The sequence below is a fragment of the Eucalyptus grandis genome, chromosome 9, assembly GCF_016545825.1.
Source record: "Eucalyptus grandis isolate ANBG69807.140 chromosome 9, ASM1654582v1, whole genome shotgun sequence".
Taxonomy (NCBI): Eukaryota; Viridiplantae; Streptophyta; class Magnoliopsida; order Myrtales; family Myrtaceae; genus Eucalyptus; species Eucalyptus grandis.
In genome coordinates, this window is record NC_052620.1 from 617797 (window position 1) to 756938 (window position 139142).

General features: G+C 39.6%; 9 protein-coding genes, 1 long non-coding RNA gene and 2 pseudogenes across 13 annotated transcripts; 7 read left to right on the top strand and 5 right to left on the bottom strand.

The window, feature by feature from the left end:
- The first annotated feature begins 272 nt into the window (after nucleotides 1-272).
- LOC104444616 (fe(2+) transport protein 1-like) lies at nucleotides 273-3074 on the top strand. Its single transcript, XM_010058325.3, has 3 exons — nucleotides 273-957; nucleotides 2328-2477; nucleotides 2622-3074. Exons 1-3 carry the CDS (start codon nucleotides 316-318, stop codon nucleotides 2925-2927), a joined length of 1098 nt encoding a protein of 365 aa, XP_010056627.2. The 5' UTR covers nucleotides 273-315; the 3' UTR covers nucleotides 2928-3074.
- Nucleotides 3075-19875: 16801 nt separating this feature from the next.
- On the top strand, nucleotides 19876-42210 carry LOC120288229 (annotated as a pseudogene).
- On the top strand, nucleotides 31249-35102 carry LOC120288109 (fe(2+) transport protein 1-like). The gene is made up of 4 exons (XM_039301473.1): nucleotides 31249-31363; nucleotides 32507-33123; nucleotides 34503-34652; nucleotides 34797-35102. The coding sequence occupies exons 1-4, from the start codon at nucleotides 31249-31251 to the stop codon at nucleotides 35100-35102; spliced, it is 1188 nt and encodes a 395-aa protein (XP_039157407.1).
- Nucleotides 42211-46419: 4209 nt separating the features above from the next.
- LOC104446499 (fe(2+) transport protein 1) lies at nucleotides 46420-48310 on the top strand. The gene is given in 4 exon segments (XM_010060343.2): nucleotides 46420-46969; nucleotides 46972-47036; nucleotides 47709-47858; nucleotides 48005-48310. Coding segments are annotated over 4 exon segments (1071 nt in total).
- Nucleotides 48311-53718: 5408 nt separating this feature from the next.
- On the bottom strand, nucleotides 53719-55147 carry LOC104444618 (U-box domain-containing protein 33). Its single transcript, XM_039301433.1, is given in 4 exon segments — nucleotides 53719-53901; nucleotides 54029-54393; nucleotides 54396-54696; nucleotides 54957-55147. Coding segments are annotated over 4 exon segments (987 nt in total). The 5' UTR covers nucleotides 55095-55147.
- LOC120288092 (U-box domain-containing protein 33-like) lies at nucleotides 55147-56464 on the bottom strand. The gene is made up of 4 exons (XM_039301434.1): nucleotides 56311-56464; nucleotides 56010-56130; nucleotides 55730-55864; nucleotides 55147-55305 (listed from the first exon to the last, which is right to left on the bottom strand). Exons 1-4 carry the CDS (start codon nucleotides 56385-56387, stop codon nucleotides 55150-55152), a joined length of 489 nt encoding a protein of 162 aa, XP_039157368.1. The 5' UTR covers nucleotides 56388-56464; the 3' UTR covers nucleotides 55147-55149.
- A 3-nt stretch (nucleotides 56465-56467) lies between these two features.
- LOC120288093 lies at nucleotides 56468-59827 on the bottom strand. 2 transcript variants are annotated; one of them, XR_005546353.1, is made up of 5 exons: nucleotides 59572-59827; nucleotides 58701-58795; nucleotides 58046-58168; nucleotides 57511-57615; nucleotides 56468-56504 (listed from the first exon to the last, which is right to left on the bottom strand). It is a non-coding gene; the product is annotated as an uncharacterized LOC120288093 (long non-coding RNA). The 2 variants fall into 2 exon arrangements; XR_005546352.1 differs by having other exon boundaries at nucleotides 58058-58168; nucleotides 59572-59825.
- Nucleotides 59828-65487: 5660 nt separating this feature from the next.
- Nucleotides 65488-67574, top strand: LOC104446500 (G-type lectin S-receptor-like serine/threonine-protein kinase At4g27290). The gene is made up of 3 exons (XM_039301852.1): nucleotides 65488-66795; nucleotides 66980-67033; nucleotides 67359-67574. Exons 1-3 carry the CDS (start codon nucleotides 65488-65490, stop codon nucleotides 67572-67574), a joined length of 1578 nt encoding a protein of 525 aa, XP_039157786.1.
- A 7828-nt stretch (nucleotides 67575-75402) lies between these two features.
- LOC120286166 (G-type lectin S-receptor-like serine/threonine-protein kinase SD1-1) lies at nucleotides 75403-76949 on the top strand. Its single transcript, XM_039301853.1, has 4 exons — nucleotides 75403-76207; nucleotides 76319-76453; nucleotides 76585-76709; nucleotides 76779-76949. The coding sequence occupies exons 1-4, from the start codon at nucleotides 75403-75405 to the stop codon at nucleotides 76947-76949; spliced, it is 1236 nt and encodes a 411-aa protein (XP_039157787.1).
- A 12673-nt stretch (nucleotides 76950-89622) lies between these two features.
- On the bottom strand, nucleotides 89623-91505 carry LOC120288169 (annotated as a pseudogene).
- Nucleotides 91506-126410: 34905 nt separating this feature from the next.
- Nucleotides 126411-131412, top strand: LOC104433487 (protein-tyrosine-phosphatase MKP1). 3 transcript variants are annotated; one of them, XM_039301813.1, is made up of 3 exons: nucleotides 126411-128524; nucleotides 128600-129400; nucleotides 130652-131412. In XM_039301813.1, exons 1-3 carry the CDS (start codon nucleotides 127120-127122, stop codon nucleotides 130666-130668), a joined length of 2223 nt encoding a protein of 740 aa, XP_039157747.1. In that variant the 5' UTR covers nucleotides 126411-127119; the 3' UTR covers nucleotides 130669-131412. The 3 variants fall into 3 exon arrangements, with proteins under 3 accessions (XP_039157747.1, XP_039157746.1, XP_010044550.1); XM_039301812.1 differs by having other exon boundaries at nucleotides 126411-126673; nucleotides 127005-129400; XM_010046248.3 differs by having other exon boundaries at nucleotides 126411-129400.
- Nucleotides 131413-133612: 2200 nt separating this feature from the next.
- LOC104433488 lies at nucleotides 133613-135549 on the bottom strand. Its single transcript, XM_010046251.3, has 2 exons — nucleotides 135123-135549; nucleotides 133613-133882 (listed from the first exon to the last, which is right to left on the bottom strand). The coding sequence occupies exons 1-2, from the start codon at nucleotides 135446-135448 to the stop codon at nucleotides 133873-133875; spliced, it is 336 nt and encodes a 111-aa protein (XP_010044553.2). The 5' UTR covers nucleotides 135449-135549; the 3' UTR covers nucleotides 133613-133872.
- Nucleotides 135550-139142: the final 3593 nt, after the last annotated feature.

A 139142-nucleotide genomic window follows, 5' to 3' on the forward strand; every position in this document is an offset into this window, starting at 1 on the left:
TAAATTTATCATTATGTCCATCGTGATAGCCTTAAGTAAAAATCATGCGGAAGATCCTAAAATAAATGCCCTAGATTCCAATGTGAGTGTGACGCATCCAAATATAAAAAAGGATTAACATAATTTGACAGCAATTAGTGCATGGTGCACGATGTGCACGGATCCATAAAAACCTAGCAGCACGACATATCCACGTCATCATATGGCTCCACAAATTTCTATATAAAGGATTAATTCTCCATGATCAACTTGCCAACCCCACAAGATCTCAAGAAGGAGAAGAGGAGAAGGGACAGTGTTTAGTCACCAAAAACAATGTCCACTTCAATCCTCAAGCCCACCCTCATCCTCCTCCTCTTCACTTTCTCTCTCCTTGCCTCACCGGTGCTCTCCGTCGTGCCCGAGGAGTGCACCGCCGAGGAAGGTGATTGCATCGACAAGGCCAAGGCCCTCCCCCTCAAGATCATTGCCATCGTCTCCATCCTCGTCACGAGCCTGATCGGTGTTTGCTCACCGCTATTCACCCGCGCAGTCCCGGCCCTCCACCCTGACCGTGACCTCTTCGTCATTGTCAAATGCTTTGCAGCAGGCATCATCCTCGCCACTGGGTTCATGCACGTGCTGCCCGACTCATTCGACATGCTGTCCTCACAATGTTTGAAGGACAACCCTTGGCACAAGTTTCCGTTCACCGGATTCGTCGCCATGCTGAGTGCCATCATGACGCTGATGGTGGACTCGATGGCGACGAGCGTGTATAGCCAGAAGAACAACATCGGCGTCATTCCCGAGACTGAGGGCGGTGAGGGTGGCCACGATGACCGGGAGATGGGTGTGGTTACTGCGGCGCATTTGCCTAGCCCCGGCCACCACCACGGCCACCACCACCACCACGGGGCTGCAACGAAGGTGGAGGCCGTGAGTTCTCAGCTGCTTCGGTACCGTGTAGTTGCAATGGTAAGTTCATACTTTCGATATTGTCAATAATATGTTTTCACTTAGATTATTTACTGTATGGTACTACTAAAGTTCGCATAGATATGAAGCCCGCAAGGGTCAGCAAGATAAATCCCCTCCAACTCCCGAATAACAAAAATCATCATTCATTTACATGCGCTTTGGAATTCAACTTAACGGAGCGCACGAAGACTTTTTGTGGGGTCCAATTCGTTTTTAGCTTGATCTTAAAGGGAAAAAATGTCGACATAGATGCAACACCCGCTCCATATATTTCAGATTTCGTATTATATATGTTTCTACCTCGTGCGCCGTTCTAAAGTTTATGAATTGCATGTGGGATTCTTTTTTTTTTCCCTTGTCAATCTAGTTTTTCTGCAGCACTTGCATTCGTTCTTGAAAAGAAGTCGAAACCAGAGTATTATGTATGAAACAGATCAGTTTATTGCTTCGATGTATTTAGGCAGGTACGGTCAATCCAAATTCGTCTTATAAAACATAGAACCTGACAGATAAAGGCAGAAATTTCGATCAAATACAGACACTTCAAAACCAATTTGAGAATTGCAGAATAATCTGGTCAAGGAACATGAACATAGTTCTTGTTATAGCTACTGCTTTTTGTTTTTTTTGTTTTTTTGGTCTAATTATAGCTACTGCTTAATCAGCTGATTGACTGAACGCTGAGTGGTTGGAAGAGGGTTGTTCAGAAGTTGACTTAGCTCGTATTTTGTGTAATAAATATGGGATATCAGTGGCAAAAAAAAAAAAAAAAAAAGGAAATAAGAAGTGATGTCATTGTTAATCATTATTGAAATCATTGTTAAAAGATTGATGAGGATTTTTTTAAGAAATTCTACGCAAGATAGATCTATTAGAAAGGTTAAAGGTTCAATGTACCGGAGTTCTTCGGGTCTTTTTTCTACACCCAAAAAAGCATCTTCATACTTTGCTTAAAAGATCTTGGCAATATTAAAAAAAGCGTCGCAAATTATAAAAATCACAAAATATTATGTAGTATTTTACATGTAGGCAGCATGAGAATTCTGATGTTTCGAGTAAAAAAGAGTCAAATTGCAAGTTGCGGAATTTGAAGACAGTAAAATTAAAAGTTAAAAGTTTGAGAATGTGCATCATTTCCTTCGTAAAAATGTGATTTTCTCGAATAGGTGGTGGATTTTGTGTGATAGAGATATATCCAATGAATTATTTGGACACGTACTATCTCTTAATTTAGACCAAGTATATCTCTATGTCAACAGAAGTATGATCTCATAATGTTAAAGATTAATATAGTGGCCTTAAATTATCCTTTTTTCTTCCATAAATATCTTTTCTTGAAATGAAAAATGAAATCAATTTGTACTCAGGTGCTGGAGCTAGGAATAGTGGTACACTCAGTGGTGATAGGGCTTGGATTGGGAGCCTCAAGCAATGTTTGCTCCATCAAAGGCCTTGTGGCTGCTCTTTGCTTCCATCAAATGTTTGAAGGCATGGGTCTTGGTGGCTGCATTCTTCAGGTAACATTTCATATCCACAAACCTCACAATTTGTACAAATTATAGCGAAGAAAAACGAATTAATCCTCATAAATCGTGGTTACTTCATGTTCACATGCTGGCCCAAATCGGTTAATTGGGACTTATGTTTAACACTATAAACAGGCAGAGTACAAGTGGCTGAAGAAGGTGGTGATGGTGTTCTTCTTCGCGGTGACAACCCCTTTCGGGATCGCTCTGGGGATCGCACTGTCGAGTACGTACCGGGAGAACAGCCCAAAATCGCTCATCACGGTCGGCCTGCTCAATGCATCGTCTGCGGGACTCCTGATCTATATGGCCCTGGTCGACCTCCTCGCCGCCGACTTCATGGGGCCGAAGCTGCAGCGCAGCATCAAGCTCCAGATCAAGTCCTATGCTGCCGTGCTCCTGGGTGCTGGTGGCATGTCTCTCATGGCCAAGTGGGCTTGAGGTCATACTAGTTATCCTCAATGACAAAATGTGTAAATGGGTGGATTTTCTGTTTTCTTTTTGCCTTTTGGTTTATGCTCATGCTACATGTGTGTTTGGCTTTCGACTTCTCAACAACTAAAGATTATGTGATCATCGTGCACATGATATGCTCTGGCCATATAGAATGCTAAATCATGAACACGGAAAAAATGTTCTATAGATTTGCTACATTACCGTCGTGAAAAGACGAATTAGTCACTTTTTAAATGCCGTTTTATTTTCTGACCAAAAAAAAAGAAAATAAAATGCCGTTTTATTTTACCGGACAATACTGACACTTGCATCTTAACAAGGATGCCAATTACCTAATAAGGAAGAAGACACCAGCCTTCTACTTTTTACTAGCAGGAATCTATGGACTGTATTTCTTTCTTTTAACAAACATAAAATAATATATAAATATCATTTAAAAATAAATTGCGAGATGAAGGAATTAATGTTTTATTGTAGATGTGAAAGTTTGGATAATATTTCTTTTCAACATAAAAAATAATTTCATTTAAAGTACGACAGCCTTCATAATAGAGTAGATGTTAAAACATGTACCGATGGCCTTCATCAATGCAGTGAAAATTTGACTTTTCCATCTTTCCAGGCACCTTTAGGGTCTTTTCCTAACTTGATCTGAGGCATAGTTGTAATTAGGGTCATCAAACAAGTAGGTGGAGCTGGGTCGAAAATGGTATGATCCATATTGGCCATTTTAACCAATTTTGACATATTTTCATATAATGTAAATTTAATGACCTATGCCCAACCCAACTTGTATCAGACTGATACTCAACCCGATCTATATTATCAAAGCACATTAATATTCCAGGAAAACTATTTTCTAGGAAAAATAATCATATTTTTTGGTATACGGTTGTTGCCAGCCATGACAGCGGCTCAAGCTCCAGCCTTGCCAAATCCGACGACCTAGAGAGACTTGAGCCTCACCCGAGGCCACTAAACATCAATGAGGCTTTAGCCTCATCTAGATTGCCGGATCAACCAAGGCCTGAGCTCACCGATGTCGGGTGAGCATTGGGGTTTTGAGCCTCAAACTTAAAATTGGCTTGGAAGGACCTTGATGGACTCGGCCCAAGCAGCTAGATCTAGGTTTGCTACCAAGGGTCTAAGAAAGAGTGTTGTAGTTTGCGTACCCAAGCACATAGTTTTTGGTCCAAGTTCTAGATATCGAGTCATATTTTGAAAAAAATAATTTTACATGTTTTAATGAGAAAATCATTTTCCTGAATTTAAATTATATTTTTCACTAATTATGAAACTATTTTTGTGGACTTATTTTACTGAATGATCCATGCACCGAAAAATGAAAAAGAAAAAAACATTTTGCGAAATGAACGGAGTTTGAATTAACTCTCTCTTTCGAAGGTTTACATGCATGTAAGGTGCCTATTCTTCTAGGAGCTTACATAGCTCAATTACATGGACCTAACCATGTTCAATGGTGTCGCAACATTGATTGGAGAAGAGCTAAACCCAGAGAAGGAGGAGAAGAATGGAGTGATACACGTGTTCGACTAGGGTTTGGTTGACTGTAGGATCTACTTCTCGAGAACGCCAACATCGACCTTCGATAAAAACTAAGTTCAAAGCCACCAATTATAATAGAAAAAATGACATAAATGACTTTTAATTTCTAATTTAACGTGCAATATTATCCTTTAAAATACTTCATGAACTATATTAAATAGGTGTCGAAAGTATGCACCACTACAAACAAATTAAAAGTTCAAAAATTATGTCGCACATTAGAATAAATTTAAATTTAAGGAATAATATAATACATTGAATCAAAGTTTAAAGACTATTTATGTCGTTATATTATGATAATTTTTTTTTCATAATGGTTTGCAAACAACTTATCAACATTCCGCTTCTTCGTCATCGTTCGTCCCCTCTCTCTTTTGTCTCTGATGGTTTTATTATTGATGGGCTTAAGGCCCGTCTGCCCAAATTGGGCCCAAAAAGCCCGGCCCACGGGAATAGGGCCCGTGGATGGAGGGAGGTATAAAAGGGAAGAGAGAGAAGGGATAAGACACCTTTTGGAAATCAGAATTTACGTACGTCTTCCCCTCTCCCGCGCGCTCTCTCTCTCTCCAAAAAGAAAAGGAAAAACAGTAAGGCTTCGGCAACTTTTTCCTTCATTTCAAGGCGTCATCGGATTGAACAGGGCCAAATTTTCTTCCTCCTATCGGCGTCGGTGTCTAATCTGTGGCTAACAAGGTACGCTCAAATCCGTGGTGTGCTTTATGATCGGTGATACGTGTTTTTCCCGGGCTTGTCTTCCGCATTGATTTAGGGGTTTGATTCAGTGTCGAATCCGCGTTTCGGGGATCCGTTAATCCCAACATTGGTATCAGAGCCCTAGTTCACGTTTTCCCGACCTGGTTGACGTTTTTTGATTGTTTTTTCGCAAAAAAATTTTCAGTCGTATGGATTGGGGCGAGAAATCCCGACACCTGAGCGCTGTTCGGCCTTTTTTCCGAGTTTGCGTAATTCGAAATCGAATTCTGATGGCATAGGAAGAAATGCGACGTCGAGCGCCGCCGGGCGACGCCACACGCGCGGCAAGAAGCCGCTGCGCGTGGGCGCGACGCGCCCGGAAGCGCTGGCTCGCCCGCGTGCGCGTGCACACGCGCCGGTCGGTGAACCGCACGTGCTCGCCGCCGGCGGCGAACCGGACACGCGCCGATCCGCGGACCGACGCGTGCGATGTCAGCATGACGTCACCCAACGGCCGGGCAACCGCTGGGGTGACGTCATCGATGACGCGCATGACGACGGTTTGCTGGGCGGTCACCGCCGGCGACCCGACCCAACCCGAACCGTGGGACGCCGGCACGCGTCGGGCGGCCGACGTCACGTGACGTCGCCCGTGCACGCGCGGCGCACGTGCCGTCGACGCCGAACCGGCCCGACGGTCCGACGACCAACGACCTGACCGTTGACCGTTGACCGTTAACCGTTGACCGACGACCGTTGACCGTTGACCGTTAACCGACGACCGTTGCCCCAAAAAAAAAAAAAGAAGCAAAAGAATGTGTTTCTTTTTTAATTAAGTCTATGTGGATTATTTGTGATCCCTTATTTGTTCTGCATTTGTCGCAGGAACAGTTTTGCATTTGTTGCACGAACAATGCCTCCCCGAGGTTGCGCACACCTATTCGCGCGATTCTGGGATGAACAAAAGGATAGGCTGTCTAAGTTGATAGCTGAGCTGACTGATCATCGATGGGAGAGTGAAGACTTAATTGATCATGTTTTTGAGGTGAATGGGAAGATTCAACAGGTCATATGGAATGGTCGTCCTATGCCACAGTCAGAGATGGTGCGATTTTTCATAAACACTATTCCACCTGAATGGCAAGATGTGTTGAATCGCATATGGGATGTCAACGGAGCTGCTTCATATAAGAAAATTGTGATGTATTTTGTAAATGAATATTAATGCATTGTTACAAGGGAAAAGATCAAGAAATTGAACAAAAGAGGATCTTTCCCAGTTCGTGTGTTGGCTTGGTGTTAGATGTATTGGCTGTTTTCTTAGTTAAGTGTGCTTTTGTGGACATCTTATGTAATGCTTACTACCTGATTGTTGTTAATGTAGCAACCTATATGTTAGTTGTATTATATGAAAGCATTATTATATTGTATGTCAATTATCTATTGCTTTCTATTATTGCTGGTTCTTTGTGGGTAGTTAGTCAGGTTGTTATAGAAGTTTTTGTAACTTCATAGAATTTATTTTGCATAAGACAATTATATTGATGATAGTTTTAAGTTAGGATTTTGGAGGATGATTGGAAACATAGTGACCTTTTGATTCTGAAGCCTTACTTGAAATTATTCATTAATATGATGGGTCTATGCAAATAGGGATGCATAAATGATATGCATTAATAATTCGTGCATATATGTCTGATGTGTTCAGATCAATGGCTTCAGCCACGAAGAGCATAGTTGCCGAGCTGAACAAAGGTGAAAAGCTCAATGGTGACAACTATGAGATATGGCACATGAAAATCCAATATGTGCTGGAAGAGCAAGAGGCACTTGAGGCTCTTAACCTGACCATGGTAGAACCTGAAGAAGGAAATACTGCACATCACAAAAGAGATAAGGAAGTTTTTGCTGCATGGAAACGAAAGAACTCTCTTGCTCGCAACACGTTGCTGAGCAGCATGGAAAATGACGTCATGCGAGAGTTTAGGCGTTTTGACAATGCCAAGAAAATGTGGGAGGCATTGGCAGCTAGATTTGGTCATACTTCGATGACCAGACTGAGACAACTAACTATTAGGTTTGACTCCTATAAGAAGCCTCATGGTCAGACCATGAAGCAATATCTTTGAAAGATGTCAAACATGATAAATGAGCTGAAAGATGCTGGCCATGTCCTCACAGATGAGCAGTAGGTGCAAGCAGTGATTCGTTTCTTGCCTCAGAGTTGGGAGCATATGAAGGTGCACCTGGCTCATAATGAAAATATCAAAACTTTCGAGGATGCAATGCGTCATCTTGAGCTGGAAGAGGACCGCCTCTTGGCGGCTAAGCCGGATGCTGAACTCTATCATGCTAGTTCTAGCTCAAATGGAGCTTTGAGCTCCAAGCGTAAGCGCCCTAACTGGTTTGATAAAAGGAAAGGCAAGGAAGAAGGTCATTCAGAGAAGAAACCCAAGTTTAACCAACATGAAAGAGGAAAGCGTCCTCGCATGAAGAAGCTAGCAAGGGTGAAATGCTACAACTGTGGCAAGAAGGGTCACTATGCTCGCAACTGTCATGAGCCAAAGAAGGTATGCACCCCTTGTACTTTTCAGAACTTTGCTTATGTGTCGAGTTCTGTGTTCTTAACTGAGTCTAATCCTTTGTGGACTGTGGATTCAAGAGCGACGGACCATATAGCGAAGGATAGAGGATCCTTCGTGGAATTCCAACGAGTACCAACTGGAACTAAGTGGATCTATGTGGGAAACAACTCCAGAGCTGAAGTGAAAGGAATTGGCACATGCCAACTGAATATGCGTGGTGGACGCACTTTGTTCCTTCATGATGTGTTGTATGCTCCGGAGATTCATCGGAATTTAGTGTCTGTATTAGTGTTGGTTAAATTAAGTTTTAATATGAACTTCTATAGTAGAGGTGTGAATTTATTTTTGGATACAAATTACTATGGTTGTGGTTATTTTCTGGATGGTTTCATTGTATTAGATATTGATTATGTTAATGCAAATGTTTGTTATTCCTTCTCACGTCTCCTAATAAATATGATAATGATGTGAATATGTGGCATGCTAGACTTGGTCACATTGGCCAACAGCGTATGAATAGACTAGCTAAAGAGGGCTTGTTGGGCAATATTGAAAAAATCGATTTGTCCATATGTAAGCATTGCCTAGAAGGGAAAACGACAAGGAAACCATTTGAAAAATGAAAAAGAGCTGAATTTCCTCTGCATTTAATCCATTCTGATGTCTGTGGTCCAATGAATGTGAAAGGAAGGCATGGGGTTGTTTATTTCATCACTTTTATTGATGATTATACTCGATTCGGATATGTCTATTTGATTTCTCATAAATCTGAAGCAATAAGTTGTTTTAAAAGGTTTATGAACCTGGTAGAGAATCAATTAGACAAGAAAATAAAAGCATTGAGATCCGATCGAGGTCGAGAATATTTATCTCGATGAGTTCAGAAAATTATGTGATGAAAAAGGAATAGAAAGACAGTTGTCTATTTCATATACTTTTCAACAAAATGGTGTTGCGGAGAGAAGAAACAGAACCCTACTGTAAATGGTTAGGTCCATGATGGCGCATGCTAACTTACCTATTACCTTTTGGAGTGATGCGTTGTTAACTACTGCCTATATACTTAACCGTGTGCCTTCCAAATCAGTTACTTCCACTCCATATGAGTTATGGACAAGTAGAAAATCGACTTAAGTTTTCTTAAGCCATGGGGTTGTGCCGCCTATACACATGAGTCCTCTCACAAATTTGGGAAATTGGGTCCCAGAGGAAAGAAGAGTATTTTCATAAGGTACTCTGAACACTCAAAAGGATATGTGTTCATAGGTGAGCAAGAAAATGAGAGTATAACTAAGTTTGAATCACGAGATATCACATTCTTAGAGGATGAATTTCCTAAGAAGGGCGAAATATGGGAAGATTGTTCCCTATTTGAGACCTTGGATCAGGATAATGGTGTTAGTGGAGTTCGTCCAAGTGGGAGTAATATGAGAAGTGATGAATTAAATTCAACTCATTCTCAATTGCAACCACATGATGAGACAATATCATCATTACCTAATCCAAGTGGGAGCATGATGGGGGATGATGTGTAAAGTGTACAATCTCCCATACGGCGAACAAGTCGCCAAAGTATTCCCCGTCGATGTTTTGACATTGAAGGGGAAACTTTTATGGTTGCTCCACAAGATGAGGATGAGCCAAGAAATATTAATGAGGCTCTGAATTGCCCTAGTAAGGAAAAATGGATTAATGTAATGGAAGAGGAAATAGAGTCAATGAAATCAAACCAAGTCTGGGAACTAGTTGATCTTCCAAAAGGACGCAGAGCTATTGGGAACAAGTGGGTTCTCAAAATAAAACGAAAGGCTGATGGTTCGATTGAAAGGCATAAGGCTCGCCTTGTGGCGAAGGGGAATTGATTATGAAGATTTTTCTCGATTTACGCATTATTCGGCAATAGTGGCTAGTCTAGATCTTGAGTTACATCAAATGGATGTAAAGATTGCTTTCCTCAATGGAGAATTAGAGGAAGAAATATATATGGAACAACCTGCTGGTTTCATAGTGAAAGGCCAAGAAGAAAAATATGTCGACTTTTGGGTCGATATATGGTCTTAAGCAATTATCAAGACAATGGTATATACGTTTTCATAATGCCATAATGGCATATGATTTTACGATGATTGATGAGGATCATTGTGTATATATCAAAAGATCCAAGGATCAATTTGTGATCATATCATTATATGTTGATGATATACTAATTGCCGGAAGCAATATGGAGTTTGTTAAGACTGTCAAGAATTGGTTGTCTTCTAACTTTGAGATGAAGGACATGGGTGAGGCTGCATACATTCTTGGAGTTAAGATTTCAAGAGATCGTTCGAAGAGATCATTGTCTCTTTCACAAGAAACCTATATAAATAAGGTTCTTGAACGATTTCGTATGCAAGATTGTAAACCCATAGACACTCCTATTGTAAAAGGTGAAGGATTGAGCCATAGACTATGTCCAAGAACTTCACAAGAGAAGGAACAAATGAAACATGTTCCTTATGCTAGTGCTGTTGGGAGCTTGATGTACGTTATGATGTGTACAAGACCCGACATATGTTTTGCAGTTGGAATGGTGAGTAGATACCAATCCAATCCAGGTCCAGCACATTGGAAGGCCATTAAGAGAGTACTGAGGTATCTGAAGGGAACTGCTGATTTCAAGTTGAATTACCAAGGAAATGATCTGCGACTTGAAGGCTATTCAGATGTTGATTGGGGAGGAGATTTAGATGAAAGAAAATCTACCTCATGATTTGTTTTCTTACTGAGCAATGGCGCCATATCATGGATTAGTAAGAAGCAAACGTACATAGCCTTATCCACAATGGAAATTGAGTTCGTGGCATTATCAGCAGCAGTATAAGAAGCAGTTTGGCTTAAGAGATTCTTGGATCATTTAGGTGTTATTGAGAAAGCTGCAAATCAATTATTGGTTAACTGTGATAGCCAAGCAGCTATAGCATACACCAAAGATCCAAGTATCATGGCAAGACCAAACATATAGATACAAAGTATAACTTTGTAAAAGATATGGTTGCACGAAAGGATGTGAACTTACAGTACATATCTACGCATAGAATGGTAGCAGATCCTATGACAAAGCCAATGCCTAGAAATGTGTTTTGTGGTCATGTAAAATCTCTAGGATTGTGTGGAGTCTGATGTACTGGATTGTAATTTCCCTGAGTTGTTCACATTTATGAACTAGTGTTGTTTCATTATTAATGCCTATGAATCTTTGTTTGATCTTTATGCATCTTAATACTCAGTGTATTATTTTAAGTTGAGAAAGTATGTCGGACAGATAAAAGATTAGCCCACTCACACGGGTAATCGCCTCTATTTACTGTGTGATAAATAGAGATGAGAATGTTTTTAAGCTTATTATCTAGGTGATAATCGAGAGCTCAGGCTTAAAATACGTATGTCGCCTTAACTGAGTGTTAAGATGAGAACATAATACTTACTATATCCGAAAGTAAAATACCCCACATATTTTACTTTATCTGTCTAAGATGCCAGATGTGAGTTCTGATGAATTTTGTAAAAGAGTAGATACATGAACTCAAGTTAGACATTGGGTATGTCTGAACTATCATCTGTATGGTATTGAAAGGTGTAGACATACGCTCCATGGGAAATGAGTTAATACCGTAATACGTATTTCATACTACGTATGCATAAGCCGACCAATAAGAGTGGCAAAAAGTTTGATCTCAACTTTTATGACGTGTGAGACTCTTGAGGAAAAGAGTTCCTCAATTTTAGTGCCCTCATGACTTTTACTTATTCTTAAGGTTTCTATTTAGTGTTTGCTATCTTAGGATGTTGCCAATGGTCATGAGTTGATTCGATCTAATGGGACATTTCTAGAAAAGCAAGCTGAACTGAAATTGAGAGTTTGAAGGAAAGAGGAAGATCGATTTTGGGGAATCACATTGTAGTTTTGTATTCACTAGTCGACCAATTATGACTGTCTTTGTGATAATTATAATTGTGAATACAATATATATATATATATATATATATATATATATATATATATATATATATATATGTTTAAAAGAGATCAAGAGAGATATAAATGTGATCGATCGATCTAGGTACTGCATACTAAATCTACTCAAAGCGTGACGCCCATTATGAGCTGCTATATATTCCTAACAGATGTATAGCAACGAGCTCTCAAAGTATGCTGGTCGCACGGATTATTCACCAGTATGAATGTTGAAGAGAGGTAAAGAGAATCCTGTTCGGCCCATCATGTGCGAGTGGGAGATGATGGTTTTATTATTGATAGGCTTAAGGCCCGTCCGCCCAAGTTGGGCCCAAAAAGCCCGGCCCACGGGAATGGGGCCCGTGGATGGAGGGAGGTATAAAAGGGAAGAGAGAGAAGGGAGAAGACACCTTTTGGAAATCAGAATTTACGTACGTCTTCCCCTCTCCCGCGCGCTCTCTCTCTCTCCAAAAAGAAAAGGAAAAACAGTAAGGCTCCTGCAACTTTTTCCTTCCCTTCAAGGCGTCATCGGATTGAACAGGGCCAGATTTCCTTTCTCCTATCGGCGTCGGTGTCTAATCTGTGGCTAACAAGGTACGCTCGAATCCGTGGTGTGCTTTACGATCGGTGATATGTGTTTTTCCCGGGCTTGTCTTCCGCATTGATTTAGGGGTTCGATTCAGTGTCGAATCCGCGTTTCGGGGATCCGTTAATCCCAACAGTTTCAATCGGTTGTAGACAAATGTCCAAGTCCTCGTTAGCCTATTCTCCTTTCCACCTGCTCCCGAAGTCCATTGCAGCGGCCAACTTTAACCCAGCCCTTTGAGAAAATATTTTCTCCAAGGGCCTTTGCTCATCCCATTAAAAAAAAAAAAAGGTTGACACGATTATCAATAGAGGAAGAGCAGGCGTGACTTATGTTGTTGAAAAATTAATTTTCAATCGCTACAAGATATGAAAAAAAGGGACACCAAAAATTATAATTAAGCCCACGATAAAATATTTATCAAAAATATATTTGTAACATAAAAAAATCTAAATTATGTTCATCGTGACATATTTATCATAAATTTTTTTCTTAGTCAATAGAGGAAGAGCAAGCATGGCTATGTTATTGAAAAATTAATTTTGAATTGCTACAAAATATTAATTTTTTTTAATTATACCCACGATAAGATATCCGTCCTAAATTTGTTTGTAACATAAAAAAATCTAAACTATGCTCACTGTGACATATTTATTCTAAATTTTTTCTTAGTCAATAGAGGAAGAGTAGGCATGACTTATGTTGATGAAAAATTAATTTTGAATTGCCACAAAATATGAAAAAAAAGGCCACTAAAAAATTATAACTATACCCACAAAAAGATATTTATCTTAAATTTATTTTTAAGATAAAAATATAAATTATGCTCTTTGTGACAAATTTATCAAAAGAAAAATTCTTAGTCAATGGAGGAAGAGCAGTCGTGACTTATGCTGTTTAAAAATAATTTTGAAACCCCACAAAATATGAAAAAAAAGGGCCACCAAAAAGTTATAACTATACCCATGATAAGATACTTATCAAAAATTTATTTATGACGTAAAAAAATCTGTTTGTAAAATAAAAAATATAAATTATGCTCATTGTGACATATTTATCCTAATTTTCTTCTTAGTCAATAAGTAGACATGACTTATGTTATTGAAAAATTAATTTTTGAATCGTTACAAAATATGAAAAAAAAGGTTGCTAAAAAATTATACCTATACCCATGATAAGATATTTATCCTAAGTTCGTTTGTAACATAAAGAAATCTAAATTATACTCACAGTAACCTATTTATAATAATTTTTTTCTTAGTCAATAGAGGAAGAGCAGGTGTGACTTATGTTGTTGAAAAATTAATTTTGAATTGCTACAAAATATGAAAAAAGAAGGCCATCAAAAAATTATAAATATGTTACTGTGAGTATAACTTAGATATGAAAAAAAAGGCCATCAAAAAATAATAATTGCACCTACGATAAGATATTTATCTGATGTTTATTTGTAACATAAAACAAATTAAATTATGCTCACAGTGACATATTTATCATAATTTTTTCTTAGTCAATAGAAGCAAAAGTGACTTATGTTGTTGAAAAAATAATTTTGAATCGCTACAAAATATGAAAAAAAAAATGTCACAAAAAAATTATAACTATATCTATGTAAGATATTTATCTTAAGTTTATTTGTAACATAAAATCTAAATTATACATACTGTGACATATTTATCATAATTTTTTTCTTAGCCAATAGGAAGAGTAGGCATGACTTTTGTTGTATAAAAATTAATTTTGAATTGCTACAAAATATAAAAAAAAAGGCCACCAAATTTTTTTAACTATTCCCACGATAAGATATTTATCCTAAATTTATTTGTAACATAAAAAAAAATCTAATTATATTCATTATGACATATTTATCATAAATTTTTCTTAGTCAATTGTAGGAAGAGTAGGTGTGACTTATGTTGTTGAACAATTAATTTTGAATTGGTACAATATGGAAAAAAAAAGGGCCACCAAAAAATTATAACTATTACCAATGATAAGGTATTTATCCTAAATTTATTTGTAACATAAAGAATCTAAATTATGCTAACTATGAAATATTTATCCTAAATTTTTTTCTTAGTCAATAGAGGAAGAGCACGCGAGACTTATGTTGTGAAAAATTTTGAGTCATTACAAAATATCAAAGAAGAGGCCAAAAAAAAAAATTATAACTATGCCCACAATAAGATATTTTTCCAATGTTTATTTGTAACATAAAAATTTTTTAAATTATGCTCACAGTGACATATTTATCATAATTTTTTTCTTAGCTAATAGAAGCAGGCATGACTTGTGTGTTGAAAAAATAATTTTGAATCACAACAATATATTAAAAAAAAGGTCACAAAAATTATAACTATATCCATGATAAGATATTTATCTTAAATTTATTTGTTACATAAAAAAAATTAAACTATGCTTATTGTGACATATTTATCATAAATTTTTCTTAGTCAATAGGAAGAGCAGGCGTAACTTCTGTTGTTGAAAAAATAATTTTGAATCACTACAAAATATTGAAAAAAAGAGGCCACCAAAAATTATAACTATACCACGATAATATATTTATTCTAAATTTATTTATAATATAGAGAAATCTAAATTATGCTCACTGTGACATATTTATCATAAAATTTTTCTTGGTTAATAGAGGAAGAGCAAGCATGACTTATGTTGTTGAAAAATTAATTTTGAATCGTACAAAATATGAAAAAAAAAGGGTCACCAAAAATTTATAATTATACTAATGATAGGATATTTATCCTAAATTTATTTGTTACATAAAAAATCTAAATTATGCTAACTGTGAAATATTTATAATAAATATTTTCTTAGTCAATAGAGGAAGAGTAGGCGGATTTATCTTGTTGAAAAATTAATTTTGAGTTGTTACAAAATATAAAAGAAGAGGCAACCAAAAATTTATAACTAAGCCCGCAATAAGATATTTATCATAAATTTATTTGTAACATTAAAAAGAAAATCTAAATTATGCTCACTGTGACATAGTTTTCCTAAATATTTTTCTTTGTCAAGAACCTCAAATTTGTGCGACGTATTTTTCCTCCTCCAATTTTCAGCCAAAACGATGTCGTCTTTTTATTTTATTTAAGTCATGAGAGCACCATATCAATACCATTTTCTTTCCATCATCTATGTGAGTGGATTTTTAATGGTTATCATTGATGGAAACTAGGATACATGTGTTATGCAGATAAAAGTTTGAGAGTTTTAGTATCACAATTTTTTTTTTTGAATAAATGTATTACGTCAAATATAATTTGAGGGTTTTGGTAGATTTTCTGAAATAAAAAAAATATAAGAAATTCATGATGTAAAATGATAATCTCAGTGACATTGTGTGTCTTTTATGATGTACGATAGGATTGTCATTCATCAGGAAAGTGAAATAAGAAAGTGAATTTCAACGCCACCTGGGCTCTGCTCATTGTTCAACCTTGCTCGTCTTTTTTGGAGCTTTTCCTCTTTCCTCCTCTTGCCAGTACAATCCTCTGTTTCGGCGGCGCCACCTGTATATTTTCTCTCATCTCCTCCATCGAAGTTCAACCTTCACTACACACATCTCCCACCATTAATACTCCCTTTAGATTCCACGCACCAAATCATCCCCCTATCAATTTTGTAAATTCCTCAGGTTTTACATCAAAAGATTAAATCTTCTCTATCCAAAGTTTTCATATACACATGTGTGACAGGCCAATCATTTGAGAGGCTTCTTTAAATCGTTTGGATACCTAAGCTACTTGGGATTGCTTACCCGCTCAACTAGATCATAGAGAGAGGAAGTTCTAGAGAGAGAAACTTTGAAAGAGAAAAAAACTTAGATTACTTAAATGACTTGGATTGATATAATGAGAGGGATGTCACCCTTTTTATACGAGAGGTCTTTAGATTATAACCATTGTTCATTATTTGATACGGCTGATGAGATCGTATCTCCCAATCTACCAACAAACGGTATTAATACCTAGACAATTCTAGACCTTGACGCAATTACCATTTCCCCCATCCCTAGGAACATTTTAGAAACCCTAGGCGAGTATGGGAGGTCTTTCTCGAAATGCCAACATCAACCTTTGAGCAAAATCTAAGTCCAAAGTCGCCAATTATAATAGAGAAAAATGACAAAAATGATTTCTAATTTTTAATTTAATGTGCATTATTATACTTTAAAATAGTTTATGAACTATATTAAATATGTGGTAAAGGTTCATGGACCATAATGAATAAATTAAAAGTTTATAAATTAAACTGCACATTGAAATAGATTTAAATTTCAAGAATTGTATTGTACATTGAATCAAAATTAAAGGACTATTTATGTCGTAAACAACTTTTTAAACTTCCTCCATCAAAATAGGCACCATCAAATCCATATTCATCTCATCTCTCACTATACAAGGGCACCGATCTATAATTGGAGCAAAGTTTCCGAATCCCACTGACTTGTAAAGAGATTGGTAAAAATGAACAATGTGCTCCTTCGAGGAATTAGATTCTCGGCACCTGGAGTTTTCATCTATTTTCAATACATAGATTTAGTTTCTGTGCCTCCCCTTTGAATGCCAATAGCATGAAAAACTTTGTGTTCTTCTCCTCCCATTTTTAACTAGCTAATTCGCAATCTTAAGCCCCAATATGTCACCTCCTCTCTCCAAGGTTTTTGGATTCACTCCACTATATCCTAGGACTTCTTCTTGTTATGAACATTTGCTGTGCTATTAGATATATCAGCGAGTCTCTTCTTCAATGCTTCAATTTGCCTACGGGCATTGTAAAATTTTCTCTTACTCCAAACTTCAAGTTCTGCCAAAACCAAGTAAAGCTTATCTTTGAAAATCGCATTACCTAATGGTATGTCGTGCCAAATTCTTCTGATGATTTCACCACACTTCTTATCGTCTAGCCATAATGCTTTGAACTTAAACTTTTTCTTCCTTTTCACTTTCTTCGGGTATAAAGAGAGAACTAATGGGCTAAAACCAATAGCAGGTAGCGCTTTAGCATTAGGAAACATAACCCCTCATTCAATATTGCAAAGAACCCTATCTAATCTCTTTTTCACCAAGGCTTCTCCTTGTTGATTGTTCACCCAAGTAAAGGCACAGCCCTTACTTTCGATATCCATTAAAGAACAATCGATGAGAAGTTTACGAAAGGCTACTAACCTTTAATTATCCACTTCCCTCTTGCTCACTTTCTCCCGATAATACATATTTCGCTGAAATCGTTCATACAAACCCACACGAGTCGATTATCATTCATACAAACCCACACGAGTCCATTTCTAGCATGAATTTCCCAAGCTACCTCCACAAAAGAAGTCTCTCCTAATAGTTCATTGAAGCATGTACGAATGTGATCCCAATGGTCCTTCCACTAGTTGGGTCTTGACTAGTCACATCAATAAACTCTTTTAAGCTAGATGAAACATCCACCAAAATGTCCTCATTTCACATTATCACTAATCGCACGACAATACTTTTCAGATTCACTGACAAGAAATTCATAAACTGAAGCCTTTGTATAATGAACTTCACTACTTGCTTGTTTTGTTGTTTCCATCATGAAAATCAAATTGAGCCTTTCTGAAGCCATTAGGGCTCTAAAGGATTGAAATATCCACGGGGGAGGGGGGTGTGCCTAGTCTCCGATAATTCCATCTCAAAATCCTTATATCTTCTCCAGTGGCTTATTAGGGTTAGCCACCAAAATCCATTCAAGAGCATTTTCTACCGCGTGGATTGATGTTTTAAGCAACTGTGTTTCATCCGAGAGAAAAGAACTACTCCCTAGATATTCATAAGGCTTAAACCGTTTCTATTTCTTATTTTTAGGTGTCTTGAATCCACTTTTACCTTTCTTTAGCAAATCAGAATTGTGCTCCGAAGATGGGGTATTCATGATAATTTTTTTAATTCATAATACTTTGCAAAGAACTCGGTCGACATTCCGCTTCTTCGTCCTCGTTCGTCCCCTCTATCTCTCTCTTCTGTCTCAATCGGTTGCAAACAAATGTCTAAGTCCCCGTCGGCCTATCCTCCCATCCACCTGCTCTTCAAGTCCAGTGCGGCCGCCAACAACACAAGCCCTTTGAGTAAATATTTTTCTCCAAGGGATTTTGCTCAGTTTCATTATAATAATAATAATAATAATAATAATAATAATAATAATAATAATAATAATAATAATAGTTGTGACACGATTTTCGATAGAGGTGGAAAAGGGGTGACTTATGTTGTTGAAAAATTAATTTTGAATTGCTACAAAATATGAAAAAAAGGTGTCACCAAAAAGTTATAACTATACCCACGATGAGATATTTATTTTAAATTTATTTGTAATATAAAGAAAAATCTAAATTATGCTTATTGTGATATTTTTATTCTAAATTTTTTTCTTAGTCAATAGAGGAAGAGCACGGGTGACTAATGTTTTAGAAAATTTAGTTTTAAATCGCTACAAAATATAGAAAAAAGAGGCCATAAAAAAATTACAACTATACCCACAATAAGATATTTATTCTAAATTTTTTTGTAATATTAAAAAAAATTATGCTAATCGTGACATGTTTATCCTTTAAACCATGTGAACGCAATATCAATACACTTTACTTTACATCGTTTATGTGAGTATATTTTTAATGGTTTCCATTAATGGAAACTAAGGTAAATGTATTATGCTGATAAATGTTTGAGATTTTAGTGTCACAAAAGGAAAAATGAGATAAATGTGTTACATTGGCTATAATTTGAGGGTTTTGGTGAATTTTCTAAAAAAATATATAGGAAATTTAGAATAATAGTCTCGGTGACAGAATTGGAAACCAAATGAGAAATTCAATTTTCAACGGAATCCCGGGGGCTCTTCTCCCGCCTTCGACCTTCGTTGCCTGTTTCGGAACGTTTCCTCCTTCGATCTTCGTTTCCTATTTCAAAATGTTTCTTGTTTCCTCCCTCTTCTCGCTTTATATCCTCTACTTGGCGAGCCATATGTACTCTTCTCTCTCTCTCTCTCTCTCTCTCTCTCTCTCTCTCTCTCTCTCTCTCTCTCTCTCCATCTTCGAACTCCCACCATCAAAGCTTCCCCAAATCCTTTGTTTCCTGTTTTTCCTTTTTAGGTCTCACTCTCTCTATTTCTTGTTTTTTCTAATCCATTCTCCATTGACCCCACTGAGCCATGCAGTTCTTGCGCGAGTCTTTCATGTCCTGCGGCTCCTACAAGCACACGTTAGGCGAACGAACGGCCGCCATCGACCCCCTTGACCTCGAGCTCGGCCTCAGTGGACCCGGCTTACCGGGCGATTCCAAGAGCGACTGGAACGACGATACGAGAATGCTGAGAGAACTCAGCATGGGGTTCTCAAAGGGGAGTGAGGAGGAAGCTCATGCCAAGGGTTTTGGCTGCTTGCCCTATGACCCGCCGTCGTGGCTAATCGCGCGGTTCCTACACTAGTAGCGGGCCTCCGACGACGTGTTGCTGGAGATGGACCTGGAGGTGGAAGAGTTGCGCAGCGGCGACGGCTGGAGGGACTTGCCTCCGACGTCACAGCTATCGAGGCAAAGCTGGGATAGCTTGAGAGTGTCCTTCCATCCACCCATCTCGATAGGGGCTGAGCCGGGTATGCCGTAGAGGTGGCACCAGGGTTCGCCATGCCATGGGGAAGATGGAAACTCTAGGGGCAATGGGGAAGAGGAGTTTGTGAAATGCACGTCGACTGTGACTTTCCAGCGGAAATCGTTCCTGCTCCGCATGAAACCCCAGTCACGGCTGATGGACCTGCCGGAGGAGCCTCAACGGAGATCGGGCCGGATTACTCAGACAGGCCAACTGCGGTCTGGAATGTTGGGGAGGGCGGGGGATGAGGTGGAGGATGACCTCTTCTTGGAAGAAGACCTGCCGGAGGAGTTCGAGAAGGCAAAGTTGGGTGCCATGACTCTATTACAGTGGGTCAATTTGGTCTTGAACATTGGTGCTTTAGTTTGTACTATTGCAATTCCCACATTGAAGCGTAGAGATCTATGGAAGCTCAAACTGCGGAAGGGGGAGGTCATTGTCTTGGTCTTGATTTGTGGGGGGTTGGTCTCTAGTTGGTTGATTCAATTAGTTGTGTTCTTCATCGAGAGGAACTTTCTGTTGCGAAAATGGGTTCTATATTTTGTCTACGGTCTTCGAAAGGCAATGCAGAATTGCCTGTGGTTGGGGTTGGTCTATTGGAGGTTATAGATTTGAGAGAGAAGAAGCGGTTGCTTGAAGTATTACATCAATAGACGTTAAGTTTGGAACACTCAACAGTGTTACCTCCGACATAAGGAAACCCTAGAGTTTTATAATCATGTTATTGGGCTCCGGCCCATATTGACCCAAATAACCATGCTTTCACCTATTGGGCTTGTATATAAACATATTATTTTGGACTATATTAATAATATATCCAACAATCTCCTCTTATGTTCACTATACAACACAATCCAATAAGGTGGTCAGTATAATGTTCACATAAACATGAAATCATCCACATTCAGTCCAAGACAATCAACTCGGATCGATCAAAAAGTATTTCAGCAGTAAAGTATTAAACTAAATCATCATTTACTCATCATTCTTATCATGAATCTATTTTGAGATTAACAAAATCTAAATCCCAAAATAAATCTCAAATTCAGTTCACAACCAATATATGCATAATAGTTAAGTATAAGTAGGCCCGTCAAAATAGTCCAAGGCCTTACAAATATAAGAAACAAGTATAATAATGTCCACAAAATAGAAATAGCAAAATGCAAGTCTCAAGTAAATGGATTTCATCAAAATAGGCAATAATAGGTAAACTGTCAAGTCCCTACATGCTTTAAATGATATAAATCCATTCATCAAGTAGGTCATCTTGGTCAGGATCCCACTCATTAAGCTCTCCTCCATCTCTGCCATCCCCTGTAGAATGTCAAATATGAATTTCATATTATCATGAATTCAATCATTTGAATAAAAACTTAACAACATTCCATCATATGAAGAAGAACTTATATTGATGTCATAAAGTATCATGATATCATATTCATAAGCATCCATCAAGTTTCATATATTATGAACAAGACCTAAACAATGTGATTCACAAAGAGCCATCAACTTAAGTTTATTTGTAAGAGAATAACTATTGTCTAGTTTCCAAAGAACATGACCGATAGTCAAGTCACCTACAATAACCTAGTCATGTAATATCACGTTTCAATTAAGAACAAGACCAGCAAGCTTCTTATGTAAACAATTGTTTCTATGTTTCAATTTGGAATGTCACAGTTATTGATCATTAAAATCAAATAATCTAGCATCAAGTTTGGAATGAGATCATTTAACCAAAAAATGATAGTCCAATCTAGTTGAATTGTATCATCAAGTTTGGAATGACACAATTTTCCTCGATAAAACATTTGAATTAGGTCAAAGTCATCTTCATCAAGTTTGGAATGAGATAACTCACCATTTTCAAATTAGTCAGCAACTATGAACATCGATGAAACATATAAATTGTGCTTATCATTGTAGCCAATAAAGAAAGATTTGATAATTTAAAACACACAATTAGAAGGTAAATAAATGGTAGTTAAGACTTGCCTATATAGTCTTTAACCTCAGTTCCCCCACTATTTTGAATAATCGATCTTTAGGCATACCTTTAATAAGAGTATCGGCTATGTTATCCTTTGATCTCACATCGATCAAGGTGATAACCCCTTGTTCTCTCATATAATTTAATGACGCATGTCTCAGTCTCACATGTCTTCTCTTTGAATTAAAGAGAGTATTTTTGACGATTTGGGCAGCTACTCGATTATCACAGAATAGGCTTAAAGAATTAATCTTTAGCTGAGTCAAAGGAATATCCATAATCAGATTCTTTATCTACTCTGCCTCTTCACTGGCTGAGGCTAAAACAAAAAGTTCCAATTCCATAGACAACAATGCAATACAAGTCCGTCGTTTAAATTTCCAAGTAATAACAACTCCACCCAAAGTGAATACATATCCACCAGTGGACTTACTATTTCCAATATCCGAGCACCATACGACATCAGAATATCCATCCACAATTGGAGGATAACCAGAATAATAGAGCATAATCTTTAGTACTTTTAAGGTATCTCATTAGCCTATTGAGAGAATCCCAATGCTCTTTACTAGGATTACTAGTTGTAACATCCGGATTTTCAGGTTCTGATTTCGATTAGATAAATTGAGATTCATTATGGATGCATGGATGAAGAAAAATAACAATTGATTTTATGAGAGCCGATTGAAAATGAATTGAGGGAGAATTGATATGAAATCAAGACTTTTTGCTAAGAAATTCATATGCCCCCACAAGTTGTGACTTATGGACCGACTCAACTCTCTAGAAGGGGTATATTAGGCTGAAAAATTGTTGGTGGGTGACAGCCATATGGAGGGATAAGATCAAAGGATATTTGTTGTGGAAAATCAAGGCTTTGTGGAGCCCTCACCTCTCATCTCTATCCATCTCCCTTTTCCTCTCACCTCAACCAGATAGCTCTCTCTCCCTACCCATTTTGTGCGATACCTTCAGCAGCAGCATGGAAGAACACCGAGCAAAGCCTCCACGAAGCAGTTTCTGCTTTGTTGCTACCCCTTCATCCGTGCCTCCTCTCCTTCGCTGCACGAGGCTAGTCAACCTTCAACCATTGGAGTCCCGGGTGTTGACTGAAGAAGGCCATCTCCACCCGTCTAGCACCAGCAACGGAATTTCATTCCACCGAAGACCCAAGGATCCATCGTGCTGCCACTTGTCAGCTTCCCGTTCCTCTTCGGTCAACAGCTGCTCTCACAAGAGCTCTTGGTTCACCACATCAGCCCAGGCATGCGCACGGATCGGTCGCCAGCAACACCATCCACCGAAGAAGAATCTCCACGCGTCTGAGTTGCTCCCCTTCGATCTTCACGCCCCAACGGTACACGTCTAGGAATCCACTAAACTCCCATCTTCACGCTCGAGCTTCATCGGTCCGGCGTCGGCCCGACAACCGAGCGAATTAGGTTAGTCCGTCGGCCTAGCAATCTTCAATCCAACAACCCATCTGAAGACCAGCTCTGCAGCAAATTCAGCCCATGAGCTTCGATTCTTTGGGCCACCAAATTCAACACAATATTAGCTGCAGCCTAGTCCAATCCACGTAAATTAGTTGGCCCAAGCTCAGTCTAGCAATTTGAAGCCCAAGCTTAGTCCAATCCATCTCAAGCCCAAGAAGCCAGCCCACCTTCAGCAGGCCCAATCCGACTTGGGTCCAGCCCAAAATCAAGGACAAATCTCGGTTGGGCTGAGATTTGTTGGGCCAAGTTCAAGGCCCGGTCCAAGCCCGTCGGTGTCGTTAGAAGCCTGATTTCGGCCGTCGTCGTGGTGTCTCGATCCCCGCTTTTAATCAAGTGAGTTTTGCTCACTAATGCCTTTTTAGTTTGCTAATAACATTTAAGGATTGATTAGATTTAATTAAGTGCAATTAGGTGGTTAGATTAGATTTTTTAGTGTTTATTAGTTAATTGCATTGCATATTAGCTAGGTGGTTAGTGTACTTAACTAGAGAATTGCTTGAATGCATCTCGGGATTTTTCCCGACCATTATCGGGCTTCAATTAGGCATTACCGGCCTAAATTTGATTTTTAGTATTTATTTATTAATTTTCGAAATTAATTATTTAATTATTTATTTTCTAAAAATTCAACTGGGATGTCCAAGTGACTGGAATTTCGTGCTAATTGTTGCGGTATAATCCATTTATTTATTTAAGCTCCACATTGTGCTGAATTGAATTGATTATGCAATTTGAGGAATTGTTCTTTAATTGATTGAAATTGAATGGAATTGAATGACTGATTGGTACGTGGCCGAGTATGGCTATTTAGCATTTATAATGCCTTGATGAGCTGTAAAGTGGAGAGAGTCGTGAAAGTGAACTGAGAACTCTATTGGCTGAGACTGATTAGGTACAAAGTATAGGCAAGTGTGGTTCGGTGATTAAGGATATTACTGTGCGAAGACGGCGCCTTAAAGAACGCACATAGACTGCCTATGATTTGTGACAGGCGTGGTTCGGTGAGGAAGGACATCACTGTGCGAAAATGACGCCTTAAAGAATGCGTGTAGACTGTCTGTGATTTATGACGGGCGTGGTTCGATGATGAGGAATATCACTATACGAAAACGGCGCATTAAAGAACGCACGTAAACCGTTTGTTACTTTTGTCACCTTGGCGAAAATGACGCCCGATAATACTAATGGAGCTCTGTGATTAAGTATACTATTTGAGGTTATATGGGATGGAGTGAATGACCTAGAAATGATTCAACTGACATGTAATCGACTAGGTCAATTGATTGATAACTCGATCTGAGTGTGATTTGATATGATTCATTACTTTGATCTAATGCTGTGAATTGATTGATTGAATGAAATGATCGGTGAATGGTTGATTAAGATGTAATCGACTAGATCGATTGATCATTACTTAGGTCTAATGTTGTGAATTGATTGATTGAATGGAAATGACCGTGAGTGGTCTTGTTGGCGTGTAATCGATTAGGTCGATTTGATCGATACTTTGATTAGTGATGTGATTGCTTGGATGCCTATTTGATATGTGCTAATATGCAGGTGGAATTTGAGACTAAGGTAAGTCATCTGACTCGTGCTGTGCATAGGCAACTTGTATGGTGTATTGGTTTACTGATTGGGTCTTAGGGGGTAGAACTTGTTAAGACGTTGTCTCAATGGTTATTGAATAACCATTTTAGGACTCGGATGAGGAGCCTAAGGAGGAGGAATCTAACGAGGAGAACCCTGATGAGAAACCCGAGGAGAAAGAACCCGAAGAGGAGTATCTAAAGGAGAACCCTAAGGATGATCCAGAGTAGGATCCTGATGACTGTTGCCTTAGAATCTATTTGAGTAGAAACCAACATTTTTAGCATGGTTTGTATATGTACATGTGTGACTGAGTCATTATAGATGTACATAAGAGTGTTGGTTCTCAGGTTAAATTTTCTAGTTCTACTTATATATCCCATTGTTTTATTGTCTTGAGATTTTTATAACTACTTCCGCATGTGCTATTAAAAAGGAAATGGTCGGCAATATGTAGTCTTGGGATATCGCATTTTAAAATCGACCAAAGATTGAAGGATGGTCATGTGACCGAGGGTCGGGGCGTGACACTAATAAAATGACTTAGCATGCCAACTATAAAGACTATGTCAGGTTTGGTGCAACTCATAGCATACATGAGACTACCAAGCAGTTTCGAGTATTTTAACTGATCCATGCTAGTCCCTTCATTAGGATTCAGTTTGTTATTATAATCACATGGTATTTCACTCGGTTTACACTTATCATATCCCTAAGTAGAAAGTAGCTGCTCAATATAATGAATTTGGCTAAAGGAGATGACTTGCCATTTAAAACTTACTTTCATACCAAGAATGGTATTAGTAATACGAAGATCTTTCATGTTAAATTCTTTAGCTAAAATAGCTTTCACGTCACTCACTACAGAATGATCGGAACCAAGAATTAACATGTTATCAATATACAAGCAAATGATGACTATCTTATTTGACATAGAATGATGATAAATGCATTTATTTGAATAACTAGATTGAAAGCCATAACTCTTTACCACTTTGTCAAATTTAAGATGCCACATCTTAGGTGCTTGTTTAAGACCATATAAGGATTTATTCAATTTACAAAATTTGTCCTCAAGACCTTTCATAACATATCATTCCGATTGTTCCATGTAAATTTCCTCATTTAAATCCCCATTTAAGAAAGCTGTTTTTATATCCATTTGATGCATTGCAAAGTATTCAATAGATGACAAAGCAAGAAGAATTCTTATAGTTGATAGATGACACACAGGTGAAGAGACATCAAAATAGTCTATTCCACTCTATTGTTTATAGCCTTTAGCTACTAAACGTGCTTTGTATTTGACTATTGATCCATCACTATTCAGTTTTTCTTCAACACCCATTTACAATCTATAGCTTTAGCGCTTTTTGGCAAATTTACTAGCTGCCAAGTGTGATTCTGTAGCAGAGAGCTCATTTCATCATCTATGGCTTCTGCCCACAGTAGAGATTCCCTAGATCTCATTGCTTCCTGATAGGAGAATGGATCATCCTCAAAATAGTAAGTAACAAAGTCCTCACCAAATTTTTTGGGAATTCTCTCTCTTGTAGATACTCTAACTGGAATTGGTTCAATAGCCAACTGTGTGGAATTAGTGTCAGAAGGGCTGCTTCAAATTCTACAGGAGATTCTGAAATCATATCTATAGATCCAAAAATATTCAAGCCTTGATTCTATCACTATGTTAGTAGATAGATCTAAAAACCTATTTGCAGTGCTATTTTCTGCACTACCTAGATATACACAAGTAATGGTTCTCTACCCCACCTTAGGTTTCTTAGGATTTAGTATACTTACATAAGCAATATAGCCCTAAGTCTTAAGAGTATCATATCTACAAGGGTGCTTATGCCATATCTCATAAGGTGTCATAGACAACTTAGAGTGCGTCAACCTGTTCAAGATGTAATTAGCAATTAGAACTGATTCTCCCCAATAGGAGGAAGGCATGCCAGCTGTAAGTAACATAGAGTTTAACATTTCAATTAACGTTCTATTCTTACGCTCTGCAGCACCATTTGATTAGGGTGAATAATGAGCGGTGGTTTCAAGTATTATACCTTCTGAAGCACAAAATTCCTTGAACCTTGACATAATATATTCTCCTCCTCTATCACTCCTAAACCTCTTAATTTTCAAGTTGAGTTGATTTTCTACTCTAGACTTGAAAATCTTAAACTTTTCAAAAGCCTCATCTTTTGATTTCAACAAATAGACATGACAATTTCTAGAAAAATCATCTATGAATATTATTATATACTTCCGACCATCTTTAGTAATGTAATTTCTAAAGTCACAAATGTTAGAATGTATTAACCCAAGAAGTTGTGTGCTTTTAGAAACCAACTTAAAGGGTTTTCTAGTGATTTTAGCCTGTGCAAACACTTCACACTTATCAAATTGAATAGAAGTATCTAATGAAATGTTGTGAGTTTTAGCTAGATGTTGCATTTTCCTGTGAATTATTCACGTGTCCAAGTCTATTATGTAGCAACTTTGGATCAACCAAAGTAGAATTCACATGGTTTATGCTATCGACATTTAAACTCAACCTATACATACCATTGACTATGAATGCACAACCAAAATAATATGAGTTAACAGATAAAATTACTCTACCATTCATAGTTGAAAAAGACATACCAGCTTTATCAAGTAAACTCATAGATATCAAATTCTTCTTAAGTAAAGGTATTACTCTAACATGTTTCATAGTTAGTAATTTACTTGAAGAAAGCACCAAATTTGCAATTCCAGCATAAATCACCTTTGTCTCACCACCATTGCAATTTTCAACAGTGTCTTTCACTTTTATGACCTCCGTGAGTAAGTTCTTGTCATTTGTAACATGACAAGTAGTGCCACTGTCCAACCACCGCTTAGAAGAGACGTTGACCTTTACATTTTTCATCATTCCAATGAAGGCTCGAGGCTCAGATCCTCTAATTAGCATATTGGCCTCATTATGTGGTGTGTCATTATTTGGCTTTCTCGGCAACTTACACTCGCTTCCCAAAGTGATCCCACTTTCCACAGTTATGTCACTTGTCATTCTTCTTCTTTTTTAAGATAGTTTTTTTGGCCTCTAACTGTAAAGATGATTCACCTTTTGGTGACTTGGACTTTTTCTAAGGTTTATTGGAATATGAAACTAAGTTGGCAACTGACTTTTGTTGTCCCATTTGTTCCAAACTCTTGCTAGTAATATTTTAATCATCAATGTGAATATACCTCTTTAATTCATCCAGTTCCATTTGTACCTTCATCTGTGCATTTCAGTCTTGAAAGAACTCCATTCAATTGGTAGTTTGCTCAACACAAGACCGACAAAGAGATTATCGGACATATTAGAACTATCATCATGCAGCTTGTTCCTCATGTTCTCAAATTCAACTAACTGAGAGGTGATACTTAAATTCATAGTGAATTTAAAGTCAAAGAATTTCTCCACTATGAGAGTTTTAGATAACCCCTCTTGTTTTTGGAAGAGAGCGTTCAAGTGATTCTATCTCTTTCGCCATCTTATACTTACTATAAGTCATAGCCAGATTAGGATTTAGAGAGTTCAACAAGTAATGTCTACAAAAATCCTCATCTTTGTTCTATTGATATTCATTCATATCTTTAGTGGTAGATGCAAAATCACTCAATACGGTATAGAATATGTCATGTTCTTTTATGCCAAATTGAACATGTAATTTTCAGCCATGAAATTCAGAAACATCAAAAAATTGCAATTTTATAATATAATAGAAATTACACTTTGCCATTTTAATCAAAGCAAAGTGTTAGAAAGAGTGTACCTTGAAGTCCTCAAAGCAATAAAGTTGAATAACTCCCCTAACCTTGATCAAACCGCTCTATAGAGATGGAATTTGCCAAAACAAACCCCAAAAACAGATTTGGAGCACCAAAAATATCTTAAGATGGACTACCCTTGTCGCTAAAACTCACTGGAAATTTTCGCCACCAAAATTCGCTAGAAATTTAGATAGAAACTTCCGGGTGCCGTAATTTCTCTATTCGACCTCCGATTGACGCGCGAGTGACCACTCAAAATGTTCGTATCAATGAGTAGAACAAAGCCTAAGTGGTTTCACCCTCTAAAATTGGCTATAATTTTGGATTCTTGAATCAAAGATTTCAGTCACCCAAATTTTCAAACTTAGATCCCGACCAATATCATCGTCGAAATCGAAAGTAAATTACACCCGTGAGTTTGTCTTGACGAAATCTTCAAGAAGATGCCTTACTCGCTCAAATCCAACACAAGAACATAATACTTCAGGATTGTTGGAGGTTATAGGTTTGAGAAAGAAGAAGTGGTTGCTTGAAGTATTACACCAAGAGACGTCAAGTTTGGAACGCTCAACAGTGTTACCTTCAGCGTAAGGAAGCCCTAGAGTTTTTATAAGCATGTTATTGGGCTCCGGCCCATATGGACCAAAATAACCATGCTTTCATCTATTGGGCTTGTATGTAAACATATTATTTTGGACTATATTAATAATATATCCAACATGGTCTTGATCGCTTGGCATGCTTTGTTTGATGAGAAGGTCGAGAGGGAGACGAACGGTGAGAGGTTGAGATATGTCACCAAGGTACTGGTGTGCTTCTTGGTGGGGACTCTACTATGGTTGGTCAAGACGCTATCAGGTCTGCCTGTGATTGAGATTTGGAGGACAGAGGAAGAGGAGGAGAACACTGTGGACGAGCTTCAGACTTTACAGAAAGCAGGTGCAATTGTGCTGCCGGATCTGAGGACGGTGGCGTTTCTGGTTGAGAGTGGGATGGTAGTTCGGAGCGGAGGGCTTCAGAGAAGTCCCCGAGTGAAGAACACCAAGCTCTCTTGAGGGCTGTCTTGAAAGAGCATGGGAGGGATCACAATAGAGCACTTGCACAAGCTGAATTCACAAAAAAAATTGGAGTTGACCTGACTCCTAAACAAAAAAGTAAATTCACTTGATTTGCACGTGCAGTACAATTAAGATTTGTACCGCAATGATAAAATCTAGAACTAATACGTACATGAGTCACATGTCATGCACGTGCACCAGCTGCAGAATTCCAAGCCGTGGGTAAAGATCAAAGTAGAGTCCGTGAAAAGTAAAAAGAAAAAGAAATATGGAGCCTCTGTGCTTTATCCTATTCAACATAAAGTACTCACTGAGAAGAGAAGACGCGGGATACTCAACACGGAGGGGCTCGTACAAAGGTGTGGTGTTTCTATTTTACAGGTCACCTGAGAGTCCCTGCTGAACTTTCCAGCCGAGAACCACTCCATGGGCGAATCTCAATGAAGCCACTGTCGACTGCCGTCGCAATCCCAGCATCCCTAGATCTTAATCTAGATATCATCGTTCAAATTAAAATTTCCATTAAATTTGTATTGCCTAAAAGTGTTTAAGCAATATTTTTTATAAGAAAAAATCATAAAATGAGCTTTTTAGATTTAGTTAAAAAAATTTATGTTACAGGTTTTAGTTACTCAATAGTATATTCACTTCAAATAAAAGAAGAAGCATGTACATGGTCTAATTCTTTATATATATTTCAATTTATAGGTTTTTTTTTAACTTTTTTATTTTTATTTTAATTACACTCCTTGTGATAAGTCGATTCCGCCATGTTAACCCTACAACGTTACTGAAAAATGATGTGTCTCGTTTTTTTTTTTTCCTGCCGGTTGAATCTTGTTATATTTTTCTAAAGACCCAAATGGTATGCGGTTTTGCCATAATTTCAAGTCGGCCCGACCCGAGTAAGCTCTCCACGGGCATCACACGGTCCCTCTACCAGAACGGGTCGAGGCATGCCGCTTTGCTGCATCTGGGCACGAGCCCCTCTTGGTGCCACGTGGCATTCGATCGTGACGTCTAGTTTTTAATTTTTTTTAATTTTTTGGAATTTGTTGGAAAGTCAAAAGCAGGGATGTGATTAGTTGATGATTAGGCCCATGAAACGTGACGTAATGTAATTCGTATTCATCTCATTAACCAAACGAATAGGTCATGATTTTATTGAAAAATCGCAACATGTACATAAATAAACTGTCCCAAAATCAATTTCTCTCTCGATTCTACCTCCCTTTTTGTCTACTAATCGCACCATCGTAAATCTGAGACTTATGCTACGACATTAAGGTATGTGGTCATGGAGGCCGTGGCCTCCGACACTTGCTCATTCGCACATACCCCAGTGCGCACAAAGAATGAGAACTCTCGAGGGTTCGTGATGACAGAAGGCCGCGTCGTGGCCGTGGTAGGCTGTAGCGTGCACGTCAGCTGCCTTTGGGGAAGAGAAAGAAGAAGAAAAAGGTTTTGAAAAACAAAGGAAAGAAAAAAAGAAAAAAAAATTGGTAGCGAGTGATTAAGTTCTATAAAGTAGAATGTAAATCTACGGATTTGATAAATATTTGTGTATTTAACACTTTAATCTCTGACATCACCTTTAGATTCCATTTATTTCGAGAAAAATGAATGATTTATAATTTTTTTTAAATAATCACTCATATAGCTTAAAATAATTATTTAATTCAACAATTTTTTTATCATAAATAAAAATTTAATCTAAATATTTTCATGGACGATAAAAATATTTTTCGTTTTATATATTTTAGTAATTGATACAAGTGATCATTTTTAAGAAAATGTTTTTTAAGTTATTCATTTTTCGTAAAATAAGCAAAGCTTTAAACTTATTAGGCACATGCTTTATACATGATATATAAAATTCTTTATGCATATTAAAGATTCGGTATGTTTATTATAGCTGATTTTCTCTGAAATGGTATGAACTCATTGGGGTTTTGGGTTGATATATATCCAAAAACCAATGAAATAGCATTACATGATAAATCAAAATGTCGAGTTTTACACAATATATTATATATTTATCCCATAAATATATAAGTTTCCAATCCATAAAGAAAGGTTATATTGGGATACCAAGGGTGATTATCTCTAGCTCATTTAGATCAACCCCAAATAATTGAAAATGCATTTATTGAATTTCACATAAAATAAATTTATCATTATGTCCATTGTCATAACCTTAAGTAAAAATCATGCGGAAGATCGTAAAATAAATGCCCTAGATTCCTATACTTTGACTGGCTTTCTTGGTTGATATTTATCTTTATCCATATGGACACCAATGTGAGTGTGACGCATCCAAATATAAAAAAGGATTAACATAATTTGACAGCAATTAGCGCATGGTGCACGATGTGCACTGACCCATAAAAACCTAGCGGCACGACATATCCACGTCATCATATGGCTCCACAAATTTCTATATAAAGGGTTAATCCTCCACGATCAACTTGCCAACCCCACAAGATCTCAAGAAGGAGAAGAGGAGAAGAGACAGTGTTTAGTCACCAAAAACAATGTCCACTTCAATCCTTAAGCCCACCCCATCCTCCTCCTCTTCATTTTCTCTCTCCTTGCCTCGCCGGTGCTCTCCGTCGTGCCCGAGGAGTGCACCGCCGAGGAAGGTGATTGCATCGACAAGGCCAAGGCCCTCCCCCTCAAGATCATTGCCATCGTCTCCATCCTCGTCACGAGCCTGATCGGTGTTTGCTCACCGCTATTCACCCGCGCAGTCCCAGCCCTCCACCCTGACCGTGACCTCTTCGTCATTGTCAAGTGCTTTGCAGCAGGCATCATCCTCGGCACTGGGTTCATGCACGTGCTGCCCGACTCATTCGACATGCTGTCGTCACAATGTTTGAAGGACAACCCTTGGCACAAGTTTCCGTTCACCGGATTCGTCGCCATGCTGAGTGCCATCATGACGCTGATGGTGGACTCGATGGCGACGAGCGTGTATAGCCAGAAGAACAACATCGGCGTCATTCCCGAGACTGAGGGCGGTGAGGGTGGCCACGATGACCGGGAGATGGGTGTGGTTACTGCGGCGCATTTGCCTAGCCCCGGCCACCACCACGGCCACCACCACCACGGGGCGGCAATGAAGGTGGAGGCCGTGAGTTCTCAGCTGCTTCGGTACCGTGTAGTTGCAATGGTAAGTTCATACTTTCGATATTGTCAATAACATGTTTTCACTTAGATTATTTACTGTATGGTACTACTAACGTTCGCATAGATATGAAGCCCGCAAGGGTCAGCAAGAAAATACCCTCCAACCCCCGAATCACAATAATCATCAATCATTTACATGCGCTCTGGAATTCAACTGAGCGGAGCGCATGAAGACTTTTTGTGGTGTCCATTTCGTTTTTGGCTTGATCTTAAAGGGAACAAATGTCGACATAGAGGCAACACCCCTCCATATATTTCAGATTTCGTATTATATATGTTTCTACCTCGTGCGCCGTTCTAAAGTTTATGAATTGCATGTGGGATTTTTTTTTTTTTTTTTTTGTTCTTTGTCAATCTAGTTTTTCTGCAGCACTTGCGTTCGTTCTTGAAAAGAAGTTGAAGCCAGAGTATTATGTCTGAAACAGATCAGTTTATTGCTTCGATGTATTTAGGCAGATACGGTTAATCCAAATCATTCGTCTTATAAAACATAGAACCTGACGGAAAAAGGCACATAGAACCTGACGGAAAAAGGCAGAAATCTCGATCAAATACAGACATTTCAAAACCAATTTGAGAATTGCAGAATAATCTTGTCAAGGAACATGAACATCGCTCTTGTTATAGCTACTGCTTTTTTTTTTGGTCGAATTATTGCTTCTGCTTAATCAGCTGATTGACTTAACGCTGAGTGGTTGGAAGAGAATTGTTAAGAAGTTGACTTAGCTCGTCTTTTATGGAATAAATATGGGATATCAGTGGCAAAAAAAGGGGCATAAAAAGGGATATTGTTGTTAATCATTATTGAAATCATTGTTGAAATATTGAAGAGGATTTTTTAAGAAATTTTATGCAAGATAGATCTATTAAAAGGTTAAAGGTTCAATTTACCGGACTTCTTCGGTTCTTTTTTTTTTTTTTTACACCCAAAAAAAGCGTCTTCATGCTTTGCTTAAAAGATATTGGCAATATTAAAAAAAGCGTCGCAAATTATAAAAATCACAAAATATTATGTGGTATTTTACATGTTGGCAGCATGAGAATTCAGATGTTTCGTGTAAAAAAAGTCAAATTGCGAGTCACGGAATTCGAAGACAGGAAAATTAAAAGTTAAAATTTGAGAACTGCATCATTTCCTTCTTAAAAAATTGATTTTGTCGAATTGGTGGTGGACTTAGTGTGATATATCTCCAATGAATTATTTGGACATGTATTATCTCTTAATTTAGACCAAGTATATCTCTACCTCAACGGAAGTATGATCTCATAATGTTAAAGATTAATATAGTGGCCTTAAATTATCCTTTTTTCTTCCATAAATATCTTTTCTTGACATGAAAAATGAAATCAATTTGTACTCAGGTGCTGGAGCTAGGAATAGTGGTACACTCAGTGGTGATAGGGCTTGGATTGGGAGCCTCAAGCAATGTTTGCTCCATCAAAGGCCTTGTGGCTGCTCTTTGCTTCCATCAAATGTTTGAAGGCATGGGTCTTGGTGGCTGCATTCTTCAGGTAACATTTCATATCCACAAACCTCACAATTTGTACAATTTATAACAAAGAAAAACGAATTAATCCTCATAAATCGTTGTTACTTCATGTTCACATGCTGGCCCAAATCGTTTAATTGGGACTTATGTTTAACACTATAAACAGGCAGAGTACAAGTGGCTGAAGAAGGTGGTGATGGTGTTCTTCTTCGCGGTGACAACCCCTTTCGGGATCGCTCTGGGGATCGCACTGTCGAGTATGTACCGGGAGAACAGCCCAAAATCGCTCATCACGGTCGGCCTGCTCAATGCATCGTCTGCGGGACTCCTGATCTATATGGCCCTGGTCGACCTCCTCGCCGCCGAATTCATGGGGCCGAAGCTGCAGCGCAGCATCAAGCTCCAGATCAAGTCCTATGCTGCCGTGCTCCTGGGTGCTGGTGGCATGTCTCTCATGGCCAAGTGGGCTTGAGGTCATACTAGTTATGCTCAATGACAAAATGTGTAACTGGGTGGATTTTCTGTTTTCTTTTTGCCTTTTGGTTTATGCTCATGCTACATGTGTGTTTGGCTTTCGGCTTCTCAACAACTAAAGATTATGTGATCATCGTGCACATGATATGCTCTGGCCATATAGAATGCTAAATCATGAACACGGAAAAAGTGTTCTATAGATTTGCTACATTACCTTCATGAACAAGGGCCTGAGAAAGAGCATTGGAGTTTGAGTACTCAAGCTTAGAGTTTTTTGTTCAAGTTCCAAATATCGAGTCATATTTTGAAATATATTTTTATATGTTTTAATGAGAAATCATTTTCCTGAATTTAAATTATATTTTTCACTAATTAGGAAAATATTTTTGTTGACTTATTTTCCTAAATGATCCATGCACCAAAAAAAAAAAAAAAAAAAACATTTTCGCGAAATGGGTGCAATTTGAATTAACTTTCTCTTTCGAAGGTTTACATGCATGTGATGTGCCTATCCTACTAGGAGCTTACATGAAAATTGGATGGGGGTAGCTGACCCTCTTAGTCCGTTTTTGCAAGAATATAGGCATAAGATTTCAGCTTTGACTACATGTACTGAACCATGTTCAATGGTGTCGCAACATTGATTAAAGAAAAGCTAAATGCAGAGAAGGAGGAGAAGAATGAAGTGATACACGTGTTCGACTAGGGTTTGGTTGACCGTAGCATCTATTTCTCGAGAACGCCAACATCGACCTTTGAGCAAAAACTAAGTCCAAAGCCACCAATTATAATAGAAAAAATGATAATAATTTCTAATTTAGTTGGGTCTTGACTAGTCACATCAATAAACTCTTTTAAGCTGGATAAAACATCCGCCAAAATGTCCTCATTCCACATTATCACTAATCTCACAACAATACTTTTTGGATTCACTAACAAGAAATTCATAAACTGAAGCCTTTGTATAATGCACTTCACTACTGGTTCCTTGTTTCCATCAAAAAAATCAAATTGAACTTTTCTGAAGCCATTAGGGCTCTGAAGGACTGAAATATTGGGGGTGCCTAATCCCCAACAATTCCAACTCAAAATCCTCATATATTCTCCGGTGACTTATTAGGACTAGCTACCAAAACTCATTTAAGGGCATTTTCTACCGCGTGGATTGATGTTTTAAGCGGCTGTGTTTCATATGAGGGAAAAGAACTACTCCCTAAATATTCATAAGGCTTAAACTGTTTCTATTTCTTATTTGTAGGTGTCTTGAATCCACTTTTACCCTTCTTTCAGAATTGTTCTCCAAAGATGGGGTATTCATGATAATTTTTTTTTTTTTAAATTCATAATACTTTGCAAACAACTCGTCGACATTCCGCTTCTTCATCCTCGTTCGTCCCCTCTACCTCTCTCTTCTGTCTCAATCGGTTGCAAACAAATGTCCAAGTCCCCGTCGGCCTATTCTCCCATCCACTTGCTCTTCAAGTCCAGTGCGGCAGCCAACAACGCAAACCCTTTGAGTAAATATTTTTCTCCAAGGGCTTTTGCTCAATTTCATTATAAAAATAAAAATAGTTGTGACACGATTATGGATAAAGGAGGAGTAGACGTGAGTTATGTTGTTGAAAAATTAATTTTGAATTGCTACAAAATATGAAAAAATGGGGTCCCCAAAAAATTATAACTATACCCACGATAATATCTTTATTTTAAATTTATTTGCAATATAAAAATCTAAATTATGCTTATTGTGATATATTTATCCTAAACTTTTTCTTAGTCAATAGAGGAAGAGCATAGGTGACTTATGTTATTGAAAAATTAATTTTAAATCTCTATAAAATATAAAAAAAAAAAAAGGCCATAAAAATTACAACTAAACCCACGATAAGATATTTATTCTAAATTTGTTTGTAACATAAAAAAAAAAAAATCTAAATTATGCTCACCGTGACAAATTTATCATTTAAACCACGTCAACGCCTTATCAATACTTTTGTTTGCTTCACATCGTCTACATGAGTAGATTTTTAACAGTTTTCATTAATGGAAACCAAGGTAAATATGTTATGCCGAGAGATATTAGAGCTTTTTAGTGTCACAAAAAAGAAGAAGAGATAAATGTGTAACATTAGGTATAATTTGAGGGTTTTGGTGAATTTTCTATAAAAAAAAAAATTATACGAAATTTAGAATAATAGCCTCAGTGACAGAATAGGAAACGGAAGGAGAAATTCAATTTTCAACGGACTCCCGGGGCTCTTTTCCCTCCTTCGACCTTCGTTGCCTGTTTCGGAACGTTTCCTGCTTCCACCTTCGTTTCCTATTTCAGAATGTTTCCTGTTTCTTCCCTCTTCTCGCTCTATATCCTCCACTTCGGCGAGCCATCTGTACACTCTCTCTCTCTCACTGATCTCCATCTTCGAACTCCCACCGTCAAAGCTTTTCCCCAGTTCCTCTGTTTCCTGTTTTTTTCCTTTCTGGGTCTCGCTCTCTCCGTTTCTTGCTCTTTCTAATCCATTCTCCACTGACCCCACCGAGCCATGCAGTTCCTGCGCGAGTCTTTCGTGTCCTGCGGCTCCTGCAAGCGCACGTCAGGCGAAGGAACGGCCGCCGTCGACGACCCCCCTGACCTCGAGCTCGGCCTCGGTGGACCCGGCTTCCCGGGTGATTCCAAGAGCGACAGGAACGGCGGTTCGAGAATGCTGAGAGAACTCAGCATTGGGTTCTCGAAGGGGAGCCAGGAGGAAGCTCCGGCCGAGGGTTCCGGCTGCTCGCCGCAGCGGCTGGCGCCCTACCACCCGCCGTCGTGGCTGATCGCGCGGTTCCTACACCAGCAGCGGGCCTCCGGCGACGTGTCGCTGGAGATGGGCCTGGAGACGGAGGAGCTGCTCGGCGGTGACGGCCGGAGGGACTTGCCTCCGGCGCCACGGCCGCTGAGGCAGAGCCGGGACAGCTTGAGAGTGTCCTTCCAGCCGCCCATCTCGGCAAGGGATGAGGTGGAGGACGACCTCTTCTTGGAAGAAGACCTGCCGGAGGAGTTCAGAAGGCAAAGTTGGGTGCCGTGACTCTGTTACAGTGGGTAAGTTTGGTCTTGATCATTGGTGCTTTAGTTTGTACTTTTGCAATTCCCGCATTGAAGCGTAGAGATCTGTGGAAGCTCAAACTGTGGAAGTGGGAGGTCCTTGTCTTGGTCTTGATTTGTGGGAGGTTGGTCTCTGGGTGGATGATTCGATTAGTTGTGTTCTTCATGGAGAGGAACTTTCTGTTGCGAAAATGGGTTCTGTATTTCGTCTACGGCCTTCGAAAGGCAGTGCAGAACTGCGTGTGGTTGGGGTTGGTCTTGATCGCTTGGCATGCTTTGTTCGACGAGAAGGTCGAGAGGGAGATGAACGGCAAGAGGTTGAGATATGTCACCAAGGTACTGGTGTGCTTCTTGGCTGGGACTCTACTGTGGTTGGTCAAGACGCTGATCATCGGGGTGCTGGCATCGTCGTTCCAAGTGAGCACCTACTTTGACCGGATCCAGAAGTCTCTGTTCGATCAGTATGTGATCGAGACGTTGTCGGTCCGCCTGTGACTGAGATTTGGGGTACAGAGGAAGAGGAGGAGAACATTGTGGACGAGCTTCAGACTTTACAGAAAGCAGGTGCAATTGTGCCGCCGGATCCGAGGGCGGGGCTTTTCTGACTAAGAGTGGGATGGTAGTTCAGAGCGGAGGGCTTCAGAGAAGTCCCCGAGTGAACAGCACCAAGCTCTCTCGAGGGCTGTCGGGAATGAGTGAGGGAGGGATCACAATAGAGCACTTGCACAAACTGAATCCCAAGAATGTGTCTGCCTGGAATATGAAAAGATTGATTAATATCGTGCAGCATGGATTTCACTCGATATTGGATGAGCAGATACAGGATTCTACTCAAGAGGATGAGTTGGCAACAATGATCGGGAGTGAAAACGCAAGCCAAAGCTGCAGCTAGAAAGATCTTTCGAAATGTGGCTAAGCCTAATTCAGAGTAAGATCATAGTTCTTCACCTCAATGTTTTGAGATTTTGACATAATCCTTGGATGAGGCAATTGCTTCCTTGATTGGATCTCTTTTCAATTAACTGGCGCACTATGTTGGGTTGACATTATCTGGTTTTATGATGGAAAGTGTCCAAGTCGGTTATCATTTTTTTGTTGTTGCTAGGTTTATCTACTTGGAAGATCTGATGCGGTTCATGAAGGAAGATGAAGCCTTGAATACGATGAGTCTCTTCGAAGGAGCCAATGAATGCAAGAGAATCAGCAAGTCATGCTTTAAGAACTGGCTGGTGAGTGGAATTCTGTTAAATTAGGTCCTTAGACATGCTTGTTCATACTTTTTCGTCTTCAATGCTAATCGAATTAACAAAATTACTTTAGGTCAATGCTTTTAGAGGGAGAAGAGCGCTTGCCTTGACCTTAAACGACACCAAGATTGCAGTCAACAAGCTGCATCGAGTGGTCAACGTCATAGTCGGTATCATCATATTGATCATCTGGCTTCTCATCCTGGGGATAGCGACAAGCAAGTTCCTGCTCTTCCTCATTTCGCAGCTCCTTCTTGTCGCATTTATTTTCGGGAACACTTGCAAGACCATATTCGAGGCGATCATCTTCTTGTTCGTGATGCATCCTTATGATGTGGGCGATAGGTGCGAGATCGATGGAGTCAGGTAGATACTGATATCACGTGTCGACCGTATATTCACTGCTCTTTCTGCTTTGGCTTGTACCTACTTCATGGTCTCTTCTGTTATTCATCGCTCATTCATATGCTGTATCCTTTGTAGATGGTCGTGGAAGAAATAAACATCCTGACGACTGTGTTTCTGAGGCATGACAATCGAAAGATTATATATCCAAACAGCACTCTTGCAACGAAGGCCATCGGCAACTATTATCGGAGCCCTCACCCACGGTAGATTGGCATCTAGCATTCCACGGCAGCAGTGCGATGTGGACGGTGTAGCAGACTCCGGCAAACTGCTACTTCTTCGGCTCTGAGGTTTTGCTCTCTCATTGAACATATTCATGGCAGTGCAGTGAAGATTTGGTTTCTCCATCTTTCCCGGCACCTTTAGGCTCTTTTCCTAGCTTGATCTGAGCCATACTTGTAATTAGAGAATGGCTTATATAAATGATGCTTTGAAATGAAGGGATATGACACGTTGCTCAAGAGAGTTGTCAGAATATAGATGTTCATGTATCTAGTGATGGTCGTCTCGTTACATTTCAGCTATTCTAGTTTATCCGACATGTATTCTAAACTTCCTTCCAAGGAAACCTTCAAACAAATGGCAACATAAAGCTTTCAACTGCATATAAAAAAACACCATCTTGACCTTTAAAAACATACAATTTGCATCCCGAGTTTTACTACTTCATTTCGCATTGCATCCTGCCATCCTTGCTTATTTATCAACTTGCCCAGTTTTCTTCCCAAACTACCCCGTCTTAAGAACCACCCAGAAATCATAACCCGGCCTTCTCTCTCCTACTCCCTGCCACCGCCAACCTTGACAGAGGTTGGACTGGTCATGCTACGGGAGACCTACATGGCTGCCACGAGCCCTATGAGGTTGAGCTCGTGGCTCCCGTGAGGTCAATGTCGCTCTCATGGCGAGTTGCATGCTACAATGAGAGATAAGATGTCCTCAATGTACTGAAGCCATGCTTGCAAAAATTTCAGGAAACAGAGCAGCTCAAAATTGCTTTGGAGAAGGAAGCTTTGAAGCGTGAGGTACTAGCCTCTAATATTCCACTGACCAAAGTAAATGATTATCAAATCTATACATGTCCCAAAAACTTGAAGCGAATTGTTCAATTCCTTTTGGGGTTTTCACTTATTGTTAATGGCTAGCAAAATCTGAATTAGTCAAAAGAAAAGTTAACCGAGTAGGCCGTGTTTTAACTTCTTGAAAATAAGACTTTTAATGTCCATAAGTGACCTCTATTTGACTTCTGCCCTTCCCACCTCAATTTATAGACCGCTGGTTTGAATAAGAATGTGTCCTAGGTTGGAAAGTACTTGAATCTGACGTAGTTATCCTTTCCCTTTTTCTAACACACAATGGTCAAGTGTATCAGAGGGAAAGTAGGCCTCAGATTATGACCATTGTTTTTGCAATATCACACATTATAGATCCATCAAGGCACCGGGCAATAACTATGGCTTGGTGTAGTATGAAAAATCTTCATTTTGTTAAGATCTCTCTTCTCCATCCACTGAACGATCTCTAGGATCTGTGCCCTGATAAAAAAACTGTCTTTACGCTTCCTATGTTGCTTAAAGTAGCTATTGATGTCGCAAAAGAAATGCATTACTTGCATCGGAATAACATTATTCACAGAGATTTGAAGGCTGCCAACCTATTGATGGATGAGAATGAAGTAAGTTTCTTTTTTCCCTGAAATTTCTGAGGAGTACCTTCATCTATATTTGTTTTGCTGACTGGAATATCTACTACAGCATGATCTATATGTAGATGACATCAAACATATTGATAGACTTTCTCCATTTATTCTGTAAATTTCACGTGGATAATCTCAAAAATTGTCATAATTAGTTTTCTAATTGTCATCTCAATTTCTTGTTCGGTTTGCATGTTTAGTTGCATTATTCTCTGTTCCAATGTGCTACATCCTAAGATAAGCACGATGGCTTGCATTAGCAGTTTGAGAGACACTTCTGATTTCGTGAGATGGTACCCTTGTCTGAAATGAATTCCAGTGAGCACTTACTTCACTTTAAATAATGTGTGAGGATAGCACCATGGAAAGTAGAAAATTAGGTAATAAACTTCTGCCTTCTGACTAATATGTAGGACATGAAATATTGCTCTGCTTTCGTTGAAGCCTTGTAGGTTGCCAGAATGCTTGGTTTAGAGATTAAGAGGCTTGATGGCACTTATTTATGCTCTGTTGCGTATTATTTACTTGCTATTTGGTAAAACCATCTTCGATCCATAGGCATATATATCTCTGCCATCATGAAACTTATATTGCCTTTATCTTCCAGATTTTTAAGGTTGCGGATTTTGGGGTTGCCAGAGTGAAAGCTCAATCGGGAGTTATTGACTGCTGAAACCGGAACATATAGATGGATGGCCCCAGAGGTACTTTCGTTCTGATAACTAAAGTTCTCTGCATCATTGATCTTTTTACATGAATGAAAGCAATAACTAAGAATTCTACCAAGGCTGATAGCTGCCACTGCTTGGCTTCTTCCATATGTTAGAATCACTTCCTGGCCATTTTTGGTCTAATAAACAACCTTGTGATTAATAATCTTGAGAAGCAGTACCGCATCACCGTGATATGAACGTTTTTCTGCCAGGTAATCCCCATGGACCTGCCATGAGATCTCTCGATTCCATTTCAGGGAAATAAAATTATGAACAAGAAGGAATATAAGATTCTAGGATTTACTTATTGGTTACACCCAAAAGTAGTTCTCCTCTTTTACTTGCTGGATTGTTGTATTCCTAAGAACAGTTGATATAGCGCTGCTTGTTCAAATGTGCAGTGATTTGATCTTCCTTTCAACTTTCAAGTTCCTAATTTTTGTGCCATGAACCGTGTCTCTATCAAATCTGGATAGAGTTAAAAGGCATACAGGGAGTAGCCAACCACGAAAATCTGCCATGTTCCACTGCCCTCTTTAATGTCATCTATCTGAGTCAATGATGCTGTCTTTTTCTTCCCCATCATCGATTCTACTTACAATTTGAGTTAATGCCAATGCCTTTTAATGTCTTGCTTCTCAGCTCCCATATGAGTACTTGACTTCGTTACAAGAACGCTGTTGGAGTGGTTCAGAAGGTATGTACAAACTTTCTACTCTTGATAGTCTTGCAGGATATGCTTCTATTCAGCTGAATATCCAACAACTGGGATGAAAAAGATACTTTGATCCTTAATATCTTGAATTGTTGAGCTTAACCCTTCTACAAGAAATATTCATGTCTTACTCTTGTTTACTATTATTATCCGAATGTAATCCACTAGTGGGCATCATACATATTTATCTCAAACCTTGCAATTATTGACTAAATATGGGGGCCAAAATTAGGTGTCTACACACTTTACCATATTTTGGAACTTAATTTTTTTTTATTACAATTCTAACGACAGAATGAGGACTAAAGTCAAGTGTGGAGTCTACTCTTAATTTAATATTATTTTTCACCTTTTCTTAACTTTCTTTTTGTTTCATTTCTTCTTCTTTTGGTTTTAGACCATTTAGCATGAAAGTGGCATCCCTCCTTTCCAAGCATAAAAGAAGAAACCAAACAAAAATGAAGAAAAAAAATAAGAACTAATATTAAATTAAGAACGGGACCTTATATTTGACTTTAGTGTTTGTTGTGTGAGTAGAATTGCAATCGAGAATTTTTAAATTTCGAAAACATGAGAAAATGGGATCCGTGAGAGATATTGAAGTAAATTTAAAGTAATAAGGGAGGACTGTTTGAGATCGAAAGAGGGGTGACAAGAGATAGAATACCCTCTAAACAATTTACCGTATGATTAAATTAATCCAAACTGACATGTTTCTTTCTTCTACAGCCAAAGAACCCAGCTTCACTTTTCTTTTCACTCCAAGTGATAATTTTTTCTGGACAGGTAGTTTTTGCACTCATTTTGACAATAATCCTTTAGATTTTTTGTAATCTCTTGACTTTGGCCTCTTTTTTTTTTTTTTTTTTTTTTGGGTCGGTAACTTTGGCCTCTTTTGTCGAGTCTAAAATTGAAGAGAAACATATGAAAAGAAAATCCCATAGAAAATAATCTTAGATGATTGGGCTTATTTTTTAAAGTTGCTTATGATAATAAAATTAAGAAATTCTATATAATGAAAGATTCAACCAAAATGTAAAGTAAAAGATTATAAAAGATCTAATATATGAGTAGATTGCTTGTTTGAATTATATAGACTACTCCCTTTTGTCCCTAATATAGTTTACTCTGTGGCAACGATTTATTATTGATAATTTAGGCCAATGAAATGCGACATTGGTTTACTTTGTGGCAATGATTTATTATTATTGATGAAAAATGATACAAATAGTTCATAAATTTTAACCTGATGTGTAATATGATCCTTAAACTTTTAACTTATTCAATGCAATCCATGAGCTTTAGCCTAACAATTTAATGTGATCCTAAACTTTAATTTGTTCAATGTTGACCTTGAACCTTCGGACATGTTCAATTCAGTCCCTAGATTGTATGAAAATGTTATATGTTGTCATTGATCTTCAATTAATGGAAGGACTACGTCAAACATTTACATATAATTTAAAGACTACATTAATATGTACCAAGAGTTCAAGGATTACATTAAACAAATCAAAAATTCAATGTAGTTCATGAACTTTTAATTTGAACTTTAGGCCTAAGTTCAAAGATCAAACAATTTAAAAGTATGAAAACCACATTACACATCTGGCTAAAATTCAGTAATTCTGTCTCATTGTCCCTATTATTGATTTTCGTGTTATGTAATGTGTACTCATCCCATTAACCTAGGAAAAGAAGAGAATTATAAAAAGAAACCGAAAATAATTTTAAAAAATGAAGAGAAAAAGGAAAATGGGCTCACCATAATGTGTGGTCAGGTGCATAGGACTCAGATGCAATCCCATCGTCGTTTTATATTTACTTGTTTTAGGAAGTCGTAATTAAATTGCACCACCAGAAATGCTCAGGTTTTGTCAAATATCGCGACATTTATTAAAAATCACATGTACGCAAAAAAATTAAAATCGTAGCGGGGTGTGTATATACGTGACTTACAGCGGTGCAATTGTTTTTTGTTTTTTGTTTTTTTGGGGGTGGTGTTGGTGATGACAGTTAAAAAAAAATTCACCAAAAAAAAAAGGGAGAAAAATTAAGCTGTGTGAAATAGAATGTAAAGGAGTTGAATTCAACTGTGGATTAGAAAAAATATCTTGTACGTAACAATTTAATCTTCAAGCTCACTTTTAAACTTATCAAAATAGACACTTTATATGTCCTATTTTTGTTCCTTTGTGCACGTAAAAAAAAAAAGTTTGTTTATCATAGACTATTTACTTTCGAATAGTACAAGCTCATTTTGTTTTCTGGCTGATTTATTTGTAAACACGAGCGAAATTGAATTAAATGTTCAAAAAGAAGCCACCTTTACACCACGTACTATAGATTTATTTCATAAATGAATAAGATTTCAATCCACAAAAAATGATTTGTATAAGAAACGAAATGATCTTTTCAAATAAAGATAGTTTGACAAGATAACACATTCACATAAGCATTAGTTATATGATAAATTTTTACTCATTGGACAAAATATTTTTACACTGATGGAGGATTACTTGTAGCTCATTTAGATCGACCCCAAATAACTAAAAAAAAAAAAAACTTTTAAAATTTACATGGCAAATTTTTTTTTCAATTATTCATTGTGTATTTTTCTTTTTTTCATAAGAGGATCAAAATATCGAAGTAGTTACCTTATTGTCAATATGAGTGTTACTTGATTGAATTTTTATTTTTCAACACACAAGTGAGTGTGAGGGATATTAACATAATAAACCCTCCCATAAATTAAATATTTGGATAATTAATTCCACTCCAATTAATATGAGTAAGCTCCGACTTGGAAGTCCTTTTTCCCTTCCGGACCACACGCCACCCACGTCGTGGCTCAAAACCGCATGCGCTTCAGTGAGTGTCCCACGGCGACTCCTACTAAAAATGCTCATCACATGCAATTTTGATGTATCTGGACACAAGCCTGCGTACTTTTACCCGCTACATGGCATTTGGTTACCACGCAACATCCTAAATTTGGAATTTTTTGCTGTATAATAAGTTTAAAACTTTTCGACTAATTTTCTCGGTAGGATTTAACATAATAAATCCTCCCTCAAATTAACTATTTCGACCTTTAATTCCACTCCAATTGATGCGTGGAGCATGACTAAAAAAGGGAAAAGAAAAACTAAATAGAGAAACCAATGATTTGCCCATATTAAACAAGAAAAGGGGAGAAATAATGAATAATGAGAAATTATTAGCTAGCAAAGTAATCATGGAAAAAAAAATCCATACTTGCCTTATTTAGAATAACAAAGAAATTATTAATTCGATGGACTAAATTATCAGATTTTGATCATAAAAGAAAAAATGGGGCCAGCAGTTTTTCTATAAAAGGATTAATCCTCCATGATCAACTTGAAAACCCCAAAAACTCAAGGAGGAGAAGAAAAAGAGGAGATAGCGTCAGTCATCAATTAGTCAGCCAACAATGTCCGCTTCACCCCTCAAGCCCACCCCCATCCTCCTCCTCCTCCTCCTCCTCACCTTCTCTCTCGTCGTCCCGCCGGCGCTCTCCGTCGCGCCCGAGGAGTGCACCGAAGAATCCGGCGACTGCGTCAACAAGGCCAAGGCCCTGCCCCTCAAGATCATCGCCATCTTCTCCATCCTCATCACAAGTGTGATCGGTGTCTGCTCCCCGCTGCTCACCCGCTCGATCCCGGCCCTCCATCCCGACCGCGACCTCTTCTCCATCGTCAAGTGCTTCGCGGCGGGCATCATCCTCGCCACCGGGTTCATGCACGTGCTGCCCGACTCCTTCGATATGCTGTCCTCACAGTGCTTGGAGGAGAACCCTTGGCACAAGTTCCCGTTCACGGGTTTCGTCGCCATGCTGAGTGCACTCGTAACTCTGATGGTGGACTCGATGTCGACGAGTGTGTATAGCCAGCGGAACAACGTAGGCGCCATTCCCGATAGCGAGAGCGGCAAGGGCCGTGACGGTGACCGGGAGATGGTCACGGTGACCGCGGCACATTCGCAAGCCACGGCCACCACCACGGGGAGGCGGCGAGTTCTCAGCTGGTTCGATACCGGGTAGTTGCAATGGTAAGGTCATGCTTTGGATATCGTTAATTACATGCTTTCACTTAGATTTAATTACTGTATGGTACTGGTAAAATCCACATAGATGTAAAACTCGCACGGATCAGCAAGATAAATCCCCTCCACCCCACGACCATTATTTCCCAGGTAGCGCCATCCATTTTCATTGACTTGGAAAAATTCAATTTAGCAGTGCACATGAAGAACTTTTTAAGGGTTCATTTTCTTTTTTGGCTTGAATTTAAAGGAAAGAAATGTCGACATAGATGCAAGGCTCACTTCGTATACTTTAGATTTCGTGCTATACACATGCATTTTCTGCCTCATGGACCGTTCACAAGTTTATCATTGGTACGTAGGATTTCGAATAGAACAAGGTCAAATCACGAAAGTGGCATACAGAAAACAGTAAATAATATAATTTATGCTTTGATTATGTGCATTCCTCCTATCGGCGACCTTTGTAAACTTTGATTTGTCAATTGGGAAAATGGAATTTGTAAGAAATATCAAACTTACTTGAACTCCTATTATCTCTTAGTTAAGACCAAGTATATTTCTACCTCGACGGAAATAAGTTCTCATAGTGTTGGAAATTAATATATATTAGCCCTAAATTTTGTCCCCTTATAAATTTCTTTTCTTGACATTGAAATTTGGATCAATTGTACTCAGGTGCTGGAGCTAGGAATAGTGGTACACTCAGTGGTGATAGGGCTTGGAATGGGAGCCTCAAGCAATGTGTGCACCATCAGAGGCCTTGTGGCTGCTCTTTGCTTCCATCAAATGTTTGAAGGCATGGGTCTTGGTGGTTGCATTCTTCAGGTGACATTTCATATCCACAAACCTCAGAAATTTTTTAAAATTTATGACAAAGAAAAACAAATCAATCTTTGTAGATTGTTGTTATCTCAATTTCACATGCCGGCCCAGATCGGTTAATTGGAACTTATGCTTAACACGATGAACAGGCAGAGTACAAGTGGCCAAAGAAGCTGGTGTTGGCGTTCTTCTTCGCAGTGACGACCCCTTTGGGGATTGCCCTAGGGATCGCGCTGTCGAGTAGTTACCGGGAGAACAGCCCGCATGCGCTCATCACAGTTGGCCTGCTCAACGCGTCATCCGCGGGACTCCTGATCTACATGGCCCTGGTCGACCTACTTGCCGCCGACTTCATGGGTCCAAAGATGCAGCGCAGCATCAAGCTCCAGGTCAAGGCCTATGCCGCCGTGTTCCTGGGTGCCGGTGGCATGTCTCTCCTGGCCAAATGGGCTTGAGTTTATACTAATTATCCTCGACGACAGAATGTGTAACCGGATGGGTTTTTGCGTCTTCCTTTTGCTTTTTGGTTAATGCTCGAGCTCCATTTGTGTTTGGCTTTGGCTTATCAACAACTAGAGATTATTTGATAAATTGTGTTTGGCTTATGAACATGGAAAATGCGTTCTACAGATCTGCTACAGTATTGTCTTGAGAGGACGAATTGGTCACTCTTTAAATGTCATTCCACTTTTACTGGGCAATGCTAGCGCTTGCATCTCAACCGAGATGCCAATGTCCAAATAAGGAAGGAAAACAGTATCTTCCCAAATCACTTTTTATTCCCGTGGATTGAATTTCTTCGTTTTAACTGATATAAAGTAAGATATAACTATCAATTTTTAAATACATTGTAAGATGATTTTATTTGGTCAAAGCAATATGATTGAATTGATTTTTTGATAAATTTATAGTGTGGATAATATTTCTTTTCAACATAAAAACTAAGTTAGTTCAAAGTCCGAAATTAACATCGCATATGTATGTCTTTTCAACATACACCGAGGAAATCTGCGAAAAATTATATACAACCTACAATTAGGTGCATTATGCAAACATATAGGCAATAGCTGTTAGGGCTAGATGGATCACTTACAGATTGATGAATAGGTGATAATACAAAATAAAATAAATTTAAAATATTATTGCAACAAAACATTGGCTGACGACAACCTAAGTAATTGTTGGATTTTACTGGTGTGCAATTAACTCTATCATAAGTAAACAACCCGAGTAATTGCCAGCTCTTACTTATGTGCAATTAACTCTATCACAAGTAAAATAAATAGATTAAGTCATAGAAAATTGCACATAAACGATTATTGTAGTTAAGCTTTTGTAAACCTACATCTACTCCCTCGCACTAACAGCTAATCGGTTGGATTCCACTAGATGAATCTATTAGAGGCTATAAGATCTAAGTAACGAATACTCAACCTCATGTGAATAATTCCTCACATACTCGAACCTCTTAGGCTACGTTTTGTTATCTGAATTTATAACCAAGATAAGACAATATGATAAGATATGAAATCCATGGGATTTTTTTATATCATATCCATTGTTTAGTAATTTTAATAATAAAGTCAAATATATTCACACAATATTATATATTATATCAATATTATTTGGTATAAACACCTATATGAATCACAAGTTGTACAATGGAGATGGTAAAAATCTCTCGCAACATTCTTGCCTACTTTATTTTTATTTTATTTTCCTTTCTTTTTTAATTAATTTCTTTTTTATTTCTTTCTTCCCCTTCCATCATTCTCTAATAAAATTTTACTAAAGAGAAAATTATACTAATATACCTAAAATACTTAAATACTAAAAACCTAATAAATATATATTTATATATCAAATTTATATTATAAGATAGAATTAAATTCAAATATAAATAAAAATACGATTAAATTAAAAACTAATTTTTTTATATTGAAATTCTTATATTAGAATTCAAATATTATTTATATTGAAATATAATTTTAATTTGTTAATTTAACAAATTTGTTATTTGAGAAAAAACTTATTATGAATATTAGAAATCATATCCGCCTCTATCCCACCTCCCCCATAAAATAATTTTATCTTAAGTAGGTATCAAACATAGGATATGATAAATTAATCTTATCCTAACCGCTAAAGGCAACCTAAGAGATTACAAAGTATAACTCATAGAAATAAATGTATATGATTGAAAATCACTCAAGACTTAGAAATGATAAATTTCATAATTTTAGTTTCATATGACATTTCAGCATCTCGACCTTCTTTTATAATCCTCATTGTCCAAGTTGACCGTTGCACATTATCCAATCTAATTACTTCAAGGTTGCCGAGATTGAAGTCTTTCAATGATTCTATTGCCCATATAGCAAATAGAGTTTCCATAAGAAAAGTGTTTCACTTGGAAAGAATATTTTGCCTCTTGTAGGTTGATTTATTCAAGTCTTGCTATATTCCACTTAGAAATATTTGATTTGATATATTTTCCTTCTTGGATAGATCTTATAATTTTAGCAAAGAATCACCCAATTCCTGGCCGTTTCATGAAAATTACTCTCTAGATCAATATTTCCGAGTATCAAATATCAAGGATATGAACTTCTTCAAGATTTAAAGTCTGATTCTCTTAGTCCAATGAGTAACATCTATAGCGCTCATCAAAATTTCCACCTGGAAAATCTTACCATCATAATCAAAGAATGATTAAATTTAGGGAATACATACATGTATTTAGGGAAAATTCCTAATAATGGCATGAAGTGCCATCATTTTCTCTAATAAGGACTTGAAGTGGATATTGTTTCAAATAAAAGCCCAAAGTGCCCTCATCTTCTTAAATAAGTACTTGAAATATATATTGTTTCAAATAAAGGCATGAAGTCCACATATTAGTCTAAAAAAAATGGCTTGAATTCACTAGCTATGAAGGGCAATTTCATCTTTTATAATTTTTATTTTTTTTCCTTTTTTCTTTTATTTTTTCTGTTTTCTTCATAAAAACACAAAAAAAAATTAAAATAAAGGAAAACACAGGCAAGAGGAGCACCTCCCTCCTGTGGTGGTCGCCCCATTACTAGTGGGTCAACGGCAAAGGTCAGCACGGTTGCTTATGCATGTGCGAGGGCCAACGACACTCGCCGACCAGAGGCGAGGGCCTAAAGTGAGAGGGTGGCAACCCTTTCCCCACACCGACCATGGGGTTGCATGAGTTTTTCCTTTCTTTATTTTAGTTTTATTTTTAAATTTTTTAATATAATTTAGTTTAAAATTAACTTGTGTTTGCACGAAAATATCCCTAATTAGCCAGGATATTTTGTTGATTGGCTAGGCCCTTATTTGAAATGATTATAATCACTTTAAGCCCTTCTTTGGGATTGATATGAATAATGTCCATTTCATACCTTTCTTTGAGAAAACGAGAGTACTTTAGACTCTTGTTTAGAATTTTCCTTGTATTTATATGGAAATGGTTTTAAAATTTATATTTGTATTTTGACTAATTAAATTTTTACTTTAATATTTTTCATAAGTCCTATTTAAGATGGAATTTAAAATAAAGAATGACACTCTATATAGTCAAATTTGTTGAATTCGTCATAATTTATGTAATATGCGTGAAGTCTTCATTTGGCCAATTTCAACTTTTAATTCATTAATAAATATTTTATTGAGGTTTTGTTTCAATGAATATAGTCTTGAGATAGATTTTATAAGCAATATTTGTGGTTCTCATTTTGCTAGTTAAAATGTTTAATCAAGTAATGAATATTACATTAATTATTTTATAAGGATTGCCTTCTTTCCACTCCTTTTTTTTTTTAACTACAGACAACCGTTACCACTTTGAATAGACCATAATATTCCTTGCGAGGCTTACTTCATCAGTCTTTTAGAATTTAGAAACTTTTGGCACAATTTTACCCACATAGCAAAGACTAAAAAATATTATATCATGTTTTGAAAGTGATTTAAGATAGTATAATTAAAAAAAAATCCTATGTAATTTACGATTCAATTAAAACGTAAAGTAAAAAATTGTAAGAGATCTAATATATGAGTAGATCATTTGTTGTTTAAAGTATGGTTTACTTCTCCTTTCTTTTTTTTTCCCTAATATACTTTACTCCACAATAGAGTACGTTCCTAGTAATAAAATACGCAAACACTCCGTAGGAATCACCTGCGGTACTAGGTCCATCAACCAAAGGACAACGGTACTAGGTTGACCTGTTGGTTGACAGACCTGTGCGAAGCCCGGCCGACCTAACAAGAACCCTTTCAGGTTCCACCTTCTCACCCCAACGTGGATGACAACTATACTATCCTACCTCATGGTAGCCATTTTCGAGGAGATGGTATGGCGTCAATCTTAACCACCGAAGCTCCCTCCATTCCTGGATTGATCTTTTTCTTCCCGATCTAGGAGAGAATATGGGAGGTAACATTGGGGAGTCCCACCTCTCGAGGCTTCTTCCCCAATTTCTTCTCCTTTGAACATTTTAAAGACCTGCTCAAATCTATAGAGACCTAATATATGAGTAGCTTAGGACCTGAGTATGTCCTTAAACTACTTCCCATTTCAATGGAATTCCCTTCGGATTGAAAATGGGTATTTCTCATGGGCTCTCCGTCACAACTCCTCCCTCGTGGAGGGGCAAGGATCCCACCCTAGATTCCTGCGACGTCTCATCCCCATGAAATACCAAGGTACAAAAAAAAAATGAAAGGGGCCTCCCCATAAATGGGGAAGATTGATCTTTTTCTTCCCAATCCAAGAGAGAATATGGGAGGTAACATTGGGGAGTCCCACCTCTCGAGGCTTCTTCCCCAATTTCTTCTCCTTTGAACATTTTAAAGACCTTCTCAAATTTATAGAGACCTAATATATGAGTAGCTTGTTGTTTAAATTATGGCTTGCTTCTCTCTTTTTGTCCTAATATACTTTACTCCCCGACATAAATATGTTCCGCATAATAAAAACGCAGGCACTCCACGGGCATCACGTGGTCCCTCTCCCGAAATGGCTTGAAGATACCGTTCTGGTGCATTTGGGCACGAGCCCTGATATTTCCAGCCGCCACGTGGCATTCGATCGTGACGGTAACACCCTCAATTTTTTGCAGAGTCCAAAGGGATCATATAGATCAGTTGATGGTTAGGCCAATGCAACGTCACATCGTTTTGGCTTGTCGCAACAGGTTAGTATGGATTGTCGTGTAAAGTTAAAACAAACACAAAACGGAAAAAAAATAAAATAAAAGAGAGGTTTAGAAAAGAAAATGTATTAGGGCTAGAGCCACTCACAGTGTGAAGAAAGAATTAGATCAGCAACAAAGAAAAAGGGAAATTAATAGGATGTCATAAATTTAATCGCTTTAAGAAGTGTCAGATACCAACCAAGTAAAAATTCGAGAATAAGCCGCATCATGAAAAAGATAAATGAAGTTCTATCAACTATACTGTAAAAATAATAATATTTACCTATGAATTTACTAAAATATCTGCGTAATTAACACTTTTAATCTTTAATTCACTTTTAAACTTATCAAATAAACACTCTTATCCCAGGCTCGACCTAACCGACCCAGAGCCGTGGCCGTGCAGTTTTGCAGTAAATTTTTATGGCACATGCAAGCCTAAAAAATCCGTTCATGGTTTTGTACAGATGTAAATTCAACCAAAAACATCATGCATAACAATATCCCAGACCAACGAACTGAAGAATTATGGGTGATGATATATTTCAGTGCCAGAGCGAAGTCTGCAATCTCTGCGCAGTCCATAGCTCGGAAAGAAAAGCTGGACCATCCTTGTCAGGTTCACAGTTAGTGTGAATTGGACATTGATTTTAGGATCAATGGTCTTGCAACCAATCTTGAATAGCAGATCGCAGACTCATATTCGGGAGGAGATCAAGGTTCGCAAGCCGGAGATTCGTCATAGGTGAAGTATTGTGGCCACTAGAAAACCAACACCTTATTGCATCTGCCTCATAGGTGAAACCATCTGCTGCTACATGGGGATTTTGCATAATTTCCTAAAATAAAATGCCTATGAGGTGTATAACCATTTCAAAGTAGATGAACATAATCATGCCGGCGTATGAATAGCCAAAGATTAAACAGTGATAAAAATTGTAAGACGGAAACAATAAGCAAACTTACCTGGTTGATTGGACAAATGAAATATGGAGGAGGTTCACTAGGCTCTTTAGGACCTGACGAATTGGATGATGAACCTTCACTAAGAATTCGCATATGCTCGAGCACCGGCCACACTTCGAACTTGAGATCGGGCCGGTTGCTGCGATTTATGTCACAGCACCTCAATGCCATGTGAGCCAGCTCTCTGGCTTGCTCAAGTGGCCAGTGCCCTGCTGTAAAATCCATTATGCCCTTCAAGTTCTCTAGAATAAATGAGTCATGCACCATCTCTTTTAGTTTCAAGGCCGATTTCCCAATCAATAACTGCAATATTATAAGACCAAATGAATAAACATCCGAGCCAAAAGATCGTTCCCCGCCGTTGGCTCGTGGGAGAGTCCAGATTTTATTAGTTTCGGCATGAAGTTGGCATTGAGAAGAATATTTCCTGCTTTCAGGTCACCATGTGCTATGCCACCGTGGTAATGTAGAAAAATTAATGCAGCACATGTTTCTGTACAAATGCACACACGAGTTTGCCATGATAGAGGCTCAGCGTTGCCTGTGCAGCAGAGTTGGTCTTCAAGGCTACCGCCAGGGAGATACTCATAGATAAGCATCCAATCGTCAGTGCAGACTCCAATGAGGTTAACCAAATTCGGATGTCTTCGCTTACTTGCTGTTTGGACCTGAGACAAAACCCACAAATTTTTCCACTTAGAACCTTCAAAAATTTCAAGAGTCTATTGTCTCTCTAACTTCTGGAATGGAATGAAAAGTATTTTATTTGCCTAAAATGAAATAAAATTTAAAAAGCCTCCCAATCTTATCTTTTGGATTACCTATTTGATTGATGGACTGTGATATAAGCCTGCATACTTCTAATCATTTGTCAAAATAACTTCAACTATTCTTCCAGCAAAATATGCTGAGACTGCAATCACCTAACCTCTTGATGGTACTGTGAGGATCCTTCAAAGAACATCTTTATGGTCACTGGGATGTGACAAAGAAAGCCTTTATAAGTGCTCCCATACTCTCCCGCATCAATCTTCAAGGATGGATTGAAACTGTCGGTAGCTTCCATTATCTCTGAGGAAGAAAATTCAGAAAGGAAGTCCTGCTGATTTACGCTTGAGGATTCACTTGCTTGGTTTGTAAGATGCTCCAGTGCATTCTCCAATAGCCTCTGTGACTCCGTCGAGTTGGTTCTTCGTCATTTCAAGTGCTTCCTTTTCTTTAGCTAGTGGTTCCTCAAGACCCTTTCTCCGCCTTAGATCCTCCTCAAGTGCTTTAACCTGAAAATAGGCAACGATATTTTAATATTTTATTAAACTTATAAGATACTCAAGATTCTGTCCCTACCAATATCAACTTATAAGACTCTGCTGTGCCAAGCACTTGCATAAAAAATGGACAGAGCAACTTCCACCTAATAGAGTCTGCTTAGACTTTAGAAATACCAAACTTCTAAAATCTTTCAATTCCATATGAAGAAACTTCTTTAGATTGGTCTACAAGACTTCTGCATCTTCTAGTGCACAGTTGACAGTATTTTGTCCAGACATTAATGGGAGGTGACAAAACTAAAAAAAGAGGTAGATTCTATAACTAAATTGGTCTCTCATCCACGTGCTGTCACTGCTTCTATCTCCAACACTCCAGAATCCATTACTATTATGTATGCAAAACATGGTAAGAAAATAATGACAAGGGCATTACTCTGCAAGTGGCATCAGTTGCAATTTTTTCAGCTTTTTGACAGTTGATCTGCTCTTCATATGCCTCTCGTTTTGCATTTGCAGCCTCTGCCGTTACTCTGTCAAGTTGTTCATACAGTTCATCATTACTTCCTTCCTGTCAGGAAATTTGGGGCCTCAGGAATGACACATAATCCTGGTGTTAAGTTGTATATAAAACTTTCTATTTTCTCAAGTGATAGATACACTTGAAAGTAAAGAAATTTGTTCCACTGTAGCACAATATTGCATTGGAGGCTCACAACAAAGTTCAAAGGAATCTTTTTGATGATGGATCCACTCTTCATATGCCTCTCATTTTGCATTTGTAGCCTCTGCCATCGCTCTGTCAAGTTGTTCAAAGAGTTCATCGTTACTTCCTTCCTGTCAGGAAATTTGGGGCCCTAAGAATGACTCGAAATCCCAGCGTTCGGTTGTATATGACACTATCAAGTTTACTGAAGTGATAGATCCACTTGAAAGTACAGAAAGTTGTTCTACTGTAGCACAACATCGCGTTGGGGGTTCACAAGAAAGTTCATAGGAAGGTTTATAAGAACGTACAGAGCTTGATTCTGATTTATAATGGATCCTCTGCCCTCTCTCAATCCAAACCATGGGTATATCATCTTCAACTTCATTAGAGCTGATGAACCTATAGAAGAACTTCTTAAGTATTGTAATCCAGAATCCACAGCAGAATTCACTGATACTGATGATCGGGAACATCTGTATTGAACTTGTTTACATCTGTTTCCCTACAATTTTTCAAGAATCCACATCAGCTAACATCAAAGTTGCGTCTGACGCATAACAAGTTGAAGAAGAAACTTAAGCAGCAATCTCCTTTATGTGTCTACATGGAGATGGCCTTCACTAAAAGAAGGTGATGATTTTGGACAGAGTGAGCTTAAGAGATTACATTGAAAAGGATTCAGATGTAGGTTCCAGAAAAGATATGCATAAACTCTCATCAGCATATGAAAATAAGCTCTGGAAACTCAAGATACCATACTGAAACTTACCCTAAAAGTTTGGGAATAGGTATGACAATTGATGTAAGGAAAACCCCAACGAGGTACTTGATACAGAAAAATTCATAATGAAGCAAACAATGTAAAAGATTGTCTTCTGGATTTCAAGGCCAAGGAAAAGAAAGAATGTCTTTCTTTGAAAAAAAGAAAAAAACAAGTTTACTCAATCTAGAAAAATGACAAATCTGAAACTCTTCAAGACCAACAAGTTGGCATAAAATCCTTTTTATTCGTAGGACATCTGCCTAAGAGAGTAAACCTTGTAGTGCTAGAACTCTTTAGAAATTCCTAAAGGGATTCCTAAGACCAAAATTAATAATCTGCTATAGTTACCATGAGCAGTAACTCGAGAAAATAGAAAATATTCTCCCATGCTCCTGCATCAATGAGTTAGAAGTTTCAAATGGGTCGCGATTTGGTTTTATTAAAGTACTTTTCTTATATTCTACTTGTTGCATCTTTTATGCTTCGATGACTTATTCTGTAATTCTCTACATGCTGTTCCAAATATGGTGGAAGCCAAGAACTCAAGTTCTATACATCTATGTTTGAAGATAATAGTCCTAGTTACTACTTGCACTGGCTAAATTTGTTACCTCTGTCCCTGCTCAGGACAAGTACCGAGAATGAGTACACAAAACAAAAATTTGTTTTGGGATAATTGTCATGTTTGTGCTTGTCATCGACTACATGGAGAAACATAAAGTAAAATTTGATCATGTTGTGTTACCTGACATAAATCAGCTGTCGCTTGCAGATGAACAAAATATAACAAGATGGATCGGCCTGCTGGTTGACAAATTTTGCACTTGTGGATTTAAGTTGTGCCATCCCACTGCAATGCCAAAGGCACATCAGCAAACAAAGATTTTTGGTAAAAAAATGAGAATGTTGTATCTGACTTTGTTAAAAACTGCAGTTGTCAATAGATGCTGACCTATAAAGCAAAATAACAGCTCAAATGAATTAGTCGTCATTCAAAATTATTGAATTTTACCATAACCTCTCTCCAGTTGCCACGCAAAAGATATGAGGAAACATATTCATGACAAACTACTAGCTTACCTCTTCAAAACAAATATAATAATATATGTGACTCAAGAAAAGACTTTTGCAATGCATTTATGATGCAATCTCTGAGCAAAGTGGATGTCATTAATCTAAGACTAGGACTCAAAGTAGCTCATCAACTCCAGAGGCCACATTTTCTTTTGCCTTCAGGTCTATGCTAAATAAACAAAGATTAAGTCATGAGTAAACCATACACAAAATAGCACCTGTGTGCTCCTGCTCCCGTAATTAGTGTCTCAGTGGCATGCTCTCCAACAAGTTGTGCTATCCCCTTCCCTTTATCTTGCATCTTGATATATCTTTTTTTCTGCAGAAACCTGCAGCAAGGAAACATTTTGTGTGCACACATAAGTCAGATACTGAACTCCAGCGTGCCTGTCAAAGATTAACTTTGAAAAGTTTTCAAATGATTGGCTGATGTTAGGTTACATAAGCATATAGATTTCTGGGTGCACTTATCAAATTAAAACCTCAAAATGCAGCTCGACATAAACCTAATCATACACAAGAGCAATATCTCTAACTTCCACCACCCTTTGTACTCAGTTGATTCAGAACAACTGAGAGTATTGAATTTTGGGAACAAAGTTGAGAAAATCTGATTTAGACGAATTAACATGAAATATCAATCCGAAATGCCAAATAATGCTAAACTTCACTGTTTATCATTGTATTCTCTACCTCACTGAAATGGGAAATCAAATACAAATTATTGAATATTCAACAGTAATGTCAAGAACCGACCAAAAAAAGAAAAAAAGTAATGTCAAGAAACAATGAACTGATCATATGGCAAATGTGGCAGAAGGTATATCATTCAGGGAAAAAAATGAGCCTCAGCGTGCTTACAAATATGAATGTACTCATCCAGCATCTCATCCTGTACGTATCCTGCCTCGCAAATTCTTGAGAATTCCTGACGCCAAAACCATCTGACTGATTCACTGGACATTTTGCCAAGCCAAAGAAATTGCTGTTACTATATTTGCACAGCGGAAGAATTAAAGCTAATGCCAACTTTCACCTAATGATATCATGTTCTCACCACAATTAATCTGTCCTCAGAATAAGAAAAGCGTCGCAGCATGCAAACGTTTCACAAATGCATCGCATTTGGACTATACCGCAGTTTCCAAAAATGCAAGCACACACCTACCCACAGACTGGCAGTTATTTTCGCAAACTTATTTTCGCAAACTACATGACAGCCGACAGTATAATGAAGTCCAATTGCTTATACATACAAGTAAGAAATGTTTCTTCAGACGGTGCGATAGGGAAGTACTTTTCACAAACTGTTAATTCAGGATCACCTCACCGGAACTGCCAACAGTCGCATTCGACCACAAATTACCAAAAACCCTTAGTTCAACCTCACATGGAGTCACTTCCTCGCGGAATTAAACAAAGAATTCTCTACAATATCTAACCATCTGTAGCGGATGAATTCGGCTTATCAGCTAAAAACGCCAGAGAAAAACCCAAACCCATTTCTCACAAGAAGCACCATCGCTGACACAGCAGACACTCATGCCCTTTTAGTTTAGAATCATCGCACATGTCAGCATCCTACTAAGCTAAAGTAGCGAACTTTCACGTTGCGTGGTCCTGCCGCGCCATGTCCACGACACCCAAGACCGACACAAAGTGTACGGCGCTGTACGTATACCTACGATGGAACGAACGAAGTCGTCGGCTGTGGTCCTGAACCGAAACTTACGAGATGGGTCGCGAGGGTCGCGATCGCCGTCGTCCTCGGGAGGCTGCTGCGCACGGGGGATGCGAAGGCCGCCGCCGAAATTGCGCAACGCCCGCGACAGGGTCGACTTGCTCCGCCGCACGTCGCCGCCGACGGCCACGTGGAGTCGATCGGCGGCCAGCCGCGGCGGCGATCGGCCGGCGGCGGCCTCCATGAGGGCGGCAGTTAAAAAGAGTCACTTTTTCAGTTTTTAGCTAAAGTAGATAGTGAGAGAAAAAGATAAGACAGCCTCCTTTAAATAAGAAATTCAACTAAAGTAACAATATTTATCAAAAATCCTAATCTAAATAAAAGTAATCTTGAAAAATGTTTTTTTAAAATGAAACTTGCAGATCAAGATTCTAAAAACAAGAGCGTATCTTGAAATCTTGGTACCAACTCTCTCTCTCTCTAAGTCTTATAAACGGATATGGTCAGCTTGAAAAAATCTTGAAAAATGTGGTTGTTGTCGCCAAGGATTTCTTTCTAAATGGCAGTATGATTGGTCGCAATTATTCTAACAAGCAATCACCACTATTGTCAATATCAGCCACGGCCGATAATCTCTTATTAATGCATATCTAATATCGGAATATGTTAATCAAAACTCCACATTAAATAAGTTCTAGCTCACATGCAGGCCATGCCATCTTCATTGGTCTCATGTGAAGTGAACTTATGAACAGTTAGTAAGAGAGGGAATACAAATTCTCTTTTATGTTTTATTTTATTGCGATTCTAACCTTATATCTTTTCTTATCATCTTTCATACATGTTACGAGTGACAAGTAAAAATATAAATTTTAGCTTGTACAAGGGTAAATTTTATAACCAATAGACAGAACCAAACAAAATAATTTCTATTCCAAAGAGGGAAAAAGAAAAATGAAGAAGGTATTAATTGATGCCACAGTGGCATTGCGTGCACATCTTTTTTAGTCATTGTGGTCCATACTCGTGCTATATGGAGGCATGTACAAGGTCAAATTGAAAAGTCAACAAAAATGTTCTAAGATTGTTGGCATGGACCTTTTCTTAAAATACGGCTTATATGTAGTCTAGGTACAATATTAAAAGAACATAAATAGTTCAGGTAAATCACATGAACATCCTAAACTGGGCATCCCACAAAATTTGTCCCCCGTTTTGGACAATGATCGAAGGTCCGAAGGTAAAAGAAAGGCCCCTTCTTATACCCTGATAGCTCTAGGCCGGCTAAAGCACTGTTGCGCGGGATTCGTCGTAAATGGAACTATAAAAGTGGAGAAATATTCTGATTTCAAAGCGCCACGTCAGCAGTGCGTTATTTTATTATATTTAATTAAGAATTTGACACATGGACACTGATTTGGAATTAAAAATACAAATATAATTTTCTCTCTCTTTTCCTCACAACCTCCCCTCTCCCTTTGCTGCTACAGTTCTGGCCAGAGTCACGGCGACCTCCGGAAGATGGAGCCAACCAGATCTGGGCGGTGACGTCGCTGGTCCATGGCCGAGCCTCCATCTCAGTCGCGCGCGGCTCGCAGTCATTGGCCGTCCATGGTCGAGCCACCCTTCGTGGTTGCTCGCGTTTAGGCTCGTCCAAACTGAGTCATTCCCTCGGTCGTGTTCCTTTGTTCGTCTTCGGCTTCGTCTTCCTCCATGCGTCTGTTCGTCTTCCTCTTCGGCCACCGGCCAAATCTGCTCGCCTCGTCTTCCCGCCGTAACCATGCCTCCAAATCTGGTCTTCAGCTTCATCGTACTCTGTTTGCCTTCGGGTTTTCCTTCCTTTGTGCGTCGGCTTCGTCTACCTGCGTCGCCTGTCACTATTCAGCTCTGCTCGCCTTCGTCTCGCCATGGCTTCAGATCTGGTCGGGCATAGCAATTCTGCGGCAACGAAGGTGGAGGGTGCAAACTCGCCGTTGGGTGCGACGGCCACGAGGCGGAGTACTCGAGGATGGAGGTTACGGCGGCTTGAGCGGGGGCGACGGTTGTATTGGGCGGTGGGGCGGTGGCTGTCATGGTGGAGGGAGAGAAAGAAATGAAGTTAGTTTTGTGTTTAATTCCATGTCAGTGTATATGTGTCAAGCCGTGATTGGGTGGTGGGAGCAAAAAAAAAAAAAAAATGCTCACCACTCCATGCATGCATGACATGGTGAGAACGAACCCCCGAATATTTTTTATTTAAAGGGGGTCTATGGTCTGTCACAGATGAGAAGTCAATTTTCAAAACTATAATATAAAAAATATAATCTTGTAAATCATTTTTCATATTTTCCTTTTCTGCTATCTTATCACTTTATATAGGTACAGCCTCCAAGGATGGCAGCTGCTGCTTTTTTAATCCTTTTTTTCCATACCGTCAAACCCATTTGAAGGGTTAAAACGAACCCCAGGAAAGTTCACCCAAACGTCACTCTAGGGTCAACTTCTCATGTAGTTCATAGCTGATCCTGAGTCATCCTTGACCCGAAATAATGTTTTCTATAGAGATAAACATGTTATGTTCATGACAGAGTGTCTGAATTTCATTTGACGTTGGATTAACTTATGATTTAGCTGGAAAAGCACATGATCAACACAGCCGAAGTGAAAAGTGGTCCATGAGTAAGGGGGTTCCTGCCTTTTCATCGGAATGCAAAGTTGCTGATATAAACAAAGTAAATAAAGTTGAACATGGAGAACTTGGAGAAGGAGAAATATAAGTAGTCAAGCACAGAGAACCTAGGAAATATAGGCCAGACCGGTATAATCTTATAGCGGAAAGCAATAAAAAATGTTATTTTGGGGACTCGTTTGAATTGTGTTCCCGTTGTGGATAAGTTTATAATTATTTACATTAGAATAAGTTCACTAGAAGTCCTAAAATTTATCACGAAAGTGCTATTGAATCATAAAACTTACAAAAAGTATAATAAAATCTTCAAACTTTCACATTACTATAATCAAGTTATTTCGTTAATATCGTCAACTTAACTAACAAAAAAATATTGACGTGGCATTTTAAAATTAATTTCTCTCACCTACGTGGCAATTTTAATAATTATTTTATTCAAATGTTATTATTATTTAAATTAGTTTAAAAAACCAAAAAAGAAAAGCTAAAATTTTAAAAAATGAAAATAAAAAAGGGAGGGCAGAAGGGATAGTTGGCCAGTGGGCATTGCTTCCATTGTTGCCACCACTCATCATGAAACTCGACTTAGGCTCGAGCGCCTAGATCTAGGCACCACCGACCCTCCCCAGGGATCGTGACCATCACCTACCTTGGGTAAGGCGTCATCGATGCTCATCCGAGCCCAACAATGATCACCAACCCTCACTCAAGGCTGGCGAGGCCTTGCTCAGGGTTGGCAAGGCTCTCCAACCTAGGCGAAAACCGAGCTTACCCAAATTTGGGTGAGCCTCGCCGGCCCTCACTTAGGCCAACAACACCTCGTCCAGGCTAGGTGATGGTTGTTGGCCTAGGCGAGCGTTAGCGTCACCCAAATTTAGGTGCCCAATCCCCGAGCCTAGCAAGGGTCGCCAACCCTCGCACGGGCCGACAAGGCCTAGCCTTGGTTAAGCAAGGGCTAGCCACCCTCGCTTAGGGCTAGTGACCCTCGCCGACCCTTCTGACAATGGGCGGTGGCGGCGGCAACTCACCAACGAATTGCCCCTCCCTTTCTTTATTTTCTGTTATATATATATATATATATATATATATATATATATATATATTTTTTTTTTTTTTTTTTGGTTTTTTAAACTAATTTAAATAATAGTAATATTTGAATAAAATAATAATCATGCCATGTAAGACAGAGAAATTAATTTAAAAATGCCACGTTAACATTTTCCATTAGCTAAGTTGACGGTGTAAACGGAAGTGACTTGATTGCACTAATGTGACAAGTTTTAGAACTTGATTGCACTTTTTTATGTTTTATGACTCAATTACACTTTTGTGACAAGTTTTAGGACTCTTAGTGAACGTATCTCATTTACATTTAAAGATGGACTTAGAACTTAGGAGAGGACATTTGCAAACAATGGCAAATATCACGTTATCCATTTACATCCTCATCCCCTTGATCGGTTTGTCATGCCCAGCTGATACTTTGGGCACAAATCAGTCCATCAGCTATGGAGAAACATTGGTTTCTTTAGACATAACCTTTGAACTAGGATTCTTAATTCCTGGGAACTTGAGTATGAGCTACTTGGGTATATGATGCAAGTTTAGGACTTGATTGCACGTTTTGCAAGTTTTATGACTTAATTACACTTTGTGACAAGTTTTAGGATTCTTAGTGAACTTATCTCATTTACATTTAACAATGGACTTAGAACTTAGGAGAGGACATTTGCAAACAATGGCAAATATCATGTTATCCATTTTCATCCTCATCCCCTTGATTGGTTTGTCACGCCCAGCTGATACTTTGGGCACGAATCAGTCCATCAGCTATGGAGAAACATTGGTTTCTTTAGACGTAACCTTTGAACTAGGATTCTTTATTCCTAGGAACTCAAGTATGAGCTACTTGGGTATATGATACAAGTTTAGTCCTTAAACGGTTGTGTGGGTTGCTAATAAAAACAACCCGCTAGCTAATCGTGACAGAGCTCTCACATTTAGCAATGTGGGCAATCTAGTTATTCTGAACCAATTGAATGATGTTTGGTTTTCAAAGTCGTCTATGATACTCTAGAATCCAGTTGTGCGACTCCTGAATTCGGAAAATCTTATTATCTAGGATTATTCTAATTCCAGTTCTAATAAATCCTATTCTTGGCAAAGCTTTGATTACCTGTTTGACATGCTTTTAGCCACTATGAAGCTTAGGTCGAACTCGAAAAGGGGTCAGCATCTAAATGCGTGGAAAAGCGTGGACGACCTTCTCGTGGAGACTATATCTTTGGGTTGACTTATAGTCAAGGTCTACCTCAGTGTGAACAAGTCCAGGTGGATGTGCATAGCAAAGTATTTCAAACGGGGGAATGGAATGGAGTTCAATTCTTTGAAGTTTCCTTCGCACCAAATCGAATTATTGTGCTCACGTTCGAGTACAATGAAACTGACGAAGTTTAGAACAGTTCTTGTTGAGGATGACATTGAACTATTTAGGTGTGGTAGAGGATTTGGTGATGAGAGAGAGAGAGAGAGAGAGAGAGAGAGAGAGAGAGAGAGAGAGAGAGAGAGAGAGAGAGAGAGAGAGAGAGAGAGAGAGAGAGATGGAATTTCTTTTTGTATTTTGAGGAAGTGTAAATGATGTACATATATATGTCTGCAGGTGAAAGCAAGTTTGTAAATAATGTGTATGTTAGACGGTTATCTCATGGAAGGATATATAAAAGCACCTTTTTTCTCTATCTTGTACTTGTAAATTGAATGCTATTATGTGGAATTTGAGATCGTATTTCTACAGATGTGCATGGTTAATGCGTTTGGATCGTGTGTGACTTATTTATCATTCATTCTAGGGACTTATCATTTTAGTTGAAATTTGTTTTCATGTTGCATTTGAACTAAAAAGTGATGCTACCGGGACGCATAGAAACCCCTCTCTCTTCCCATGGATTTTTGCATTTTGGGTTTTCCACGTAAATCTTGCGTCTCATGTAATTTCAAATTTCCTTTCATTCTTTGCTACTTATTCTTCAATTGGTGCATCTTTTGGCATTTTTCCACAACAGGTATCAACGTGGCTGAAGTGAAAAGTTGTGCGTGAGTCAGGGTTAAGAATAGAGAACCCGTAGACAAAGTGGTGCCTTTTAGACAAAGTGGTGCGTAAATAACGGAACCAAGGGAATACGCATGGAAACCGCTGGGAAATCTTAAAGCGGAAAGCAAATAAAAAATGTTTAGATCTTGAGGACCCGTATTAAAAGTGTTCGCGTTGTGGGTAAGTTTAGAATTATTTGCTTATAAAGATGGGGTTAGAACTTAAAAGAGGACATTTGCAAACAATGGCAAATATCACATTGTCCATTTTCATCATCGTCCCCATGACCGGTTTGTCACTTGCAACCGATACTTTGGGCGTGAACAATTCCATCAGTTATGGAGAAACATTGGTTTCTTCAAACCTAATCTTTGAGCTAGGATTCTTTACTCCTCGCAATTCGAGTACGAGCTACTTGGGTATATGGTACAAGTTTAGTCCTAACATGGTTGTGTGGGTTGCTAATAGAAACAATCCGCTAGCGGACCGCGACGGTGTTCTCACATTCAGTGATGTGGGTAATTTAGTTGTTCTCAATCAATTGAATGGTGTGGTTTGGTCTTCGAAGTTGTCCAGGGTCCTTCGGAATCCAATCGCGCAGCTCCTGGATACAGGAAATTTTGTCCTTTGGGATAACTCCGTTTCAAGTCCTGATGAAGCCTATTTGTGGCAAAGCTTCGATTACCCATCTGACACGCTTTTAGCAGGCATGAAGCTGACTTTGAACCTGAAAACGGGTTTTGAGCGGCGTCTCATTGCATGGAAAAGCATGGACGACCCTTCTCCTGGAGACTATGTCCATGAGTTAAACTACAGTCAGGGTCTCCCTCAGTATGAAGTGGAGCAAGTGCATGTGCACAGCAAAAAATATCGAACGGGGCAATGGAACGGAGTCCGATTTGTTGGCTGTTCCCTTGCACCAAATCCATTTATAGTGCCTGTGTTTGTGTACACTGAAACTGAGATCTCCTTCATGTTTGAGGTTCAGGATAGGCAGCTTTTCTCGATAGTGAAATTGAACTATTTGGGAGTGGTGCAACTTTTAGTGGTGAATAGATCAAGAAGTGCCACGTGGAATGCCTTTTTTGAGTTCCCTAGTGATCCTTGCGATTTTTATGGCAGGTGCGGTGCTAATGCCATCTGCAATGATAGTTTGTGTGAATGTGTGAAAGGGTTCATGCCTAACTCGCTTGACGAATGGACGGTCCTTAATTTTTCCAGCGGATGCAAGAGGACAATACCCCTGAATTGTTCAAAAGGAGAAGGGTTTTGGGAAATTGAAAATGTTAAACTGCCTGACCAGTTGGAGGTAACGCTGTACAGGAGTATGAGCCTCGATGAATGCAAGGACAAGTGCTTGAAGAACTGTTCGTGCACGGCTTATGCTATTTCGGATATAAGAGGACGAGGCATTGGCTGCCTCATGTGGTTCGGGGACTTGATTGACATGAGAGTGCTCGAAGAAGGGAACCACGTGCAAACTCTCTATACGTACGCCAATCAGCATCTAAACTCGGTATTCATGCTTATGCTAATTGATTTTTTTCTGCTAAATAAATGATTGTTCTTTACAAGAGAACTTGAAATAGTTAATCTTCCAAACTGTTTTCTTTACTCTAGATGCCATTCGTGACCGCACCAGAGGAAAATAATATTAGTAACTATCATATTGAGTTCTATCATTGGTGGATTGCTTTTAGTCGGAACTGCATTATGGGGTGTTAAGCACAAGAAAAGGAGAATCAGGACTGGAGGTAAGCCTGATCTACAATCAAGGCAGATTTCGTTATTAATTCAAAGTAACCTTGCTTCAATTGGTTATAGGCACACTTGCGTGTTGTCGTTGTCCTATGCTAATGCAAATCAATGCATATTACTTTACTAGGTCTTGAAATCACAAAAGAAGACATCGATTTACCATTATATGATTTTGCCGCCCTTGAAAGTGCTACGAGCAATTTCTCTAATAACAATATGATTGGGGTTGGCGGCTTTGGTCCTGTTTATAAGGTATAGAGTTTCTTATATATCATTATGTGCCGAACTAATGATGCATATAACAAAGATGTTGTTTTGTAGGGAAATCTTCAGACAGGACAGTTAGTAGCAGTAAAGAGGCTATCAAAGAGTTCAGGGCAAGGTCTTGAAGAGTTCAAGAATGAAGTACTCTTGATCGCGCGACTTCAACACCGGAATCTTGTTGGACTTCTAGGCTGTTGCATTGAGGGAGAGGAGAGAATCTTGCTTTACGAGTACATGGACAACAAGAGCTTGAATTACTTCATATTTGGTTAGACAATTTCTCTTTAATTTTATACTTATCGAATGATATTCTTTCATAGTAATATGATTTAAGCTTTTGCACTTTACATCAGTTATTTTCTTGAGATTAACCGTGCGGATTTTGTACTGTCCATAGATCAAGAAAAAAGCATGCTGTTGACATGGCAAAGACGGTTTGACATTGTTGTCGGTATTGCAAGAGGACTTCTCTATCTCCACCGTGATTCAAAACTTCAAGTAATCCACCGAGATCTTAAAGCAAGCAACATATTACTAGATGGCGACCTAAATCCTAAAATATCCGACTTTGGGTTGGCAAGAATCTTTGGAGCTAACGAAAAAGAAGCGAAAAAAAAGAGTCATTGGAACTCAGTATGTCTTTTATTTTGGTGTTTGACATGAAGCTCATTATTACAGAGGACCATAGCCTAAAAGCCTTGTTTTTTGAAAATGCAATGGCTACATGGCCCCCGAATATGCTATGGATGGGAAATTCTCTTTGAAGTCAGACATATATAGCTTTGGTGTGCTACTATTGGAGATAGTTAGCGGCAAAAGGAATAGAGGATTTTCCCATCCAAGTCATCACCACAACCTTCTCGGTCATGTAAGTAAATAGGCACAACTAACATCGTTGTTCCATCTCTCTGATCTTTTACACAGTCATCAGGGTGATTTCTCAATGATTGAGGATGAGTTCCCAATTTTTCTTTAGGTGTGGTTGCTTTGGAGTGAAGGTAGGGCCTTGGAGATGATGGAGGAATGCCTGCACAGCTCATTTGATAGAACCCAAGTGGAAAGGTGCATTCAAGTGGGTTTATTATGTGTCCAAAAGTTCCCTGAAGATAGGCTGGCCATATCGTCTGCAATTTATATGATTCTCAATTGGGGTTTGGTCCTACCTGAACCTAAAGAGCCCGGTTTCTTCACAGAAAGAAACTCAAAGTACTCTGATAGGGCTTCATCAAAAAGAGACTCACATACGCAAAATCTAGTCACTCTAACCATGCCGGAGGGTCGGTAGGCATTCTGCCACATGTGGTAGCTTACTAGATATTTTGTGAGATTTTGTATGCATATTTGGTTTAGTTGGGCCATTGTGGGGTATGCTACGGCTAAGCCACAAGAAGAGTGAGACTTGCTTAATTTTTATTTTTTATCTTTGGGAATTGGACTTGCTTAATTCATAGAGATGTTTTATGAAATTTTTGTTGGTGAAGTTATTTGAACAGGTATATAAGTCTCACGGGAAGAGCCACTTAAAATTGGAAGCTAAGAAAGGTCAAATAAATCAAACTAGGCTCTGTTCGTTTCCGTGGAAAATAATTTCTGGGAAAACGTTTCGGACTTTCAGCATTCGTTTCATAAAAAATGAATTCCTTTGAGAAAATGATTTGAAAGGAAAAAAGTCTTCTAAATTAGGGGAAAATGTTTTCCACTTTTGAAAAGTATAAAATATTTTCCTTTCTTAATCTCTCTTATCTCACACCTCTACAAATCCTCTCTTCCTCCTCCCATTTCTTCTTCTTCTTTTTTTTTTTATTCAAATTATTTTTAATTTTCTTTTTCTGTTTTAATTCAAATTATTTTTAATTTCATTTTCCTTTTCTATTTCTTTTTCTTTTTCTTTTCTTTTTGTTTCTCATCTTCTTCTTTCTTGGCTAGTCGTTGGCCGTTACCAAGCAAACCTCGAGCTTGCGCTATGCACTCTTGCTTATCCTTTTCTTTATTTATACTACCATATAGTTGTACATTGCTCAAGCAAATGGCTCTATATGTTGTACTTCTTTTTTCTTTTGTTTATTAGAACACAAAAGACGCAGGGGAGAACAGGCCACTCAACTGAAAGATTCTCATTAGGGTTGTACATGCTTTGCTTCTTTTTAAAATACATACGAACATTGTTTAGAGTAGATGAGCATTTGGTGACAATGAGAGAACAAAGATATTAAGCAAGTTTGCCCGGATTTAAAGGTAAGATCATATTTGATGGATTTATAGGTCAAAAAGTGATGCATTACTAAGTTGTCAACTCTTATAAAATATTTTCCTTACCGAACACCGGAAAATATTTTCCGAAACATTTTCAAGTTTTAGCCGAACACCAGAAAATATTGTCATTATATTGGAAAATGACTTTTGGGAAAATATTTTCTGAAAATGGCCAATATTCCGCGAAACGAACAGACCCTTATATAAAATTATTTTCCTAATGATTGTCTATTATATATTTTTGATAAACCATTCAAATACGTAATAATTTCATTTTCAAGTTAGAGGTGATCATTGAATGGGCTTAAATTGAGATGGGTATTACGGTTGATGGTAATTATGCAAATCTTCAGGTCAAATTGGCTTAGGCTTTGACTAGCGCCTAATCAGGCCATGTTAGGCTTTTTCACCCAATGCTCTTACTCAAATCTGTCTAAAAAGTATTTCAGACCTTGTGACTATGGCTAGACACTTAGATTCATGATAGCTTATGTCAAGTTACTATCTTCCAAAATCTTATTGTAAAAAAAAAAAAAAAACTAAATTTTAATAATCAATAGACAAAACAAAACAAAGTAATTTCGATTCCAAAGAGGGAAATAAATAATAATAATAATAATAATAATAATAATAATAATAATAATAATAACAACATGAAGAAGGTATTAATCGATGCCACATCAGCATTACATGCACGTCTTTTTTAGTCATTGTGGTCCATACTGCATGCTATATGGATGCATGTACAAGGTCAAATTGAAAAATCAACAAAAATGTTCCAAGATTGTTGGCATGGACCTTTTATTAAAACACGCCTATATGTTATCTAGGTACAAGATTAAAAGAACATAAATAGTTCAAGTAAATCATATGAACATCCTAAACTGGGCATCCCACAAAATTTGTCCCCCGTTTTGGACAATGATCGAAGGTCCGAAGGTAAAAGAAAGGCCCCTTCTTTTGTACCCTGATAGCTCTAGGCCAGCTAAAGCATTGTCGCGTGGGATTATTTGTAAATGGAACTATAAAAGTGGAGAAATATTCTGATTTCAAAGCGCCACGTCAGCAGTGCGTTATTTTGTTATATTTAATTAAGAATTTGACACATGGATACTGATTTGAAATTAAAAAATACAAATATAATTTTCTCTCTCTTTTCCTCACACCTCCCCTCTCCCTTCGCTGCTACAGTTCTGGCCAGAGTCACGGCGACCTCCGGAAGATGAAGCCAACCAGATCTGGGCGGTGATGTCGCTGGTCCATGACCAACGAGGCGACATCTGGAGCTATGGTCCATGTCCGAGCCTCCATCTCAGTCGCGCGCGGCTCGCAGTCATTGGCCGTCATGGTCGAGCCACCCTTCGTGGTTGCTCGCGTTTAGGCTTGTCCAAACTAAGTCATTCCCTCGGTCGTCTTCGGCTTCGTCTTCCTCCATGCGTCTGTTCGTCTTCCTCATCGGCCACCGGCCAAATCTGCTCGCCTCGTCTTCCCGCCGTAACCATGCCTCCAAATCTGGTCTTTAGCTTCATCTTACTCCGTGTGCCTTCGGGTTTTCCTTCCTTTGTGCGTCGGCTTCCTCTACCTGCGTCGCCTGTCACTATTCAGCTCTGCTCGCCTTCGTCTCGCCATGGCTTCAGATCTGGTCGGGCATAGCAATTCTGCGGCAACGAAGGTGGAGGGTGCAAACTCGCCGTTATGCGACTGCCACGAGGCGGAGTACTCGAGGATGGAGGTTACGGCGGCTTGAGCGGGGGCGACGGTTGTATTGGAGCGGTGGGGCGGTGGCTGTCATGGTGGAGGGAGAGAGAGAAATGAAGTTAGTTTTTGTGTTTAATTCCATGTCAGTGTATATGTGCTCAAGCCGTGATTGGGTGGTGGGAGCAAAAAAAATGCTCACCACTCCATGCATGCATGACATGGTGAGAACGAACCCCCTGAATATTTTTTCTTTAAAGGGGTCTATGGTCTGTCACAGATGGGTAGTCAATTTTCAAAACTATAATATAAAAATATAATCTTGTAAATCAATTTTCATGTTTTCCTTTTTTGCTATCTTATCACTTTATATAGGTACAGCCTCCAAGGATGGCAGCTGCTGCTTTTTAATCCTTTTATCCATACCGTCAAACCCATTTGAAGGGTTAAAACGAACCCCAGGAAAGTTCTCATCCAAACGTCACTCTAGGGTTAACTTCTCATGTAGTTCATAGCTGATCCTGAGTCATCCTTGACCCGAAATAATGTTTTCTATAGAGATAAACATGTTATGTTCATGACAGAGTGTCTGAATTTCATTTGACGTTGGATTAACTCATGATTTAGCTGGAAAAGCACATGATCAACATGGCCAAAGTGAAAAGTGGTCCATGAGTAAGGGTTCCTGCCTTTTCATCGGAATGCAAAGTTGCTGCTATAAACAAAGTAAATAAAGTAAAGAGAACTTGGAAAGGAGAAATATAAGTAGTCAAGAATAGAGAACCAAGGAAATATACACCAAACTGGTATAATCTTATAGCGAAAGCAATAAAAAATGTTACTTTGGGGACTCGTTGAATTGTGTTCATGTTGTGGATAAGTTTAGAATGATTTACATTGGAATAAGTTCACGAGAAGACTTAAAATTTATCACCAAAGTACAATTGAGTCATAAGACTTGCAAAAATACAATCAAATCTTAAAACTTTCACATTAGTGTAATCAAGTTATTTTGTTAATATTGTTAACTTAACTAACAAAAAATATTGACGTGGCATTTTAAAATTAATTTCTCTCGCCTTACGTGGGATTTTTTATAATTATTTTTATTCAAATGTTATTATTTAAATTAGTTTAAAAACCAAAAAAGAAAATCTAAAATTTAATAATAAATAAATAAAGGGAGGGGTAGAAGGGATAGTTGGCTAGTGGGGTGCTGCTACTACTGTCACCACCACCTATCATCAAACTCAACTTAGGCTTGCGTGCCTAGATCTAGGAACCACCGGCCCTCCTTAGGGGCTCGCGACCATCGCCTGCCTTGGGCAAGGCATCATTGATGCTCATTCGAGCCCAACAATAGTCGCGACCTCGCTCGTAGCCGGCGAGGTTTTGGTCAGGTTGGCAAGGCTCGCCAACCCTAGGCGAAAACCAGGCTTACTTAAATTTGGGTGAGCCTCGTCGGCACTCACTTAGGGCCCACAATGCCTTGTCTAGGCTAGGCGATGGTCGTCAGCCCTAAGCGAACATTAGCATCACCCAAATTTGGGTGCCCAAGCCCAAGCCTGGCAAGGGTCGCCAACCTCACCTAGGGCTAGCAAGGCCTAGCCTTGGTCAAGCAAGGGCTAGCCACCCTCACTCAGGGCTAGTGACCCTAGCCAGCCCTTCTAACAATGGGTGGCAGCGGCAACTCACCAACAAATTGCCCCTCCCTTTCTTTATTTTCAGTTTTTTTATATAAAAATAGATTTTCTTTTGGGTTTTTAAAATAATTTAAATAATAATAATAATAATTGAATAAAATAATAATAATGCCATGTAAGACAGAGAAATAAATTTAAAAAATGCCACGTTAACAATTTCCATTAGTTAAGTTGACGGTGTAAATGGAAGTGACTTGATTGCATCAATCTGATAAGTTTTAGGACTTGATTGCATTTTTTCAAGTTTTAGAACTCCATAACACTTTGTGACAAGTTTTAGGACTCTTAGTGAACTTATCTCATTTACATTTAAAGATAGACTTAGAACTTAGGAGAGGACATTTGCAAACAACAGCAAATATCATGTTATCCATTTTCATCCCCATCCCCTTGATCGGTTTGTCATGCCCAGTTGATACTTTGGGCATGAATCAGTCCATGAGCTCTGGAGAAACATTGGTTTTTTTAGATGTAACCTTTGAACTAGGATTCTTTATTCCTAGAACTCAAGTATGAGCTACTTGGGTATATAATACAAGTTTAGTCCTTAAACAGTTGTGTGGGTTGCTAATAAAAAAACCCACTAGCCGATCGTGACGGAGTTTTCACATTTAGCAATGTGGGCAATCCAGTTATTCTGAACCAATCGAATGATGTTGTTTGGTTTTCAAAGTCGTCTATGATACTCTAGAATCCAGTTGTGCGACTCCACTGAAAATCTTATTCTCTAGGATAATTCTAATTCCAGTTCTAATAAAGCCTATTCTTGGCAAAGCTTTGGTTACCTGTTTTACATGCTTTTAGCCACTATGAAGCTTGGGTCGAACTCGAAAATGGGGTAACATCTAAATGCGTGGAAAAGCGTGGACGACCTTCTCTTGGAGACTATTTCTTTGGGTTAACTTACAGTCGGGTCTACCTCGGTGTGAACAAGTCCAAGTGGATGTGCATAGCAAAGTATTTCAAACGGGGGAATGGAATGGAGTTCAATTCTTTGAAGTTTCCTTCGCACCAAATCGAATTATTGTGCTCACGTTCGTGTACATGAAACTGACATCTCCTTCATGTTTGAAGTTTAGAACAGTTCTTGTTGAGGATGAACTATTTAGGTGTGGTAGAGGATTTGGTGATGAGAGAGAGAGAGAGAGAGAGAGAGAGAGAGAGAGAGAGAGAGAGAGAGAGAGAGAGAGAGAGAGAGAGAGAGAGAGAGAGAGAGAGAGAGAGAATGTTCTTTTTGTATTTTGAGGAAGTGTAAATGATGTACATATATATGCATGCAGGTGAAAGCAAGTTTGTAAATAACATGTATCTCATACGGTTATCTCATGGAATGATGTATAAAAGCACCCTTTTTCTCTATCTTGTACTTTTAAATTGAATGCTATTAGGTGGAATTTGAGATCTTATTTCTATAGATGCGCATGGTTAATGTATTTGGAAGAACGGAATAAAGCAGCGGAATCGATTATGGATGCCAATTTTGGCTTGGACCGTGTGTGACTTATTTGTCATTCATTCTAGGGACTTATCATATTAGTTGAAATTTGTTTCATATTGCATTTGAACTAGAAAGTGATGCTACTGGGACGCATAGAAACCCTCTCTCTTTTCATAGTTTTTCGAGTTTTGGGTTTTTCACGTAAATCTTGCATCTCGTGTAATTTCGAATTTCCTTTCATTCTTTGTTACTTATTCTTCAATTGGTGCATCTTTTGGCATTTTTCCACAAGAGGTATCAACGTGGCTGAAGTGAAAAGTTGTGCGTGAGTCAGGTTAAGAATAGAGAACCCATAGACAAAGTGGTGCGTAAATAACGGAACCAAGGGAATACGCATGGAAACCGCTGAGAAATCTTAAAGGGAAAGCAAATAAAAATGTTTAGATCTTGAAGACCCGTATTAATAGTGTTCACGCTGTGAGTAAGTTTAGAATGATTTGCTTATAAAGATGGGGTTAGAACTTAAAAGAGGACATTTGCAAACAATGGCAAAGATCACATTGTCCATTTTCATCATTGTCCCCATGACCGGTTTGTCACTTGCAACCGATATTTTGGGCGTGAACAGTTCCATCAGTTATGGAGAAACATTGGTTTCGTCAAACCTAATCTTTGAGCTAGGATTCTTTACTCCTCACAATTCGAGTATGAGCTACTTGGGTATATGGTACAAGTTTAGTCCTAACATGATTGTGTGGGTTGCTAATAGAAACAATCCGCTAGTGGACCGCGACGGTATTCTCACATTCAACAGTGTGGGTAATTTAGTTGTTCTCAACCAATTGAATGGTGGGTTTGGTCTTCGGAGGAGTGGTCCTAAGTCCTCCAGAATCCAATTGCGCAGCTCCTGGATACAGGAAATTTTGTCCTTTGGGATAACTTTGTTTCAAGTTCTGATGAAACCTATTTGTGGCAAAGCTTCAATTATTCATCTGACATGCTTTTAGCAGGCATGAAGCTGATGTTGAACCTGAAAACGGGTTTTGAACAGCGTCTCACCACGTGGAAAAGCATGGACGACCCTTCTCCTGGAGACTATGTCCTCGAGTTAAACAACACTCAGGGTCTCTCTCAGTATGAAGTGGTGCAAGGGCATGTAAATAGCAAAAAAAATCGAACGGGGCAATGGAACGGAGTCCAATTTGTTGGCTCCCCCATTGTTCTAAGTCCACCTGCAGTGCCTGTGTTTGTGTACACTGAAAGTGAGATCTCCTTCATGTTTGAGGTTCAGGAAAGGCAGCTTTTCTCGGTAGCAAAACTAAACTATTTGGGAGTGCTGCAGCTTTTAGTGGTGAATAGATCTAGAAGCGCCACGTGGAATGCCATGATTGAGTTCCCTAGTGATCCTTGCGATATTTATGGCAGGTGCGGTGCTAATGCCATCTGCAACGGTAGTTTCTGTGAATGTGTGATAGGGTTCATGCCTAAGTCGCCTGACGAATGGACGGTCCTTAATTTTTCCAGCGGATGCAAGAGGACAATACCCCTGAATTGTTCAAAAGGAGAAGGATTCTGGGAAATTGAAAATGTTAAACTGCCTGACCAGTTGGAGGTAATGCTGTACAGGAGTATGAGCCTCGATGAATGCAAGGACAAGTGCTTGAAGAACTGTTCGTGCACGGCTTATGCTATTTCGGATATAAGAGGACGAGGCATTGGCTGCCTCATGTGGTTCGGGCACTTGATTGACATGAGAGTGCTCGAAGAAGGGAACCACGTGCAAACTCTATACGTACGCCAATCAGCATCTAAACTCGGTATTCATGCTTATGCCAATTGATTTTTTTTTCTGCTAAATAAATGATTGTTCTTTGGGCAAGAGAACTTTGGAAATAGTTAATCTTCCAAACTGTTTTTCTTTACTCTAGATGCCATTCGTGACCGCACCAGGAGGAAAATAATATTAGTAACTTTCATATTGAGTTCTATCATTGGTGGATTGCTTTTAGTCGGAACTGCATTATGGGGTGTTACGCACAAGAAAAGGAGAATCAGGACTGGAGGTAAGCCTGATCTTCAATCAAGGCAGATTTCGTTATTAATTCAAAGTAACCTTGCTTCAATTGGTTATAGGCACACTTGCATGTTGTCGTTGTCCTATGCTAATGCAAATCAATGCCTATTACTTTACTAGGTCTTGAAATCACAAAAGAAGACATCGATTTACCATTATATGATTTTGCCGCTATTGAAAGTGCTACGAGCAATTTCTCTAATGACAATATGATTGGGTTTGGCGGCATTGGTCCTGTTTATAAGGTATAGAGTTTCTTATATATCATTATGTGCCAAACTAATGATGCATATAACAAAGCTTTTGTTTTGTAGGGAAATCTTCAGACAGGACAGTTAGTAGCAGTAAAGAGGCTATCAAAGAGTTCAGGGCAAGGTCTTGAAGAGTTCAAGAATGAAGTACTCTTGATCGCAAGACTTCAACACCGAATCTTGTTGGACTTCTCGGCTGTTGTATCGAGGAGAGGAGAGAATCTTGCTTTATGAGTACATGGACAACAAGAGCTTGAATTACTTCATATTTGGTCAAACAATTTCTTTTTTAATTTTATACTGATCAAAATGATATTCTTTCATAGTAATATAATTTAAGCTTGCTTTATACATAAGTTATTTTCTCGAGATTGACCTTGTGGATTTTGTATTGTCCATAGATCAAGAGAAAAGCATGCTATTGACATGGCAAAGACGGTTTGACATTGTTGTCGGTATTGCAAGAGGACTTCTCTATCTCCACCGTGATTCCAAACTTCAAGTAATCCACCGAGATCTTAAAGCAAGCAACATATTACTAGATGGTGACCTAAATGCTAAAATATCCGACTTGGGTTGGCAAGAATCTTTGGAGCTAACGAAAAAAAAGCGAGAACAAAAAGAGTCATTGGAACTCAGTATGTCTTTTCTTTTGGTTTTTGACATGAAGCTCATTATTACAGAGGACCATAGCCTAAAAGCCTTGTTTTTGTGAAATGCAGCGGCTACATGGCCCCGAATATGCTATGGATGGGAAATTTTCTTGAAGTTAGACATATATAGCTTTGGTGTGCTACTATTGGAGATAGTTAGCGGCAAAAGGAATAGAGGATTTTCCCATCCAAGTCGTCACCACAACCTTCTCGGTCATGTAAGTAAATAGGCACAACTAACACCGGCGTTCCTTCTCTCTTTGATCTTTACATAGTCATTCAAGGTGATTTCTCAATGATTGAGGATGAGTTCCCAAATTTTCTTCAGGCGTGGTTGCTTTGGAGTAAAGGTAGGGCCTTGGAGACAATGGAGGAAGGCTTGCACAGCTCATTTGACAGAACCCAAGTGGAAAGGTGCATTCAAGTGGGTTTATTGTGTGTACAAAAGTTCCCTGAAGATAGGCCAGCTATATCGTCTGCAATTTATATGATTCTCAATTGGGGTTTGGTCCTACCAGAACCTAAAGAGCCTGGTTTCTTCACAGAAAGAAACTCAAAATACTCTGATGGGGCTTCATCAAAAAGAGACTCACATACGCAAAATTTAGTCACTCTAACCATGCTGGAGGGTCGGTAGGCATTCTGCCATATGTTGTAGATTACCAGATATTTTGTGAGATTTCGCATGCATATTTGGTTTAGCTAGGCCATTGTGGGGTATGCTACAGCTAAGCCACAAGAAGAGTGGGACTTGCTTAATTTTTATTTTTTTATCTTTGGAAATTGGACTTGCTTAATTCAATAGAGATGTTTTATGAAATATTCGTTAATGAAGTTATTTGAACTATATATGTCTCACGGGAAGAGCCACTTTAAATTGGAAGCTAAGAAAGGTCAAATAAATCAAACTTTAGATAAAATTATTTTCCTAATGATTGTCTATTATATATATTTTGATAAACCATTCAAATTAGTAATAATTTCATTTTCAAGTTAGAGGTGATCATTGAATGGGCCTAAGTTGGGATGGGTATTACTATTGATGATAATTATGCAAATCTTCAGGTCAAATTGGCCTAGGCTTTGACTAGGGCCTAATCGGGCCATGTTAGGCTTTTTCACCCAACACTCTTACTCAAATCTGTCTAAAAAGTATTACAGACCTTGTGACATGGCTAGACACTTAGATTCGTGATAGCTTATGTCAAGTTACTATCTTCCAAAATCTTATTGTTAAAAAAAAGGGTAAATTTTTATAACCAATAGACGGAACCAAACAAAATAAATTCGATTCTAAAGAGGGAAATAAAAAAAAATAACATGAAGAAGGTATTAATTGATGCCACATCGGCATTGCGTGCACATCTTTTTTTTTAGTCATTGTGGTCCATACTCGTGCTATATGGAGGCATGTACAAGGTCAAATTGAAAAGTCAACAAAAATGTTCCAAGATTGTTGGCATGGACCTTTTCTTAACATACGGCTTATATGTAGTCTAGGTACAAGATTAAAAGAACATAAATAGTTCAAGTAAATCATGTGAACATCCTAAACTGGGCATCCCACAAAATTTGTCCCCCGTTTTGGACAATGATCGAAGATCCAAAGTTGAAAGGGCCCCTTCTTGTACCCTGATAGCTCTAGGCCAGCTAAAGCACTGTTGCGTGGGATTCGCCGTAAATGGAACTATAAAAGTGGAGAAATATTCTGATTTCAAAGCGCCACGTCAGCAGTGCGTTATTTTCTTATATTCAATTAAGAATTTGAAACATGGATACTGATTTGGAATTAAAAAATACAAATATAATTTTCTCTCTCTTTTCCTCACAACCTCCCCTCTTCCTTCGCCGCTACAGTTCTGGCCAGAGTCTCGGCGACCTCCGGAAGATGGAGCCAACCAGATCTGGGCGGTGATGTCGCTGGTCCATGACCAACGAGGCGACATCTGGAGCTATGGTCCATGTCCGAGCCTCCATCTCAGTCGCGCGCGGGCTCGCAGTCATTGGCCGTCCAGGGTCGAGCCACCCCTTCGCGGTTGCTCGCGTTTAGGCTCGTCCAAACTAAGTCATTCCCTCGGTCGTGTTCCTTTGTTCGTCTTCGGCTTCGTCTTCCTCCATGCGTCTGTTCGTCTTCCTCTTCGGCCATCGGGCCAAATCTGTTCGCTTCGTCTTCCCGCCCTAACCATGCCTCCAAATCTGGTCTTTAGCTTCATCTTACTCTGTTTGCCTTCGGCTTTTCCTTCCTTCGTGCGTCGGCTTCGTCTACCCTCTTCGCCCGTCGCTATTCAGCTCTGATCGCCTTCGTATCGCCGTGGCTTCAGATCTGGTCGGGCATAGCAATTCTGCGGCAACGAAGGTGGAGGGTGCAAGCTCGCCGTTGGGTGCGACAGCCACGAGGCGGAGTACTCGAGGATGGATGTTACGGCGGCTTGAGCGGGGGCGACGGTTGTACTGGAGGGGTGGGGGCGGTGGCTGTCATGGTGGAGGGAGAGAGAAACGAAGTTTAGTTTTCGTGTTTAATTCCATGTCAGTGTATATGTGTCAAGCCGTGATTGGGTGGTGGAGCAAAAAGGCTCACCACCCCATGCATGACGTGATGAGAGAATATTTATTTTCTTTAAAGTGGGTATGGTCTGTCACAGATGGGTGGTCAATTTTCAAAACTATAATATAAAACATATAATCTTGTAACATTTTTCATGTTTTCCTTTTTTGCTATCTTATCACTTTATAGAGGTACAGCCTCCAAGATGGCAGCGGCTGCTTTTAATCCTTTTTGCCATACTGTCAAACCCATTTGAAGGGTTAAACGAAACCCAAGAAAGTCAACCCAAACGTCTCTCTAGGGTTAACTCCTCATGTAGTTCATAACTGATCCTGAGTCATCCTTGACCCGGAATAATGTTTTCTTTGGAGATAAACGTGTTATGTTTATGACAAAGTGTCTGAATTTCGTTGGATTAACTTATGATTTAGCTGGAAAAGCACATGGTGAACACGGCCGAAGTGAAAAGTGGTCTATGAGTAAGGGTTCCTGCCTTTTCATCGAATGCAAAGTTGCTGCTATAAACAAAATAAATAAAGTGGAACATGGAGAACTTGGAGAAGGAGAAATATAAGTAGTCAAGGACAGAGAACCAAGGATATATAGACAAAATCGGTATAATCTTATAGCGAAAGCAATAAAAAATGTTCCTCTGGGGACTCGTTTGAATTGTGTTCACATTGTGGATAAGTTTAGAATGATTTGCATTTGAATAATTTCACGAGAAGTCCTAAAATTTATCATGAAAGTGCAATTAAGTCATAAGACTTGCAAAAGTACAATCAAATTTTAAAACTTTCACATTAGTGTAATCAATTTATTTTGTTAATATTGTTAACTTAACTAACAAAAAATGTTGATGTGGCATTTTAAAAATTAATTTCTCTCGCCTACGTGGGATTTTTATAATTATTTTATTCAAATGTTATTATTATTTAAATTAGTTTAAAAACCAAAAAGAAAAGCTAAAATAAAAAAATAAAGAAATGGAGGGCAAAAGGATAGTTGGCTGGGCGGCAAGTCTGCCACTGTCGCCACCACCTATCATCAAACTCGACTCGGCTCGGGTACCTAGATCTAGGAACCACCAACCCTCCCCAGGGCTTGCGGCCATCTCCTACCTTAGGCAAGGCGTCATCGATGCTCATCCAAGCCCAACAATGGTTGCCGACTCTTGCTCAGGGCCGGCGAGGCCTTGCTCAGGGTTGGCAAGGCTTGCCAACTCTAGGCGAAAACCAGGCTTACCTAAATTTGGGTGAGCCTCACCGGCCCTCACTTAGGGCCCACAACGCCTCGTCTAGGCTAGGCAATGGTCGTTGGGCCTAGGCGAGCGCTAGCATCACCCAAATTCGGGTGCCCAAGCCCGAGCCTAACAAGGGGCACCAACCCTCGCCTAGGGCCGGCGAGGCCTCAGCCTTGGTCAAGCAAGGGCTAGCCACCTCGCCAGTGGCTAGTGACCCTAGCCAGCCCTTTTGACAATGGGTGGCAAGCGGCGGTGGCAACTCACCAGCCGAATTGCCCTCCCTTTCTTTATTTTTCAGTTTTTTTTAAAGATTTTCTTTTTTGGTTTTTAAAACTAATTTACATAATAGTAATATTTGAATAAAATAATAATAATGCCATGTAGGACAGAGAAATTAATTTAAAATGACATGTTAACATTTTCCATTAGTTGTTGACTAAGTAAAACTTTAAGTGACTTGATTGCATCAATGTGATAAGTTTTAGAACTTGATTACATTTTTTGCAAGTTTTAGAACTCAATTACACTTTTGTGACAAGTTTTAGGACTCTTAGTGAACTTATCTCATTTACATTTAAAGATGGACTTAGAACTTAGGAGAGGACATGTCACGTCCCGAACCCTGAGCACGCGCACATCCCACTGCGGTCGATCAAATATGCGACATCCCAGGATACGTCGCCGACCCATTCATGAATTTACGCATGCGGAAGCGAAACAAATCCCCTGACAATAAAAGACGGGATAGAAAAGCGGGAAGCAAAATCACCACATAACACCTTCACAATTCAACAGAATTACAAACAGAGGTCTACGGCCAATGCCTACAAAAGACCGGCCCTTAAAAAGGAATTGTCCTACGACCTACAACTTGGACACGCTCTCCAATCCTTATGACTTCACATCTCGCAACTCCTCAAGGCCAACCAAAGCTATCCGGCCGTTCCGTCCACTCGGGACTGAAATGGTTATTCAATAACCACCGAGACCACGTCTCGGCAAGTTCAACCCCTAAACCCCTATTAGAAAGAAAATACGCCCGGGTGGCCTAGCCACACAACATAGAGGACTTACCTCGCCTCGGTTCTTTCCCGCATGTTAGCGCAATTCAAATCACTCAATCACGTATAGTAAGAGGAACTTAAACAATCGGAACGTATTCACTTTCATATATCCAACAACCACGGGGTCCTGATTATAAGACTAAATCGTTATGACACGTCCCATTCCATGCCACACAATTCCGTCCCATAATCCGACACATCAACAACACTCAACATGCATTCCAATTGATATTCACACACACAAGGGCATAGCCTACTCGCGGTTCGGCTATTCCATCGGCATATAGCCAGCACGCTCCCCCCCATGGAGCGCGGCTTCGTCGCACGTCGACGGCATTCCCGGGAGCATCGTCTCCCCTTGAGCACGGCCGTCTCTACGTCGACGGCATTCCCGAAGGAGCATCGATCCATCGGCCCGGCCTCTCTACAAGCGATCGGCATCACATTACTCTCTTGACAGCATTTCTAAAAGAACAAAGGTCCAGTCGGCCTAGCCACTACTGCGACCCGAGCCACGTCACTCTCTCGACGGCATTCCTAGAAGAACAAAGGTCCAGTCGGCCTAGCCACTACTGCGACCCGAGTCTTTCAACCAAAGACACAACACAATTCAATAATTAATTGCACAAATCATCGCTCAATTTGTAATATCTAATCATCAAATTCATAATCTGAATACACAACAGCAATCAGCACAAAATTCTGAGAATTTAGGGTCCCAACTTAATTTTCGGAATTTATTAAATAATTAAAATTTATTCCGAAAATTAATTAAATAATAATATCCATATTTTTCACAATCCACACTCAATTTATAATATCCAATCGTCAATTTCAAAATCCGACCGCACAAATAAGACCTACACGAAATTCGAGAATTTAGGGTCCCGACAAAATTTTCGGAATTTAATAAATAATTAAATTTATTCCGAAAATAATTAAATAATAATATTTTAATAATTTCGAATAATAATATATTATTAAAATATTAAATAATTTCGAGATATTTAAATAAATCAAAAGTAAATTCCTTTATGTCACATCAATGTTTATATTAATATAAACACCCACTTAACTTTAAATTAAACACAATTTAAGTTAATCAAGCACATTAATATAATCTACACTTAAATAAATTAAACTAACCACCTAATAACACTTAACATAAACTAAGCACACCTAAAGCATCATTAACCCTCTAAGCGAGGTTTAGTGAGTTAAACTCACCGGATTAACGAACCGAGCGAACCAAAACGACGAGGACGCCGAGGAGAACAACTTTCCTCAAAGCGGGCCGAGCATCCGAGCTCGGGAAGGCGGCCAAAACGGGCCAAACGTCCGCTGCATACCCATTTTTCTTGGTTGCTGTTCGGGCCGAGAGGGAGCAAATCCGGCGCCGGTTCGGGCGGCCAAGGCGGCGGAAGCAAGGCGAAGCTCCGGCGGGCTAAGGCGGGGCGCACGGCGGCTCACGGTGGCTGATCCGTGACCTAGGCTGGTCGGACAGCCTCCCAAACGTGAAGACGAGCGAGGATGACGGCGAATGAGGGAAGAGCAAAGAGCGCGGCGGGCGAGCGCGCGAGGGCGGGCGGACGGACGGACGCACGGCGGCGGCGGCGACGACGGCGTGCGAGCGGGTGGCCGGCCATGGCTGCTCCTTCTTCTCTGCAATTTTTTCTGGTTCTTCGCACAAAGAGAAATGGGGGAGAAAGGCAACGGGAGAGAGGAAGAAGAGAGGGAGGAGAGAGAAGGAGTGGGGGCTCTTTTCTTTTCTTTCTCATTTTCTTTAATCCACAAAAAGGCCCACCATGACCTCATGCATGATGTCATACTCCACTCACTCCCACAACCTCTTCCAATGGGTTCACTTCCATTTTCCGCCGGGGTCCAATTTTTGTACATCAAATTTCTTCAATTCTTATCAATTCTCTTTCAATCGAATCAAATTGAAGTCCATAAAATTAATCCAATGTCACCACACTTCAATTCACATCTTCACTTATCCGTAAGACCAACTTAAGTCCCAAAAGCACAACCAAAGACGAGCCTACTACTTCTCGAGCCAAATTAACCATTTTCGAATTTAATTTGCCAAAGAACTCTGATTGCATGAAAAATCTTCCAAAGATAAGCCAATGATCCTAAAATGATTTGTGACACACCTAGACTTCCAATTTCTGAATTCGATTTCAATTCCACGGTTAATTTCACTTTGGCACGATACTAGCGCGGCCCAACCTACCGGGTAGCCTTTAGAAACTTTCATGCATTTGACCGTGGTTGATCATCTCAAGCCACAATGTACATCTTTGAAACATTGGCGACTTTCGGTTGTCGAGGTAATCTCAAGGTTTCAAATACGAACACAGGGTACCCAATCGATAGAAAAGTCGGTCCAGTGCCAATCGACAAGAATTGTGCGATCCGGTGGAATCACCCACACTTGATCACATGCCTCTGTCGAGTCGACCTATCTCCGGTCTCTAATCGATTTTTATTTGTGCCGTAATGACCCTTGCAGATTAGCTCGGCCGAAAGGTCGTTTCTGGTCAAATTCTCGAGTCCGATGCATTAAAACTCTTAACAACTTTTACCCGATAGACTAGCTTTCACATGAGTGGCCGACTCAAGGAAAAGAACTATATGCGTGCCAACGAAATGCCCGTCTCAAATTATTGAAAATAGAATTGAAAAATCGGGATGTCACAACTCTTCCCCTCTTATAAAAATTTCGTCCTCGAAATTTAAACCTTTACCAATTCTCAGACAAAAAGGTGGGGGTACAATTGTCTCATCGATTCTGCTCCTTCATTCTGTTTCGTACTGCTATCCAAGATCCTTGGTGCCGACGAAACATTTCCAGATTGGCCAAACCAATTCTTGATTCCCACAAAGGCTAAGCACTTGACCAAATTTACAAAAATGAAAGCTGTAAAAATTTTGGTTCTTTTTTCTTTTTCTTTTTATTTTTCCACAAAGCGGCTAACTGCCGCGTCAGGGACTCGAACTCCCGACTTCGGACCACTGCTTCACACCCGGATACCAACTCGGCTAGAGGCGCCGATGGTGTCCCAAACCGCTTTCTTTTTCCATTTAAAGCCAAAAGTCTCCTTGATCTCAAACTCGAAATATTCCGCCGTTTAAACAGTTTTGGCTCTCCTTTCTTAACAATTCGAGATGTCCCTATCCTAGGCGACATCCAAGGATGAACAGGATTCTCAATCTAAAAATTCAAAGATTTTCGACACTTAACGGCGTAAATTTTCCCGGCATCTTTGAGCGGTCCTTAATCTGTCACTGATAACTGCAACTGAATCACTAATTTCTGAACCAATGCTGGACCTGCAATTTTCTGATCTCTTACCTCAACTCAACCAACTGAAGTTCTGAATACTCTGCTCTACACTGACTAAAAAGAAACTAGCTGACTGATCTGCTGAAACTGGGAACCTCTGGTCAAGATCTGATATAACTCTGACACTAATCTCGACAACTGCAATCACTGACCACTGTACTGACCCTGGCCTGTGATCTTTCTTTCCCTGACTTCATCTCAGCAATCAGAATTCCGCACTCTCTGCTATGCACTGCTTGAGAAAGAACCATCTGAAAGCTCTGCCAACTTGGAACATCTGATCTAGATTTGAAATACAATTCATCCCCGGTACTCCATGCAGATGATTTATATGATATACACACACTTCGGTGTACCCACTTTGTGACACGACATAATCTCCAATTTCTGAAATCGAACTTAGATTGGCGGTTAATTTCACTCCGACATGCTTTTAGTGTGACTTAGGCTACTGGGTAGTTTTCAGAGCTTTTTAGGACAAATGACCCCTGGTCGATTTTCTTCGAGCCACGATGAACCCACTTGACACATTGGCGACTCTCGAGGGTCGTGAAAATCTCGATGATCCAAATACGGACACAGGGTACCAAAACGACAGTAAAATCAAATTAGTAACGGTCGATGAGAGTTTTCCAATTTAGTGGAGTCACCCACGATCGGTCATTCGTCTCAGTCGAACCGACCTATCTTTGATCTTAATTCGATTTTTTTTTTTTTTAACTGTGCCGTAATGATCTCTAAAGATGAACACGGTCGAGAAGTCGATTTCTGGTCGAATTCTCAAGTCTATTTGCCTTAAGTCCTTGATAACTCACCCAACTAGTCTAGTTATCTCGTGAGTGGCCAACTCGGAGAAAAACACTGTAATCGCGTCGATGAAATGCCCAATTTAACCAATCGAAATCAGAGTCTGAAAATCAGGAGGTCACATACTCAAAACAAGGTCTATTCATACTGTCTGGATAACGCTGAAATTGCCATGATGAGCTTCCCATAAGATATCTTCTTTAATCTCTACATCATCAATTACACACAATCATCCTCAGAACCTTAGCGTTCTGTCTTCAGAAATTTGAAAATCAACCTCTCTCTCATCTGCATTCTCTTATAAAGTCTCCTGAATTTCTGAATCTGTCCGCTGAAGCAATTTGATTCTGATCTGCTCTCTCGGTTCAATTCTGAGGGTAGTAATAAGATTCCAAAGATGGCCTACCTTAGATTTGAAAACCGAATTTCGAACTTTCTCAATTAAGATCAAATCCTTGAGTACCAACTATGCAACTAAGGACTCTCGACTCAGTGCATCTGAGACTTTGCTTACTTTTCCAAAGTGATACAAAATATCATAGTCATAATCCTTAAGGAGTTCCATCCAGTGATGTTGTCTCATATTCAACTCTCTTTTTTGAGAATACATACTTAAGACTTTGATAGTCATTGACGATATGAAATATTCCTCTGTACCGATAGTGCCTCTAAAATTCCAAACGAACCTAATTACTACAAGTTCTACGATGTGCGTCCAATGATTTAACTCACAAGATCTCAACCGACGGACGCATATGCAATAACTCTATCATGCTGCATCAACAAGCAACTAAATCCTTTAAACGATACTTCACCGCAGATCTCATAACTTTCGGGACCGAGATGGAATGATCGGCCACGGCGCAAGGTAGTCGGCCTCTTCTTAGGCTCTTGAAAACTACACTTGCACTTACCTGTCCATACGAACTTCTTCCTTTCTCGCAGTTGAATCAACCGCAACGCCGACGCTGAAAACCCTTCCATAAAACTTCGTAATATCTGCTAATCCCCAAAACTTCTAATCTCTGTCACCGTAGTCAATCTCGGCTAACCGTCAATCTTGGACGGGTCTACGGAGATTTCTTCGCCTGAAATCGCGTGACCTAGGAGCGCAACACGAGTCATCCAAAACTCACACTTGCTAAACTTAGCATAAAATTGAAGAGTCCTCAAGGTCTGAAGTATCATCTTCTAATGTCTCTCGTGCTCCTCAGCACTCTTTGAACACACTAGGATAACTTTAATGAACATGATCACAAATGATTCAAGTACCCTTAAACATTCTGCTCATCAGACCCAAACAAATAGCTACGGTGTCCATCAAACCATACGGTATTACAGTGAACTCATAACTACTGTATCGAGTGCGAGGTCTTAACTTCGGTATGTCTTTCTTCCTGATCCTCAACTGATGATACTCTCACCTCAAGTTGATCTTGAAGAATATCAATGTACAAATGCAACGAACCAACTTTCTTCTTCACTAATAGAACAGGTGCTCCCAAGGTGATGCACTGGAACGTATGAATCTCCTATTCAACACTTCCTACATCTGCACCTTCCGTTCTTTTAACTTGGGTAACACCATCCGGTAAGGAGCCTTAGGGACTGGCTCTATTCCGGGTGCTGATTCAATCGCGAACTCTATTTCTCTTTCTGATAGCAACTTGACAATTCTTTAGAAAATACCTTAGAAAACTTATGTACCACAATTAAGTTTTCCACATTCGGCTCCTCAACTGACGCATCCATTACAGTTGCCATGAAGATTCGGTAACCAACAACCTGAACCAAGTCATCTTCAGTGACGAATAACAGAGATTGAAGGTCCTTTCTAACTTTCAGTAATTCAAAACTTTCATATGCTAACTGAACAAACTGAATTATATCACTGTCACAATTCATAACAGTAGAAAGCCCCTCGAGCCAATCCTTTTCATAAATGACTCCCACGTCATACATAAGCAAACCCATCGGGTACAACTATAGTAAAATACTCATCTTCCTATTACTTTATTACAACAACGGAAACTCCACAACCTTCGCTCAAAATCCTGTTGCGCTACTCTGATAAAACACCTCAAAACATTCTTCCATTGATTAATGCATAGTCAATCCATTATTATTCCTTTCGCCATCCTAGTGGCGTTCTATCTACAAGAATAAGTGCTTACACTTTTCTGAACTTACATAGACAAGTTCATAACCCGGCGGCCATGCGCCCACATTCAAAGCATGCTCCCTTTTTCTCGACACCGACTAACTCAAGCCTCATTTCCATAAACTCGACACGCAATCGAGAGTCCTCTATCTCTCATCAAGGAACATCATGCACCCTTCCTTACACTGAGATTCGTTCCAAGTACCCCACTGAACATCCTGAAGCATGCTTCCTCTGTTCTGTCTTATCAACGACGGTGACAGAAACAGCTGTGATTCCATCTGCCTATACGAGCAATCTTTGATTAAATGACTTTACTGGCGACACTGGTAACAAGTCATTTCTCTCTTACAGCACAGAACATATCCCTGTCTTTTCTTACAGACACAACACACATCGATCGAGATGAGCACTGACTTTTCAATTCTACTATTCTGGTTGGGTGAAACATGGCACCTTTCTTCTGACATCGGCCTTTCTTCCCAACTCGATTTCCATCTCTGTCTAAACTGAACTCTAACTCAGATACAGCGGCTTAAACCTCGATCACAACTCCAGATTAGGCCTCAACAGGCGCGGCAACAACGGTCACAACACTGGCAACGGTAGAAATAACGGCAACAGCGGCGGCTCGGTCCTGAACTTAATTACCCAACAAGCTTCCAAGGAACACTAGCGCCTGAATGATCCCATCAAAACTAGGATCGCTCGGTGCTGCTACACTCTTAATACCGACTTGCAGCGGTACTCTCACACTTGCGCCGGGTCTAAGCTCGCGCTCTACCTCAGTCTGCCGACTCTTGTCAACATCCTACCCCGAGGTATAGGTCCTACCGACCTTCACCAAGGAGTTCTCCATGTTTCCAACGCAACTTCGATTTCTCTCGAGCTTTTCGCATCACCCTCGGGTTCCTAGCGAGCTCAGCCATTGTCCAGTCCATGACAACTGCACCGGTGTCCACTCCTCCGAGCCCGCTGAGAAATATATTCTGATAGTGACCATGAAGTCATGATTCACAAAAAAGACAAATACATCAATTTTTGCCACGATATCGTTTATAGCCAAAAGAGAGGACGGTGAATCCATTTAAGGAGTTCTTAAATTATTCCTGCAATATATAGAACCATCAAGTTTGCTTCTCAATCGTGTATATGATCTACATTAAGTAATACGTAGAGATTGTATGATATACCATCAAGATGGCCTTGATGTTATCTTCCTTGAGCCGGACCCCCGCGAGCTCAGTCTGATCTTTCTCCATCTTCAGCAGCACATCGACAATGTCCTCCTTTCCCTCGTTGCTCTTATTCGCATTCCGATGCTCTTCGATCACCTTCTGATAGAGATCGTCCAAATTGCGAAAGCTCTTCTCAACCTCGAATGGAGCCCCGTGAACCTGTCCACAATCCAGCCGAGTCGAGGGAAATAATCAGATGCCGAGAAGCTTCCCAACATCGCCATTCCTCGTGAACCATATCCATGAACCCTTCGTCTTCCAACTCCGTCCCCTGAAATGGCTTCCCAAATGCGACCCTGCATGTAAGGTGTGTAATCAAGTCAGAATTTCTTGTGAGCGATTCATGCTTGGCTCTCAGGCTAGACAAGCTTCGGCTTGGGGTATTGACTTGAATCAAGTCTGAACTTGATAGTAGCTAAACAATCAGGTAACTTGCGACACTGAATCTTATCGAGTATAGTCAAGTTCGAACATAGAACTCACTGTCAGGTTGAGCTCTAGTTCATAGAACCAGGCTCAATATATTGTCAAACCTCGAAGAATTTGAGTAGTAACTAAAGATGGAAAGATCGGTTAAAAACTCACTTTTTAACTTAAATTTAGTGGGTTGAGTTATATGTGTTTAGTGAAAAGTTTAAAAAAAAAAAAAAGTCGGTATGTGCTTACAGTAGTAAAGCCCAACTAGACATGGATTTTGCGGGGTCCAAATTCCTTACGATATTCAAGAGTTCGTAACTGACGAATTTCATCACTTCCACAATTGAAATTCTCTCTCCTACATACTCTATTCCACAATCATTCCTAAATTAGAAAGTTTTCTTTTCTTAAATAAATGATAAAAACAACTTCATTTTCTAATTTCCCACGCCAGAAGAAATAACAGATCTTATCATAGTTTGATTTGTCAAATTTTTGGTAATTTACTATTCGCTAATTTCTTCATATTTAATCAGTTTTTAATCGGTAGGTTTTTCAATATGCTATTTTCCATATATGAAGAGAAAAACTGCTAATCAGTTTTTAATCGGGTTGGGTTGGATTGGATCGGGTGTGGGTCGTTAAGATGGATCAGTATAATTAGATAGATAACTTAATCTTGACCACTATGCCCAACCTGCAAGTGAAGTTAGCCGTCAGAGCCATGAACTTCTCGCTCATATTAACCGGAGTTCCGCTCTCTGCTGATTTTGCGATCGATTCGATCATAGATCCCACCTCCTCTTCCCTGATGTATCGGAAGGACTGGACTCGCTTCATGCTAAACAGCTCGAGCACACACAGCGTCCTTAACTCCCTCCAGTAATCGCCGTACTCCACGAAGGCCACGTCGAGGGAATCATAGAGAGGCGTCCGTGCCGACCATCTGCGGGCGACTGCAACTATCAAGGTCGTGGGTCTTGAGGACCTCCCTGGCAGCATCAGGGAGGAGATTACGATGGTAGGGGTGCCACCGAGGCGGATGAGCATGACGGGGCCATATCGTCTGGAGAGTTTCCACAGAGACTGATGAGGCAGGGGGCCGAGCTGGTGGAAGTTGCCTATGATGGGAAGTGATGGAGGCCCTGGAGGGAGGTTCTTCTTTTTGTTATTGAAGTTTTTCACTGAGAGGAGGAGGAGGAGGAGGAGAGGAAGGGAAAGAGCAAGCCATGTGAAGAGGATGTGAAGAGCCATTGCCGGAGGATGGTCATGCGCAGTGAGAATACTTGGCCTGTCGAGTTTGGCGAGGTTAAGTCGTCTTAAATACAAAATGGATGCAGATGATGCTTTTCTTGTTTTATCCACAGGGACAAAAATGGTACGCTTCTGAAAATATGACAGGACATGCACAAGAAAACAAGTTGTCCGTAAGAAATAATTGACACTGACGATCGAACCAATCGCGTCAACATATAATATATCGAAGGTAGCGGCTAGCGTGTGTGGACATATCTAATCGCAGTAGCAGTAGGATCAGCTAAGTGAACATTTTCGAGCAATTATATACTTTAAATATTACTAAATAAAATATCTGTAGTTCTCAACTATAGTGTTTCCTCTTAAAATTCAAGCTCAAGTTCTGAGTTTTGAGTATGATTTATTGACCAATTAAGGAAAGTGAAGCTAGGTCGAGCTTCTTGAAAACTTAATCGAGTTAAGTTCGAACTTGAAAAATTGAGCTCGGGTGATGCATCATCTGACATCCAAAAACTCCTACATTAATTAGTAGTACGAAGAAAATGAACTCGATAAATGTTATATTATAGGTGAAAGTTCTAGTCGGATTACTTACGTGGAGGTTGAGCTTCTTAAAAACTTAATGGAGTTAAGTTCAAACTTAAAAAATCGTGACATGTCCTCCCATTGCCACCTCCGCTTTTCAGCTGCTAACTTTGCACTCCGGCGGTCAAGATTAACCAGAGGGCTGACTGTGAAACTTTTTTTAAAAAGTAAAGGGATCATTTTGAAAAGAAAAAGAAAAAGATTTCAACGAAAAAAAGAATTCTCATAAAAGTACTTGGACCGCTAGTGCCATTTCACCAAAATATAAGTAGGATGGTTTTCATGTTGCCTCCAGCTTAAATTTAAACTAGATCCTTATATAATTTTGACTATCGGATTTTAATGATATAATAAAAATTATTATTAAATAAAATGAATGACTAAACAGTCCATGCTACATTGTCTAGTTGCGGCATACTCTGCATGGATAAATTTCCTAATTGATAGCGTCTTAGCGAAGTCATGGTAATGAACTTACCAATAGCGAATACTTAAATCGCAAGTGGTGCGGAATAACTGTAACTCAAAATTGAACATTTCGTAGGCAAGACATGACCCTTGTGATAATGCTAGAGGGAGTTGCTGAGATTGTCTCACAACTCTCTTTTTTTGATAAATTTACATATATATATATATATATATATATATATATATATATATATATATATATATATATATATCGTAGTAACTTAAACCGAAAAAGGTATTGGCACTAAAATGTTGAAATATGAAAAAGTTATTAAACAAATGAAAAAATACTTTCATACAAGAAAAAAGCGTACTTTTTGTTGGCTTCCCAAGACCCATATGAATAACATGTAATTTCTCCAACTAGTAGATAAAGAATTTTAACGTACTCCATGATGGATTCACGCAACCGTGAGATTTCGTATAAGATAATAACTATCGACACATCTAACATTAGCATATCTGTATGTGGCTTCTTAATAATGCAATTAACTTTGAATTTTCGACAATGTTTACACAATTATAATTATTTATTTTATTTTTTTTATAATGTTCTGACTACAATCGATTAATGGGACATGAATTGTATCCCTTTGAAGCTCATGATAGTGGGTGAATATTGCTAAAACTCCGATCCATATAACTACTAGATTCATTTCAATCATTGATCAAAATAGACAAATGCTGATTACCTCGTCCATGTCTATGGTGGTTTAGAATAGGTTTACACTCCGCATGAGAACGTTTCTGTTCCTCTGAATTTCTGTTCTTTTGTTTCCTGAAACAAAAAAAAGAACATAAATCCGTTTGGTAACGCCAAATTATTTTTCTATTCCCTAGAATAGAAAGATAGCTTGGGAATAGATTTGGAGCAGAAATGAGAAACAAAAAAGTTACTTCTTGTTTCGGGAATAATTTCTAGAAATAAGCCAATTTTCTTTTTCATTTTTTTTTTATTTCCTCTCTTGCCACGGCCACCTCAATCGCCCGAGCCACCATCGATCGTCGGCCGCTGCCTACCACTACCGCCCGTCGCCGTTCGTCGCCGCCCGCCGGCGCCACCATCGCCTACCGGTCCTTTGTTGTCAACCGCCAACCGTCACCACCAACCACGGCTGCATAGCCCATCGACGGCCAATGGGCTATGTGGCCGTGGTCGGCGGTGACAATCGCTTAGCAATCCAGCAATCACACACCGGTGGCGGCGGTAGGGCGGCGGCGGACAATCCATGAGCAAAAATAAAAAACGAATAAATACAAAAAAAGAAACCGTTGCGTTACCAAACGTATTTCTATTATTTTTCTATTCCAATAGTAGAAATTTTTGTAGTTTTCAAACGCATTCTTTTACTCAGAAATTGTTCCCGGAATAAAAATAGAAAAGAACTATTTCTAAAAAAACTTTTCCTAGCCAAGAAGCATTGTCATGCACGCCCTTAACCACCCAAGGAGAAAGGTCATCAACATCAAACTTTGTCCAGCGAAAGACTTGGAGGTATGTTACAAGACAAAGGACTAGGGTAACATCATAACCCAAACGGTGGGTACTTAGAAGGACAAATTCGATAAAGCCACCCCATATCACTTAATCCACGAGCATCGAATTGTGATTAGCCGAAGATTTGTCCACATGACTTAGAATCATCATGGCTAAAGTCCAATATCCTAACTGTCCTCAATAGAGATGCACCTCGATTTGGTCCAACCTAAATGCTTTCTATGTACAAGTCGTGACTATAAGCATACACCTTTTATCAGTCAATTTTATCCTAAAATTCTAAACTTATTGTATTTTTATAAATTCACTCATAAATCTTTCAATTTTGTTAATGAAGTTGTAAATATTTTCACATGTTGCCAATTAAGTTCTTTTGGTCAATTTTAACTAGACATCGTGGATGTCGATCTCGATAGTGCCACATAGGACAATCGCGCGTTGACTTATTTCTTTTACTTTTCTTTCTATCAAGTCCGGCAAAGGTTGCCGGTCGACTCTCACCAACCACAGTTGAGGGCTGCCCGAAGCCCTTGCCTATTAGCACTTGAGAGATTTGGGCAAGAGCCGCGAAGCCCTTGCTCGCACATCGATGAGGGTGTCACGGCTCTCACCGAGGTCTAGGCAAGGGTTAGGACGCCCTTCCTTGTGATCGCAAAGGTTGGTTGGCAATGCAAGCTGAACTTGAAAGAAAACAGGGAAAAGAAAGAAAGAAATTTTTTAAAAAAAAAATTATAAAAATTATCTATATCAACGCCGGCATCCACATTGGCAATTTTTGACTAAAATTGGCTAAATGTTTAAGACTTAATTAGCAATAGTGAAAGGCTTGGAATTGCATTGATAAAAGTACAATAGATTTAAAATTTTTGGACAATTTCCTCTAGCTAAAGTCCAAAACCCCTTCGACCCCAAAAAAGGTCAAAAACCTAATTACCACGGATAGAGTTGCATCTCGATTTGGTCCAACCTATAGGCAAATTTATACGTATAAATCGTGGATCGAGCATGCACCTTTGATCGGTCAATGTTGATCCACGGATACCAGAAATGAAATATTGCAATTTAGTCGATCACGAGAATTATCTTTGGGTGGACCAATCTACACATTTGGGGTTTGTTTATATATGTAATAACTGCTTTGCTTCATTAAGTCCTCTAAGTTACTGCGTGTTTAGAAGGTGGCGTGAGGACCTTTTGATATTGCTAGTATGAGTACCTAGAGGGGGTGAATAGGTATATAAAAGATTTTTCTTCAACAATTGCACAATACTAGACAGTAGAAGGAGACGTTAATCAAAGTAAGACGAGAGAAGAGAAAATTGAACACGCGGTTTATAGTGGTTCGGCTTATATCAAGCCTACGTCCACTCTTCTTCACGACAGCCCTTGGCTAGATTCCACTATGAACAAAAGAGAAGTTACAACACAGCTTTGCCTTGATTCCACAAAGGTGTAGATGTTCTACCACACCTCCTCAAGATTTCTCACAAATATAGACTCTCTTTTTGTATACAAGTATTCGCTCAAAGGATTTGTCTAAACAAAAAGGAGCTTCAGACTTTGGAATTCTTCTATCGCGCACACCTTGAACAACTAAGACCGTCCTCCTTATATACTCCTTTATGCCATCATACCCGTTGGCACTTACCAAAGGAATTCCTCCAATCTACCTATTGGACAGAATCAATTAGGAAGATTGTTCAAGCTATTAAAGGAACGTGTTGATAGCCCATCAATCATGTTCGCCCATACAATCGGGATCTCGGTTTCCATAAACAGGAACCTTCCAATAATATTTAGGCAATCACCGGATCTTCAATTATCGAGTCAATCTTCGATCAATCAAAGGACTCCGTTATGTCTTCTCCAGCCACGAGATCTTCTCCGAGTTGATAAAGTTAAATTTTTAACAAAACATCCAGTTCGGATAACCTTTCTTCAACGAATTAGAGATCCAATGAGGATAGACTTTGAGTCTTGAGTCGGCTGTCCGGAGGTCTTCGACTTTAAACGGCCCAGTCTCGGCAAGCCTTCGAGACTAGATCGATAGAAACGTTTTGTCAACTTCAAAACACTTCAAGAAGATTTCTCCAACAATCTCCCCATTTTTTATGGTGACAAAACTTTCCTGCAGATTTGGATATCTTTGACCTACAAAACATTTCTCAAACACATATGCATATCTTATAGAGATAAATGGCTAACGAGAATAACACTAGAATCGCAAACCACGAAAATAGGTTAGTCCAAAGTATATGATGAAGCCATCCATAAGATATCAATATTAGTTAATAGAGGCAGTCAAGTCCAAGTTCAGTTCTCATCCAGACACAAAACAAAGTCAAACAGAGTTCAAACCACAAAACAATCCAACAAACGATTAAAAGTTTAATGAATGAAAAGTTTTTGTTCAAATCTTGCATCTCTCCCCTTTTTGTCATCATTAAAAAGGATGAGATGAAGTTAAGATTGCTTGGGAACGCGGACAAGCTGGAAATCTTCCATAGATCGAACGATGCCTTCCGGCCTTTTAAAGTCTTCCTTTAGTTGTGCAATCTCCTCACTCTTGGCATTGGCGATTCTCAACAGAGAGGGCTTGCATTTTATCATTCAATGAACAGGGAAGAAGCTTGACCTTCATTCTTCAAGCTTTGAACTTCGCATCCCAAGGCATAAATTTGACCTCGCATCTCCAAGAGAATATCCATGATTCTCGCGAAAATCTGCTCCATTATCGGTGCCCGAGTACTTGCTTCGCTCGATCTCGATGGAGTAAATGCGACGATGGTAGATCAAAGATAATCTCGCAGGTTTGGCGATGAAACTTCATGACCTTCCTCCGGAAACCGAGATGCATAAACATCCTCTCGGGTCCGCTGGTGAGCGATCGACTCCTTCACTTGCATCGAGGATATGAAGACTTCACTCCTTTCTCCCGATCTCCCCTGTTTCCATGCCTACGTGGAGAAGAGTGTTCTTCAGGTTCTCCTTCTTCTCTTCTTTCTTCTTCGGTCTTTCCTCCTCTGTTTCTTTTTCAGCTTCTATTTCTTCTTCTTCCTTCTCCTCTCCGCTTCTTTCGTCATTTGTTCCGATTCTTTCGTGGAACAGACGACTTAAATTCTTCAAAGCCAATGCGAGAGATGGTGATGTCTTCCTCATCATCTTCATCCTCAACGAGGAGAGCTCTTCTTCTCTTGGATGGAGCAACCATGGGCTCCTTCCCTTTTCTTTTAGCCGCGAAGAGATTTGATGAGATTTTGCAAGAGTCTTCTCCTTGAATTTCTCCAACTCCTTGCTCGGTTCCTTTAGACGCATTTTGGTCACCATTTTCAGTCCTACCACCATATGATCGCATGGTCGAACACAAAATATTTGTGGAGGCTGAATATTCAGATGTCTAAATAACTTCGTAACAAGACTTGGGTAAGGGAGTTGACCTCTGTCCTTCATCATTGCTCTATACATGTGAAACATCACAAAGGTGAGGGAGAGAAACCTTTTTCCAAAGAGAATGGCATACATCGCTTGGCCTCCGAACTTGAAACATCGAGTCTTGAAAGTTGATTTCGGTCGAGGCAATTAATCACAATCTTGTGAAGCAAGATGTTGAATGCACCCATCCTTAAGTAGGTGATCTTTCATCATCTTCTCTCCCGTCCTTCACCAGTTCAAGTGTGGCCCGAGCAATGAAAACTTTGATTGGTTGATATCTTCCTCTTTCGACTTCTAACACATCTGCCAAAGATATTCATATCCACAACATAGTCTTGGTCTTTAACGCTGAAAGAGAATCTATTCGCATCCAAAAGCTTAGATTTGAATAGAAATATGCAGTTAATTCAGCATAGGCCTCACAGCAAAGTCATAGCAAAACTTTTCAAGTTGAAGATAACCGAACTTTTCCCTCAAGTTCACATTCACAAAGATCCAAAATCAAAATCCACACTCCTAGGGTTTATTACCCCACGCTTCACAATTTCGAGTACGAATCCTTTTGCTCCTTTGGTCTGAACAAATCTCCCCTTTTCCTTGATTTTCAACCGCAACACCCATTTTCGGTTGAAATTGACTGTATAATTTATCATCATCATTCCCATCTACGTGATTCGGCCCTAGTCACGAGGATCACTTGGGATATTTGCAAGGGTTTCCTCGGCCCACCCCTTTTCGAGCAATTCCCAAACTTTCCATTTTTCGCAGAAAGATATATTCGTTCCCATGTCCTTTGTCTTTAAGAAAATCATCAATGTAGTTCAAAGGAGTACGAATTCCTTTTAGGGCACGATATAACTGGTAAATATAAGCGGGCTTTTGAACTCTTACAGGTCTCATCATCCTCGATGATTTCTTCATGTTGTTGATGATCAACGCCTTGAGGACTAGATGGAGGAGAATGGCGCTATTGAGAATGTTGTGGGCTCGCTTGTCGCTCGGAGTCACTTCATCTTCGCAAGATCGAAGTGCGTAGGCCCTCACTCATTCGCCGTGGTCCCCGCTTTGCAATTCTCGAAGACTTTCTTGAAGATGACATATTTCTCGCTTTTGGAAGATTCCTTGCTTGACTTTCCTGGAAAGATGACAACTTTTGAGGATTAAACGAAGAAGACAAACGGGAATGGAGGGTCGATGCTTTCTAGGGTTTTTGAGAGAAAAGTGAAGAGGAATCGACAAAGTGCACGATCGGTTAAAAAGAGGGATAAACGAACCGTCACAAAGGAAATAAAAGAATGTCTTTTCAAAATAACTGTCTTTTTCCGCAAAAATAGCCATTTCAAAAATAACTTCCTTTTTGAAAATGAAACGATGCAATATTTACGTCAATTAAATATAGCAATAATTTAAACACAGTCTGACGATCGTACCTTTTCAAGATGAGATTCAAGAGAGAAAGACTTACAAATGACGGTCGTACCAAGACTATCTTTCGATAAAGTCTTGTAAGACGAGTCCGAAGGTGTTTAGACTTTGATATCCTCATACCTCAAAATGTTGAGTCTGAACGTATAGACTCAAATTGATTTTTCTCCAAAGGCTTTGTGAATATATCCGCCGCCTTGATTTTGATTCTTTGAGTCAACAAATTGAATTGAAACATCTCCATTTTGAACATGGTCTCTAATAAAGTGATGTTGAATCTCTATATGCTTTGCTCTTGAGTGGAGAATTGGATTTTTGGTGAGGTTGATAGCGCCGGTGTTGTCGCAATTAATCTCCGTGCATGAGTCTTCAATTTCAAAGTCTCTTAGTCAGTTGTTTTATCCATAGTATTTGCGAACAGCAGCTTCCCGGGGCTACATACTCGCTTCGTTGTTGAAAGGGACACGGTGCTTTGTTTCCTTGAAAACCAAGACAATGTCCTGCTTCCAAGCAACCGGCAAGTTCCCGAAGTGCTCTTTCTATCAACTCGCAACCGCCGATCTCGCGTCGAATATCCCCGGAAGATTAAAGTCTCCCTTCTTAGGATACCAAAGATCGATGCTTGATAATGAAGCAACGAATTTAATGATGCGTTTTGCAGCACCGAGATGGGATTCTCTAGGATCGATTGAAACCTAGCACGAGATGCAAACACTCAACAAGATGTCGTCTAGAAGCGAAGATAAAGGAGTGAACCAATTATGCTCTGTACCTTTGATCAACTTTCTTCCCTTCTTCATCTTTGTCTATCTTCAAAGAACTTGACATCGGTATGTCGGTCTTTTTGCACTTTTCCAGTCAAATCTTTTGACAAGATCATTAACATATTTTTCTTGATAAATAAAAGTTCCTTCCTTCAATTGTTTTACTTGAAGACCAAGAAAGAATGTTAACTCTCCCATCATACTCATTTCAAACTCATCCCGCATAGACTTAGAAAATTTCTTGCACTGATTTTCATTAGAGGATCCAAAATAATGTCATCCACATATATTTGAACAAGTAAGAAACTTTTGTTTTCCTTTTGATAAATAAAGTCGTATCTACTTTGCATTTGACAAAACCATTTTGTATTAAAAACTTACTCAATATGTCGTACCAAGCTCGAGGTGCTTGCTTTAAACCATACAAAGCCTTTTTCACCAAGACCGAGTCCGGCTTCTTTGGGTCTTCAAACCCTGGTGGTTGTTCCACATAAACTTCCTCATGGATAAATCCATTTAGGAAGGCGCTTTTGACGTCCATTTGGAATAACCTGAAATTCTTATAACAAGCAAACGCAAGTAATAGTCGAATAGCTTCTAACCTTGCTACTAGAGCGTAAGTCTCATCATAGTCTATTCCTTCTTCTTGCGTATATCCCTTGGCTACGAGTCTTGCTTTGTTTCGTACGACTTTTCCTTTCTCATTCATCTTGTTCCTGAACACCCATTTAGCTCCAATAACAGTTTTACCTTTTGGTTTGGATGTCAATTCCCAGGACATCATTAATGTTGAACTGTCGAGCTCTTCTTGCATAGCTTCAATCCAGCTTTCATCGATAAAGCTTCTTCTATGCTCTTTGGTTCAATTTCAGAAACGAGCCACAAAGACTAGACTCTTCTCGCCTTTTGGATCTGGTGCGAATTCCTTCATTAATTTCGCCGATTATAAGATCTTTGGGATGACCGGACTTATGCTTCCAATTACTTGTTGATTTGTCCGGATGATGATCTCTCTCTTTGTTTGGATCTTCACGAACATCCCGATGCTGGTTTTCAGTCCGAGATGCTTCTTGAGTTGTAAGCTTTGGAAGGTCTCGGAGCGGTTCAAACTCTTCTTGATGAGTCGACTTGATTCATCTTGCGTTGAGTCTTGAAATTTGACATTCATTGACTCCTCTGGTAGGCTCTTCTTGTTATAGACTCAAAGGCTTTGCTTGATGTAGAATATCCAAGGAAGATACCTTCATCGATCTTTCTTCAAACTTACCAACTCGATCTTTTGCATTTTTCAATATAAAACATTTGCAACCGAATACATGAAAGTATGAAACAATAGGCTTCTTATCTTTGAATAACTCATAAGGGGTTTTCTCTAGAATAGGTCTTAAGAAGACTCTATTGATTATATAGCATGCTGTTGAAACACTTCAGCCCAAAATCGTGAAGAAATCTTGCTTTCAATTAAAAGAGTTCTAGCCATTTCTTGAAGAGATCTGTTCTTTCTTTCCACAACTCCATTTTGCTGAGGAGTATATGGAGAGGAGAACACATGATTAAATCCAGATTTATCACAAAATTTTATAAAATCTTGATTTTCAAATTCACCTCCATGATCTGTTCTTATACTTGAGATGACACATCATTTTTCATTTTGAACTTTTTTAGCAAATTTTTCAAAATACGAGAAGGTTTCGGACTTACTTGCAAGGAAATATACCCAAGTAAAACGGAAGTAATCATCCACAATTACTAGGCAATATTTCTTACCTCCAATACTCGTGTTCTGGTTGGTCCGAAGAGATCCATATGCAGCAAGCGTAGTACATGATTAGTAGAGACATGATTTATTGGCTTAAATGAATTTCTTACCTCGCTTTCCCGTAATACATGGAGTGCATGGATCAGTCTTTTGATAAGGTAATTTGGGTAGTCCTCGAACAAGCTGTTTTGATGAGATTTTGGCTAATTGCTTCATGTTGACATGACCAAGCTTTCGTGCCATAAGCTTGCTTCATCTTGAATTGAGATAAAACATTGCGATTCATTTGGTTTCACATCCAAGATAGATGTTTCCATGTCTTCGACCCATGAAAGATCGAGTAGAGTCTTTACCGATTCCAACATATTCCTTCTTGAAAGAAGATCTTGAAACCAAAAGTATCACATAGTTGACTAATGCTTTGAGAAGATTGTAATTGCGTCCTTCCACTAAGGAAACATTACTTATTGTGAGATTTCCAATTTTCACAGTTCCAAATCCCACAATACTTCATTTGTTGTTTCCTCCAAATGAAACTTTTCCACCATTTACTTGAGCAAGCTTTATAAAACAATTTGAGTCTCCTGTCATGTGTCTTGAGCATCCACTGTCAAGATACCACTTTACCTTTTTCTTGACGGTGACCTGCATTTAAAATAGAGTCTCAAGCTTTCTTTGGTACCCAAACTTTCTTGGGTCCTTTGGTGTTAGTAACATAAGCAGTATTAGCCCATATTTTCTTAACAGGTTTCCAAACCATAGGACACTCTTTTTCAAAGTGATCCGGACTGTTGCATTTTGAACATCTGAGAGCATTTCTACCTACAGATTTTACAAAAACTTTCTTGAAGTGATTTTTGTAAGCCTCTCTCGAGAGTCTTTTCTTAATTCTTTCTTTTACTTTAGGAAAATCAATCAAGGGAATTGTTTCTCGCTGTCATACCTAGACCGGACTTATTGAAGTAAGGTCTTTGAGCTGAAAGAATTTTCTCAAGTTTTTCAGACCCTATTGAAAATTTCTTTGAAATATTTGGTAAGTCTGTTTTTAAAAGATCATTTTCTTTTAAAAGATTATCTTCATTTTCTTTAAGAGTGGAAACAGTTAAGTCTAGACTTTTAACTCTTTCTACTAAAACATTTTCCTTTTGTTTTAGAGCTGAGTTTTCCTTTTTCAGTTTGGAAATTCTTTTGAGAGAAGTCTTAAGACTAAAACACAGTTCATCAATGTATTTAAAAACTTTGACAGGAATTTTAAAATTACTTGCCTCAAATTCACCGTCCGAGTCCGATCCAGTCCGAGTCCGATTGTGCCATCGACATAGATTGGCATATTCATTATCACTTTCTTCACACTCTGTATCACTCTGGTTTCGGCTTTGAGAGCTTTTCGAAATTTTTCAGCTTTTCCTCTCTTCTTCTTCGAAGAGGACAAATTAGGTCTCGATGTGTCCCTTTTCTTACATTCAAAGCGGACTACGTCTTTGTTTGGTTCCTCATCATCAACAAACTTGGTCTGCTGTCTTTGAAAGCTTTGTTTCTTTGAGTTGAACCTTCTTCCTTTTTTATTCAGTTTGCAAGCTCCTCATCGTCCATATCTTCTTCAATCTGTATCATCGAATCATCATTTGATTTTAATGCAATGGATTTCTTACCTTTTGGATCTTCATCTTCATTGATCCGTTCCACTTCATAAAACCAAGAGTTCCAATTAGCTCGTCGACGGATAGTGGCATAATTCTTTGCGTCTCTCTTATCGAAGTCTTTATGTGATTCCAATCCCCGAGAGTCCACGCAGTAGCTTGTTTACCTTCATGGGATCGAAGTTGGTTGACCTTGATTTTCAAGACCATTCACAATATCTCAAAACGACTAAACATGTCGATATAGATTCTCCTGGTTTCATTCTCGAAGGCTTCGTATTGACCGAGAAGAATGTTGATTCTTGTTTCCTTCACTCGACCTGTTCCTTCATAGGTGATATGCAATCTGTCCCAAACTTCTTTTGCTGTAACACAAGAAGATATTCTATTATATTCAGTTGGTGACAAAGCACAATATAAGGAATAAATTGCTTTTGCATCGAGTGCTTGTCTCTTGATTATCTCTTCCTGAGTCGTTCCGCTGGTCTCATCAGTTTCTTTTCCTCTTTCAGACTGATGTAGTGGTAGGAGTAATTCCTTTTTCTACAACGTCCCATTCCGAGGATCCTTTGATCGAAGGAAAGCTTTCATCTTGTTCTTCCAGATGTTGTAATCCTTTCCATCAAAGTAGGGTGGTCTGGTATTGCTTTGCCCTTCCATCAGCCCTGGTGCTAGCATACTAGCCATGGATCTTTTACTACGAAGTAAAACACTTCAAATAAAGTAAGTACACAGGCTCTAATACCAATTGATATTGCTAGTATGAGTACCTAGAGGGGGGTGAATAGGTATATAAAAGATTTTTCTTCAACAATTGCACAATACTAGACAGTAGAAGGAGACGTTAATCAAAGTAAGACTGAGAGAAGAGAAAATTGAACACGCGGTTTATAGTGGTTCGGCTTATATCAAGCCTACGTCCACTCTTCTTCACTGACAGCTTATTGGCTGGATTCCACTATGAACAAAAGAGAAGTTACAGACACGCTTTGCCTTGATTCCACAAGTGTAGATGTTCTACCACACCTCCTCAAGATTTCTCACAAATATAGACTCTCTTTTGTATACAAGTATTCGCTCAAAGGATTTGTCTAAACAAAAGGAGCTTCAGACTTTGGAATTCTTCTATCACGCACACCTTGAACAACTAAGACCGTCTTCCTTATATACTCCTTTATGCCATCATACCCGTTGGCACTTACCAAAGGAATTCCTCCAATCTACCCGTTGGACAGAATCAATTAGGAAGATTGTTCAAGTTATTAAAGGAACGTGTTGATAGCCCATCAATCATGTTCGCCCATACAATCGGGATCTCGGTTTCCATAAGCGAGAACCTTCCAATAATATTTAGGCAATCACCGGATCTTCAATTATTGAATCAATCTTCGATCAATCAAAGGACTCCGTTATGTCTTCTCCAGCCACGAGATCTTCTCCAGTTGATAAAGTTAAATTTTTAACAAAACATCCAGTTCTGGATAACCTTTCTTCAACGAATTAGAGACTGTCAATGAGGATAGACTTTGAGTCTTGAGTCTCGGCTGTCCTGGAGGTCTTCGGACTTTAAACAGGCAGAGTCCGCAAGCCTTCGGACTAGACTCGATAGAAACGTTTTGTCAACTTCAAAACACTTCAAGAAGATTTCTCCAACACCTTTCCCCTTAATGCTACTTATTTTCTGCATTCATTCCGATGGGCCCAAAATAATGTTTAGCCAATAATACGAGAAGCGATCCCAAAGACATATTCAGCAGGTTCTTTCTCACATGAATGTCCTGGATCTCGGGACTGAATATCACAAGAGGAGTCCAAATCCAAGCAATATTGATGTATTCGATTTATGGAGTTAAATCAGCGAGCTTGATATATCATTAACTCCTTTTAAAGTCTAGTTTTCTAATCTAATAAATTTTGTCCATTAATTCGGACAATGCAATCCTATGCTGCAGACGTTTAATAAGCTTTTAATTGTATTATCTAATCTATTATATATAGTTAAAATCTAAGTTGAACGAATGTTGGTTCCAATGCTTGTTATGTGTTACTTCACTTTGTGTCTATGTCTGTTACATGGAAGGTGCAAGCCTATACAATGATAACTATTGATTCATCTAAAAGAATTAGCATCCATACATGATTAGTAACTTTTTTAATAATGCAAGTAACTTTGAATTTTATCCGTTTTTAAGCTCATGACGATGGGTGAATATTGCCAAGACTCCGATCCATATGTTAAGGTCCATTTTAATTGTTGATGAATATATATATATATGGATGTCGACCAGCCGCGGGCAACTGCAACAATTGAGGTTGTGGGTCTTGAGGACCTATCTGACGGCTTCAAGGGAGGAGATTACGATGGTAGGGCCGTTGAGGCAGATAAGCATGACGGGGCAATACGGTCTGGAGAGTTTTCACAAAGAGTGGTGAGGGCAGGTGGCGTAGAAATTGCCTATGATGGGGAGTGATGGAGACCCCGGGGGAGTTTCTTCTTTTGTTATTGAAAAGTATGTGAAGAGCCATTGTCGGAATGGTCATGTGCAGGGATATTACTTGAAAACGTTGAACTAGTTCGGCGTGGTTTAGTCGTGTTAAAGACAAAATGGATGCTGAAAAATCAACCCGTGAAATTTATACAGGCTTTTCTGATCTGTCTGTAGTGATGATTTTTCTCTGATTATAATCACGTCTTGCGTCATAGTATCACTGATTGATAACTTGTCGGTGTAGGAGATAATATTGATTCTTAATTAGAACGTACAGCTTCATCCTAATGATTGACAATTCTTTATTTCTCCAATCATAAAGGAAACCTAAAAACATCAACCATCTCCAATTTTATTAAGAAAATTCCAACAAAGCACGTTGCTTTGTCATGAGATTCAGGATAACAAGAAACTGTCAAACAATGAACAGAAAATATTTGTTTGCCATAGTCAACATTTTTCTCATCTCATCTTAGTTTATTGGTTAGTAGATATCTCCTAATGAAGGAATTTTTTTTCAACACGCAGCAATTTAAATTCATGCTATTCAAACTCGATTCACATCAACTATAGGCTCGAGTTTGGGCTCATATACCTTGCATTACTAAAAACGAGAGTGTACATGCATCAAATCCATAAAATTAGATTTTATTCCACGGTTCTCTTCCATTTTCTCAAATGAATTTTTTTCATGCATTACCTTAAGAATTTTTTTTTTTTGGTAATTGAGGACTCCACCACGGACCCCCCCTGTGCCCAAACGGCTCCTGAGGGCCGGGCCCCTATATCTCAAAGGAGATTAGCCTAACAACCCACCACCAAAGCTCCCCATTTAAATCGCTAGCAATTGCGGGTTTCGAACTCTCGATCTCTGCAATGATGGAAGAACTCTCAACCAACGCAACTACCCACGGATGGGTACCTTAAGAAAAGTTTTGCGTTCAACATAGTGGAAAAAGGCCAATGACGTGAATCTTCATTAGATTTCTTTCTTCTTGGCAAGTAATCTAATGAAGATTAATCTAGTGAATAATCTAGTGAGAAAGAGTTAGTTAAGAGCCAGAATTCTTTCTCTATGCTTCCCGCTCTATCCGCTGAGTCAAATGTGAGAACTGTCTGGTCGGCGATCATTTCAACTCGAAGGTGCGGTCGTCAGCCACCGAGGGCGATTAAACTAGAGAGTGAAGGTTCTGGAAGCATCAATCAATGAAGACCGAAGCTAGCGAAGGAGGATTGCGCCAGGCCAAGCGCTTCAGTCACCGTAGATGAGGCTCAGCAATGACGAAATTCGATGACGGAATCACTCAGACCAAGATGCTCAGCTGCATTGGCCTGGCGACGAACAGCCACCGTCGCGAACCTTGAATTGGCGGTCCGGAGCTTCAAGTGAGACCAAAGATGGAAGGATTGGAGAGTTTCCTTTTAGAGCTTGGTCCGGTATGTCTCATCTCCCTCCCCCAGGGAGTCTGAAGTTGCTTAGAAGAGAGAGAAACTAGAGAGAGAGAGGAGGAATTCCCTTCTCCTTCTTGAACTGGGATGAGTCTCTTGGAAGGATTCTTTTTGTTGTGGGCTTCCTTTGTGAATATTACTGGCTCCTTTTATGGGCCCCTTATCTTAAAAAGAGTTCTTGGGCTTGCGATTGGGCTGGCCCGATCACACCTATCTGAAAATTTGAATTGGCAAGTTGGGCTCGGTTTTCAAGACTTGGGCCGTTATCCGGTTTACAAGATTTGGATGGGCTTCCCAACTGGCCCTTTCCCTTTTATCTATTTATCTTTTTCATTATGCATTGCTTGAATTGTCATCTTGAAGTTCTTTATCCAATTATAAAGAAACCCTGAAAACATCCATGATCTCCAAATTTTGATGAGAAATTTCCGATAAAGCACATTGCTATGATAACAAGAAATTTTCAAATAACAGACAAAAGAAATTATTTAGAAGAGTCGACATATGTCTTATCTCTTGTCATAATTTATAAATATCTTTGAGTAAGTGAATTTTTTTCAACATGTGACATTTTAAAATCATGTTATTCGAACTCAATTTCATTGTAAGATAACAAAGTGGCATTGTCGAAGGATGGTTTGCATCGCAAACTTATAGAGTTTAGTAAAAAAAAAACACAATAACTTCATGTACGCATTGAAGTCGTTGTTCTTGCACCACCTCTTGCTCTTCCTTTTTCTCCAATTATACACAAATCCAAAATAAAATGCCTATCGTCGGGTGTAACAAGCAGAAAATCAATGCCATTCTCCACTTCATTGTTCCAGTTTCGGTTAATTTCATTGATGCGAAGCACCAAAGAAAGCCCAATTCTCCATTCAAAAGCTACCCACTACCATCTTCACTCTCCTTTTCTATCACTCCTTGTCCTGTCCACTCGTCACTCATCTGCCAACCTTTAATATTGCTATCAAGCTATGCAGTGTTGGCACTTCTTACTTCCTCATGATCATTTCCTTTTCCCTTCATTTCAATTCATTCTCTCCTTATCTTGCACAAATGTAATAATAATAATAATAATAATAATAATAATAATAATAATAATAATAATAATAATAATAATAATAAGGAATAATGATCCAATTATCTCTATTCGATCGATCATGAGAATTGAATAGAATAGAAAGTCTTGTGCTTGGTTACAAGGGGGAAAAACGAATACCATTATTTGGGAATTTTCAAAAAATTTAAATTTACTATGCTTGCCTTAATTATAATTTTATTATTTTAGAACATAATCACAATAAAATTTCAACTATTATTATAATCAAAATGGATAGTATACTGATCGATAGCTATTAAAAGCAAGTTAGAATTATTAGTAAGACAATATTGGTCATATTTCTTAATTAATTATAATGTAGTGAATATACCTACAAGTTACTTTTGTTATTTTTTGATTGATTATTAAGTGAAAGGTAGAATTATTGAGGACGAATAATTTTCCTTTTAGAAATCAGGAATGGAATTATAGAGGAATCACATTCCGTCAAGGAGGGAAAGTGTTGGAAGATATGCAGGGTCTATTTTTGGTTATGATCGTGCATTAGATCAATTAGGGATTAGATTGATATTGATTCGATTGTAAAATATTTCCTTTCCCTTTATTCATGTATCTACTGTATTATAATTACAAAGTGTAATGAACATTGAATGATATAGAGAAAATACAGAAAAATTCCCTAAAAGCTCTACATTTTCTTCTTCCCTTCGCCTTGCTCTTTGCTTCTCTACGCCTTCTGACATAGTATCATAGCTTTGCTCTTGATTCCGCTTCCGCACACATTGATTGCCTATCGGAGCTTCTTGATCTGCAAAACCAGATCAAAGCAGAAAAGGAATCAAATATTTATTAGAGAAGAAAGAAGCAGAGGAGGTTACTCACCATGAATCCACCAGAAAATTCATCCTCTGGCGTGGATTTGCAACCTACAGGAGAGGCTACATCTGCACAACAAATTCAAACCACAATTCCAGCAATTCAACAGCAAACTCAAGTTCCAATTCCGCCATGGCAGTATCACCCGGCTCAGTCAAACATGGGGTTGCCTGTCTCTGGGCATCCTTACCATTGGGTACCATATCCTTGGTACGTTGGGACAGCCCCAAATACATCATCGCCGGGGACTGGGAGCAGTCTGAGCAACCCCCAGTCCGATGGGAGTCCGCCAACCACGAATGGGGCAAACTCAGCCGTCGGTTCAGGACAAGTTAGCGGGTCGGGTGAACCGGGTTTAGGGTCGAATCCCTACCCGGAACCGGGTTTAGGGTCAAATCCCTACCCGGGTATTTCCAATGCGACTTATGGGTCCGGATTTAGCGGATCGGGCATGTGGGCGAACCCTTACCAAAATTTCGCACCAGGCTTCCTTCCGTTTCCGATCACGCCACACGGCCGACCGGAACCCGGCGACCCTTTATACGTATCAACCGCCGACGGTCCGTGTAAAATTAATCGCCTACAACTTACCGGGTCGGAAAATTATTCCAAATGGTCGCAGGATTTCCGCGAGCCCTTGTGACGAAGGACAAAGACGGATTTCTCGACGGATCAATACCCATACCGTCGGACGAGCGGCTGGCCGTGCACTCGGAGAAAATGCAACCACCTCATCCGAACATGGATCGGCAATTGCATTTCTCCAGAGGTGACCGCCGGACTCCCTCCGACGGAAGATTCAAAGAAGATGTGGGATAGCATCAGAGAGATGTATGGGAAATTAGATCGGGCCAAGATCTTTTCCCTCATGCAAGAATTAAGCGAGTTAAAACAGGGAAATATGACCGTCACGGCCTGCTACAACAAATTGTCATCTCTTTGGAACCAACTCGAAGCAACGGAGGAGAAGCTCGAGGGACCAGCAGAGACGCTCCAACAGTACAGATCTATGAAGGAGAGGGAGAAGGCGACGCGATTTCTTTTGATTTTGAATGAAAACTATCTAACCTTTCGATCTCAAATCTTGGCGATGGATCCGGTGCCTCCCCTTGGACGAATCTTCCAACTGGCCGTTCAAGAGGAAAACCAGAGGCTCGCGGTTCCGGAGCAAACGCGAGGAAGCGACAGCATCGCCCTCGCGATGCGCGGCGTCTGGCGAGACTCGGGACAAACCCTAGCCCGAGAGAGAGAGAGAGAATCGCGAAGGGGGGCTAGGGTTCCAAGGAAATTTCGCACGCCCCATGAAAAGAGAGGGGACGAGCGGCCCAGATCTTCCGCCGAAATCCGACGGTGCACAGGGGCTTCATCTGGTCGGTGAATCGGACGGCGGATATTATCCCTTGATGAAGGGATCCGACGGTCAGATTTATTCTCCATTAAAGGGATCGGACGGTCCGAATTATCCCTCATCAAAGGGATCGGACGGTCAAGTTTTTTTCGCATCTTTAAAGAATTTTGGTCAAAATTCAAAGGGGAGAGATAAATTATATTGTGAATATTGCAAGCGTCCACATCATACCATAGATAATTGTTGGAAATTGCATGGTAAGCCAGGAGAAAAGGGAAAGAAAAAGGAATATGTTGCAGCCTACCAAGTCAGTGGACCCACCGGTCCCAATCATGATCAACCTATTACATATGGGCGACGCTGGTGATGCGACTTTGCGTAAGGTCGATATTGGGAATAAAGGAGCAAGTTTTTCAGGTATTTCTTATTGCCTGATAAATTCTATTTCAAGAAAAGCTTGGATAATTTATTCAGGGGCGAGCGATCATATTGTTTGTGATAGAGGACTTTTTTCCAATGTGCACAAGAAATTAGATACACCTATTTCTGTGCAATTGCCAAACGGGAACATTACTCATGTCACTTTGACAAGCACTGTCCAATTAAGTCATCAAATTACCCTTCAAAATGTTCTTTATGTCCCACAATTCCAATTCAATTTGATTTCTGTCTCCAAAGTCTGCAGAGAAAATTCATGTCAAATATTCTTTAATTCTGACATCTGTTTTTTCCAGGCCCGTTCGACTGGCAAACTGATGGGCTTGGGTAATCTGTCTGAAGGGCTTTATTTTTGGATCAGTTACCCTAGTCATTTTGATTTATCTTCCCTGAATAAAAAATCGTTGTGTAATTTGTCTACCAATGATAATAGTTTCCTTTATGCATTCACGAATGGGTCATAGTGCATTCTTTCCTTACTCTAAATGTGAAATCTGCCCACTTGCAAAACAATCCAGAATTCCTTTCCCTTACAGTACAACTCGTTCTACTGAAATTTTTTCTCTGATTCATATGGATGTTTGGGGACGTTATCACACCCCACATCGGGATGGTTCACGATATTTTCTCACAATTGTGGACGATTACTCTCGTGCCACATGGGTGTTCCTAATGCAGTCGAAAGCACAGGTTATCTCTCATTTAAGGATGTTTCTAGTTCTGACTAAAAATCAGTTTAAAAGGTCGATCCAACGGATTCGCACTGATAATGGGACAGAATTCTTCAATAATGATTGCCGCTCACTTTTTATGTCCCATGGCATTCTTCATGAAAGCTCCTGTGTTTATACTCCACAACAGAATGGAGTAGTAGAGCGAAAACATCGCCATCTATTGGAAGTCACCAGAGCACTGAAATTTCAGGGATCTATCCCAGACAGTTATTGGGGAGATTGTGTTCTTACTGCAGCTTATTTGATCAACCGGATGCCAACACGGATACCGGATGGCAAATCGCCTTTCGAATTGCTTTATAAAAAAAGGCCGACCTTAGATCATCTGAGGGTTTTCGGCTGCTTGTGTTATGCTGCAGTAATGGGGCCTCGGGACAAAATGAGTCCCCGTGCTAGGAGATGCATATTCATGGGTTATCCAAATTTGCAAAAGGGATATCGGGTTCTTGACATAAGAACAGGAGATTTTTTTATTAGTCGAGATGTTATTTTTCATGAAAATGTCCTTCCTTTTCGTGAAAAATCATCTTTTCAAGACGACTTGAATGCTCCAACGAGTTCCCGCCAAATTCTAAATGAAGAAGAAGCATCGCTGGCTTTATCTTCACCATGCCACTGCAAGCGAGATCTTCCTCCCACTTTACCTAATTCTCCTTCGAAGAATTTACGGACAAAGTGCTCTTGAAAATCCAAACAATACGGAGGATACTCCTGAGACACATGCAGAGGAACAATCTTCACCACCAACAACTCATCCACGTCGCTCAGGACGAGCCACAAGACCACCAACCTGGACTAAAGATTATATCTGTGCTTCACTTAACTCACCAAGTATTCGCTATCCACTATCTTCTTACGCATGCTTTGATAAGCTTTCGTCAGATCATAGATGTTGCATTAGCCGTATTTCCGATGGAAAAGAACCCTCTAGTTATGATGAAGCATCTAGAGATCCAAGGTGGCAACAAGCCATGGCAGCAGAACTACAGGCATTGACTGATAACCACACATGGGAATTAGTCACTCTTCCTGAAAATAGAAAATCCATAGGATGTAAATGGGTGTATAAGATCAAATATAGATCTGATGGATCAATTGAGCGTTACAAGGCTAGGTTGGTGGCTAAAGGATATACGCAACGGGAAGGTTTCGATTATCACGAGACTTTTCCCCGTTGCTAAGGACGTCACGTTCGTTCTTTTTATCGGTAGCCTGTTCATAATTGGTCCTTACATCGATGGATGTTCACAACGCCTTTCTTCATGGAGATTTAGACGAGGAGATTTATATGGATATTCCTCAGGGTTTACGGAGACAGGGGGAGAATAAAGTATGTCGTCTCCGCAAATCCCTTTATGGATTGAAACAAGCTTCAAGGCAATGGTATGCAAAGTTTGCGAATGCTCTCACAACTGCAGGCTTCAAACAATCCAAGTATGATTACGCCCTGTTCACATGGACTAAAGGTATGTCATCTATCTACTTGATGATATATGTTGATGATATCCTCATCATGGGCAATGATGACACTGCAATAGGGAGTCTTAAGAAGTATTTGCATGCTACATTTCATATAAAGGACCTGAGAGCACCAAAATACTTCCTTGGTATTGAGATTGCTCGATCCGACCAAGGGATTTCTCTTAGTCGCGAAAGTTTGTATTGGAGATCATTTCGTTGCTGGATTATCGGGATGCAAACCGGCAGCTATTCCTATCGAGCAGAACACCAAATTAACCACAGCGGATTTTCTTGGAGGGATATCTCAGGATGATGATCCTATACTCAAAGATCCGACAGGTTATCAAAGGCTCGTTGGAAAACTCATATATCTGACTATGACCAGACCTGATATTTCATATGCCGTACAAACTCTCAGCCAATTTATGCACAGCCCGAAGGAGTCTCACATGAATGCAGCCTTGAAAGTTGTGAAATATCTGAAGAAATGCCCAGGACTCGGAATACTTCTGTCTAGAAGGTGTAATATGGAATTGACGGGATACTGCGATGCAGATTATGCGACTTGCCCGATGAGTCGAAGATCGACATCGGGGCTTCGTATTAAATTTGGGGAATCTCTCCTTTCATGGAAGACCAAGAAACAGGCGACAGTCTCCTTATCTTCAGCTGAAGCAGAATATCGGGCCATGGCGAAAATCACATGTGAAATTGTTTGGCTGCGGGGGTTACTTGGAGATCTTGGGATTAAGCTGAAAGGAGCAACGAAGTTGTTTTGCGACAATGATGCAGCTCTCAAACTTGCAGCAAATCCCGTGATGCATGAAAGAACAAAGCATATAGAAGTGGACTGCCACTTCACACGAGAGAAGATTCAAGAGGGAATCATTGAGACAAGAGGAATTGGAACCGCAGAACAACCTGCAGACATCTTCACCAAACCTCTATGTCAAAGACAGCATGCATATCTTCTAAGCAAGCTAGGAGTCTTGGATATCTACAAGCCACCAGCTTGAGGGGGAGTGTTGGAAGATATGCAGGGTCTATTTTTGGTTATGATCGTGCATTAGATCAATTAGGGATTAGATTGATATTGATTCGATTGTAAAATATTTTCTTTCCCTTTATTCATGTATCTACTGTATTATAATTACAGTGTAATGAACATTGAATGATATAGAGAAAATACAGAAAAATTCCCTAAAAGCTCTACATTTTCTTCTTCCCTTCGCCTTGCTCTTTGCTTCTCTACGCCTTCTGACAGAAAGGCCCATCCCATCCCACCTCGCAAGTGCGTTTTATCTACGCAAATTGGGACCAAACCTCACAAAGATGGATTCTATGGCGATTATTCACTATTTATTCGGAAATAGGTAAAATGGCATTGTTGATCCTTTTTCCAATTTCTTTTTTCAAAATGTACCATCATGTTACATAACTGTACACTCTTAACGTTGTTGAATAACCATCACGTTATGATCGCACCACTCACATGACCTCATTTATGATAGTGACCACCATTATAGTGGCTGCTCGAAATTTCCACTGGCAACGTGCCTCGCTTTTTCTGTGCAAGATCACCGGATTTAAGATCACCGACATGATGGTCATTATGACGGGCGACACATCTCGAAGGTGGCCGTCCTTGACAGGCGACCACCGCCACGATGGTCGCCTGGCCGCCTTGCAACTGAGATCAACCCGAACATTTTAATCTGTTTTGACCACAGGGATAGACACCATGATCGACACGGTGAGGCGAACATGATGGCAAAACGAGTTGGCAAGACGGTCGCGGCAGCGGCGGCCTACGACCACCGAGTCCTCTGTCCATTTTTTAGCTCTTTTACTTTTCATCGAATTATTTTATTTTTCTAACGCACGAACCTTTAATTTTATGATCACTTTGGCAACAAATGTCCCAGTAAAAGCGGCAAGACGTGTTCTCACGTTACCACCTTAGCTTTTCGGCTACCAACTCGGCATTCCAGCAATCAAGTATGACACTTATTAGAAACTAAATGAAAGATTTTGGTATAAAAAAAGTAAAGAGAAGGCTTAGAATTTCTGGCAAAAATAGATGGACCACCTGTGTCATTTCACTAAAATATGAGTAGAGTGTTTTTAGTGTTGCCTTGAGCTTAAAAACAGAAGTAAATCTTGTGTAATTTGGACCATTAGATTGTAATAAAATTATAAAAACCATTGTTAGACAAAATGAATGACTAAATGACTCATACTACATTGTCTAGTTATGACACGCCTTATGTGGAGCAACATTTTGACTGCCTATAGCTTAGTAAGATTGTGGCAATAGACTCGCAAATCTCATATCTTTAAATCACATTAGTGCAAAGCAGCTATGACTCAAATTAAACATTAGGTGGAGAGTGTGTGACCTTTGTGATATTGCTTAGAGGGAGTAACTAAGGTCACCTTCCCCATCCATTTTTTTAATAAATCAAAATAAATTTCTATTTTGCTCGACAACTTAACTTGAAAAAGGCACTAGCAATTTGAAACCTAAAGTTATTAAACAAACGAAAAACATACTTTTAGTTGGCTTCCCAAGACCATATCAATAACATGGAATTCTCCGACTAGTTGATAAATATTAACGTAGACTAACAAGAATTTTAATATACTTAGTAACTCATTCACACAACCATGAGATTTCATATGAGATAATAATTATTGATACAATTAAATTTAACACCGTCTATTTGAGATTAGCTACTATTTAATAATGCAAGTAACTTTGAATATATTCTGTAAATTCTACATGATTGTAATGTGGCTAATGGTAATCAGTTTTATAGGTCATGAATTTTATTCTTTTTAAGCTCATGACAGCATGTGAATATTGTCAAGACTCCTGCCCATATGATCGACTCCATTTCAACTGTTGATCGAAACATGTGGATGCTGATTCCCTTGTCCGATCTAATGCACATCGAAACAGATCTAGGTCAATATATAAAGATACGAGTGATCGCTAGATTCACCTTTTTTTTTTCTTTTGTTAGATGAACAGTGTTGAAATGATCCGGGGCCCCCAAAATTGAACCTTGAAGTGGGCTCGAGCCTACGAAAAAACCGAAACATCCCCATGCAAAGCCCATTAACTTCCATGCCCGTGAACGGTTTACAATATGTTAGGCTTCCCGAAGAGAAAAAGTCATGAACCTCAAACCTTGTCCGACGACATCATTTGGAGGTTATGTCACGAGACAAAGGAAGGCTAAGCGTAACATCACCATCCAAGTGGTGGGTACGACAACATCACTTAAACCCACTAGCATCGAATTCTGATTAGCCAAGAATTAGTCCCCAGGACCTAGAATCATCATGGCTAAAGTCCAAAACCATAACTTTCGTCGATAGGGATGCACCCAATTTGGTCCAATTTAGACGCAAATTTCAATGTTCAATTCGTGACCATGAGTACACACCTCTGATCGGTCAATGTTGATCCACAGCTACAAGGAATGCATTATTGCAATTTTGATCATCACCGAGAACTATTTTTGGGTGGACCAATCTAGACACGTATGGTTTAGGATTTATGGACCACATATCTACCGACTGCTTTGCTTCCTTCAAGTCCTCTGAATGCCCATATATTGAAGGTGGTGTCAGGGCCTCTCCACTTGTTGCTGCTTCTTTTCTGCATTTGTTCCGATGTGCCCAAAATAATGCTTGGCCTACCGTAATAGGAGAAGCGACCCTAAAGATGAATTCATCAAGTTCTTTCTTACATGGAAATCCCGTACATGACATCACAGGATTAATTCACTCGAGATATCGATGAAAGGGAAGAGATCCGAGTGAATGAAAAGGAAAAAACAAGGGATGAATGGCCAGGGCATTTATAACATGACCCAAATAAGCCTCACTCACTGGTATCTGAGCAATTCTTCATGTTGCTTTTACAGAACTTCCCTCTTGTATCATCAAACCGTCACCCATTAATACAACACCAACATTATTTGATTCTAAATTCATAGCAATCCCTATTGTACCCTCTTCAAATTCTACTAATTCACCCGTCATTACTTCATCAAGACCATAAATACGAGTAATGCCATCGCCTACTTGCAGTATGGTACCGGTACTTACAATCTTTACTTCTATATTAATACACAAAATAATTTGATCTATGGACAGCATCATTGTAGTAAAGGTCGTAATGCCAGAGGAATCATTACCGCAGGGCATAGAGGGGGAGGTCATAAGCGTCTATACCGTAAAATCGACTTTCGACAGAATGAAAAAGACATATATGGTAGAATCGTAAACATAGAATACGACCCTAATCGAAATGCATCCATTTGTCTCATACACTATGGGGATGGTGAAAAGAGATATATTTTACATCCTAAAGGGGCTATAATTGGAGATACCATTGTTTATGGTACAGAAGTTCCTATAAAAATGGGAAATGCCCTACCTTTGAGTGCGGTTTGAACTATTGATTTACGTAATTGGAAGTAACCATTTGGTCTATCTTATATCGAGTCTCATGATCTTGTCCATTCGGATGCAAGTAGGCACTTTCCCAATATGTCACCTATCATGGTAATGCTCTTACTTAAGTACCCTTAACATTAGAGTTTCAAACCTAAGCGTTATCATTATATCAAAAGGTGTTTCTCTTGTAAGTTAATTCCAGTTGCACAAATATATCCCATGAACACTCTTCTCTTGTTTGGTATATAATTTGGTTCATTTCTGCCTTATTCGCCATCCTACAAGCCTCCTAGGAAATACTCCTCGTCCGGCCCTCTAACCCAAGTGAAAACTCATCGCTTTCATCAAATTAGGTCATATGGGCTCACCAACTTCTACATGGTTTGTGCCCAAACCACACATTTACCAGTAGAGATCACCATCCTAGTTGTGCTTTCACCTAAGCATGCTTAACATTAGAGTTCTCATGTTGAATGTTGTCGTTACATGGAAAGGTATCTCTCTTGTATATCACGCAAAAGCTCTTCCTTTGTTTAGTATGCAATTTGATTTCTTCCTACCACTTTCGCCATCCTAAAAGTATGTTAGGGGCTACTCCTTGTGGACTCTTTTGGCTTTGATGAACGCTCCCTCCCCTCATCAAATCAAGTTGTTACACTATACCTTATGATAGAGGAGTTCTAGTCGCCACAATATTGATGTATTTTAATTATGGAGTTAAAGGAGTGAGCTAGATATATCAATTACTCCTTTTAAAATCTAATTATCTAATCTAATAAATTTTATTTTTAATTTTGAGTGCGCAATCCTAAGCACAAGGGGTTCAGTAAGCTGCACAAAGTTTCCTCCCGTGATATGAGTTGCCACTTCTTGGTTGTATTCTCTAATGTAATGTATATTGGCAAACCAAAGCCGAGGAAATATTCATTCCAATGCTTGTCATGCGACATTTCATTTTGTGTTTGTAACTGTCGTGTAGCATAGTTTTACCATATGGCTCCAAAGTCAACTAACAAGCATTAGTGTATTAGTCTGGTACCCTTGAACTTTCCTCTAGTACTGAGTTCAAAATTTTGAAAATGGATAATAAGAAAATCTTGCGCATGTATTTAAATGATACGGTCTATTTTTGTCCAACGAGTGAAGACAAAGTATCTTCGAAGGGAAGAAGGGGGTCTTGGGATTCGGAGTTTGCGAAAGTACAATAAGGCGGCAATGCTCAAGCACATCTGGATCATCTTCACGGATAAGGAGTCTTTTTGGTGCAAATGGATTCACTCTACTTTTCTGGGAAAGACGAACTTCCGGGTGGCTAAGACGCCGGCTAGCTACTCGTGGGCTTGGAAGAGGATTCTCCACCTGAGATCCGAATTCCGCCTCAACTTCCACTGGAAGATTGGAGATGGCCAAAGGACATCACTTTGGTTTGACCATTGGCATCAGAGAGGTCCGCTGGATCTTATTTGTTCAAAGCAGACTATCTCTGATTCGGGGCTGCCTTGGTATGCAATTGTTGCAAACCTTTTTTCTTCGGCGGGTCAGGACTTCAAGTCATTGATGGATTCCTGGAACCAGCTCCTTCTGGTTCTCACAGGGGTTCCGGATAGATTTATATGGAGGGATAATCCTTCTAGTGTCTTCTCGGTCACCTCAGCTTAGCATATACTCAGAAGAAGGAAAGACAGGGTTGTGTGGTCATCCTTTATTTGGAACAGGGCTATCACTCCGAGATACCAATTCAATCTCTGGCTGATCACTAGGAACCAGCTTCCTACCCAAGCTTTTCTTATGTCTTATGGGAGAATTGGGAGTGAAGTATGTGCCTTTTGCAAGCTCACACCGGTTTCTATTGACCACCTCTTCTTTGGTTGCTGCATCATAGCTAGTATGGCTTACTTTTGGGTGGCCAGGTGCAACCTCCCATGGAGAAATGGGACTTGGACAGAAAATCTTCTGTGGTTGATGAGATTCCTCTCAGGTAAGGATTTCTATCACACCATTGGTCGTTTCTCTTTTGGAGCTCTGTGCCATCTCATTTGGAAGTATAGAAACGACATCCTCTTTAGAAAGCATCCGGCTATGGTTGCGGCTATCAAGAAGCATCTTATTAAAGTGGTGAAGGATAAAGCCTTAACTTTCAAAAGCGTGGAAGATTGCCCGAGAAATAGGAGGTTACAAAGAAACTGGGGCCTTGACCCGTCTATCTTCAGCTCTCTTATGCCGACCGCTTAGGTCGCCGTAGTCTAACCTTGTGGGTTATTCTTCTTGGCCCTGCGTGGCCTTTTGGTTAGTTTGTCTTTTTTAGTTTGTTATCTCGGCCCTGCGTAGCTGTTTTCTTGGGCTTCCTGTCTCGGCCCTTGCTTGAGTTGACCGCTTTGCGGTGTTTTGTGTCCGGCGCCCTTTCACTCGATGAGACGTCTGTGTCTTGTTGAGTGTAAGTTTTGTGGTGCCGGATCTTGTATATTTGTTGGTTTAAGCTCAATATATCATTACCCTTTACCAAAAAAAAAAAAAAAAAAGTATCTTTGAATAAGGTAGAAAAAAATCCATTGAATGTATGAATCCACTAAACTAAATAATATTATGTTACTGCTGCTAATAAATAGACTACTGCTAGTTCTAAATTTCTGTGTGTGTTCTTAGTTCGGTTCCTATTTCGATTTTCAAATGAAAATTGATGTCAGAATATTCCGCACCACCAACATACGAGATCTATAATGACTTTACAAACATTCCATCTAATTTGGAAGTTTCTATCAATATCTTCCAATATTGCAACCTCACTCCTCCATCTAACCTGAAAGTTTTTATCAATATCTTCCTATATTGCGACCTCACAATTTTGGTCGGCGAATGATATTAAAATAGCACCTCATATGCTTTTCACATCATAAGTTGGTTTTCCAATCACCGGCTCTATTATCTTTGATTTGCTTTGCCCATAGGGCATGGCATGTCCTAGTAAGCCAAGTTCCCCACATCGGTGTCGAAATGGAATTGGTCGCGATTAATTAGTAGACTTGTTAACTTTAAATTCTATGCATGTTTTTCATTCAGTTCTCATTCTGGTTTACATATGAAAAGTGCTACTGAAATATTTCACACCATCAATATATACGATATTTGCAATGATCTTACAAATGCTTCTCCTCCAACTAATTTGGAAGCTTCTACCGACATATTCTTATATTGCGACCTCACAGATTTGATCGGCGAATGTTATGGAAACAGCGCCTCATATGCTTTTCACATCTTGTTTGGTTTTCCCATCACCCGCTCGTGTCCCCTCCTTTGATTTGCTTTGCCCATAGGGCATGGAATGCCATGTCCTAGTGAGCGAAGCTTCCCACGTTAGCGTCGAAATGGAATCGGTCTTATGTTAATCAATTGGTCGTGGTTAATTAGTAGACTATTGCTAGTTTTAAATTATGTGCACATTTTTCATCCGGTTCTTATTCCGGTTTACATACGAAAAGTGATGCCAAAATATCCCACACTATTTATATACGCGATATCTACAATGACCTTACAAATGCTTCTGGTCTGACTGACTTGGAAGTTTCTAACATTATATCCCTATATTGCGACCTCACGAATTTGATCGGCGAATGGTATGAAAACAACACCTCATGTGCTTTTCACATCTTGTTTGGCTTTCCCATCGCCAACTCGAGTCCCCTCCTTTGGCTTGCTTTGCCTGTAGGGCGTGGAATGGCATGTCCTAGCGGGCAAAGCTTCCCATGTCAACATCGAAATGGAATTGGTCTTATGTTAATCAATTGGTTGAGGTTAATTAGTAGACTATTCGCAATTTTAAATTCCGTGCACATTTCTATCCAATTCTCATTCCGGTTTAAACATGAAAAGTGATGCTGAAATATATAGGAGATCTAGGATGACCTTACAAATACTCCATCTCCGACTAACTTGGAAGTTTCTTCCAATATCTCCCTATAGCGCACCTCACAAATTTGGTCGGCGAGCGGCATGAAAACAGCACCACTTATGCTTTTAACATCTTGTCTGGTTATTTCAATCACCGACTCAAGTCCTCTCCTTTCATTTGCTTTGCCCATGGGGCATGGAATGGCACGTCCAAGCCAGGGAAGTTTCCCATGTTAGCGTCAAATGGAATTGGTCTTATATTTTATTCAATTGGCCAACAAAATCGACATAACATCTGTCATTTGCGTCCTCTAGAACTCGGAACAAGTTCACGTACACACATACACATATACATGTATGCATATGTATGGATATACAGGAAGAGTACCGTTAAAAAAGAGAGGGGGGGGGGTCCAAATCGATGTAGATGTACTCATTCGTTCAACAAAGATCAGCTCATCTGGTTTAGAAAATAAAACACTTGGCGTTCGACCCCACAAAGACCCTCTTTGCAAAGATCGTCGTGTCTCACCGTCAAGGGCGTAGCAAAAGCTTTCGAGTGCTGGGTCGAACCTATCACGAATCCAACTTTGTCTTCGTGCGATGACGCACCTCCGCGACATTATTCTACTTGGCGTCGAAGAATAATTGCGCAGAAGAGAGAACGCTGGAGTGGAGACTGTTTTTCCTTTGGGTTCTTATTCGTTATTTTCTTTCCCGCCCACCTTTGTTGACCCACCTTCGTTGCTATTCTACTTGTCATCTTCCAAGGAATAGCGCTGAGTACGTATTCATTTTCGGTATCTATCGGAGTTCTCCAGCGGAGAAAAGGGGTTACAGATGTAAATACCGGTTCAGGTCGGGGTCGAGGCGAAAATTCAAGAATGTTAAGGGCACGTTAGGGTAAATTCGGCTAATAATTTTACAGTCTCCTTGAAAATGCATCCGAATTTTCTCTCAAATAGTTCAGATGGAACGTGGGAAGGTTGGACCCTTTCTCGGTTTTGCTTTGAACGTGCACCATCAATGACGAAATCATTCATGCCATCCCAAAAGGAAGGTCCTATCCAAGAGAGATAATTACAGAGTAATTTCAGTACATACTTGGGGGGGAAAGAAAAACACCTAAACACTCAAATCGAACTAAATTTCCTACCGAACCGTAAATCTACTCCGACGTCTTAAGTCTCAGTTATCATCCAAATCTTCTCCTAATCTTTCTTCACCGGTGCAACCATGGTAAGTATCCTCGCGCGCTACGCCGCCACCGGCATCCGATCTCCCTTTTGCTTACCCGACTTTCGAATCACAGGACCACAACATTCCTATCCTATCGGAAAAGAAGGGGGGCAAAAGGAAAGGAGGAAGTGGTGCGTTTGTGCGTGCGTGCGTGCGTGCGTGCGTGTCTAGGCGTGAATGGTGCGGTTTGGACTTTGATTCGGAACCGGTAAATCACGATCTTCAAAGATGCGAGCAGCATCATCGGTTGGTCCAAAATGGAGGACAACACCCACCTCAGTCCACTTCAGTAGGTTTGAAGTTTGAACGCTTTAAGGGCAAAGAACTTGCTGACCAGAATTTCGGAGGCTACTGCTACTCCTGCTCCTACCCAATTGCCGAATCTCATTATTGTCCAAAAGCGACATCTCCCTCTCCCTCTCTCTCTCTCCCCCCGTTCAAAGTTCAAACCCAAAATTCAGGAAAACAAACAATAATGAAAGACTAAGGATGAACAAAAAGAAAAGGAAAAGGCCAGTCCAAGTGGCTGTATCAGTCCTTCCTCATGACCTGCTTATGCCCAACAGTTTTGGCCACCAAATGTTGTCGTCTAGAAACATTTCCAGAATATTAACTAGCTGTGATTCCCTTCTCTTTTTCTTTTTTCTTTTTTCTTTTTTCTCAGGATAAAAGTTGCCAAAAATCCCAAATTATACTCATAATGATGCATTTATCCTAAATTTTAATTCTATCATGTATATGTGATGTTAACATTCTTTCAATGAGCATTGTTAAAAATCTATTTACATGAACTCCAAAAAGCAAATGGTGTTAACATGGTGGCCATGTGCCTTAAAAGTGAAATAAAAACAAGGGAAAAAGCTATGAAAAATCCTGAACTTTGACTAAAGTGACACATTTACCCTAAACTTTATTTTTTTATGTGAAAAACCCTGAATTTTGCCAACCGTAATATATTTACCCCAAACTTTTTTTTGTAACATAAAAAAACCCTAAACTTTTGTTATGTGACACATTTACCCAAAATTATAAGGCCTTTTGGTCTTTTCATTTTTTAAAATTTTTTTCTTTTTTTTTTCTTCTCTCTTCCGCCGGCGCCCGCCGAGGGCTGCCGCCGACGTCGGGCTAGGGCGGCCCTCGCCGATGTTGGGCGAAGGCCGTCCTCGCCCAACACCGGCCAGGGCCGCCCTCACCAAGCGCCGGGTGAGGGTGTCCCCGCCGTCCTCACCCAACACCGGCCAAGGCCGCCCTCACCTGCGTCGGGAGAGGGTGTCCCTGCCGTCCTCGCCCGTCGCCGCCAGTGAGGGCCACCCTTGCCAAAGACGGGCGAGGGTGTCCCTACCCTCGCCGATCGGGCATGTCCCTACCCTTGCCGATCCGGCGAGGGTGTCCCCGCCTCGCCGATCCGACGAGGGCCGTCCTCACCCATCGCCGGTGAGGGCCACCCTTGCCTACGTCGGGCGAGGGTGTCCCCGCCCTCACTGCGTCTAGCGAGGACGACCCTCGCCAAATCTAGCGAGGGCACCCCTCGCTCGACGCCAACGAGGGCACCCCTCGCTAGATCCGGCGAGGGAGGCCCTCGCCCGATGCTAGCAAGGGCCACCCTCACCTGACGCCGGCTTCCCTCCGCATGGCCAACGGAGGGAAGAAGAAGAAAAAAGAAAAAAAAAAAGGAAAAAACATAATAAAAAGACAAAAATGCCATTGATTGGGTAAATGTGTCACGGTTTGAAAATTTTGAGGTTTTTCACATCACAAAAAAAGTTTGGGGTAAATGTGTCACTTTAAGCAAAGTTCAGGATTTTTCATGGCTTTTTCCCTAAAAACAATTATGTTAAATCATCTTACGGAACCTACGTCATATAGGTACAAGTTTAAAGGGTTTTTTTTTCTTATATATATATCATGAGAAAAAGATTTAAGGTAAATGTGCCACAGTGAACATAATTTAAGGCTTTTAATGTTACGTAAAAAATTCAAAATAAAGATGTTATAGCGTGTATAGTCTGGAATTTTTTGTGGTTTTTTTCCTTCTTTTTTTTCCAATGTTAATGCAAAGCATTTTCCTTTTTTCCAAGGTCAAAAAGATAGCTTGAGCTGAATTTTATTCCATGACCATTGACAAATAAGTTAGGGTTAATACCCCGAAAAACCCCATACCGGTACACATGTGACAAATTTACCCAAAACTATTTTTTTGACTATGAAAACCCAAACCGGTATATCTGTGACAAATTTACCCCGACTGACTATAAAAAATCCTAAATTGGTACATTTATGACAATTTTACCCTTAACTAATTTATTCGACTGCAAAAAATCCCAAACTGGTACATCTGTGACAAATATACCCTCCGTTAAATTGAATTAATACCACAAAAAAATCACAAAAATTGTAAATTGTGACAAACGGAACGTAAAATTCCAAATTGGTATACCAATTAACTGTCACGTGTCATTTAACTTAATAATTTAACTGTAAAATTTAATAAAAACTAACAAAGGATAAATTTGTCACAAGTGTACCAGTTTGGGGTAAATTTGTCAAAGATATACCAGTTTGGAGTTTTTGGTGGTCAAAAAAATAGTTTAGGATAAATTTGTCACAAGTGTACCAGTTTGAGGTTTTTCAGAGTATTAACCCAATAAGTTATGTGTGCAAGAGAGAGGAAATTGGGTGGGATTCAACATAGCCGGTGAGATTCATTGAGATATCTCTCGATATGAATTGTCTATAGCCCAACATTACATGAAACGAGAGAAATTCCTCCATAGCGGAACTCAGAATCAATCTGCCTAACTTTGAATGTCGATCATTGTGGACCCACCACGTTTCTAATTAAACGTTCGCCGCCTTTGTGAATTTAAGTTTATAGTTCTGAACTATAAAGTTGTTTTAGCATCTTCCATGGCATAGGTCATAAAGATAATTCACTGTGAAAACTAGGGAAAAAAATCATCGCCAATAAAATTTCTCTCACGTGCAACTTGGGAAATAGTGCCCTGGTCCGAACGGGTCCTTTAGCTGCGAGCTCCGTTCATCCCGTGACCCGATTGCATTAATATCACAAAAATTTCCTTCTCCCTAAAATAAATTTACTCCTTTTCTTTTTGAATTAATGCCTCAAAAAATCTTAAATTATGTCTACGGCATAACCAATACCTCATATTCTTTCTGTATAACTAAAAACTTATATATTGTGATATAGATATTCCAATTTTTTTATGTAATAAAAACCCCGAATTTGTATAGTTATAATGAAATTGAAATAGAATATATATATATATATATATAAGTTTTAAAAAAGTTTTAAAAAAATGGGGATAGTTATGTAACAATAAATAAATTTAGGATTTTTTTGTGACCTAAAACCTTGTACAAAGTAGTTAATGAGTAAACTTGGGAGACACGTAAACAGGAGGACCCACCACCCACAAAGATGTCACTTAAGATCCCAAGCGACCGTAAAGCGGATTCGAACTTCTCTCTTTCGTGAGGGAGAGAGAGCCAAATCGGCCACCAAGACCGTAAGGAAATTCGAACTCCCAATAAATTTAAGATTTTTTTATTATAAAAAATTGAGAAATTTATTCTCGACATCCTTTTATTCGTATGCTTTGTTTGTCATCATGATTGTAAGTTTTTTGTGTCGATAATTCTTGATGTATAGCTTTTTTGGTTAAAATTTAATGTATTTCTTACCTTACCAAAAAAAAAATTTGAGGAATTTATGTTAAGGTGGACATAATTTAGGTTTTTCCTGCGGGGTCTGCCATTTTCTTTTCATTAGAAATCACGAGACGTTGAATGAAATCACAGTTCACAGGACTCGACATGCATGCACGCATGCATCCTATGACCATCCCATGATGACGTGGCACTTTGACCAATTCCTCCCTTTTTCCTCCCCTTTTCCTCCCCTTCCCTACCATTTCCTTCCCATCCTTCCTTGCTTGCTTCCTCCTCCTCTTCCTTCTTCTTCGTTCCCCGTTAAGCTTCAGCGAAACTCTAGTCTCCCTCTCTCTCCCTCTCTCTCTTTCTCTGCACCCCCTGCGCTACGCGTACCAATTTCAGCAGGAGCAGCAGGAGCAGGAGCAGCAGCAGCAGCAGCAGCAGCAGCAGCTTCTCCTCGCTTCCCCTGGCCTCCTTTTTCCACGAACCAGGCGCCCGAAGGTTCTTCGTCCCTTCCCTGTTTCGTGTAAGTCCACATTCAACAAACTCGACTCCCTGAACTTGACCCGTTATTCTCGCCTGCACTCTTTTTTCAATTTCCCCCTTCTTTTCTTTTGGGTCTCGAATCTCTGTACACGCCAGCTCTTCTAAGGGGTCTTAGTTTTACTCGGTCATAGATTCGTGTTTGATTTTTCTTCGTCTTCCTTCTTGCTGTACGGGGTTATGCAGAGAGAGAGAGAGAGAGAGAGATTAGTTGAACAGTTCTCCCTAGAGAGAGAAACAGTCAAGGGTTTTAGGTGGGGAAAACGGCAGGTGCTTTGAGAATAAGATTAAGAATTTTGGGCTTTCAACGTCAGGCCATTTTAATCTGATCGGGACACCAAGTTGCCCTTTTTCAATGCTCTTTCCGGGAACGATCGTTTTTATCGGGTGCTCGTTATTTGCGCGGGTTCGGTAAATTTTCGGCCTGAGATGTTAGGGGAGGAAGACAGAGACCGGCCTGCAGGCGCCACCCCCCGGAAAACTTACCTGCGCTCTGTTTCGTGGAACGACCGGTCGCCGTTCAAGCCGAACCCAAGGCCGCAGCTGATTAACAAGGCGCGCGCCTGTTTACCGCCTCTTCAGCCCCTCTCTATTAATCGCCAGAATGTCGAGGAGTGGCCTAGAGCCGGTTCCGATGACCTTGGCGTGTGGCCTCACCCTCAAACCCCGAGGGGGCCGACCACGAAGCAGCTCGATAATTCGAGTACAGAAACTCCGGCCATGGAATTTCAGTTCAAGAGGGACAAGCTCGCTTTTTTCAATAAGGAGTGTTCGAGGATTGCTGATCACATATATTTGGGGAGTGATGCCGTAGCTCAGAACCGGGAATTGTTGAGGCAGAATGGGATTACGCATGTACTCAACTGTGTGGGCTTCGTTTCCCCCGAGTATTTCAAGAGGGACCTTGTGTACAAGACGCTTTGGTTGCAAGATAGCCCATCCGAAGATATAACAAGCATTCTTTATGATGTGTTTGATTACTTTGAGGATGTTAGAGAACAGGGAGGACGAGTTCTTGTGCATTGTTGCCAGGGCGTGTCTCGATCGACCTCTTTGGTCATCGCCTATCTCATGTGGAGGGAGGGCCAGAGCTTTGAGGATGCGTTTCAATATGTGAAGGCTGCTAGAGGGGTGACAAACCCTAATATGGGGTTTGCTTGCCAACTTTTGCAGTGCCAGAAGCGGGTGCATGCTGTGCCTTCAAGCACGACTCCTATGCTGAGGATGTATCGGATGGCCCCACACTCGCCTTATGATCCTCTCCATCTTGTACCAAAGATGTTGAGCAATCCAAGTGCAGAGAGGCTCGATTCTCGTGGGGCGTTCATCGTGCACGTTCCTTCTTCCATATATATTTGGTTTGGGAAAGGTTGTAATATCGTTATGCTAAATAAAGCAAAGGAGGCTGCTGGTCAGGTTATCCGGTACGAAAGGGCACAGGGTCCAATTGTGAGCATTCAAGAAGGGGAAGAGCCTTTTGAGTTTTGGAATGCACTTGGCAATAGACAACTATTGTCAGATGAATATGAAAGTGTCAAAGAAGAAACTTTATTGGCCGAACATGATACGAGTAATACAAATCCCAGAATTGGTGAAAGAAAAGTCAGTGCTTATGATTCGGATTTTGAGATATTTCACAAAGCACTTGCTGGAGGAACCATTCCACCTTTTTCCGTGTCAAACGCTGGTTCAGAAACGTGCCTCCCTGCTAGAGAAAGAGGGTGGGATAGGCTTCGGCAGAAGTTTGCTAGTGGCGTAATGAAAGAGTTTGTCACAGCATCCAAGGTGAGATGTGATTCTTCTCCATTTAATGGTACAGCCACTGGGATGGCAAATGAAGGATCAGAAAACCATGATTCACTAAGTAATCCTTCTTCACCATTTAATGGTGCAGCCACTGGGATGGCAAATGAAGGATCAGAAAACCATGATTCACTAAGTAATCCTTCTTCACCATCAACCCCATCAACCTATCCATGTGGTTCACCAGATTCCTTTAGTTATTTCCTCAAAGGCAGCTCAGATATGACGAGGGATGACTTTAACGAGGAGGTCGAAAGTGTCACTTGCACTGATCCTTTTTCGTCACCAGTCCCAACACCTTGCGGTTCGCCAGATTCTTTCTCTTGTATTCCAGTCAACAGCCCCATCATCAGCGCTAAGTCCCCTGCGCTATCACCTTCAACCTCTGATTATGCTAGTTCATTTACCTTTTCACCCTCGTCCTCTAATTGGTCTGACTTGTCATACTTTTCTTCCCAGCAGCCTTCACCTTCCGGTTGGGAACAAACAGATACTTTTTCTGTTAAGCATGTTCCTTCGACAATTTTTTCTTGTTTACCATATAAAGAGACTCCACCTTCACCTAGAGAAGTCTGTTCTGTGACTCAGGCCTCGAGGGCCACAAATGTTTCTTTGCCCTGTAAAGGGGCCTATCCATCATTAGCTGAGCGCAGAGGAAGTAATCCTCCTCCTAGAATGATGTTGGCCTCAGTAGATGAACGACCCTGTGTTCGCAGAAATTTGGTAAGGTCATGGTCATTTTCTTTAGATGACAGCCTTATGGAGGACAGCGAATGCAGTCAAGCAGATACTGAAGGCTGTGAAGTATATACAGAAGTGCTAATGTCAGATGCTGACTCCACGAAGGCTGGCATGGAGTTGGAAAATGAAGTCGAAGCGATGGTTGACAGCAAATTCCCCTGCATAGGTCTCTCTCTCTCTCTCTCTCTCTCTCTCTCTCTCACGTGTGCCTGTGTGAGTGTGTATCTTGCCATGTTATCCATGACTTGAATTGAATTAAGTTAGGGAGGGATCTTTATATGATTGACATATTTGTGGGTCGCCCAATATCTTAGCTTACACTAATGATGAGAAATTAAATGCTTAGGTTTTCTGGCCTCACCTTGCATGACCATGCAAGAATTAGGATCATGAACTGGTGTCTTTAATGGTTGGTTGCTTTGGTTTAAGAGATAAATGCAGTAGTGTGATACTGCATCTTTCAGAATGATTCATGATGGGAGACTAGTTTTGGGTCTTGAGTTGTCACTAACTGGAAATGAATCGAGAGGATAGTTCAGCCAGCTTAGTTGCTAACTTGTTATGGTCAAGGATCGCAAGATGGATTTGGAATATTTCATTTCATGTGTTCATATGCTTCGTTCAAAGATGAACGAGGTGGCCTGCTTACGTTTACAAATTAGTTTTCCCAATTGATGGATATGCTATCGTGATGATTTTGAGGCAGAATTGGGGCGAATGTTGTCTGGTATTGAAGCAAGGCAGGATATTGGGGCATATAATCCAACTATTTAATGTTGAGTATGACAGCAATTAAATCGCATCTAAAGAAAGTGGGGATTTGTGTTGCTTCTTTTCAGACAGATTTATGTCTGTTGCGTTGGGACGGATATCAGTCGGTAGCCATTAGGATGAAAATTCTCTTTAATTGAGTATTTAGCAGGGTACAGCAAAGGTAAGTTGGGGCGCAGGAAAAATTATTCCTTGTCTGGGACATTAATTTGAGAATACCGAGGGTTGGTTGAAGTCAAGAAACAATTCTGTGTTGTAACATGTAGACAAGATGCTGGACTTATTTCTCAGCATTTCGTTCTGGTACTTGTTTTAATTTGAGCTGACCAATGACTAACAGAAAAAATGGCAGTTTCATAATATGAGTACATTTTAAAGCCCAGAATTCCGCATTGTTACACTGAAATATGTGGTTGGGCAAGAAAAGAAAACATACCAATTAGTGGATGCAAAAGATGTTTATCTAGGCATTAATAGTATAATTAGTGGATCTTCGTCATTCTCACCCCCCTTCTCTCTCTCTCTCTCTCTCTCTCTCTCTCTCTCCACGTGCGTGGGTTTGGCTGGTATGTGCTGGAATTTTGTGTTGATTGGTAATGTTGCATAAGATGCCTGATCTTAACATTCAAAGAGATGATATTTGCAGAAGGTACGAGGATTTAAGGTGGAGCAGTTAGTGATGTTCTGCAGTCGCACGGTGGGAAACATCCTTACGTTCAAATGGATTTTGCCCAAATGCTGAAAGACTGGAGATGTCAGAGTTTACATTACATAATGCACTTACAGATGGTAAGAAAAGAACCTGATATCTTTTATGAGCAGAACGGATCTCGCGACCAAGATTCACGTATTCATGACCATCGCGGACTCGGTTGTGCCATTGCCTACATGTAATGAAACTAATGTTTCAAGACTTGAGGGCATATTTTGGCATCCCAGGCAGTGCAAGTGATGCTGCTTGTGCGATGATTTGGGAGGAACGGAAGCTGTTAATATATGAAGTCATGTATAGAAAACAACCCTGCTGCAATACTTATAATTAGTAGAGGTAAATAGTGTCATGTAACTGAGCAATTGGGGATGAATGGGATATGTCTAGAATGAAATAAGGTATTTGAGAGCACTTTTCTTTTTATAATTCACGTGTATCAAGGTTCACTGAGTATCCTGCGCCGAAAGTGCTGCCATTTCTTCTAGTTGACCTTCGGGTCATGTTGCAAGTGCGTTGGACTGGTGTTTTGGTATGAACCGGGAAATGCTTTATTGCTCCCGCCAGAGTTAACAGAGGATGGTTTTTCCAAGCTGGGTATCAAGGGGATCGCACCAGCCAGTGCTTTTTGATGGCCTATTTAACGAAGTTACGTCTGTCCATGTTTTGGATTTGAACAGCGCATCTGGCGCAATGGATATGCAGTCTGCATTGGATGTTATTTGCGTTTTGCTCGTAAGGAAATCATGTTATAGCCAAAACTAGAGCTATTAAACGGGTGGGTCGGGTCGGGTCATTAATGGTCCGACCCAAATTGACCCATCCCATTTACACCTAATATAAATTTTTCGACCCATACCCAACCCGTATCCCCTTCCCTTTCTCTCTCTATTCAATGGCTTCCTCTTCTTCGCAACCCCTCCTCCGCTACCTCCTTGCGGCGGCCCTCCTCCTCCTCCTCCTCTTAGCTCTCGCCACCGACGTTGTTGGCTACTCCTCCCAGAAGCTCACTAACAGCACCTCAACTCCACCTGCCTTGACCTCACCACCTCTCCGCCTCCCTCCACTTCTCCTACAACCCCGCCAACTCCTCTACCGCCATCGCCTTCGTCACCGCCCCACCCAAGGGCGAGGATGACTGGGTCTCCTGGGCCCTCAACCCCACCACCACCAGCATGTTTAGCGTCTAGGCCCTCATTGCCTTTCGCGACATTGGCGTCATGACCGTGAAGACCTACAACATCATGTCCACCGCAGTCAAGGAGTCGCCGATCTCGTTCGAGACATGAGACTGGGCCGCTAGTACAACTCAGCCGATGGCACGATGAGGATCTACGCGAAGATCAAGGTGCCCGTTGGCAACCCAGTGTAGTTGAACCAAGTGTGGCAGGTGGGGTCAAGCGTGACAAACAACATGCTGGCCTCTCACACGACAATGGACGGGACAAGGCGATGATGGGCGGTGACAAGCGGCGATGGGCGGTGACGAGCAGCGATGAGGCGACGATAGGCGACAACAAGCGGCAATAGGCGATGGAGGTGGTGGCGAATCAAATTCATGGAAGCGGATAGGGGTAGGGTAGACTAGATCATGGGTAATAGGTTGGTAAATGGGTCTTAAATGAGTACAGAGTAGACCCATTTAAGACCCATATATTTTAGTCTTTTTATTTTTAAAACTCATCATGGGTGCCTTGAGAAATAAGACATAACCCATTAACAATCCATTTAAGCAAATATGGGTCCATAAATGGGTTGCATACCCGTTTTAACACTTCTAACCAAAACTAACGATATAATCAAATATTTCTTGAGAGAGAGAGAGAGAGAGAGAGCGAGGGGTTTGGGCAAAAGCGAAGGTGTTTGGTTCAATTTTTTTAGCATTTTGGAGATATGCAATTGCATCTCCAATGGGGTTGAAAGGCCTTTGGGGGAATGGAGGGGTAGAAGTGCATTGGGAAGTTGCATTTTCAAAATGCAATTTCTGGTACTGTTCATCTCTTCGATGGAGAAGCCAATCAGAGGCCAACAACTACCGGCCAAGGGGTCCACGTGCCGGTGACGCGCCAGCTACCGCCGGCCAAGGTTCGCTCAACCTCAGCGACCATCGCCAGACCTTAGGCGACACCTAGGTCGCGCGACCCAAGCAGCCAAATTTGATCATCCGTCCAAAGGGGCGGACTTCAAAAGAGAAAATAGAAATTTGTTTTTTTTTTAATTTAATAAAAGTCATTTATAAATGCAAATTTTACTAAACAATATTTATATTTCGAAAAATCCCCTTCACCCAAAGGTATTTGCATTTTAACAAATGTATTCCCCAAAAGCCGAACCAAACGGGCCCTAAGTATTAGAATTATACGTTATGCCATCCTCGTCAAATGGAAACCGGATTTGTCAGTACTATTTTGTTCTACTCATAGGATAGAAACCTGCCATGGAACATTTTGAAGAAAAGCAGACGCAAAAGCAAAAGCCAAACCCTAGTGAGTAGAGTAATGCAGCACTTACATGACAACTAGACAGCCGGGAAGCAATTGATTTGAGATTTGGAGACAGATTATCTACAACTCGATGTGCCCTGAGAATTAGGAACAAGAAAAGCTTCTGTTTTGGAATCTCCACAATTTCAATGAACTCCTCCATGTCTCATGTGAAAAATACTGCAGCAATTCTGCTTGTGAAGATGCATTTCTTGCTTCCACTCCTTCGTTGTCACATCAAAGCCGAGCCTACCTGAGCATCAATGACTCGAAGGCTGCCTAAATTTTTGGAAGTTGGTCAACATAGCCCTAAGGCATATCAATAAACACGAAAAATTATTTGGTTGCTGCCACCGCTCATCATGGCTGGAGTCATTACATGTCCCCCCGTTTGCTTCCAATGCTGTGTAACCGATGGCAAATTCATCTCAGTCCATACAAATCCTCACATCGTCAAGAAACTCCAGCTTATGAATGGTCCACAAATAACCATGACAACAAGACATATGCGTATCAAGCAACAAATCCAACAATCCATCAAATGAAAATTTCATTGCTGACATTATTGTAACAAAAATGTTCTTTCATAGAATCCTTTAATTGAAGAGATCTACATATCGCGAAGCTGAGAAAATTGAGTCCTCACGTATGGTAACAAACTGCTGCATAACACTCCTATAGACCCCTGCAATAATACAATCAGCAACATTTAGTGAGCACCTTAAAATGCAAAATGAGATTGGCAAACATGTGAAGACAATGGGGACAAACAAATCAGACAGACGAGAAAAAGCCTTTATTGAGAGGGTGGTAGAAACAAAGAGACACCACAACATAAATTACAGATTGAAAAGAAATTGAATACTGGAAAAAACAATCCTCAGCTTGGACAGCACAGTCCTTTCTCCAATCCTTTCGATGGCAGTGTCATCCTAGGCTTATAATCTGACTGAGCGGGACCATTGTAGAAGAACATGCACAATAGATCCTTTTGATGGATTGAATGTTTGCTCAAGTGACTAAAGACAAGAAGCTGCTCATTTGTTCGACTTAATTCATAGCAAATTAACCACCTTCAGCCCTTTCAAAATCTCACAATTGATGTACTAAGTGATAACTTGATGTCCAATGAATAGTTTTGGCAGGGTGCCCAAAAACCGCGCATAACAGCACTTGCCATTAAGGCAGCAGCCAACTCAACTATCAGATAGACACTGGTATGAGATACACATATCAAACTGGGGAAATTGTGAACTGCGGAAGGCATAATCCAGGTATCTACTTCCAGTCAGCTACATATGACCAACACCACCACCTTACATTACCACACCGTAAACTTTTTAAAAAGATTTAAGTTGTTCCTTCATTAAGCCTAGTGAAATAATTTCCACTAGCAAGCAAGCAATGAATTTTGCGATTACATAGGATCCATTGACGAGCTCAAACTTGAAAATTCACAAGAAAGGTAAATCAGAGCCTTTGTCAAGCTGTGAATTGGGTGAGATTAAAGGCCGGTGAAGCAACCAAGTGATTGCTCATCGGTTTTATGCTCTCAATCAAGCACTTCCTCTCTCTATATGTATATTTTCTCCGGCAGTCATTTCACCAGCGAGCCAAAAGCCCAATCAGCTCGGACTTGTACAACCAAATCCGCAGTATCACTTCAGGTACCGTTGACAGAAAACAACGCATCGGTGCATAAGCATTGCAACAGCATCCGAAGCTTAAGATCGATTAAAGTTATTCACATTAATCCCCCTAAGCACTCATTGGCGAAAGCATCGCAAACGAACAATTTCAATCTCTCCATCTTTCCCCGTCCAACAAAGCTATCCGATTCAAACGGAACCGAGCAAACATCGCACATCGAGCACGTCATCGATCGCCACAAAAAAGATAAAGAAAAGAAAAAGAGGAAATTTCACCTGACTTTCTTGATGAGGATGGCCTTGAGCTTGCGAGCGAGGTCCTGGGACCGGATCTTGCGCTCGAGGAGCTTGCGGGCCAGGACGCGCTTCTCGGAGTTCTTGAGGTGGTGCGTCTGCTCGCGCTTGATCAGGCGCTCGATCCCGCTCGACTGCATCGTCCGCTGCATGAAGCCGAGGGCCTGCTCGAGGTTGCCATTCAGGACCTTCACTCGGATCCCCCGCGACTGCTGGTGGTTAAGGTGGCCGCCGCCGCCGCCGCCGCCGCAGGAAGCCCAGCTCGGCCGCTGCAGGATGGAGGACGCTCGTCGCGCGAGGTGGTTCATTTCGCCTAGGGTTTTTGCCTCTTTCCGGCGTCCCCCATGCGACTCCAATTTTTGGGTGAAATTCTCGGGGACGGCGGTGAAGCGGCGCGCGCGCGTGACTACAGTGAAGAGGTGACGCGCGTGGGTCTGAGAGCAATCCTCGCTTCGATCTCGTCATCGCATTCGACATCACGTATTCGTAAAGAGCGTAAGAAAAACAGTGAAGTCAGCCAAGAAAATCTTTGGAGGAATTATGCAAAATCCGGTGAATTTAGCGAGTTCATTTCGTGAAAAATGAATAATTAAAAAATATTTTTGTAAATAATGATCGTTTTTATCATTTATAAAAAATAAAAATATACCCATGTTTTTCTTTTGCTGGAGTATAGTAACTTTTGACATACATTAAATCTAATTATTAAAACGAGCTTACTAAAGTTATCAGAAGAAATACCCACTATCGATCATGATTTTTTATGACCTACTTAAAGAGTTATTAAACACTGACCAAAATTTTTTTTTATTAAATTCAAACAAAAAAGAAAAAAAAAAGCATATTATTAGCTATACAGTATAAAGTAAAATAAAAGTAATGAAAGTAAAGATTTGAATGGTGTATTCTATTCTCAATTTAGAGCAGCACAAATAAATTTAGAAAATAAGATAGTCAATATTTACCAAATAAAAGCCATATTTCCTCTATTTAGGTCTTTATTCTTTAGGCCTTACTTGCAGGCGAACACCAAGCCTTTTTCTATGGCAAAAACTAGACTTGTTAAACATATGACTCAAATCGGGTTTGGGTCGAGTGATAAATGGTCCGACCCAAATCAACCCATTTAATCTATTTATGACCCACTTATCACACTGCAAAATTTTTTACCCATATTTAACTCATACCCAACCCATTTAACTCAACCTAAGAAAGCATATTTTTTATGATTTTTTTTTCAAAAATGGTATTGCTAAAAAAACTTTATACAACCCCTCACGAACCTATGGGTGTGTACTTTTGTATCGTCCACTTGAAGCTGCAATTAGAGGGGACGACATTAGTGTCAAAAGGTGCTTCCTGTTAGAAAATTTGGGAAAAACCATGATCCCAATAATCGAGATCAATTGTAGAGACGTGTAAATTCTGTACTAACCTCTAGCCATTTATGATATCAAAAAATAGATACACGGAGCTTCAAAAATTGTAAATAGGCACTTCTAGTTAGTTACCCTCTTGATGTTTATGGTGTATTATTCAATTATCATCTAATTAGAATAATGAGAATGAAGAGAGGGTTTGGCTTAGATGACCTGTTTATATGTCCATACAAATTATAGTAGATATAGTCTTCTATTAAGAATAATCCTAGTAGATATGGTCAATCTCCATAGTTATTTGGATAATAAATCCGTAATGAAATCTAATGTAGGCAATTTTAACTGAATGTGGGCTCATATTAAATAAAATTATAACATTCTCTCACTTGATTCTAATATTTCATTGAATGAAATATTTAACAAATCCACAAAACTTCATGCTGAAAATAAAACACATGAATCATGATGATAAGTCCTCTTAGAACGAGTATAATTGTCCATGTATCACAATGTGTCTCATTAGCTCATATGTGATAACATACCATAATGAATGAACCTTATGTTTATTTTAGTTCAAACATGACTGTTTTTCTCAAAATAACTAAATGTATATAATTGTATACATGTGAATGCATTTTATTTCCAAAATTGATGCTTTATTCATTTCCCACAAATTTCCACTGGTAAACCTTGCAATGAATTTCAAATGTGGATTGTAGAATCGATCAATCAAGTATTGTGACCCATATCAATTATATTATATTTATAACAAAGACATGAGAGCTGGTTACATTTCTTTTTTAGTCAGGTTTTAAATTTAGCGCAATCCTTCTTCATGTGCCCCTTCTTTTTATAAAAGAAGTACTTGGATTCATTCTTAATGCTAACTTAGAGAAGTATTTTACATTTTTCCCTTTTACATGCCTTGCCCTTTATACTTATCATGTATTATCATATGAGCATTTTCTCCCCTTTCCATGAACAACCCCCCTTCCTCTTGAATAATTATTTGTGTTGTTAGAAATCTTGAAAGGGGCATACTCTTATGAGAGAGTGTTCAAGATATAGTCTACAAGAAAAGATTAGGATATCCCAATCTCAAGATTTTTAAGCTAACTTGCAATGTCCCTCATCTCCATGATGTGCGTGACTTCTTGCACTAGTAAGCTTCAACGATGAGAAATTCATAATTACAGTCATGGCATATGCTTTCTCTGAAGATTCAAATTGTGCATCAATAGTCTTGAGCAATTCTTTGGCATTGTTATATTGAATAATTCAATCACAAATGCTAGCAGAAAGTTTTGTCTTTATATACATCACATTGAGGTGATAAAGAGTAACTTTAGCCTAAGTGCTAGTCTCAATAGAAGTAGGTGGTTTGTCTGATCGTATAGCATAATTAATAGCCATGCACCCCAATTAGAGAAGAATTTATTCCCTCCATTCTTTATAGTTATCACCGTTTAGCTCAGAAACAACTATAATAGAATTAATTATAGGTGGTAAAACTGCATTATAATCAAAAGAAATTTATGCATCATATATTTAAGGCAAATGAACTTAAATAATGTTTTATCAATGTAAACATGTTATATAAAATATGAATCACATAATATCAAAAATTACTCATGGACTAAGTTTTCCGTTTAAATAGATTCCTAATTACTTCATGATGAAACTATCAAATTATATTCTCTTCCTCAATCCTTGTGGGTAAATTGAGAAAGATAAAATGATATTTCATCACAATTAATCATATTAATATATTGAAAATTCTTCTGAGATAAAATTCATAATATTAATGTGACTAATCACAATTAATATATTTGATTATATGTGATCCAAAAACTCTTAATGTATATAATTTAATATAATTAAAGATGTTGTGGTTAATCTTCAATTAATTAAATATATACGGATCACTAGGCATTTAATTACATGCATAAAGCATTCATGAAATTGCATGTAAGGAGAAAATAGTAAATCAATGCAACCAAGGGCAAAATAGTATGAGGGGAAAAACAATATAACAAAGAAGAGCAAGGGCATTATCATAAAATCATGCAATAGGATTGATAGGTATGTTAGACACGTGCCCAAACCACCATGCAAGTGACACAGTCAATGAATCCTCTCGTACCCATAAACCCTTGGGAGTGAAGCTTGAGGTTATCAAGTGAAGAGTGAGGACACACAGAGAGGATGAACACAACTGCTCTGTGGGAGTGGCGTCAGGATGGTTGGTGCTAGGAGTTTTAGGATAGAAGGGGTATATTACTTAGGAGCTCTAAAGGCAGGGTTAGCCTCCCGTGCACAAACTGGTCGAGAGATGAGGTCGCTCTCCTAATGAGGTCAGGGTAAGTGAAAACCAGTTGTTGAGCCTAATGAGGGCTGCTGTCTCGCTCGATGGACTAGACGCTCGAGCAAAACTGGGCGTGGTACGATTTCATATAAAAGGGCTATTTGCCATATTGTTCATTGGAATAACTATAGAAGGAAAGCTGGTCTAGTGAGTTCCACTTGCCAGGCACCGCATGGGTTGATCCACAGCCAAGGAAACTACCGACCCGTGACACAAGCATGTAGGTATCGCGAACCTGAGGCCTATGCGAGTGTGTGG

Excerpts from the sequence above, each read along its gene's own strand:
- LOC104444616 (XM_010058325.3), top strand. The coding sequence starts at position 316 with ATGTCCACTTCAATCCTCAAGCCCACCCTCATCCTCCTCCTCTTCACT. Across the intron at positions 958-2,327 it reads GGTACCGTGTAGTTGCAATG|GTGCTGGAGCTAGGAATAGT; the intron begins GTAAGTTCATAC and ends ATTTGTACTCAG. Across the intron at positions 2,478-2,621 it reads TTGGTGGCTGCATTCTTCAG|GCAGAGTACAAGTGGCTGAA; the intron begins GTAACATTTCAT and ends CACTATAAACAG.
- LOC120288109 (XM_039301473.1), top strand. The coding sequence starts at position 31,249 with ATGGAGGCCGTGGCCTCCGACACTTGCTCATTCGCACATACCCCAGTG. Across the intron at positions 31,364-32,506 it reads CGTCGTGGCCGTGGTAGGCT|CCCACCCCATCCTCCTCCTC; the intron begins GTAGCGTGCACG and ends TCAATCCTTAAG. Across the intron at positions 34,653-34,796 it reads TTGGTGGCTGCATTCTTCAG|GCAGAGTACAAGTGGCTGAA; the intron begins GTAACATTTCAT and ends CACTATAAACAG.
- LOC120288092 (XM_039301434.1), bottom strand. The coding sequence starts at position 56,387 with ATGAAGTTGAAGATGATATACCCATGGTTTGGATTGAGAGAGGGCAGA. Across the intron at positions 55,865-56,009 it reads AGATTCCTTTGAACTTTGTT|GAAGGAAGTAATGATGAACT; the intron begins GTGAGCCTCCAA and ends ATTTCCTGACAG. Across the intron at positions 55,306-55,729 it reads CAACTGATGCCACTTGCAGA|GTTAAAGCACTTGAGGAGGA; the intron begins GTAATGCCCTTG and ends GCCTATTTTCAG.
- LOC104446500 (XM_039301852.1), top strand. The coding sequence starts at position 65,488 with ATGGGGTTAGAACTTAAAAGAGGACATTTGCAAACAATGGCAAATATC. Across the intron at positions 66,796-66,979 it reads CCAATCAGCATCTAAACTCG|TCGGAACTGCATTATGGGGT; the intron begins GTATTCATGCTT and ends GATTGCTTTTAG. Across the intron at positions 67,034-67,358 it reads AAGGAGAATCAGGACTGGAG|GGAAATCTTCAGACAGGACA; the intron begins GTAAGCCTGATC and ends GTTGTTTTGTAG.
- LOC120286166 (XM_039301853.1), top strand. The coding sequence starts at position 75,403 with ATGAAGCTGATGTTGAACCTGAAAACGGGTTTTGAACAGCGTCTCACC. Across the intron at positions 76,208-76,318 it reads CCAATCAGCATCTAAACTCG|ATGCCATTCGTGACCGCACC; the intron begins GTATTCATGCTT and ends TCTTTACTCTAG. Across the intron at positions 76,454-76,584 it reads AAGGAGAATCAGGACTGGAG|GTCTTGAAATCACAAAAGAA; the intron begins GTAAGCCTGATC and ends TTACTTTACTAG.
- LOC104433487 (XM_010046248.3), top strand. The coding sequence starts at position 127,120 with ATGTTAGGGGAGGAAGACAGAGACCGGCCTGCAGGCGCCACCCCCCGG.
- LOC104433488 (XM_010046251.3), bottom strand. The coding sequence starts at position 135,448 with ATGAACCACCTCGCGCGACGAGCGTCCTCCATCCTGCAGCGGCCGAGC.